This window comes from Thamnophis sirtalis, unplaced genomic scaffold, assembly GCF_051295495.1.
Source record: "Thamnophis sirtalis isolate CommonGarterSnake01/CBP01778 unplaced genomic scaffold, rThaSir2_p1.2 scaffold_3, whole genome shotgun sequence".
Taxonomy (NCBI): Eukaryota; Metazoa; Chordata; class Lepidosauria; order Squamata; family Natricidae; genus Thamnophis; species Thamnophis sirtalis.
The window spans coordinates 166,993,796-167,100,476 of record NW_028261383.1 but is presented as its reverse complement, the minus strand read 5'-3'; the positions used below and the strand labels follow the sequence as shown (position 1 = coordinate 167,100,476).

General features: G+C 43.0%; 4 protein-coding genes across 5 annotated transcripts in view; all 4 read right to left on the bottom strand.

The window, feature by feature from the left end:
* Positions 1-1,949: 1,949 nt before the first annotated feature.
* Positions 1,950-11,013, bottom strand: SLC35A2 (solute carrier family 35 member A2). The gene is made up of 4 exons (XM_087710786.1): positions 10,895-11,013; positions 7,388-7,570; positions 5,496-5,647; positions 1,950-3,635 (listed from the first exon to the last, which is right to left on the bottom strand). Exons 1-4 carry the CDS (start codon positions 10,947-10,949, stop codon positions 2,895-2,897), a joined length of 1,131 nt encoding a protein of 376 aa, XP_087566912.1. The 5' UTR covers positions 10,950-11,013; the 3' UTR covers positions 1,950-2,894.
* A 6,750-nt stretch (positions 11,014-17,763) lies between these two features.
* Positions 17,764-27,694, bottom strand: PIM2 (Pim-2 proto-oncogene, serine/threonine kinase). Its single transcript, XM_087710785.1, has 6 exons — positions 27,402-27,694; positions 22,802-22,908; positions 22,098-22,148; positions 20,525-20,897; positions 19,526-19,702; positions 17,764-18,412 (listed from the first exon to the last, which is right to left on the bottom strand). The coding sequence occupies exons 1-6, from the start codon at positions 27,439-27,441 to the stop codon at positions 18,246-18,248; spliced, it is 915 nt and encodes a 304-aa protein (XP_087566911.1). The 5' UTR covers positions 27,442-27,694; the 3' UTR covers positions 17,764-18,245.
* Positions 27,695-39,705: 12,011 nt separating this feature from the next.
* On the bottom strand, positions 39,706-98,863 carry OTUD5 (OTU deubiquitinase 5). Of its 2 annotated transcripts, none has more exons than XM_087710783.1 (9): positions 97,742-98,863; positions 88,577-88,670; positions 47,358-47,422; positions 46,398-46,554; positions 46,103-46,251; positions 44,615-44,800; positions 44,239-44,449; positions 42,467-42,580; positions 39,706-41,467 (listed from the first exon to the last, which is right to left on the bottom strand). In XM_087710783.1, the coding sequence occupies exons 1-9, from the start codon at positions 98,312-98,314 to the stop codon at positions 41,346-41,348; spliced, it is 1,671 nt and encodes a 556-aa protein (XP_087566909.1). In that variant the 5' UTR covers positions 98,315-98,863; the 3' UTR covers positions 39,706-41,345. The 2 variants fall into 2 exon arrangements, with proteins under 2 accessions (XP_087566909.1, XP_087566910.1); XM_087710784.1 differs by having other exon boundaries at positions 88,577-88,667.
* Positions 98,864-102,182: 3,319 nt separating this feature from the next.
* KCND1 (potassium voltage-gated channel subfamily D member 1) overlaps positions 102,183-106,681 on the bottom strand; it is a 67,455-nt gene continuing 62,956 nt past the window's right edge. The window contains exon 6 of the mRNA XM_087710782.1: positions 102,183-105,275. Within this exon, the coding sequence (XP_087566908.1) occupies positions 105,059-105,275 (217 nt within the window). The 3' untranslated portion in view covers positions 102,183-105,058. The remainder of the gene's footprint in view (positions 105,276-106,681) is intronic.

The following is a 106,681-nucleotide window of genomic DNA, read 5'->3' as shown; positions in this document are numbered from 1 at the left end:
GACTCACAGGTATGGGAAAAGCACTCTATGCCAGCCTTTTCCATTTAGATGTCCACCAACTGGTTTGAACTAGTTCCCATCATCCACCCACCTACCCCAGACCACAAGCTCTTTGGCCACAGGCAGACTGATGGGAGGACTACCAGGCTGATGAAGGCTGGTCAGAGTTCTGGCTCAGAATCGCCTCAATGCGTCTCCTTTACAAGCAGCTGACCCCAATCTCAAGGGAAAAGGCTGCCCCATCCTTGCCCCAGCCATCCCCCAGTGTTAATAGGGTTAGACATGCAGCATGAGACAGAGCTGCCCTTTTCAAGGCTTCCTCAATCATTAAGCAGTAAGGCTAAATAAATACACGCTCTTTATTCATCTGTAATTTATGTACATTGGCAAACAGTACAGGCTTTCTTTGATTGTTTTCCTTAAAAAAGCAGAATTCATTAAAAAAATGATTAGCAATGTAAAAAACATGTACATACACACTCACACACATCACGGTGACTTGTGTTTATCCTCCCCACTTCAAAAGGAAACGAAATGCACCCAACACACGCCCACCCCCTTCACACACACTCCAGGGTTAGTGTACTCCCCCTCAACCACCAAACCTCGTAGGTGTAAAACGCATAAGGATTAGGGAGGGGCAGTTCACACCCCCAAAGGCCTTATGTATTAACGTAAAAAGGAAACTGAGCCAGAGAAGGGCCCTGACTTCTCAGAATCTCAGCCTTTCTTACCTTCCTGCCACTTGTAGGTTCAAAATTTACACAACATGTGAACCATCAAGCTGGACAGTTAGTGTGCGCCTGTACAGATGGTTGCCTGAAAGTGCACATCAAAGGGAGACCTCTGTTTGGGAGTGAGGGTGGGTGAAGAGGGAGGACACATACTTGAAATGGGCTTTAGACGTTCACTAAGAACCCTGTTTTCATTTAATCACCTCCTCTCCTGGCAAAGTACAAAAGGAATGAATGGCACTCAGATTCTTAGCTTCTGCCCCATAGACTCCCCAGTGGTTGAGCTGGAGATCCAGAAGGCCAATTTTGGCTTTCTAATAGCCACAGCACCAGCAAATGGTCGTCCTTTTAATCTCTGGCTGATGCAAATTTCCCTTCCCATACTATATATACATTATATGCCCATATCCGGTGGCTCTATCCTAATAACCTTTACCCTGAGATTCTTCTTACTTCAAGCCAAGTGTCCCTTATGTGAAATGAGACAACCTGTTCCAGTCCATCTTCTCTGTCCGTAACAAAACCTTAAATTAATTACTAATGATTGAACATTTGCCCAGTAATTCCCAAACATTTAATATTCTAAATATACACTGAAGGAAGGAAAGAATTAACTACACCTCAAACTCAGTTCCCTTTCCACAATGATCCAACAGCATTTGCTAAATGGTCAGAGCTGGAGAAGGAACAAAAGCAGAATGCCAAGCAACTCAAATACCCAACACCTTGATTTCACTGGCCTGGTACTGCCACATGCACGCACCCATACATCACTTTTCTTGTTCAGTTTTCATCTGCTTACAGTAGATAAATTTGACAATTTATGAGCAAACAGCTCTAAACAAACTAATCCCTCTAACTTTTATATACCTGGCATTTAAAAAACATTGGTATGTTCTCAAAGGGGAAATGACTTTTTTCTTCACATTTTTCTTTTTATGTGCATGCGCGCGCGCGCACACACACACACATGTTGTATTTGTGCTAACAAAGGCAACAGTAAAAATATTGGGTTTCTGTCTGGATGGTCTTTTATGACGAGCCGAAGGACAGAATGGAAGCAGTGAACTTCCTCCCATATTTGGGCATACCAGGGGTTGTGACTTGTATGTATGTATGTATGTATGTATGTATGTATGTATGTATGTATGTATGTATGTGTATATATATATATATATATATATATATATATATATATATATATATATATATATATATATATATATATATATATATATATATATATATATTTGTGTTTTTTTATTTTTTATTTGTGCTGATAAATAAATAAAGGGAGAGTAGTATAGATCTATTTCAAGCTATTTAGCTCTCATCAGCTAGCCATACCCTTACTGGGATTTGAACCTGGGCTATATTAAATACTAGGCAGACTTCTTAGCCATTAGGCCACAGGCTCTTATCCGTTATCAGCATATGTATATGTGTGTGTGTGTGTGTGTGTGTGTGTGTGTGTTTGTTTGTGCTAACTCTCTCTCTCTTTTTCTCTTCTCTCTCTCTCTCTCATATGGATGGATATATATCCATCCATCCATACATCCATCCATCCATCCATCCATACATACATACATACATATCCATATATCCTTCTTGGGATTATTATACCTTGTGATTGTGTACTTTTATTAAAAGTACACTTCCTTATAAAATTTCTCCCTGCTGACCAGAAATAAGGAACTTCTTGGGACAGAATGTTTCTGCCCAAAATATTTCTGCCTCAAGTTGCTTTTCAGGAGGCAAATGTCACTGGGAGGTGCGGGGGGGGGGGGGGGCAGCGGAGAAAGAAAGAGGAAAGTTAAAGTCAAAGGGAAGGTGACCAATTCAAGCAAACAATGGCAGATACCAGCTGAAGGGTGTGGAGAATTATACATAAATATGCAATTGGATAAAATAACCATTTATGGGTTTTATAAAATGGGAAGCAGATGAGAAAAAAAGGAAGACAATACGAGTGGTTCGGCACACAGTTAAGAACATAAAGACCAAGGCAAAGAGGGGGAGGAGATGAAAGAGCAGAGAAGACCTAGGGAAAGAGAGGTCAGAAGTGAAGAAGATGGGACATTGCAAAAAGGGGTCCAGGTTTTTGTGAACCTCCACAAGAAACCAGTGACAGGTAATGCAGGAGGAGGTGTTCTGTTCTTCTCAACTGATCAGTACTGACTTGGACAGGAAGCCATCTGTAGTCACGGAAGGAAGTTCCTTGCTTTGTGCTCCATGGCCCTGCTGCTGGATAGCTGCACCCACCAGGGATCGACTGGACAATGGTCCCTTGGGCAAGCTGTACAGATAGACAGCCCCTATGACCAGGCCTGCTCCTAGAGCAAAGAGTAGATTGAGGTGGAAGTCAAAGAGGTAGATAGAAGCCACAGTGGACACCACAATGGAGAAGGAGGTGGCAAAGCCTTTGAGGATGTTGTCGGCGTATTTCACAACCAGTGCCACCAAGAGGCCGCCAAAAGCCTGATTCAGGATCACTCCCCACACCAGTGGGGTGTAGCCAAAGAAGAATCCATGCTGAGCTACGGCTGCCCCCTCGGTGGACCACAGCCCCAACAGCCCCAGCAAGGTCCCGAAGATGCCCAGTTGGACGTTACGTAGCCAAACCGAGGCTGTGCTGCCTTTGAGGATCTTTTCAAAATAGACCCCGGCAAAGCCAGATGAGAGGCAGGACACCACCACGGCCACAAGTCCCACCATGTAGCTTTGTTGCATCCCCTGGTCTTTGTGGGCTGGTTTGCCCCCTGCCTGCTGCTGCTCCACCTGGACAATGGCTACACCGGCAAAAAGAAGCAGGAGGGACAGCCACTGAAGACGGGACAGGCTCTTGCGGAGCATCAGCACCGAGAAGACAGCTGTGGTGAGGATCTTCAGCTGGTAGGTGACCTGGGAAAGGCAGTGCAGTTTAGTAGCCAGCCCAACGTGCCATGAATCAGGAATCTGCCTGCCACCAAGCCAGGGGCCTAAGGATTATGTGGTTCTCCTTAGTCCCAGACTCTACATTATGAAAGAAATCTCCAGATTGTTTGGACCACAATCCCCAGAATTCCCAGAAGCTTTGGGGAGTTGCAGCTCCACTCACCCAGAAGATATCTGGTTAGGGAAAGTTAATCTAAATCACTATATTACCTAAATCACCATTATTACCTTTAAAGCCCTACATGGCTTAGGGCCAGCGTACCTTCGAGACCGCCTACTGCCACATACCTCCCAGCAGCCAGTAAGATCCCAGAGATTGGGCCTCCTTCAGATGCCGTCAGCCAGACAGTGTTGGCTGGCGGGCCCCCGGAGGAGAGCCTTCTCTGTGGCTGCTCCGACTCTTTGGAATCAGCTACCCCCAGAGATCCGGACCATACCCTCTCTCATGGCCTTCAGGAAAGCTGTAAAAACCTGGCTGTTCCAGCAGGCCTGGGGCTGTTGACCTCACTCTTGAGGTCCAGCCCCGATTAGAATGAATGTATGTAGTGTTGCGATTTTAAACCTTTTTCTCTCTCTCTCTCTCTCTCTCTCTTTTGTAAGCCGCCCGGAGTCCTTCGGGATTGGGCGGCATATAAATTTTATAAATAAATAAATAGAGTTCCAGATCCCTCTTTAGTTCTTGTCTCCTATTTGCAAAATGAGACCAAAATGCAGTTCCACTGATTTAATCCACCTTAAATCATTAATTTTACCGAAAAAAAAGCAAGTTTACTGAAAACTGTAGTGGTTTAGAATCAAATATCGGATAGCCAAGGTTGTATTTGTACCCTTATTTAATCCCTTAAAAGTGGATTAAAAAGTGGAGATTGCAACAGTTTGGCTACTTCAGCATCCCATTACTGTTCACTTTCCTTTTTAAAGAGAGAGGAAATCTCTACTATTTATGGTAGTGTGTCTATTTGCTTGAGAATAACAAGACTCCCTGATAAGATTTCAGAACCTCATAATTCAGCATGTCGCCCCCCCACAATTGATTATCAGAAACGAAGTATATTAGACCAAATCATAAAAATATTCCAAAATTGTGCAGAACAAGGGATTTGCTTAAGCTCCATAATTTACATAAACAGCATTCAGTTTCTTTTTCCTAAAGACAGAAAAAGGCTCCCTTTGCATATATCTATATATATATATGTTTATTGTCAGTCCTTTCCAGACAGGTAGCTACACTTCCTACTTCTGTGGTGAACAACCTTAATGCCATCAGGATAAATGAAATCAAATAATAACATGGGGAACTCATTGTATTTTCTATTTTTCACAGAATTTCAATAACAACTGTCCAGGAGATTTAAAGGAACATAACTCAGGATCCCCATCCTCATTATTCTGATGTGGGGAAGGAGGACACATTAAAAAAAAAAGAATGGCAGGTATATAAAGTAGATGAAACGGTTCCACCACAAATGCGCGAACGACAAAAGCGCACCTGACAAAACCGCGGTGACAAAACCGCGCCGACGAATGAGCGCTGAAGCGCGCCGACAACAGCGCGCTGACAGAAGCACGCTATAACCCTAACCCTAAACAAAACCCTAAACCAAACCCTAAACCTAACCCTAAACCTTACCTTAACTTAAATCGCGCTTTTGTCGGCGCGCTTTTGACATCGCGGTTTTAGCGCCGCGCTTTTGTCGGCGCGCTTTTGACGTTCGCGCATTTGTCGGGCCACGGATGAAACTGAAGGACATTCTCCTTTGAAAAGATGCTTCTAACGTTTCCGGAGAGCACTTTAGAGAGGAAGTGGCAGTAGGAGGAGCATCTCACCTGAAAGGTAGCTGCTGGCAGGTTGGAAATGGCCACATACTGCAGATTGTTTTGGAGGGTGTAAATGAGAGAAGGCACTGCTAGCTTGAGAGTGTCCATATACTGTACCAAAATGGAATCATACAAAGAGGCAGCAAACTGTCTCAAGTTACCTGGAAAAGGATACAGACAAGAAACTGTTTCTTGTACATATCAAGACACAACAAAAACATTTCAGTCTTTTTTGCTTTGACATGAACAACAATTGGAAAAAGGAGAGGTCCCTAGTTATTACACATTGCAAATATTTGTTCCTTTCCTGTCTTTGAGAATACTCAGGACAAAGAGAAAAGACAGAACCAGAAATACGACTCTTCCCTGAGGGCACGGTGTGCAATAATTCTTTTTCCAGTGCTGGGGCATAAGAAAAAGTCCCAGGTCTTTATAATTGGGGAAGAAAAATTCACAGAAGGATTTAATGTATGTATTGCACAACCTAGAGTTTTACAGCCTAGAGATCCTTAAATTAATTTCAATAAAACCTCTGTGAGTAAGCAGCTAAGACCCCTGGCAACAATAAACTGTTCTAGCCAGCTGTAGGGAAATGGGAGACTGCAAAAGAGGTTGAAGGAAAAAGAAGACAAAAGATAATTAGAAGGATTGTTTCTACTTGGGCTTTGATTTCATTGACTAATTCCTTAGGCTTCAGTCACAATGGCCATGAGGCCCCCTACAGATAGCAATAGCAATAGCAGTTCGACTTATATACCGCTTCATAGGGCTTTCAGCCCTCTCTAAGCGGTTTACAGAGTCAGCATATCGCCCCCACAGTCTGGGTCCTCATTTTACCCACCTCGGAAGGATGGAAGGCTGAGTCAACCTTGAGCCGCTGAGATTTGAACCGCCGAACTCCAGTTAGCAGTCAGCTGAAGTGGCTTGCAGTACTGCACTCTTAACCACTGCGCCACCTCGGCTCTTCTACAGATTACTCTCATGGCTCAAGACCCATGTATTTTCTCACAATACCCCTGCCCAACCAGTAAGCTCCAAGAGTGTGGGCTCCCTCAAGTAAATCATTGCAGGAAACTCAGGGATAAACCTCTTCCATTACTGCTCCTTCTCTGGAGTGATATCCCATCTGCAGATCAGACTCTCCTCTACACGTGTGTATTCTATGAAGCCATGTAGCCCTGGCTGTTTCAAGCACCCCGCTAAAGTCTAGCACATATAACAACTTTCCTGCAAAAGAATGCTTGTTGCATATGGGCTTTTACAGAGCTAATTTGGGGTGATGGTTGAATTAATCATTATTGTGGTTGTTGCCCTTTTAATCTGATTAGACAGTGAAATATGCAGGCTGCTCAGAGTCACTTGGTGACTGGACCAGCACGTTAAGTAAATAAAATAAAAATAAGCCCTTGCAAGAAAAGACACTGCTCACCTTATGTCAATTGGCCAGTTAACTAGGTGTTCCATTTTGTATTTTGACTCTTTAAAAAATGAATGTACTGTATATATTTCTATTTACAGAAGGAGTTTTATGACTGCATGTGCACGTTTAAAATTATTCATTGATTCGCATAATTGAATTGTTTAATTACGTAATTGTTTCTTTCTGGGTCCATAGAAATAATTTTTTTGCTTGTTTTCTTCCCATTTTTGTATACAAGTTGCAAGCCATTCAAATCATGTTATTTAAAGTTATGGTGAGCCAAATCCCGATATGATCCTAAAGAATAATGCACAGAAATGACATAAAAAGAGGTTTCGATTTTTCAATTCAACCATTAGAATGGGTCAAAGGCAGAAACACACATCTCAATCCAGCAAGACTGTTAGTGAACATGGAATAAGGTTGGGAGAAGCAAACCCTTCCCTGAGGGCCTCCATTCTCCGTGGTGTGGTATTCCCACCTTGCTTCTGAATAAAGATGAGCAGTAGGCAGGTGATTCCCTTAAGAATTTCAGCCATAACCACCGCTGTGGTAGCAAAGAATCGGTCCCCTGGCAAGGTGCGCACATAGCGAATGCTGAGGATGAGAGAGGCATTTTGCACCACCAAGACTGCCAAACTAATGTACTTCAATTGTCGGTTACCTAGAAAAGGAAGAGTAGAAAATCAGCTCAGTATCCTTCTACCAATATCACTCCCCAACAGATTCCCAAGAGATACTGCACTGAGAAAAGGATCCCCATCCAGAAACAGCACTAGAGATTTTGATGGAAGAAATAATTGAGAACCTCTGGGTCCCCTTTAAGTTTCTTTTATCAGAAACCAATGAGAAGGGTGTTAGAACATGGAGAATCAAGGCCTGAATTCACACAAACCAACAGACACACATGCAGACCAATTCCCACCTTCTTCCCTTAGGTAGGATGAAGAATGAAGACTATCAACGTGAGCAGAAGAGGGCAATCCTGGCTGACACAAGTGTCCTGCAGTCTCATTTTTGTAGCCCCTAAACTCCAAAACCATAGGTTTCTACAAGCACCATTTTTCTTATCAAAATTTATTCCTCCTCTGCATTTAACTTCATTGGGGCTTATTTCACCCCTTAACCCAGTGGTAGTCAACCTGGTCCCTACTGCCCACTAGTGGGCGTTCCAGCTTTCACGGTAGGGGTTTGCTGTAACTCTGCTTTACAAATTTTATAAAGTAAAGTTACTTCCCTACTTTATAAATCACCATTACTGTGGAACCGGTGGGCAGTTAGAAAATTTTACTACTAACAGAGATATAAAAGTGGGCGGTAGGTATAAAAAGGTTGACTACCCCTGCCTTAACCTATTACCCCCAAGAGGGCCGACAAAGCCCTGGTTAAATTTTCAACATTAGTTTACAGATGTAATCAAAGTTCAAAGTGCAATCCTATAGAGTCAATTGGAAGTCTGAACTGATCTTGTGGAACAGAAATGAAAAACTCCCACTTACCCACCTTCATCTTCCAAGAGCAGGAATCTTAATAAATTGCTGATCATGTCAAGAGGGAACAGTGTATGGGTTTTTTTTTGTTCGTTTAAAATGTGTCTGGTTTTGATAAATATAATGAGTGATAATAGGCACTTAGATTCAATATTCTAGCTTCTTGATGTCAAATGGAAAAATGTTTTCTCTCTAATCTAATTGGCGAATAACAAAAAGTAATTCGGAAGCAATATTTTCATATCTAATGACCCATATCGCAGAACTCCAGATTAAACCGGATTATTTCTTTTACTCTGTTCTTGTGCCTGTCAATTTAGGAGCAGGAAGTGGAGGGAAAAGAAAAAAGTATAAGCCTCATCTTGCAGAACAACATTTTTCTTCTAGGAACAAATGCCAAGCAGGAAGGAAAACTAATGTAAAAAAGGACATATTCATAATCTGATGCATTCCAAATGTAATTGTCTACAGTTGGCCCTTGACTTACAACCATTCATTTAGGGACTGTTTTTTTAGGAGCCGAGGTGGCGCAGTGGTTAGGGTGCAGTACTGCAGGCCACTTCAGCTGACTGTTATCTGCAGTTCAGCGGTTCAAATCTCACCGGCTCAAGGTCGACTCAGCCTTCCATCCTTCCAAGGTGGGTGAAATGAGGACCCAGACTGTGGGGGCAATTTGCTGACTCAATTTGCTAAAAATCTGTAAACCGCTTAGAGAGGGCTGAAAGCCCTTTGAAGCGGTATATAAGTCTAATTAATAAATAAATAATTAATAAATTAATAAATTACAATAGTACTGGAAAAAATACTGATGCCCATTGCAGCATCCCCATGGTCACATGACCAAAATCCAGGCATTTGGCAACTGGCATGTGTTAATGACAGTTGTAGCATCCTGGGATCATGTGATTGCCATTCGTAACCTTCTCAGCCAGCTTCCAACAAGCAAAGCCAATGGGGGAAGCCAGATTTGGTTAACAACTTCATGATTCACTTAACAACTGCAGTGATTCACTGAACAACTGTGGCAAAAAGGTCATAGAATGGGACAAAACTCACTTTAACAACTGCCCTCTTTATAGAAAAGGAAATTTTGAGCTCAATTGTGATAACATCTACTACTTGTATACATATGAAATATTTTAAGGAAGTTTGCCTTACAATAAATTGCTCCCTAATCACACTTGCCATGTTAAAGACAGGACTGTTTTATCCCTGATACACCACACTAGCTTTGAAATGTACCTACCTTAGTTTGCAGTAATAGTTTTAAAATTATTATGGCATTTTAAGTAGTCCATTTGTCCACAACAACAATTACCCCCAACACAGGAGGAAACTCACAACATTAGGAAATTGTGTACAACTTAATGCTTTCAGGATTACCCCCCAATACCTCTTACTCAAAACCTCAAGGGAACTCTCCTTGCAGCCAACTAACAGCCCTTCCAGGGTGCTTTTTAAATTAAGTAATTGGGTTACATACCCCACTCTCAGCAGTACATGGTGTTGTATAGATAGATAGGTAGGTAGGAAGGTAGGTAGGAAGGTAGGTAGGAAGGTAGGTAGGTAGGTAGGTAGGTAGGTAGGTAGGTAGGTAGGTAGGTAGGTAGATAGATAGATAGATAGATAGATAGATAGATAGATAGATAGATAGATAGATAGATAGATAGATAGATAGATAGATAGATAGATAGATAGATAGATTAGATAGATAGATAGATTAGATAGATAGATGATAGATAGATTAGATAGATAGATAGATAGATAGATAGATAGAGATAGATGATAGATAGATAGATAGATAGATTAGATAGATAGATGATAGATAGATGATAGATTAGATAGATAGATAGATAGATAGATAGATAGATAGATAGATAGATAGATGATAGATTAGATAGATAGATTAGATAGATAGATGATAGATAGATAGATAGAGATAGATAGATAGATAGATTAGATAGATAGATGAGAGAGAGAGAGAGAGAGAGAGATAAGATAGATAGATAGATAAGATAGATAGATAGATGATAGAGATAGATAGATAGATGATAGATAGATAGATAAGATAGATATATGAGAGAGAGAGAGAGAGAGAGAGAGAGAGAGAGAGAGAGAGAGAGAGAGAGAGAGAGAGAGAGAGAGAGAGAGAGAGAGAGAGAGAGAGAGAAATATGTGGGAAGAAGGATGTTGAAGACTATTTAATTTTTTCAGGAATTCCTATCCATTCCAGCACATTAGCTACACTTCTCTCTCCTCCCATGGAAAATAAAATCCCCGAGGCCCAAAACTCAGATAAGTCCCGCTCGAAGGAAGGGAAAAACCTTCCCGGAGGAGGAGGAGGCAACACAGCCTCTCTGTAGGGAACAGGGAGATGGGAAATCGGTCATTTGGAAATTATTTGTAATTTGGTGGCTACACCAGGAGAAACTCGAAATGTCCCTCCGCCTCCCTTCCCTTCCCTTCCTCCTCCTCCTCCTCCTCTCTCTCTCTCTCACCTGCCGTCGCCACCGGACTGTCAACGCCGCCACCCGGGCCCCCAGCCGCTGCCATGGTGGCAACCGCGGGGCAGCCGAGCTTTCCCACTGTAACGGACACTTCCGCATCCTACTTGCCGGCCTAGATCCGCTTCCGGGAGAACCGTAGCTAGCCATAGAGATGGGCACAGAAAGCGAGAGGGTAGGCGGGGTCAAACCCCAGCTTTGGTAATATTCTTCCTAGAGCGTCACAAGTGGGGAGGGGGCGGGGGCGGAGAGGACGATGTGGTGATGTTGGCGAAAGAGGCAGACGGTTTTGCAAACAGAGACGGGATCAATCCCGCATTTTTCGACTCGGGAAAAGGCAAAGTGCGGGTCAAGTGTTGGGATCCCTCTGCAGAAGCCAGAAAGCTGTAGCCCAAGGAAAACTGGTTACAGAGGGCATTGATCAGACTCCTCTTTGATATTGCAATGGGTTATTGCAATGGGCAAGGAGATGAAGAAGAGGGATTAGTATAGTGAAGGGGTGTCCAAATTTGGGAACTTTAAGACTTGTGGACTTCAACTCCCAGAATTCCCCAACCAGCTGGCTGGGGAATTCTGGGAGTTGAAGTCCACCAGTCTTAAAGTTCCCAAGTTTGGACACCCCTGGTATAGTGGTTAAGGAACAAGGCTAGAAACCAGGAGATTGTGAGGCCAGTCCCATTTTAAGCATAAAAAGCTGGCTGGGTGACTTTGGGCCAGTCACTCTCTCTTCAGCCCATGATATCAGGCTCGGGCAACAAACTGCTCCATCAATTAATGTTGCAACCAGGTCGGCCTGATACGGCTGCCTTTTATTTTCCCCACAACAACAACCACCCTGTCAAGTGGGTTGGACTGAGAGAACAAGACTTGCCCAAAGTCACCCAGCTGCCTTTCATGTGTAAAACAGGATTCGAACTCACTATCTTCTGCGTTCGGGGTTGGCACTTCCCAAACTACACAAAACTGATTCAGTGAGATGGCCCAATACCAGGCACTCAGTGTATCCTCAATCAAAGTATTCAACAAACTACCCTAGAAGAATTGTGCAAGAAGTGAAAAACTACTTAAAAGATTGGATAACTAAAGATAACCTAATATAGCTGGCTGGGGGATTCTGGGAGTTGAAGTCCGCAGGGCTTAAAGTCACCAAGGTTGGGAAACGCTGTCTTAGAAGGTTCTGGGGATTGAAAATAAAGGAAGGGGAGGGGCTGTCTAGCAAGCTGCATACCTGGGTTGCCCAACCCTATTGAACTTCCTGCAGGATCCCAATTAGGTGAAAGTTATCTGCGCTAATATCTCCTCTAACATCACAATGGATCCAATGTGTGCACAAACGCACCCCAGACCTATTACATGTACCTGCCTTTATTCACCATACAGAGGATAATATATACAGGTATGTATAATATATACCAGGCACTCAGTGTATCCTCAATCAAAGTATTCAACCAACTACCCTAGAAGAATTGTGCAAGAGTGAAAAAAAACACTTAAGATTGGAGAACTAAATATAACCTTAAGAGGTGCTTATGTGAGCTTAGGACAAGGCAAAAGGCACATCGGTAGGATGTGTCATTCAGGAATGGATTGTGGGGGTTCTTGGGCCACAATCTCAAACTCCTAGGGACCCACTTCAACAGAAAATAAAAGAGTCTTTCAGCCTGAAATCACAGAAATCTCAGCAACTGGACTGCTGTCATTTGCGAATACAAGACGTCTCCCAAGTTGCTAAGACGTCACCTGCAAGATTGGAGGCTTTGCTCATGAGAAAGAAACAAAATTGCTTGTTTAATGTAGGTTTGCAACACCATCAGATACATAAAGGGTAGAACATCATGATTGCATGGCATTCCAATGTGGGTCCAGGGAGTATCACTGCATGCGATACTTCTGGGACACCTGGTCACAGAACGGGTCAAGGCAGAGCAACCACACAAGCAATAGCAATAGCAGTTAGACTTATATACCGCTTCCTAGGGCTTTCAGCCTTCTCTAAGCGGTTTACAGAGTCAGCATATTGCCCCCAACAACAATCCAGGTCCTCATTTTACCCACCTCGGAAGGATGGAAGGCTGAGTCAACCCTGAGCTGATGAGATTTGAACAGCCGAACTGCAGAACTGAAGTCAGCTGAAGTAGCCTGCAATGCTGCATTTAACCACTGCGCCACCTCGGCTCTTAACTATCAAAACTCTGCCCCTTTGTACATGTGCACTATCGTGTTACACAAGCAAAAAAACCCATGCGAAACAATTCAGTGGATGCCACTGGTGTCAGGCAATGTTTTAGTCCTTGTTAATTTAAAAAATCCCCAAGAATACCACATTCTTGTGAGTCCAGTTTTCACTATTGACTATGTAGCATCACAGTGGTATCAGCTTTTAGTGACCACATTGTTTTATTTATGATAATTTGCTCTAACCTGGTGTTTCAGGCCTTCCAATGGTGTACTTCTTGTCACCGTATCTGAGTCCATCCATCTTGCTGCTGGTCCTCATCTCAGGTTAGAGTCTTCTCCAGAGAGCTACGTAGGTCTTTGCATAGCATGTCCAAAATGCCCACTATTATAAAGGATGTTCTGACATGATTCAGAGCAAGCGAAGAGCCAATTGGATTCATAGGATGTTAGAAAAACAGGTCAATTGATAGAAAGATGGGTGTGGCACTTCTGAATGAAATTCATCTGGTTGGCTTCCACTTCAACTGGTCATTGCCTTAGATTACCTTAAGTGTAATATGTGATATCAGATCAAACCAGTGGTGGGTCGTGACCCGACAAATGCGCGAATGACAAAAGCGCGCCGACAAAACCGCGGTGCTAAAACCGCGATGTCATCAACACGCCGACAACAGTGCGCTGACAACAGCGCGCCGACAGAAGCGCGATTTAAGTTAAGGTAAGGTTTAGGGTTAGGGTTAGGGTTAGGGTTACAGCGCGCTTCTGTCGGCGCACTGTTGTCAGCGCGCTTCAGCGCTCATTCGTCAGCGCGCTTTAGAACTTGCGGTTTGGTTACCGCGGTTTAGTCAGGCGCGCTTTTGTCGTTCGCGCATTTGTGGGTGAACCGTGGTGGGTTCTTACTGGTTCGGGTTAGTTCGGCCAAACCGGTAGTGGTTTGGCAGCCTGGGTCGCTGGAACCAGCAGCGGCCTTGGCTGCCACGCCCCTGAACCAGTTCTCTGGGCGGTGCCATAGGCGCCACCATCTTGCTTTTGGCTTTTGCACATGTGCAGAACTATTTTTATTGTACTGTGTATGCGTGTGCAGTGTGCATCAAGCGTGTGGGTGCATCAAGTGCGCGGCGCAGCCACCAGCAAACCGGCAGTAGTGACTGCCGGAACCCACCCCTGGATCAAACATGCATTTGGAGGACAGGAGACTTGAATGTACAACTGCAATTGGGACCAGTATTTCAATTGCTAAGCAAGGCAGTTGTTAAATGATCCACACTCAATTTTTTGACCCTTTTTGCAATGGTTGTTCAGCAAATCAATCATACGCTGTTAAGTGAATCTGACTTCCCCCACTGACGGTGCTCGCTGGGAGGTGTCTGGGAAGGCCACAAATAACAATCGCAAATGAGCCTGGGATGCTACAGCTGTTGTAAATATATGCCAGTTGCAAGCGCCCAAATTTTGATCACCTGGCCGTACGGATGGTGGAATGATTGAAAGAATGAGGAATAGAATAGAATAGAATTTTATTATTTGTATGCCGCCCTTCTCCGGGAGGACTCAGGGCGGCGAACAATTCAAGGGGGAAAAAGGGGAACATAAAAAAGACAAAATACAAATAATAAAAGTAAACAACAGTCGCACAACCATACATGTCGAGAGGGGGGGGAACTCATCACCCCCAGGCCTGCCGGCAAAGCCAGGTTTTGACGGCTTTTCGGAAGGCCTGGAGAGAGGTGAGGGTCCGAATCCCTGCAGGGAATTCATTCCAGAGGGCCGGAGCTGCCACAGAGAAGGCCCTCCCCCGGGTAATAGCCAGGTGGCATTGGCTGGTAGATGGCACCCAGAGGAGGCCAACCCTGTGAGATCTAATGGGTCTGTGGGAGGTAATTGGCAGCGGGCAGTCTCTCAAGTACCCAGATCAAGTACCCAGAGGAGCAGTCACAAGTCACTTTTTCATTGCCGTTGTAACTTCAAGCGGTCGCTAAACGAATACTTGTAAGTCAAGGATTACTCATAACGATGGAGTGCTGAATTCATTTAGAAGAGCAGTCGTTTGCCAGTAAAACATGTTAACAGGGAACGAGGCCTGGTGGCACTTCTAAAGAGAAGCTAGCATTTCAGTTCATTGCTATCTTAAATCACCTAGAAAGCAGCATCCCTTCTTCAATAGCAGAATTTATGATATATAATGCCTCGGATTTACTCGTTTTACCAGCTGTTGCACCTGGGAAGGGCAAGAGCCAGCACATCACGGATACAGGCAGAAGGCACACAGGTGGACAGGCCAGCTTTTGTCAGGGTGTAGCGACTTCCTGTGTACTCAGGAGGTAAGTAAACTCTAGCGTGACGCAGGGGTGCGTCACTTCTAGAACTTGCTTGGCATTCCCAGACTGGCACCCCAGAGGGTGGAATTTACAGGAACTTGCCTTGTTGGTTTCATTAGACTGGCATTCTTCCCAGCAATGGAATGTTCCACATTTAATGATGGGTGTGAACGTCAGGTCAAATCCGGGTGAGAGGAAGGCATAATGTTACCTTCGTTCAAGTTCTTTCTTCTAGGAGGGTCAGAATATAAATAATGCTATCTGTATATTATCCTCTGTATGGTGAATAAAGGCAGGTCCATGTAATATGTCTGGGGTGCGTTTGTGCACACATTGGATCCGTTGCGATGTTAGAGGAGATATTAGCGTGGATAACTTTCACCTAATTGGGTTCCTGCAGGAAGTTCAATAGGGTTGGGCAACCCAGGTATGCAGCTTGCTAGACAGCCCCTCCTCTTCCTTTATTTTCAATCCCCAGAACCTTCTAAGACAGTGTTTCCCAACCTTGGTGAGTTTAAGCCTCGTGGACGTCCAGAATCCCCCAGCCAGCTATATTAAGTTATCTTTAGTTCTCCAATCTGAAGTGGTTTTTCACTTCTTGCACAATTCTTTGAGGGTAGTTTGTTGAATACTTTGATTGAGGATACACTGAGTGCCTGGTATTGGGCCATCTCACTGAATCGGTTTTGTGTAGTTTTGGAAGTGCTAACCCCAAACCTAGAAGATAGTGAGTTCGAATCCTGTTTTACACATGAAAGGCAGCTGGGTGACTTTGGGCAAGTCTTGCTCTCTCAATCCAACCCACTTGACAGGGTGGTTGTTGTTGTGGGGAAAATAAAAGGCAGCCGTATCAGGCCGACCTGGGTGCAACATTAATTGACGGACCAGTTTTTTGCCCGAGCTTGATATCATGGGCTGAAGAGAGAGTGACTGGCCCAAAGTCACCCAGCCAGCTTTTTATGCTTAAAATGCGACTGGCCTCACAATCTCCTGGTTTCTAGCCTTGTTCCTTAACCACTATACCAGGGGTGTCCACACTTGGGAACTTTAAGACTTGTGGACTTCAGCTCCCAGAATTCCCCAGCTAGCTGGCTGGGGAATTCTGGGAGTTGAAGTCCACAGGACTTAAAGTCGCCAAGGTTGAGAAACACTGTTCTAAGATACAATGCCAAATTATGGGGGGCAAATTATCAGTGCAAGTTGCTTCTGAAAACAATGGACTGAAAGAATTGATCTGCTTTTTGAAATCTGAAGCTCTCCCTCTCTCTAACCCCCTCTCCCTTTCTCTCCTTCCCTCTCTTCCCCCCTCCCTCTCCATGACGCAGCGTGCCTGACTATAAACATATTTACTTGACCCTGATGTGGCAACTATAGACTTTAGTCATCAGCAAGAAGCATTTAATAGGCAAATGTGAATCACTGCAAGTGTGAACATGTGAACCACAGAGGACATTTGCGTTCCTATGAAATTTGGGGAAAGGCTTTTCAAATGCAGTCTTGTTTGTGTCTGTCAAATTGATAGCTATGACTGGCACAGCATGCAGCCCCATGGACAATTCTAGGGGCCTGCAGGGTAACCATGTAACACCATGTTGAGTGAGCTGCACTGGTTGGAGACCCCTGATATGTGCGGTCTTCAATTCTCTGAATTATGTTTATGTTTGTTTATGTTTATTTCATTTGTATGCCGCCCATTTCCCCCCGAGGGGGACTCAGGGCGGCTCACAACTCAAAACAAGGGAAGGGGGGATACAAACAATTTGACAACAACACAAAACAATACATAATTTAAAAGTGCAACAATCATACCATTCGAGATAGGGGCACGGTTCTTTAGCCCCAGGCCTGTCGGAACAGCCAGGTTTTAAGGACTTTGCAGAAGGCCTGGAGGGTGGTGAGGGTTCGAATCTCCACGGGGAGTTCGTTCCAGAGGGTCGGAGCAGCCACAGAGAAGGCTCTCCTCTGGGTAGTCGCCAGTCAACACTGGCCAGCGGATGGAATTCGGAGGAGGCCTAGTCTGTGGGATCTAATCGGTCTGGTGGAGGTAATTGGCAGCAGGCGGTCTCTCAAGTGAGTTTCCCAGCTTCAGCTCAAAAGAGCATTTTAAAAAAGACCCCTCCCTTCACTGATATATGATTTTATCCCCCCACCCTCAGGCCCAGGCAAGAGAGACTGCTTTTTCTTGAGATCCCACACCCCTTAGAGTTAGCTTCCACCCCAGAAAGACACGTTTAATGAGAAAATGAGATTGATGAGCTTCTTGGTGACAGCAACAAGGATTCAATTCTATTTTATTAAATACACTTCCACTCAGATTTTGACATTAAGGTCTTTGCATGATGTCTTCCTTAAATACTTCTTTAAAAAAAAAAAAAGGACACATATATCCATAAGTCAAAGTTATGCACCCAAACATGTAAACCAGACATCACCTCCTCCACCCCATCCCAGTTCTCCTTTGGCCAGAAGCCTTGAAAAGAGTTTGGGAAGGATGGGTAACAGAAATCCACCTGAGAATTCTCTTCTCCAAAAATATGCAGGAGTCCTTGTAAATAATAATACTCAAGTATTTACACCTGTTGAGATGTCCTTTCCTGGTCAAAGCCAGAAGTGAAACATCTTCTAGATAACTGAGAGGAGATTAAGCTTGAGTCAATGAATGAATGTGCTTCTCCCAGCTCAAGTTCCCTCTCATGATTCAGTTTCTTAAAAAAAAAAAAACTAGCCTGTAAAACCAGGTTACATTTCCTCAACCAGTCACTGAATCCGGTTGCTTGAGATCCAGTGGCTACCACTTGGACCACTGCCCCATCTTAGAGGGGAAAGGCACGGCCAGGAAACGAGGTCCTTCAACCACTGCTGTTGCAGACGGTAGCCCTGGGTGTTGCTGAGCTCTGGATTTCTTCAAGATGAAGGTGGGGGTCGCGTTTTAGCCAAGGGTGCAAAAGCACTTGCTCCAATGTGGGTCGTTCGGAAGGCTCTGGAGACAAACACCACTGGACGAGGTCTTTGAGGTCTGGAAAAGAAGAATTGCTTTTAGAAAGAGCTCTCCGTTCGGAAGGTATTCAGCAACCTGGCTTCTTGAGAAACTTGGATTACTTCCTCTTAATAGAAAGTCCCCAAGAGAATAATGAGTTCCTAAGAGATAGAAAATGGATATGCAAATGGTGGGGCCTTCCATATGCCCTCTACTAATGCAATGGCTTTCTGTATTGTATTGTATTGTATTTGGTTTATTTGTATGCCACCCTTCTCCAGGAGGGACTCAGGGCGGCGAACAACTCAAAGGGGAAAGGGAACATAAACAACAGTACACATAATTAAAATACATGAAAATCACACAGCCATACCAGTCGAGAGGGGAGGGGAACTCATCAACCCCAGGCCTGCCGGCACAGCCAGGTTTTGACGGCTTTCCGGAAGGCCTGGAGAGAGGTGAGGGTCCGGATCTCCGCGGGGAGTTCATTCCAAAGGGCCGGAGCTGCTACAGAGAAGGCCCTCCCCCGGGTAGTAGCCAGATGGCATTGGCTGGTGGACGGAACCCGGAGGAGGCCGACCCTGTGAGATCTGATGGGTCTTTGGGAGGTAATTGGCAGCAGGCGGTCTCTCAAGTACCCAGGTCCAATACCATGAAGGGCTTTATAAGTTACGACTAGCACTTTGAAGCGTATCCGGAGACCGATCGGTAGCCAGTGCAGCTCGCGGAGGATAGGTGTAATGTGGGTGTACCGAGGTGCACCCACAATCGCTCGCGCGGCTGCATTCTGGACAAGTTGAAGTCTCCGAATACTCTTCAAAGGCTGCCCCAATGCAATGCACCAGACAGCCTCTTCTAAGTCCAGTCCCAGATCGGTGACCAGTTGGGGAGCCCAAAAGGAAGGTCTGTGACCTTAAATGTGGCAGCCTTGCATAAAAAAATATGGGGCAGCCTGGGATGCCTTATTAGTTCTTAATCAGCTCTGATCAGATTGAATAAAAAAAAATCACATCTGAATTTGAAAGTAGATGTCTCCCACCACCCAGCTGAGAATGGAGGACTGATCCATCCTGGCCACCTAGAAATTCACTTAGATAAGATGGGAAGGGAGGACATTAATTAATTAATTAAGAAGCACTAGAGAGGACTCACCAGAAGAGACGGGAGTGCAGAACTGCACCTTGGCAGCCATGATTTCCTCATCCCGTTCAAATGGGATATCCCCACATGCCATGTCATACAGCAGGATTCCCAAGGACCAAACAGTGGCTGGGAGAGCATGGTACTGCTGGAATTCCACCCACTCTGGTGGACTGTACACCCGGGTACCTGAAAAGAAGACGAGGGAAAGAAACAGCTTGCGTCAGGCTCCAAAAACCAAGAAAGACACGCTCAGATTCTCTAGGCAGCTAACTTGATTGTTCCTCGCTAGAGATAGAAATCCTACGTACCAAATTAAAGCAGAGTACTTGCACCATACATTCTGGGAGCTATTAGGGAGCAACCATCTTTACCTTCTTTCTCCCACCCAAACCAACTAAACTGTGATGTTTCTTGCTCCTCTGGAATGCACTTCCTCCCCTGCTGTAAATACGGACAACATTCCATCACAGCTAGTTAGCATCACTGAGTAATGAGTCATGTATTTAGTTTAGGCTTGGATTTAACGTTCTTATGAGTTTTCCCTTTGTAGATAGCAATCTGAAGCAATACTTCCTCTCCTACAAATTAGGTCAGGCAGTCCAGGCTATCCAATCACTGTGAGGATGTTCTGGACCTCTGCCCCAAAGTCCTGTATTAGCATGACCTACTGTGTGAAATCATTTAGAGCAGCTATTGGGCTTGGAGGTTGGAGGAGGTTATGAACCAATTCATCTCGGGACCAGCAGATTGGAATAGCAATAGCAGTAGACTTATATACCGCTTCATAGAGCTTTCAGCCCTCTCTAAGCGGTTTACAGAGAGTCAGCATATCGCCCCCAACAATCTGGGTCCTCATTTTACCCACCTCGGAAGGATGGAAGGCTGAGTCAACCCTGAGCCGGTGAGATTTGAACCGCTGAACTGCTGATCTAGCAGTAGCCTGCAGTGCTGCATTTAACCACTGCGCCACCTCGGCTCTTCAAGAAGAAATGCCGGATGGACACTCACCATCAAAATCCGTGTAGACTGACTCCCTCAACAAGGCTGCAGACCCGAAGTCGATGAGCTTGAGGTTGCCGGAGCGCACATCCACCAGAATGTTCTCATCTTTGATGTCCCGATGGACCACCCCTTGGGCATGGCAGTGGCATACTGCTTCGACCACTTGCTGGAAAAAGTGTCTGCAAAGGTTCTCTGAGAGTGGTCCCTGCTCTGTGACATAATCAAAGAGATCTTGGCAATGCTCAAGGCGCTCCAGGATCAGGAAGCAGCTATCGGGAGTTTCGTACCAGTCCAAGAGGCGAATCACACCACGGTGCCCAGATCCTGACCCGACAAGTTTCATCAGGGTTACTTCCAGAGGAGCCACAGTTCCGTTGGGCTGAAATGGGATAGAGAGGAAAATTTAAATTGAGGGGCGAGGAACAAAAAGCAGTGAGACTTCTATACCGCTTCCTAGGGCTTTCAGCCCTCTCTAAGCGGTTTACAGAGTCAGCATATCGCCCCCAACAACAATCTGGGTCCTCATTTTACCCACCTCGGAAGGATGGAAGGCTGAGTCAACCCTGAGCCGGTGAGATTAGAACCGCCGAACTGCAGATAACAGTCAGCTGAAATGGCCTGCAGTGCTGCATTTAACCACTGCGCCACCTCGGCTCTTATACTAAAGGAAGCAGCCCTCCCCAAGTTAATATCCAACAAAAATATTGGAGCTGCAATTCATGGAATTCCTCACTTTTTTTTTCTAAGCCAGAAATCTAGGAATTGCTAATGCAATACTCTTGAACAGACCCTATTGCAGTAAGTTGAAATAAAATGTTTAAAAAATTGCTCAGAGCCTATTCTACTCCATAATCCTTGTTTAGAACCAGGTTTTATTTTTAGGTATTAGTCCTAAACAGCTAAAACCATAGTGCCTTATGAAGCAAACATGGGACACGGTGACTGGACCACAAAGCTGGAAAGAGGGGGCCTTATAAACTAATATCATCTCGAGGACCACCATTTGTTCAAAATCTGCTGCAAAGTATCCAAGTGCCCCAAAATCTATGCTGCAGATTTCTGGCTCACTTCTCACAGAACTACAATTTCCAGCCTTTCCAGAGTAAAAGGCAGAGCAGGATGCAGAATTGTAAAAGGCCTCCAGCACCCCCAAATTCTCACAGTGGGAAAGTCGATTCAGTGATGCTGCTTAGGGAGAGGTAGTGCATCCTTCTTCCCCCTGTTTATGCTCAACAAAGTCACGTCAGAAAAGTTCTACCTACCAAAGTGGTTTTTTTTTTAACTTTTTTGTGTACACCTGATAAAATTCCTTTGCCTTTCTAACTCTTCCACTGATTGTGTGTTATAAAAATTATGACGTGTGTTGTGAGATAAGAGAGAGGATGCAATCTACTTATCCCGGAGCTACACCTAAAGCAGCACAGGCAGGTAGGAGGAGATTTTTAGCCTGGCCCCAACCCACGGCTTCCATTCTGTCACTTGTTCTTCTCTTCCAGCCTCTGGTCAGGTATAATGTTTTCCCACTCTAAGTTCTACCAGGGTTGGAATAGGTATATTCCTTGATATTCTGTAAACTCACCAATTCAGCCCGCTCGGTAATCTTGCTCTTGGCAATGTGTTTGATTGCAACCTGTTGGGGAAAAAAAAATCACGGAGATCTGAGTTCCAGCACTCATCTTCCTTCCCACCCATAGAGGCGAAGCAGAATTAGATTTCCTTAGACCAAACCCGGTTCCACCACAAATGCGCGCACAACAAAAGCGCGCCTGACTAAACCGCGGTGACTAAAGCGCGGTGACAAAACCGCACGATGAATGAGCGACTAATTAGCCCTAAAGTGCGCCGACAAAAGCGCGCCGACAGAAGCGCGCTGTAACGGAACCCTAAACCTAATCCTAAACCTAACCCTAACCCTAAACCTTACCTTAAATTAAATTGCGCTTCTGTCGGTGCGCTGTTGTCGGCGCGCTGTTGTCAGCGCGCTTTTGACATTGTGGTTTTAGCGCCGCGGTGTTGTCGGCGAGCTTATGACGTTCGCGCTTTTGTCGGGTCACGACCAAACCCTCCCAGAGCAAGAGCTTTTTTATTCTGTAGAACTATCACTTCCCTGATCCCCCGTTACAGAAGGTGCTCGTGGAAGCAATGACGACTATTTGCCAAAAGCAATCCAAAGCCTAATTGCTAGAAGCCATCCTAACGTCCCGAAACAAATTCCCAAGCACATTGCAATGTATCCAAAGCAGAGCCACACTGGCTTCTACATAGCATGGATGGCCAACTCACCTGCAGTCCGTCGGTAACTCGGTGCCCAGCATATACTGTTCCAAAGCCACCTTTGCCAAGCAAATTGCCTCGCTTGTACAGCACTTCAAAGGATTCCTTGTCCTTGCCTGGAAAAATGCAAGAGAGAGGATTTGTAAATTTGTTTTAAATCAATATAAATCAGCAAAGCTCTTTACACATTGGCAGGCTTTCCAAGTGTTGCAGAAAATGACAGGCTTAGACGTCTCGGGGGTTCCACCACAAAACCGCGGTAGACAAAAGCGCGCTCGACGAAAGCGCGTACGTGACGTCATCACAGCGCGACGAAAACATCGCGCTGTGAGCGGTAAATGTAAAATTAAAGTGAAAACCTTACCCTAACCCCCCCCAAACCTAACCCTAACCCTAAACCTAACCCTAACCCTTAACCTAACGCTAAACCTAACCCTAAACCTAACCCTTAACCTAACGCTAAACCTAACGCTAACCCTTTTAACCTAACGCTAAACGTAACCCTAACGCTTAATGTAACCCTAAACCTAACCCTAACCCTTAACCTAACCCTAACCCTAACCCTTACCTTTATGTGAATCGGCTTGCTTTAATTTTAATTTTTATTTCAATTTTTTTCGTCGCGCTGTGATGACGTCACGTACGCGCTTTCGTCAAGCGCGCTTTTGTGGACCGCGGTTTTGACGGGTCACGGTCTCGGGATGCAAGGAGAAATTTATTAGCAGCCAGGTTCAGAAAACTAGCCAAAGACTAGTATTGCAAGTTCTGAACCACCTTCATCATTGAAGCACACATTCTTATACATTCTCAAAGGCAGCGGAACACGGACTTTGGGCTTTTGACATAAGGACATTTACTGGAACCTTTACTGGACTTCTGTGGTTTAAGGCTGATGACATTTTCCTGTCTTTGTACGTGACTTACAAGCAGGCTTTTCTCTCTCCCTTCTGCCACGTCTGACTTCTATATTTTAATTCACATTTTATCCTGCTTTAGGAGAAGGGGCAAAGGAGCTTCACAGGGCAGGGATGCCACTCAGTCTTTCAAGACAGCGGTAATTTGGTATTCACCCCCCCTTAGGACAGCATTGCAGGAGCAGCCCCCAGCCCCCAGAAGCACTGCTTTTTGCGCCTGGAATCTCACCCAGTCTCATCCAGTTTGTTGATGGGGAGAAACCAGAGCAGCTGGGCTCTGAAGACATTCTGTTCATTTTGGGAGTGTTGAAATGAGCTTTCAAATGTGTTTTCTCAGGTTATTTTTTTGTTGTTACCCTTGGATCACTTCAATGTAGGGAAATGAGGTGGTGGCAAAGCTTCAGGTGACTCACAGATGTGGCATCTGGACTCAGCCCCTCCTTCCGGGAACCAACTCTGTAGAGTTGACAGAGAGCAGGGCAATCTCTCTGAACTCAGCTCTAGTACAAACAATCTGGGTGGAGAGAGGAACTCCCGGGTCAGGATATCATGGGTCTGACTCTTACTATTTATACATCTCTTGCAGTGAGTGGAAGTTCCCTCTTTTATGTCAGGGGTAATCCTCTGTCTGTAACAGCTGTCTAACAGGAACAAGTCTGTGAATGACTATGAATGACGCTTTCTCTAGTAAGGCAAATACAGAGAAGGGAGAAGGTTGCACCTGTTGTTACTTTGCTTCTATCCTGCCTTGGGCACAAAGCCAACTGGGTAACATTGGGCCAGCCACTCTCTCTCCCTCTCTCTCTCAGCCCTTGGAAGAAAGCAAGGGTGAGCCACTTATAAAAACTCCGCAAAGAAAACCTCAGGGACTGTACCAGACAGTTTGCCAGAAGTCAGCGATGACTCAAAGCAAAGAGAGAGATGCTTCTGTTTATGATCCAAGTCCCATAAGGTAGACCTTTCGGTCAAACACCCCTTACTGTGGGCTGATATTTACAAACCCACATTTAAATCCACATACACAATCCCGTGACCCATCAAAACCGCGTTCCACAAAACCGCGGTCGACGAAATCGCGTATGTGACGTCATCACAACGCGACGAAAAAGATCAAAAAATTGAAATAAAAATTAAATTACAGCAAGCCGATTCACATAAAGGTAAGGGTTAGGTTAAGGGTTAGGGTTAGAGCATTAGCGTTACGTTTAGCGTTAGGTTAAGGGTTAGCGTTAGGTTTTTCGTTACGTTAAGGGTTAGGTTTAGGGTTAGGTTTAGGGTTAGGTTAAGCGTTAGGTTTAGGGTTAGGTTTGGGGGGGTTAGGGTAAGGTTTTCGCTTTATTTTTACATTTTTCGATCTTTTCCGTCGCGCTGTGATGACGTCACATACGCGCTTTCGTCGACCGCGATTTTGTCGTCCACGGTTTTGTGGTAGAACCCACAATCCAGGCTGCCCTTTTCTCCTAACAGTAGACCTCTATTCTTCCTAGTATTGTACTAAAGACACAAGAGTGAATTGGCAATCTTCCCTAACAACAACAACAACAGGAACAACAACAACAACACTTCTGCTATTTACTCTATATCCTAAACCACAGATAGTCTTGTAAATGAGTTACTTCTGTTTAACCACCAGTCCTTTGTGTGGCAGCTTGACAGTTAATAGCCCACAAAAATTTACCTGATGGTTCACTTAATCTGATTACTAGAAGGGGCTGGGAAGCTCTCTCGGATTTGAATGAGAACTTTAGGAGGAGGGAAAGATTCCTAAACGGAGGGAAGGAGAATAGTTGGGAGAGAACAGAATGCAAGGGAAATACCAGATAGTTGGGAAGAAATAAACAAATGACTAGATGGAATGAAGTAGGACTGTGGTGGGAGTCTGAAAACCTGCTTGGAGGGAGTCTGGATCTTGCCCCTTTCTCTAGAGCAGGGCTGTCCAAACTTGGGAACTTTTAAGACTTGTGGACTTCAACTCCCAGAATTCCCCAGCCAGCTGCTGGGGAATTCTGGGAGTTGAAGTCCACAAGTCTTAAAGTTCCCAAATCTGGACACCCCTGCTCTAGCCAAACTTGAGAAGCAAAGCAGGGATTCTCAAAAGATCCATCCGCCAAGTCTTGGCTTTCCAATTGGAAAAGGAAACTTAAACTCAGCATCGTAGGACCGAGCGAGCTCATTCTCCGAAGGGATGGGCACCGACTCGCACGCGCGTCCTTCCGCCAGCAGAGGGCAGCCCTGAGCCGCGGCTGCCCGCTTCCCGCGAAACGATCCCGAGCGGTTGGGCAGAGCGAAAGTTTCGCTCGTCGCCCCACCTGACCGGGTCCTCTGAGTGTACAAGCACGGATCCCTGAACATCAGGTCGTTACACACCCATAGTATTAGAGGTGATAGAGAAACAGAGAGCGTACCCGTGTACGTGTGAGCCGTCGAAGCTTGCGAGAAGAGCTGCAACAGGTGCAGCTCCTCGAGTCCCGATACAACCCGCCCTAGGAAGGGAAAAGAAGCCCCAAATCTTTACTGTTCACGGAGTTTTGTGACTTGCTTGTTACAATTTCTCTCTCAATCCAGACATTGCCTCTTTTCAAAGCACAACCAGGTGTCATTCCCGCAAAGAAACCGTTTGTTAGACCAGTGGTCTCCAACCTTGGCCACTTTAAGACTTGTGGACTTCAACTCCCAGAGTTCCTCAGCCAGCAAAGCTGGCTGAGGAACTCTGGGAGTTGAAGTCCACAAGTCTTAAAGTGGCCAAGGTTGGAGACCACTGTGTTTAGAGACAACCGTGGTTTTTAAAAACCGTGTTGTTGTTGTTGTTTTAAACAAAGCTCTCCTAAATGCTTTGCACAGGTCCATTCCCAGGCGGTATACAAGAGTACCGAGAGGTGCTACGTCGAGAGCGGTCTCCTTGGGGCGCGCTCATTTAAAAGCAAGCTGAATGTGTAATTTAGGGACCCAGAAGCCAAGATTGGCAATGGTCCCCTGGCACATTTGCTGAAAAGCTTGAGCGGGATGGTGCGTGGAGGGGGAGCAGGGTTTTAATCGGAGAACCCTCCCGGCTGCAGTCAGTCAAAGAGCCGAGGTGGCACAGTGGTTCAATGCAGCACTGCAGGCTACTTCAGCTGACTGCAGTTCTGCAGTTCGGCTGTTCAAATCTCACCGGCTCAGGATTGACTCAGCCTTCCATCCTTCCGAGGTGGGTAAAATGAGGACCCGGATTGTTGTTGGGGGCAATATGCTGACTCTGTAAACCACTTAGAGAGGGCTGAAAGCCCTATGAAGCGGTATATAAGTCTAACTGCTATTGCTATTGCTATTGCTAAAGGTACCCCGAGGTAGCAATTGATTTGGAAACCGTCCCGCTTCCCACCCCGCTTCTAAAGTTTTTTTTTTTTTTAATTAATCCGCAAAGGTGCAAAAAAAAAAAATTTTTTTTTTAAAAAGGGCGCGATGCCTTCGGATTAACGACACAATCTGGGTCCAAACACTCAACACGCGGACCTGCATGTACATTAGAAAATTTAGTCTTTGCATCGGTTCGTTTTAGCGCGTCGCGCCAATCCGGCCCGTTTTGACCCCGTTTACGGTTCTATTCGGGTCGGTGTCTCGCTTAAAGAGCCCAGAGAAACGGATCCGTCCCGTCGTCAGGTTGAAAGGGTTTGGCGAGGGCGCCCGCGGAAGCGAAGCGAAGATTCCCAGCTCACCTGCCGGACTCCAAGCGACTTCGCTGCGTTGTGGGATCATCCTCGTCACCGACGCGGCCAGGTAAATCCCCGGGGGCCGATCCAGGAGCGAGAAGAGAGAGCGGAGCGGGGCTTTTTCTTAAGCCCAGCTTTAGCGAGCTCCCTGCCCCGGCATTGTTAATCAAAAACAACAAATGGAGAGAAATGAAATCCTCTGCCCGGCAAATCGGCGGAGTTTCGGCGTCCGCCAAATAACGCGCGTCCCTCTCCGCTTTCGTGTCTAGGCGCTTCTCTTTCCACCCCCAGCGAACATCCCGAAGCGTTCCATTCCCTGCCGCGCTCTGGCCTATCAGGGAACGGAGCGCATTTGCATCGCCCCGCCCACCCACCTGCAAGTATGCAAAAGAGGGAGGGAGGAAGAAACGGAGTTCAGGGAAGTCCCCGCCCGTGTCCTGGAAAGATCTTGCGCAATGGGCTCGAATGAAAATAAAAATAAACGTAAAGCGGTTACGTTGTGGAAACGGAGCTGCGCCCGCCTTCCTGGCTGTTTCTAGGGAACAACAGTCCGCACCCTTTACTCCAAAGTCAGCTGAGTTCCTCGGAATTTCAGTTATTCGTTGGAAGCGGAAAAGGAGAGGGCTGGGCTTCCCTTTTCCATGGGACTGTAGTGGTATCAATGAAAAGGGTCGCTGGTTGCAACTCTGAACCAAGAATCAGTAGTAGGTCCGTTATTACTCTCTTGTACCATCAAAAAAGAGTAAAGGAATTGAAATGGAAATGGGCTGGTCCCATAACAAGAAGAACTGATGCCAGGTGGATTGAGGATGGATCCCACTTGATAGAAAGTGTCTTTCAGGGTTCCACCACAAAATCGCGGAGGACAAAATTGCGCTCGACGAAAGCGCGCATTTGACGTCATCACAGCGCGACGAAAACATCGCGCTGTGATCGAAAAATGTAAAAATAAAGCTAAAACCTTACCCTAACCCCCCCAAACCTAACCCTAAACCTAACCCTAAACCTAACCCTTAACCTTTTAATTTTTTTCGTCGCGCTGTGATGACGTCACATGCGCGCTTTCGTCGAGCGCGATTTTGTCCTCCGTGGTTTTGACGGGTCACGGTCTTGCAGTGGATAAATCATGGCTCAGATTATGATGCTGATGCCCTTATAATGGTTAAAGGTAAAGGTTCCTCTCCCACATATGTGCTAGTCGTTCCCAACTCTAGGGGGCTGTGCTCATCTCCATTTCAAAGCCAAAAAGCCAGCACTGTCTGAAGACGTCTCCATGGTCATGTGGCTGGAAAGACTAAACGCCGAAGGCGCGCAGAATGCTGTTACCTTCCCACCAGTGGTGGGATTCAAATAATTTAACAACCGGTTCTCTACCCTAATGACCAGCTGGGTAGACGTGGCTTGGTGGTCATGTGACTGGGTGGGCGTGGCCAACTCAAGGTCACTCAGGTCGATGGGCGCTTCGCCTTAGCTGTGACAATGTAATAAGGGTTAACCGGAGAGGCAGTTTCTGTAAGCAGGGCAATAAAGATTAGGCTAGAAACAACACCAGAATGTTTCCTTCCTGCCTTCCTTACAGGATTAGCCCTGTAAAGTGGGAAAAAAACAAAAGGAGATTTCTTCCAACAATCGGTTCTCTAACTACTTAGAAAGTTACCAACAGATTCTCCCGAATAGGTGTGAACTGGCTGAATCCCACCACTGCTTCCCACCAAAGGTGGTCTCTATTATTCTACTTGCATTTTTACATGCTTTCGAACTGCTAGGTTGGCAGAAGCTGGGACAAGTAACGGGAGCTCACCCTGTTACACAGCACTCGGGATTCGAACTGCTGAACTGCCGACCTTTCGAGTGACAAGCTCAGCGTCTTAGTCACTGAGCCGCCACGTCCCTGCTTATAATGGTTATTTACCATTAAATGCTGCTTGTCTCCCTTTCTGACTCTCTAACTTCCTCTGGCCACAATGGCTGAAAAGAAGTTCCACAGTTTTTTACGCATTTGAAGTGGGAAACTTGTGAATGGTGTCTTTAAGGATTGTTATGGGGTTTATGTAATTAAAGAAGAAGAAAAAAAATCCAGTATTAAAAATCCAGCCTCACTCTATTTACTAATCCGGTCACCAATGGGTAATTAGTTCTACAGAAAGGTTGATATCCTTGATAGGATCGGTGGGTAGTGAGTCAGGCAGGTACTGGGATCTTTCTGAGGTTCCAAAAACTTGACCAGAGCATCCAAAATAGGCTGGGAAAATGTTTAAAAAGCCATTTTGAACTCCTAAGCCACTGTAAACATGACAATGTCTGTCTTCTCTGTGACTGGTGTGGTTCATCTGTGGTTTGTCTCTGTGTCTCTGTTTCTGTGTCTGTCTGTCTGTCTCTCTCACACACAGAGACACAAGAAAGTAGGCTTCCTGAGTGAAATAATATGATGCACCTTCACTCTTTAAGGGAGATGGATATTCTCTTAAAGATGGAAGAGAGAAAGTTTGTAATACTGTACTAGGAGCAGAGGTGGTGCAGTGGTTAGGGTGCAGTACTGCAGGCCACTTTAGCTGACTGTGATCTACAGTTCAGCGGTTCAAATCTCACCGGCTCAAGGTCGACTCAGCCTTCCATCCTTCTGAGGTGGGTGAAATGAGGACCCGGACTGTGGGGGCAAGTTCCTGACTCAATTTGCTAAAAAAATTTGTAAACCGCTTAGAGAGGGTGAAAGCCCTATGAAGTGGTATATAAGTCTAATAAATAAATAAATAAATAAATAAATAAATAAATAAATAAATAAATAAATAAATAAATAAATAAATAAATAAATAAATAAATAAATAAATAAATAAATAAATAAATAAATAAAAAAAATAAATAAAATAAAATACACTACAGCTATTTTAACTTGCTAGGGTGAAAATGGTCTAGCAAGATCATTAATAGACGTGAGAAGCCAACATATAAAATGGGGACCAGCTTGGGAGGAGACCTGGTGCTTGTAGACCAGGGGTGTCAAACTCAAGACCTGGGGGCCAGACCCGGCCCATAGGCTGCTTAGATCTGGCCCACAGGGCCATCCTGGGAACAGTGAGGGACCAGCCTGCGGTGCCTCTGTCAGTGAAGACACGCCCCCAAGCTCCATTTCCGGCTGTGATGGTCTCCTGCAGCCCTCTGCCAGTGAAAACAGAGCTTGGGTGGGTCGTTATCAGAGCACTCGGGCTTCCACAGGCACTCCTGACATGAATGGTATCGAGCAGCGTGGCACGACATAATCGCGGTAGACTAAAGCGTGCTGACAACACCGCGGCGCTAAAACCGCGATGTCAAAAGTGCGCCCACAACAGCGTGCCGACAACAGCGCGCTGACAGAGGTGCGATTTAACTTAAGGTAAGGTTTAGTGTTAGGTTTAGTGTTAGGTTTAGGGATATTTTTAGGGTTACGTTACAGCGCTCTTCTGTTGGCGCGCTGTTGTCAGCACGCTGTTGTCGCGCGGTTTTGACAGTGCGGTTTTGTCACCGCGCTTTAGTCACACATGCTTTAGTTTACCGCGGTTTTGTGGTGGAACCATCGAGCAGGCCATGCCCACTCTGCCCCCCCAGGCCAAACACAACCCTGATGTGGCCCTCAATGAAATCAAGTTTGATATCCCTGTTCTATACCAAAAAGAATGTATTTGTGTTTTGTCAATACTTCTAATCTCCTAGCAAAGGTTTTTGTTCAAACCAACCATCCCAGTTAAAAGACACATTGCTCAGTACGGGTAGCCCTCGACTTACAACCATAATTGAGTCCAAAATTTCTGTTGGTAAGCAAAACAATTAAGTGAATTTTGCCCGGCTTTATGACCTTTCCTCCCAGCTGTTAAGTGAAACACTGCAGTTTTTAAGTTAGAAACATGGTTGATAAGCGGATCTGGCTTCCCCCATTGACTTTTCATGTCAGGAGGTCACAAAGGGCAATCACATGATCCCGGGACACTGCAACCGTCGTAACTACGAGTCAGTTGCTGAGCATCTGAATTTTGATCACATGGTCATAGATGGATGCTGCAATGGTTGTGTGAAAAACTGTCTTAAGTCACTTTTTTCAGTGCTGTCGTAACTTTGAACGGTCACTAAATGAACCGTTGTAAGTTGAGGACTACCTGAACTTACCAATGTGACCATCAGCATACTTACGAATTCGCAATTTGGTTGGATTCACACATGTTCAATCTTAACTACATCACAGATTAAAATGGGTTTGTGAATCTAGCCATATCACCTGATAGAACAACTTAAAATTTATATACTACCCAACACCCAGAAATTCTGGGTGATTTATATCTTCTTGTTTTTTACTCTTTATCTGCCACAATTAATCTCTATTACTCGTGCAGATATAAACTTCGGGTTTTTTAAAAAAAACATTCTGGCCGGGAATTAATTTGATGCTGAAATCTTGCATGTTGTTGTTTTGAGTTGCATGCCAAAATTGCTTTTGCCTTCCACCTTTTGCTTGCCAAACATAGCAGTTAGCAGTTAGACTTATATACCACTTCATAGGGCTTTCAGCCCTCTCTAAGCGGTTTACAGAGTCAGCATATTGCCCCCAACAACAATCCGGGTCCTCATTTTACCCACCTCGGAAGGATGGAAGGCTGAGTCAACCCTGAGCCGGTGAGATTTGAACAGCTGAACTGCAGAACTGCAGTCAGCTGAAGTAGCCTGCAGTGCTGCATTTAACCACTGCGCCACCTCGGCTCTAACATTCCCTAGTCCAGTGTTTCTCAACCTTAGAAACTGTTAAGATGCATGGACTTCCAGCTCCCAGAATCCCCCAGCCAGCATCACGTCACTGGGATAGCACTAGACAAATCTAACCTTTGTTTATGTAAACAATATCACCACTTTGATCCTATTTCTGTCACCACTCTCATCGGCGTCTTTCAAACGCTATTAGGGTTGAGGAACGAAAGCTTACTTTGCAAGCTTACTTTGCAATTTAAAAAGAAATTTAAACCACTGCGTGCAAATGCAGACCGGCCCCATAGATTAATACTTCAGACAAACCTGAGAGAAATGGAGGGAAATCCCCGGTCTCAAAAGCTTAAGCCCTGGGAAACAAGAGGTCAGCCTCCTTAACAGGTTGGAGTTGCAGCTTTGGTCCTTCTCTCCACGTCAACGGCAAGAGCAGGAGGGAAATCAATTCCTCATACCTGTTGAAAATTCCTTGCTTGACATTTTCTGGGCAAGCCCCACAGCTGTAGGTCTGAAGAGCAAGTTTCTCAATCCTGCCTGTCTTTTTTCCTGGGGTGGATGGAAGGCATGAGGAAAAGGCTTGGGAAGGACCCATTGCTCCTCGGTGTGGATCCTACTGCAAAGCAAGCCCAACAGGATTCCTTGCACTGAAGTCATTGGCTTGCCCCTGTGGGTAGCCGAGCCTGAAGAACAAGGTCCCAGCTCAACGTCAGCTTCTGTCTGAGGCAGGAGGCCTTACTGAGAGGCACATGTGGAGGGAAGTGGAGCCTTTGCTGCGTCTGCTCTGGCCTCAACTTTCCCCTCCACTAGTTGGGTACGGATTCACAACTACTCCTTGAACCGACTTTGCTCTTATTCATGAGGGGGGGGGGGTAACATGCTGTGCTCAATCCAGGCCTATTCACAGCAGGAGAACAGCAGGGTCCTTCCGTGGCAGGACAACGACAGCAGCACTTCTTAAAGAGTCAGCTAATTGGTGGTAACTACCTGGTTCACGCTTTGTGCTAAATTAGGTTCTCCAACCTTGGCAACTTGTTAAGACTGGTGGACTTCAACTCCCAGAGTTCCTCAGCCAGCTGGCTGAGGAATTCTGGGAGTTGAAGTCCACCAGTCTTAACAAGTTGCCAAGGTGGGAGACCCGTGTGCTAAATGATCTTGTGATTTGGTTTAGCATTCTGTGTGGACTCAGATGCCATAAAGGGAGGATTCTGTGTTTACTACCACCCAGACTTCCATGTCTGCATCAAGGCTGCTTCTGAGATGCTTTGAGGGCAGCATAGAATGACCCAATCTTAAGGCACACAAGACCCCCACCCAAAGCTTTGAGTAGGGCCCACAAAGTACCTTAAAAACTGTCCAAATTGTCGTTATTATATTTTTATAGAAAGGGCTACATATAGGGGGAAATATCACTTAGATTTAATTTACAGCATCAATTAAAAGGAAAGATTAAGCTCAAGGCTACCTTACACCTTTATTTGTTCTTGTCCTGCCTTGTAGGGTGGGAATCCATCCCCCCAGGTGTAGTATAAATCTTGGATATATCCTCCGGTTCCACCACAAAACCGCGGACGACAAAATCGCGGTCGACGAAAGCGCGCATTTGACGTCATCACAGCGTGACGAAAACATCGCGCTGTGATCGAAAAATGTAAAAATAAAGCGAAAACCTTACCCTAACCCCCCCAAACCTAACCCTAAACCTAACCCTAAACCTAACCCTTAACCTAAGCCTAAATCTAACCCTAAACCTAACCCTTAACCTAACGCTAAACCTAACGCTAACCTTTAACGTAACGCTAAACGTAACCCTAATGCTCTAACCCTAACCCTAACCCTTACCTTTATGTGAATCGGCTTGCTTTAATTTTATTTTTATTTCAATTTTTAATTTTTTTCGTCGCGCTGTGATGACGTCAAATGCGCGCTTTCGTCGATCGCGCTTTTGTGGACCGCGGTTTTGACGGGTCACGATATCCTCCTTCCCTAAACTGTGACCTCTAGGTTATTTCATATCACTGCGATGGTTGGGAATTATTGGAAGTGACCACATTGATGAAGGGTATCCAGTGGACTGATGGAGAGATCAGGTTCTTAAAAGCTTACTTCTTAATACCTAGAGTTGGTCTAGTAAGAGTATTGTCCTAGTGCCGAAGAGTGCACAATATCCCGAAAGCGTTCCCAGTCCTTCTCAGCATTTCCCTCTAATTGCAGCTCTGAGAGTTGCTTGTCAAAATCTTCTGCTAGTGTAGCTGCTGTGTTGGGTTTCCTCTGTTTACTGACGTTGATCCGTTTCATCGTAGCTTTGTTTCCCTGTGGACGTCTCTTTGGCTTGATGGGAAAGCTTAATTTGGAGATGATGTGTCTATGGTCAGTCCAACAGTTAGTGCTCGGCATGGCCTTGGTCATCCTTACATCCTCTCTGTCTTTCCTCTGCACAATGACATAATCAATAAGATGCCAGTGTTTGGAGCATGGGTACATCCAGGACATTTTTTAGCGAGTGGGCAGGCGAAAGATGGTATTGGTGATGATTAGATCGTGAGCCGCGCATGTCTTCAGTAGTAATAGGCCATTGCTGTTGCATTTGCTCATTCCATTTTTTCCAATGATGCCATTCCAGGCAGAGTGATCGGATCCTACTCTGGCGTTGAAATCCCCAAGTAGAATCAGACTGTCGGTGCGCTTCAGGGATGAAAGTAGGGCATTGAGATCTCCACAAAACTTGTCCTTTACTTCATTCAGATTCATCATTGTAGGTGTGTAGGCGCTGATCAGTGTGGCTTGTTTTCCTCTCGGTTGTGGGAGATGCAGGGTCACGAGTCGGTCGTTCATGCCCTTGGGAAGACTGGCAAGTTTGCAGACATGATTCTTAACCGCAAAGCCAACTCCAGATTCATGGCGTTCATTACTGTTGTGTCCACACAAGAATAACATATATAACCACCTGCTGTTTCTGTGAGCTGACCTTCATTGGCTAGACGAGTTTCACACAGGGCCACAATATTGATGTTAAATCTTGTGAGCTCTCTGGAGACCAGGGCTGTTGTTCTTTCTCTTCGACTTGCCAAGAGGTTATCTTGAAGCGCAGGTACATTCCATGTGGTAATGATGAGTGGTATCACCTTACGTTTTGTTTGACGTTTTGTTATTGAACCGCATGAAATGGGATCTCCTCCAGCCATGGTAAGCTGGCCAGGGTTCAATAAAGCAAGAATGTTTAGGGCACCTTTTCTAGCCCCTTCCTCTTACTATGGAGGTGAGCAGTGTGGTTCTAAAGAAGGCTGCTCAGCCACTCAGATAGATGCCGAATCCAGCAGTTGCTTTGGTCAGCAAGAAGACAAGCCTGAGCCACATGTGTGCAGGTCCGCGGCTACAGCTCCTAGTGTATCCACATCTGCTGCTTCGCCACTCGTCCATCGCCACAGGACTTTGAAGGTTCATGAGAATTGGGAATGTCAAGATTTGCGCTTAAAGTGAGGGAGAGGTGCGCATAGTCAGCCTCACTCCCTCTTCCCAGATTCCATCTTGCTCAGTTGGAGATGGGCTGGGCGCAGTGGTTGACCAGTGTCTTTTGTGTCTTGCCATACTCTTAAGTGTACCACATCGCTTACAGGGACCGTCTTCATGACCGTTGTCCTAATCGAGTAGGTTTCATCCGCTCAATCCGCCCTAATCTATCTTCATATGCTTGGGATAGACAAGTCCCTCTTTCACCAAAGGTCAATGACCCAACGGCTACTCTCAACCTGGTTTGTTGAAGCTGTTGCCCAGGGTGTGGCCGCTACGCATGCTACAACTATGAGGAGCCACAGGTGGGGACCAAAGGTGGACAACCTGCCCTAGAACAACCTGCCCTACAAGGACATGACATACCTCTACACAGAGGTGCTACCCCTCCCTGAACACCCCATACACCCCTATATAATAAACCAAGTGTTATAAACTTCTCGTCAAAGCAAAATTGATGCCAACTCAGTTAAATAAAGTTTAATCTATAATTAGAAATCTAGCTCTCACATCCATCAAGATGTGAGCATCCAAAGAGGTATTGTTGGGGACGTATACTCAGGTCAGCAGTCATAACCTATGAAAGGGGTGAGGTGGTAGAAACACTTGATCCATTAATAACATTCATGTACTTTTGGGTATTCATAGAACCTACTGAACTTTAATCACAAGGACAGGGTTCACACTATGCTAAAAAGTGGCTGGCAAATTTCTGCTTCAGTGAACTGCACAAATATAGCCGGCGTTTGATTGGACAAGACCGGTTCTGCTGCCACATTAGTTGCAGCATTATAAGTTTCCACTTCCTTCCTAAGAACTGCCTAAGACAGTGATTTCCAAACTTTTTCTTTCATTACCTGAAACCATTTATCAGAAAGTCTTTACGGACCAATCCTAAGCCCCTTCCTTCAGCACCAGCACTGAAACTTTAGTAGTTGAATAAATGGTTGTAACTGGTACTACCTTTATTACAAAAACACATTTTTGAGTGATCTTTATGTCATTTCAACAGATTACCATTGGTGAATTCATTGGTTTATGTCTTAATAGGAATACTTTGGGAGATTTTCAAGTATTTTTTTTAGCACGCATGACAATCTTTAAATCAATTTAAATATCCTTGTTGTGACAGGTTTGTTTGTTGTCACCAAAGAACCACTTTTACTTAATGATGGGTGATTTACCCTGATTTTGGAAGCACTGGTCTCTTTCCTCACACCTCCCACCCCACCCCACCCCACTGTCCTTAGACACAAATAGCATGTGGCTACCATCCTCACTTCACTTTACTTATTTCTGCACTACTCCAGAGGTGGGTTCCTACCAGTTCGCACCTATTCGGTAGAATCGGTTCGTCAAATCTACCGAACCGGTTAGAAGAGGTTCCACCAGTGGACCTGGAAAGCAGGCCACACCTACAGAAGAGGTTCCAAAATTTTTTGAAACCCACCACTGGTCCTTGTATATGATTATTCTACACTATCATGCTCATATTTATAAACCTCAGTGCCTCTGGGAAAGGTAAGGATGACTCCTGCGTTTGTGGTGCAATCAGAACATTCCGTGTGTTGAAGTTGTTTTAACGCAAACCAAAGATGCCTTTTAAAAAACAAGTTTACATCATATTCTTATGCATGCCAGGGCTGTGTGTGAGGTAATTTAAGGTGGTTCGGACAAGTGTCCTCGGCATCTTCATATCTGGTCACATGGGCAGCAAGCCACTCCCATCCGGTCACATGGGTGGCAAGCCACTCCCACAAAGAAGGCCACACCCACAGAGTAGGTTCGAACAATTTTTGAAACCCACCACTGCACTACTCCAATGTTGGAAACAGCTGCATCTTCTTCTAATATCTCCTGAGATGTCAAAAGGTGTGTCCGAGGACATACGTTAGAGGATCCCTCCACCCCAAATCTCTGCTAGCCAAGTTGCAGTGCAAACTGTCCCCGCATACCAGAAAAGTGAGATAGGATAATGTTCTAGCAACATTTACATTATTGAAATACATAAGAGCTCCTGTCCACCTTGTATTTTAAAGCAGAGGAAAGTGTATATGTGAGGGGGGAGGGGAAACCAGGATAAACTAACTGATCAAATATTTTAAATTTGACATCCCGCCATCTGATCTGCAAGATGCAACAGGAACTGTTACCATCCGGGTAGTATTTTTTATTGCTTTTCTATTTACTAAGCTTCATGCAAATAATGTAAGAAGTAACTAGCAGTCAGATAAATGATTCCTGCCCACTTCCTCTTACGTTGGTTTTCTGCTTGTAGTTATTTACAGGGAAGTATTTCCCTAGACACAGCAGCCAGGCATATTGAAAAGACTTCTTATTCTGTCATCTTGGCATTTCCCCCGTTTCTTTCTGCTCCAAGTATGGACCAATCCAAAATACATCCTTAGCATGTTAACCCTCCACTGGCCTGTCTGTGGTTTGCTCCCAAAACATTGGACTACAACTCCTATCATCCCCCCCCCATCACTATAACCGCATATATATTTGGAAGCCAAAATAGTTCAGAACCACTTTTCATTGACCAAAATTGCTCCTGCCTCACTGGAAAGCAACAAGGTTTATTTTGCACCAGCTGCCCTGACCCAACAGAGATCTTTCATTCAGCAGTCCCAGTGCGGCTACCAAATAATCCCTCCTTTTGGACTTGAATGTGACAAAAAGCAAGCAGAACGTGGCTTCTGACCTACCACTTTTGTCATTAGGATGTCTCTCTTACTTTCTGGGAAAAGTGGATTGTGACTACCAGACTGGGTTTCTCCAGCTGTGGACAGCTTAGCATTTGCACCTAAAATCTATCAGCACAAGCTAGTTTGCAAGCAGAGTTGAGAAGGGATTGGCATTAGAAGACAGGGAGATTGATGGCTGCTATTTATCAGGCAACCCCCCCCCCCGTCCAATACACAAACTTGAAAAAGGAATGCCAATCCCTGACTGCCACATGTCAATTAAAAACCTGTTCTCTGTTCTCAGAGGTGGCAACACAGCAGGTCACAGAAACCTTGAGGGTGTCACCAAGAGGCACAAGCAGCAGCCTGTTAAGTGACAAAGAGGGCAGACAAGGAACGAGGCCCAGATGCAAAAGAAAAAGAGATCAACAGATGAGATTTGTTTATTTCTCCCCAGTAAGAGACTGAAATCCTGCATGCAAAGATGATTTTCAAGTGTCCACCTTCAAGTCCTATCATGCTCCTTAGAATCTCAATTTGTTGCTTTTCAAGGAGGTAGCCCTTATGGCAATAATGATGAGAAATTCCTGTTATTTTCCAATATCCTGCCTCCCTTTTGCAAAGGAACAATGGCTAATGGTACTGAGCATGGATCTCCTCCATTTAACGCACCTCAAAACTATTTGCTTGGTTCTACTAGATCAGTGTTTTTCAACCACTGTGCCGTGGCACACTAGTGTGCCGTGACATAGTGTAAGGTGTGCCGTGGGAAAAACACTTTATATATAGTCAATATAGGCACAGAGTTAAATTTTTTTAACATTTTCTAATGGTGGTGTGCCTCGTGATTTTTTTCATGAAAAAAGTGTGCCTTTGCACAAAAAAAAGGTTGAAAAACACTGTACTAGATCATGATTTCCTTCTCCTGACAACTGATCTCACAGAAAGTGGTTTTTGATCATGGGACCTTCCTTACTGGCTGGGCAGCTCTTGGGTGGAGCACATGACCCTGCTTGGGAGAGACCGCTGTGTGGTATTTTCATTTTCAGCAAGTCATCAATGGCTTCCCATTTCCTACTTGGGTGACTTGAAGAACTGTCCATCAAGGATCCCCTGGAAAGGAGGGATCCAGACTCATTGTCCCAGACACATCAACCAACCATAACCCCCTCCTTGGCGACAGAATAGTTTTCTGGAAAGCAGAAAACTCAACTGAGCATTTGAGAAGTAGAAGCATAAATATTTGGTTCGTGAGCACCCATCTCATCTTTTCCAAATTCAGTTCCTCCCTCACCCTCCTCCAATGCAGAGAAGTTCGCCATCCATCGTGCGGGGGGGGGGGGGAAATGGTAGAAGAAAATACAATAAGAGAGAGAAAAGAACGTGCAGGAGGTCAACTCTGCCTATATTTTTTATTTCAGGCACCAAATACCACTTTTAGACCAACCATCCGTGGAGTCTCCAGGATCCATCTTCTAAAGCAGCAGACGACTCCCCCTCCCCACTTTTCAAAGAATGCCTCTTTGAAGCGTCAGAGAGCAACAAATGGTGGTGGGGAGGGGGGGGCAGGAATGTCAGCGTATCTCTCGTCCCTCCAGGAACTCGGGACTCAGCACGAAAGACGCAAGAGGAGCTGAGCACGTGGCTCCTTTACATCTGACTGTGTAAAGAAACGCTTGTTCAGACCAAGGCTTGGACAGTAAAATGGCCACAATAGGTAGATTATAACTACGTATGTAGTGAGGAAGACACCACACCTGGAAAAGGTAAGATTACCAGAAATACTTCCTTCCTTGGCTTTTTTTTCTTTTTTTTTTTTGGTTTTGTTTTAAACCTTCAAGCCAGTCCATCAACAGTCCAGGACCCAGGAGAGGCTCCCCGGTTTGAACCAGCCCTTAGAATGGGAGTCAAAGTCTATTTTTTTTTGCCCCCCCCCCCCGGAGAGCTTGGCGTGGCTCCATGTCAGCTGCAGCCTCCATCGCATTGTTTTCTATCCAGAGTCCATTGGGTTCCCAATTTCTTTTCCTCTCAGCGTTACCCTAAGGGCAGACCTGCTCAGGGGGAAGTCCTGACGCTGAGCGGTGAGCGGAGCCCCCCCTCTCCCTCTGCTGCTAGGCACAGGGAGAATCGAAAAGGCAGCAGCAAGAGGGACCAAGGCCAACGAAGCACAGCCGTGAGAGCAGTTAGACCAACCCCATTGGCAATGGTGGAAGAAGTGATGCCTGGCGGGTGGCCAGGAGCCACCCGTGAACAAAGAGGTGGGGGGGTGGGTGGGGGGAGAGAGAGAGAGGCTATTGCACTGAGTGAAAAAGGGGACAGCATCTTACAGACAAGGAGGGCGGGGGGGGGACGACTTCTCTTTGGAGGAAGGCAGAATGATTTCAATGGCTGCAGATTTAGGGCCTGTTTTGCTGGAAACCTTTCCTTTAAGGGCAGGGAATGTGGCTGAAAGAGCAGAAGACAAGTGACGTCCTATCAAACACCTCTTCTCCTTGCCCCCAAATTACACATGATTCCCCCACTGCCTCCAGGGTCGGGGAAACCAGCAGGCCCCACAGTGGCATTTTCCTTCTGTCGAGGCAGCTATGCTCTCTCTCCACACCCCTAAAGCCAACGTCCGTTCTCCTCCCCTCCCCTCAACCCCCCCCCGCAGGCAGACTCTAGCCCTCCGATCCAAAGGGGGGGGGGAGGGCTCTCTTGAGGACCAGTTCAATCATTTCTTTTAATAATGAAAAACGGCGGATGAAGGGGAAAGCCCAGCATGCCCCCGTTTGTGAGTGTTTCAGCTCCTTGTGGAAGAGATTCCCGTCGCTCTCTTGCACCCGTCTGTTTCTCAGCGCACCAGAGGGGAGAGTCTTCTGCGGAGAGCCAAAAGTGGGGGGGGGGGGTGGAGCAAAGGGGGGCAGCGGAAGAGCCTTGATCAGCAGCAGTGGAGGAGGGGAGAGGGGGTTTCCAAGTGTTATCATCCTTCCTGGCCAAAACATGCACCGAAGGGGTGTCAGGCGAACGCAAGAGCCGGAGCCAGGTATCAACTCTTGTCGGAACCACTGTCTCTGTGCAGGGCGCCTTTCTTCATGCTTTCCAAGTATTCCTGTTGCGAAACGGCCAGCACCGAGGCCAGGATCTCGTCGTCGTCCCAGTCGCTCAGACCTGGCCAAAGACAGGCAAAGGGGCAAAACGGTCAAGGAGGGGAGGAAGAGCAGAACGAGGGAATCGTGTCTATCAAGCAAGCTTGGCTCTGCCTCTACCAGCACAGTCAATGCTCGAGGATGGAAGCGAGGCTTCTTCCAAACCTGTTTTGGACTGCCACGTCCCCTGTTCTTTTTGACTCCTCTTGGCCACCATCCTCTTTCATACACGCAGGGTCAGTTTAGCTCCCCTGCCACAAATCCCATTTCCACCAGCTCATTTAATGCTCTGAGCAGGGCTGCAGGGGCTTCTCACGCTAACCACTTGCAGCTTTCCCAGATTCATTTCTACAGAGCCCACAGCCCCTTCGGGGCTGCTGAATTTGGGCGAGATTCCCATCTTTCCCGTTTTTTTTAAATCGGCTAAACCAGTGTTTCTCAACCTTGGCAACTTGAAGATGTCCGGACTTCAACTCCCAGAATTCCCCAGCCAGCGAATGCTGGCTGGGGAATTCTGGGAGTTGAAGTCCGGACATCTTCGAGTTGCCAAGGTTGAGAAACACTGGGCTAAACCCTAAAACAAGTGTGATGCACTAATGGTAATTACAACACTCTTATTTTGACTGTATTCTTCTTTTCCTATACCAAAAAAAAGAAAAACAGATAAGACAAATGATCAACTTCACGCTATGGATAAATAAATATTAAGATTTGGATGCCGTGGAAACCTGCGGTGGCTGCAGCTACTAGAGGACGTCATCTTGCGCAAAAGCCAGCTGGCTTTTTGTATAAAACCTGGAAAAGGGCAGTTTAAACCTTTACACCCAGCCCACAGGATTAAGGATCAAAGGTTGGGAGCATTTTAACACACGAGACTCTATAGAGTGAAACTAACGAGACAGGCAATAACACTGGCATTGCTTTCAGCGCCAGAAGGCGTTGCTTTTTAAAGGTACGAAAGCTGAAAACTGGCTAATCCAAGATTCCAGTCATGCCTGCAGGGCAAAATGAGGGCACCTACCGAATGCTGTGGGCGACATCTGTTGCATTATTGCCCGGCACTCCAGGGCTGGATACAACGACACTAAGGGCGGGGTTACTCGCCCACCGCCTGCAGACAGCTGGCTGCTTGTACCTGTGAGGGGGTGGAAACTGCAAATGAAAACTTTGCATTGCAGGGCTCAGAACCGAGTGCCTTATTGCAGATGGCTCTCTCAAGACTTACATAAATACAACTTTTATCTTTAGAGGAATGTCAACAATTGTTTTTCTGCTGAAAAGTGACACCTGCAAGATCTACATTCCTTGGAAATGCAAAATGTCTGCCACAACTTTGCAAGGCAGAAATTAGTATAGATAAAAGGATTAATGAGCCATGATAGGATTCCTGAGAATTTCAACTTTCATTTAAAAAAAAAAAAAGGGGTAACCCACCAATCCTAATGCAATGCACAAGGGTTAAAAAAACGGTGTGGATTCTGCCATGGCACGTAAATTATGACCCAAGTTCATCATCCATTTACTGTTCTCTCTGCAATAGAGTCATTCAAGGTGCTATTTAAACTGTGCGTAGATGGGTTGCACTGGTTGATTTTGCCTCCCGTAGGCCAGGAAACAAAGATAAAATTAGGGTTAGGATATCTCTTCCCAAGAGCCGAGGTGGCGCAGTGGTTAAATGCAGCACTGCAGGCTACTTCAGCTGACTGCAGTTCAGCAGTTCGGCTGTTCAAATCCCACTAGGCTCAAGGTTGACTCAGCCTTCCATCCTTCTGAGGTGGGTAAAATGAGGACCCGGATTGTTGTTGGGGGCAATATACTGACTCTGTAAACCGCTTAGCGAGGGCTGAAAGCCCTATGAAGCAGTATATAAGTCTAACTATTGCTATTGCTATTGCAATGGCGCTTCAGCAGAACATGGCTATGAAGATCTGCCTAGTGGGGGGGAAAACCTACTTTCTAACTACTAGATGTTAAGCTATTCTTGTCTCTGGGTTGTTCTGCTCTTCTGAATTGCCTTCTTTTAGTTTCTAACTCTGCAAAATTAAATCTTATGTTAAAGTTAGGAATTAGGTATTTTGGCTTAAAAGGACATCATCTCCAACTTTTGTTCAAGTAGACTTTAACGCACTATTATATTTTCATTAATATAGTTTCTCAAACAGCTCAATTAAAAAGTGCCTGGCCATTTTCTGAATGTATGCAAAATTAGTTCTCTCATTTTTGCTCCTGTTCTAATCAGATTACCTTCTATATGTTTTTTTCTCCAAACTGGTGGGAAGGATGCAGCTATGAAGGAAGAAAGCACAGTGCTCTTCCAGTCACCCTTTGCACCTTCAAAAGGAAGGCCCAGTCTCTGTACGTTAAGATATGTTATAGTTTGTTTAGTAGTATCTGTCGTATGGTTTTAATGCTATTGCACAAGTAACTTGGTTCCCGGATGAAAACCCAGGGCAACTACTATGTAGGCAGGAAATTGACATGTTGCATAACCATCCCTGTCTTATGACTGACAATTAAAAATACATAGAAAAGTTATGATATGAAGAATTCAGGGATGTTGCATGACGATACTGCAGTCTTATAAAATGTAGTAATCCAGGAAGATCCCAGACATTTTTGTAAGAGAATGTTATTTAACATTGGGAGGCCACAGGCCCTGTCTAAGGATGCTGTAAGAGTCACGCTGCTTGAGGACATCATAGGGCAGAGTCTGGCAGCGTGAATCTTGTAGCCTTACGCCCCAATCCACAGAATGGTTTTACAGCATTCCGTCCCAATCCACAGAACACTCACCTGGAGCACAGGGCGAGGGGGGTTTGGTAAGTGCTAGGGCTGCAGTGCTCCCAGGAGAAGGGGGTTTGGCAGCATTCAGCTCATTGTGCAGGTCGGGGTGTTCTGGGGAAGAAGCTGAGCTGCGCTGGCGTGGGGAACGGCCACTCCATTCTTCCAAACCGCTTGCTGCGGCTGCCGTGGCGGAGCTGCAAGTAGCACTGGCTTTGCGGGGCTGAGGGAAGAAGAGCAGGGGAGCTTGTCAAGGGACTAAGGCCTTTAAAAATAAAAAATTCCCATTGCCAAAAATGGACTAGCTACTCATGCCCATGCCCGCAGGGACCCCGGGGTATCCTGACAGCTCTTATTTGCCTCCTGTGCAAAGAAAAGAGAGCCAAACCTGTCTGGCCTGCTTTTCCTGGTCGCGCAGCCATTGCAAATAAGACTCTCTGGCAACCTGTTCTTCGATGGCCTCATTGGTGGCTTCCCAGTCGGTCGCTCGCTTTTTATCCTCCAGCATCTGCTGCTCGATCCAGGACTCCTCTGAGGTCTTGATGGCATTCTTCATCAAGGATTGCTCTGCATACTACAAGGAGCAAAAGGGGATTTAGCAAGAGCGGCGCAGTCCTAACAACTCGAAGCCTTCCCCCCCCCCCCCGCCTCAAACAGAGAAGCTGCAACATGTGAATATCCCTCCAAATACCAGCGGTGGCGCAGAATAGGAAGCATTTGCCCAGTGGTCCCCTAGGGAGAACAGACAGGTGCTCAGTTTCTCCCTGATACAGGGAAGAGATGGATTAAATCACCATAAACAGTATAGAAGCAGCCTTAGAGAATGGTTCCTTTGCTAGATCTGGGAAGGAGACCGATGGTGGTCTCCTAGCAGCTGAGGGGTCAGGCTGGAACCGTTTCTAAACCATGGGAGCTTGAAGATATGTGGACTTCAAATTTCCAGAATTCCCCAGCTGGCATGAGAGGATGGGCTAGACCTGCTTGGCCAGGTGGTTACATGAGAAGTGTATAGAGCAATCAGGGTGACTACGGTAGTAAGCCATGATTTGGACAGATTTTCTTGCCCCTACAGGATGTGTGGGACCTCTGACCTATGCACTGCAACAATGTGCTTCTCAACCTTGATGACTGGCTGGTGTCATGTATGAACATGCTGGCTGCAGAATTCTGGGAGCTGTAGTCCACACATCTTAAGTCATCAAGCCTGTAAAACACTGCACTACAGCTTAAAAAGAGCTATCTGTTTTAAAATGTGTTTTTGAAGACAGAAAAAGTAGGGTCAAATTAATTGTTATCAAATGTGACCAAGCTCTATTGGAGCAACTGTTTTATTCTTTGGGAAAGAGGTTCATATGTTAAAGCTCCTCCAAATCTTGGCTGCAGTCCTCCCCACAAGCATCCTTCATTCCAAATGTTGCCGTCAACATATATTTTTGAATGAGACAGAAAGGGAAAATAGTAACATGATTACAAGGAAAAAAATTATAAGATAGTCACAGTTAAGTACTTGAATTAAGTTAAAATTCCATCAATATTAGAGGGTCCAGCTATTATTTAATCTTAGACATGTCCATTTTTTTTGGAATGCAGCTCCAAAAGCCAAATGTAGACCTTACACCCCATCCCCTCCAAACTTTGTGTGTCCATATTGGAAAGTTGTGCTCACAAAACACATTATGAAAGTTTCTCATAAGCCTCCTTATAAAATTTTCTTCGCCCCAATCTTCCAAAGCCGGGCCGTTCCTGACTATTATCCTGGATAATAGTGAAGCTAATAGTCCAGGTCATGCAGAATGAGAATGGAGCAGGACATTGGCCCCCAACCTTTTGCCCATCCTAACCCCCCCCCCCCCGATGTCAACCAGGAAAAACTCACCCCTGGCTTGAAGGAGGGCAGCCCTAGTCCCACCCCAATGGTAGCCTTGTTGGGGTTCACCACGGAGTTGTAATGTATGTTGCGGTGATAGCTCACCCGGATGGGTTCATCCTCATTCTGATGGATGCCATGGAAAGTATTGATGGGCTCTGGAAGGGGAAAAAAAATGGCAGGACAGGATGGGTGACGTTGGCTCTTCTGTAGAACAGGCAGGGAAGCAACAACTCCACTTGCCCGGATGGATGTACAGAAGAATCAGGGATGCAACTGAAACAGGGGAAACAGGTGCCTATACCTGTGCCATACTGGTAAACCTCCACAGGTCGGTTGTACATCTCTGCCATAGCCTGCATCTCAATATGGTTGCCATGACAGTTGTTTTTCCGTTTGCGGTTAATGTAAGTGGTGAAATCTTCTGTCACGTAATTGGAGAAGTAGTCGGCATTCTTCATCTGAAACAAGGGAGGGCCTCAAGATGAGAGGGAAGCAGCCAGTCTCCCAGGTGGGCAAAAGAAGCAAGGGCAGGGCGATGGGTTTCCAAAGAAGGGCTCTCAATATAAATCCTTGACGCTTTATCCAGTCAGTGGAAAAAGGGGTTCCCCGATCAAGGGGTATCACTGGAGCTCACGCAGCGGGAGCCATGTTTAAACAAGGCCACTTGTACAACTGAGTTAATCCAGAGACATGGGAAGTGTTGGGGGGAGGGAGGGAGGGAGGGGGAAGCCGCTTCTGCTCCAGCATACTCAAAGCAATTGTGCAGAATCGTTTCCCTTTCGATTGTGCAAGGCCAGCGCTGCCCCCCCGTTGCTTGCAAACCATTCACAGATGTCTGCTTGAACCTCAACTTTTAGAAGCAGCTGGTCAATACAGAATTTAGACTTGACACCTTCTGATCCGTGCTAGCAAATTTGGGGGGTGGGGGGGGGGAATTGGGGGTGGGGAATGCTTTGGGTTTTGTTCTTAACAGTGAAATGCGGCTGAGTTGCAGACGCAAATTTTAAAAAAAATGGAGGCATTTTTTCCCCCCCACTGGCTAGATAACTGATGACTGCAGTAGCAGATACAGAGCTTCAGGTTTCAGGAAAATTCCTGTGCAGGAAAGAGGCCCTTTTTTTCCAGAGACAGCTGCCCAGGAGCCTAACCTGATCTGCCCTGGTTCTTGCCAGGATGCCTGACAGCTGCAGTCCTGAATGTCAGACTCAAGAGATGGTGGTGGAAATCTGCCCTCCGCACTCTCACTCCCACTCTCACTCACCAAGTAGTCCATGCAGTGCTTCCTAACCACTTCATGCATGTCTTGGTCACCGTATACCTGGTCAGCTATGAAAAGAAAACAGGAGAACAATATCAGTGCAAGACCACACTTGGCTTCCCGAGAAAGGCCTAGAAAAACTGGGTGCAGAAGTCTAGGCCTCAATCCCTTTTTTTTCCTTGCGTCTGATGGGGAAGGAAGGCGATGTGACCCCTGGAAAGGAGATGAGACGTAGAGGCACCTCATCGTCGGCAATGCCTGAAGACCCATTTCCCAGACTTTCTTTTCATCTTTACTGTTACTAACCTTTTAAGCTTTACTATTTAATAATTAGTATCAAGGTTTCAGTGGTGGGATTCAAATAATTTAACAACCGGTTCTCTGCCCTAATGACCAGCTGGGTAGGTGGGGCTCGGTGCTCATGTGACTGGGTGGGCGTGGCCAACTCAACATCACCCACGTCGAAGGAAGCTTCACCTTAGCTATTACAATGTAATAAGGGTTAACCCATGAGGCAGTTTCTGTAAGTAGGACAATAAAGATTAGGCTAGAAACAACACCAGAAAGTTTCCTTCCTGCCTTCCTTATAGGATTAGCCCTGTAAAGTGGGAAAAAACGAGATTTCTTCCAACAACCGGTTCTCCGAACTGCTTAGAAAGTTACCAACCGGTTCTCCCGAATAGGTGCGGACCGGATGAATCCCACCACTGCAAGGTTTGCTCCACTCCCAGCCCTACTCCTTGCTTTTTTTTTTCCCTTTTTCTTTTGGTGTTGTATCTTCCAGGCCACCCAGTTTTCCGACTGTATGTAAGCTACTCAAAGATCCAGAAGAATGATCAATAAGAGTAAAAAACTGAGGTCTTTCAGAATCTGCAGCCAAGAAGGCCTCGGCCTCAAATAAATTTCTTGTTATTTTTAAGTGGGATGAAAATTCAGATCCAGATTTTTTTCTGAGCAAAGAAACAAGATTTTATTTTTGATTTCTTTTTTTTAAAAAAAATATACAAGTTGCGTAGCAGTACAGCAAATCAAGGGAGGAAGAAGTAAGAGATACTATAAGAGACATTGGCTTCTCTCCTTCTCCTAAGTTGAAATGCAAAGTCAGAAATCATTATTTGGTTTCTACAATTCAACACTTTCTTGAAGGCAAGTACCACCAATCCCATGTCTCATTTTGAGGGATTGGTTGATCAAATTCTACAACTTCCATCAAGGTTCAAATCCTCTCATGGCAGATAAACATGGAACTATGGGTTTGCCTTTATGGTATGCAATTTTATTCCACTAGTACCATCTGCAACACAACATTTGATTCAGGGACATCCATTAAACTGAAAAAAGATGTGTTTCCTCTTTCTTGCAGCGCTAAAATGGTTTTCCCCTTTTTGCCAAAACTTTACCCTTCTACGTGCAGTTCAAAAATAAGTCAAACTAAATCTTTCACTGAGTAATCTAGCAATCAAAACCTGAAAGCTCTGGTTCCATTCTTCATCAACTCAAACCACAAGGAGGGAAACAAATGAATTCGTAATGAAACTGATAAGAGGTGCTGAAAAGGCAACAAAAAGCAAGACAAAGCAGCTTTCCCATCTTAAAATGGAAGTCTCTGCAGGTTAGAGAGGGATAATTCCAGAGACAAGTGAGGGAAAAACTTACTGATGCAAAGTTCAGGAGGATCACGCAAAATTAGAAGCAGGCAAAGGAATATTTCTGGAAAATAAATTAGACAGCACCATAGTGTATCAAAGAAGCATTTGCAGAGAAGTGCCAACACTTCTCCCTATTTTGATCTGTTTAAACAGTTTCTAAACACTTCCGTATCCTGCTGTAACTGATATAGCAGAATTTAATCAAATCATTGAATTAGCTTAATTCAATCAGTAGCACTAGATTTGGGAAAGTTGATCTCATTCAAATTGTTCTGGAAAAAAAAACGATTCCAAGTTCTGTTTTTATTAAAAGCACAAATGCACAGTTCAAGTATTTTTTGGTGAATCGGCGGCAGTCAAATCCAAAGAAAATGGGAAATGGGATCACAAAGAAAGAGGAATTCCTTGAGAATCCAGTTAAACACAGCAAAATCGGTGTGAGGGATTTCTCTGTTGATCTATCTGTACTTCTGGATCATGCCCTACAATTGTTGGTGCAAATGGTGGTGATATGGTGTTATGCTTCAGTCGGTTGGGCTGAAGAGGTGAGAAGAGACACCACTGGGGCCTTAAAATAAAAAAATAATAATTTTATTTTTGTAGTTTTGAAAAAGAAAAAAAAAGTTGGGCTTGAAAACGTCAATGTCTTGAAGCTCCTTTCAGAGGGACAGTCATTTGCTGGCCACTCACTCCTTCTCTACAATGTCACGGATTGTACCTGATTCTACAACCTTTTTTGCAGTGGTTGTTAAGGGAATCACTGCAGCAAGCAAATGTGATGGTGGTGAAGTGCAATGGTGTATTTTATTTTATTTTTGCTGGAAATTGCAGTCACACGACACTGCAAACAGTCGTAAGTGTGGGTTGATTGCTGAGCACCAAAAATGCGATCATCTGATTGTGTGTATGTTTGTGTGTGTGTGGGGATGCACATCAGTACATCAAATCTGGGTTGTAAGTAGCCTTGGGTGTGTGTGTATGTGTGCTGTAACTTTGAACAGTTGCTAAGCGATGGTTGTAAGTTGAAGACCACCTATAATAAGGCAATATCCTCAACCACACAGGCATTATTTTGCTACAGCCTTTTTTCAGACATGTTTAATTACAACTCTGATCAATGATTGTGGGATGATGAGTGCAACAGTGGTGGAAAGCAAAGCCTAGGCAACAATGCAGTGGGTTAAGCCTTGTAAGTTGCTGTAGCCATGGTGAGGGAGAATTTGATCTTTTGCATCTTTCCATTTGGTGGAGCTGGCATGGCAGAGGAAAAACAGGGGAAGCGGAGGAAGCAAATCTTCAAAAGAAGGAAAAACGGCATGACCGACCCACCAGGATAAGACCCATGGACTCCTTCCTCAATGGCATCTTCCTGCCTCTACCTACATCCTTGTAAGCCACAATGCCTCTCCTTTTCTGCACCATGCCTTCGGCCCTCCTCGTTTGCTTCTCTTCCTGCCTTCACAACCGCCTAGCAGATCTGCCATTGCTTCAGGCACAGACAGGACTCTTTGTGCAACTCCTCTGAAGCTGTCGGGAACCACAACATCCTCATGGGGTATATCTGGAGCAAACAGCAACAAACACCCTCACCCACCCACCCTCGTTGGAAAGGCACATTAAGTAGATGCAAAGCAGGCAGGTTCTTGTTGTTGTTCTTGGGAGGGCCAGGCCAAGACCTTTTGAAGAGTTAAATAAAAGTTATGCCGTCTTCCACATGCTCAATTGCACACTAAATTTAAGTCATTCAGAGATCCAATCCTTACTGAAATGCGTAGCTCCGAGCTGTTTTTGGAGGAGCATGGGGGCAACCTCTCCCTGCGTTCTGCCCTTGTTGCTTAAGGTGGCGTCATCTGAGAAGTCAAAGGATGCACTAGCCAGCTTTCCAGCACCAAATATTATTCTCCCTTTGTATTTTTTTTAAAATTTATGTTATTGACTGGTTTACACTGCAAACTGCAGAGAGTCACTTGGGAGTTGGGCAGCATCAAAATTAAAGTAACCAAATGCATACATAGGCATCTATTGGTAGTCCTCATTTAGCGACTACAATTGGGACCAGCAACTTGGTTGTTAAACAAACCGGTCACTAAGTGACCATGCCCTTATTTCAGTTTTCCTTTGATTTACCGACTTGTGAAGTCCGTAAAGTTACTTTTTCGCCTTTGTCATAACTGTGAGTGGTTGCTAAACATGGCAGTTGCTATATAAGGACTCCTTGTACAATGCTAGCGGAGGAGGGAAACCTGGCCTGCCATAAGACTGCATGGATTCAGAATTTAGTAGGGCAGGAAAGCCCTTCATGGTATTGGACCTGGGTACTTGAGAGACCGCCTGCTGCCAATTACCTCCCAAAGACCCGTCAGATCGCACAGGGTCGGCCTCCTCCGGGTTCCGTCTACCAGCCAATGCCATCTGGCTACCACCCGGGGGAGGGCCTTCTCTGTTGCAGCTCTGGCCCTTTGGAATGAACTCCCCGTGGAGATTCGGACCCTCACCCCTCTCCAGGCCTTCCGGAAAGCCGTCAAAACCTGGCTGTGCCGGCAGGCCTGGGGTTGATGAGTTCCCCTCCCCTCTCGACTGGTATGGCTGTGTGATTTTCGTGTATTTTAATTATGTGTACTGTTGTTTATGTTCCCTTTCCCCTTTTGAGTTGTTCGCCGCCCTGAGTCCCTCCTGGAGAAGGGCGGCATACAAATAAACCAAAACTGAAACTGAACGAAATAGCCAGGAGCGTGGCACATTGCTTGAAAATAACATGGTGTTTCTGAAGGAACCCCATCCTCAAAGCCACTCTTATGCCGGTGATGTTCTGGAATGTTCTGTACAGTGGAAGAGAGGGGAGACGGGAGCTATTAGATGTGTTCTCTCTCAAGGATGCCAATGGGAGACACCTGGTCTCATTGGCGCTGTCTCCACCCAAGCTCCTTCTGTTATGCCATCCCCTCATCAGGTAGCAGTGACAAAGCAACCGTCAAAATGATTATTGCTCAAAAAGTTTTTGGCGGGCTGCTGCCCACTGCATCATGGGAGCAAGTGACTCATCTCTTCTCCCCCCCCACCCCATGTAAACAAGGATGTGGTTTCTGTTGTGGAGAAGTAAAGCCAGCAGTTCCAGCAAATCACATGGGTCATGGGCTTTTCTCCGAAACTGGGGTTGCGGTTATGCTAAGCTTCGGTTTTATTGGTGAATGTGCACACTAGACCCAGATGCACGAACTACGCGTTAGAAATAGAAGTAACAGGTATCAATGGGACTTTGGATCTCTGCACTATCTTCCAGGACATGCTTGTTTTTTTGGGGGGGGGGTTGTTTTAAAGAGGCCTCTGTGATGCTATTCCCTCAGCCAAATGCTTAAAACACAGAGGAGGAAAGGCTATAGCAAATAAAGAGGAATATTAAGGATCTCGTGGTTTCATTAAAAAAAATGTGACAGCAAAAGTGCTGAAGAACAAAAACTTCTTACTTTATATGTTCTTTTTTCCCCCAGTTCTTTTACTTTCCAAGAATGCTTCTTACCACAAGAACTGATCTGTTTCTGGGGAAAACTGTTGGAATAGACAACTGCGTGAATGAAACATTTCATCAAGCATTCACCAGTATAAGCTATGGTATCTGCAGATTCCAAGAATACCATTCTAACCCAAAACATATTTTTTTTAATCAGAGAAGGCAGCCTGTCCCTAAATCCTGAGGTCCTGGATTTCAACTCCCACCATTCCAACCAGCAATAATATCCCAGTAAAACAAATGTGTATCAAGGGCACAAGGGTGAAGATGTCCAAGCTGTACAATAAGGTTGACCACAACCCCATAGTAACATTGCCTCTCTTATCTGCACTTTCAAAACGGTTGCAATTCAGATAATTTCAGGAGTAGCGCTGCCAATTCAGTGTGTGTGTGTGTGTGCAAAACCGATCGAGATGCCCCTCAATCCGGATTAGTTGATATTGCCACACATTTGCATTATTTTTGAAAGACCTGGGAGGAAGCAGTTAAGAGCTAAAGTGACCCGCCCGCACTTTTTTCATCATCAAGCCAAGGGCTAACAAGCTGATCTATCTTGCTTAATAATTAGTTGAGAACATTGAGCAGTGCATCTGGTGCTGATGAAACTCTCCTTTAAGGCAGTGTTTCTCAACCTTGGCAACTTGAAGATGTCTGGACTTCAACTCCCAGAATTCCCCAGCCAGCGAATGCTGGCTGGGGAATTCTGGGAGTTGAAGTCCAGACATCTTCAAGTTGCCAAGGTTGAGAAACACTGCTTTAAGGCTAACTTGATCAATAGCCAAGTCACCAGGCTGTTGGTGTCTCGAGCTAACTGATGTCAAAGCTAGTCACATCAGTGTTAAGTCACGCAAATTCAAGCCATCCTTTTACACTGATCTGATGAAGGCTGAACTTTTGCATCACAGGATTCTGAATATTGTCTTACGATGTTCAGTGAGGTGCGCTATTGTTTTGCCATCAAACAGCGTTCTCTGCGCATGAGCACAAATGGTCCAGGGGAAACCCCGAAAACGTATAATCAGAAATACTTCTTTTGAAAAAATCAAGGGGGAAAATCCCCAAAGCATTCCAATGAAGGCCAGAGGTAGAATGAAGAATGCAGACTTGGAGGTCAGTCAACAAAGGGGAAGAAGCTTTCCTGACCAGAAACACTGGATACTCCATTTCTGGGTGTCTTTTTCACTTGAAGCACTGTCTTATCAGAATGTATTTTTTTTTCTGGGTAGAAGTGAATTAAAATAAAATGGGAAGTAGAGGCAAGTGACTCATCTCTGGAAGATCAGCTACAATGCAGTTCAAAGAAACTCAATGCTCTTTGGGCTTTAAAAATTCTCAGCCTACACCAAAAAATTCCCCAAAACATCTAAAAACAAATTAAGCAAGGTGTTAGATTTAGAAGGGAGACTATCTGCACTAAATAAAGCCCAGGAAAGGGTGTTTTGCAGTGAGTTAGCTAGTAGATAAACTAGAATACATCAGTACAGTAAATCATTGCTTTCTTGAAAAGCTCCTTCCTTCCCTGGATTGATTGATTGATTTATAGACACAAACAAACTAAACTATCTCAAGGATCAAGTTGAACCATTCAGTGGACCTATTTTACTTCCTTTATTTATCCAAGTGATAAAAGAAACCCCCAAACCTGAGGTTAGGGAGTCAAGTTCTATCTCATTCAAGGAACCAAGTTATCTTTATTGATCAAATCCCTTGTCATGCTCCTTCCCGATTCAATAAAGGCTGAGGCCACAGCTTGCCAGTAAAACATATGTGGCTTTGCTTGCAATAAAATGAAATAAAATAAAAACAGTCCACCAATTATTGATTGATTGGTTGAATTGAATTAAATCAGAATGGACTCTCAGCAGTTTACAATGAACAAAACATATAATAAAACCAAACAATGGAACAACATTATAATAAACTATAAAAATGCAGCACCCCAAACACTTCGCGGAAGAATTCCGTCTTCAAAATTATCCGGAGAGATTCCAGGCTAGTTCCGGCATCCTTCTAATCCACTACTTTTTGCATTTCTGTTCAAAAGTTGCAGAAACAGACCTGACAATAACTTCACAATTTGGGCCTACAGTATGTAAAAGCGATTGCACAAATATATTATTGGAAGGTAACGCTTGTGAACAGTATCATCAAAGAGAGTGCAGATTGTGAGGGTTGTTTTCCATGGACCGGATACCCCACAGCATAGACAATAACTGTACAAAATACTTTACTGTAGCACACAATATCCCTAACCATAGGCTGCTGTTTAGCTCCACCCTCCTAGGTTTTGCAAGTTGATGTAACCACACAAATAAGACCATGTAACAAATAAAAGCTTATAAAACATTCAACCTTTGTCTTCCCCCAAAAGTTATTGCCCTTTGGGATTAGGTGCTGCTTCAGGGTGATTATGCCTTTTCTGGCTGCTGCCAAGCTCCAGGCAGGAAACACATCCCAATGGGCTACTGATTGCAGCTGATCTTGGCAACTGACTGATAAGTTTTCTTACTTGTCTATTAATCATTGTATATTCCCAGACTATGCTTCCCGCTTCCCTGCCTGCTTGTCATCTTCTAACCCCCTTTTTCTACACACCCACACTTTTGTAGGTTAGGGGGATAAATGGGGTAAAAGTTGTGTATGAGCAATGGCATGTAGCTTTACACCTGAATACTTGTGACTAAACTGGAGTGGGGGAAGGAAGGAAGGAAGGAAGGAAGGAAGGAAGGAAGGAAGGAAGGAAGGAAGGAAGGAAGGAAGGAAGGAAGGAAGAGCCTATCTCTTTTCAAGGTTCTGGAGCCTGTAAACCTTTACTGCTCTTTGGGGGAAAGCATGGGCTTAGCCTGAGGGAAGTGGGGAATGGGAAGCATTTTTGCCTCGTTGTAGCTGCTTTCCCCAAATGGAGACAGCCACCTCAGCATCATTCCTTCACACAAATAATACAGGCCTTGCTTAAACCGGGCACTGTAACCTCCTGATCCTTCGGCATCATTTCAGTTGAGTCCCTTTGTTTCAATCCATCACATCCATATGCTCAGCTATCCTTTCTTTTTCTCTTTGTTCCAGCCTTCTGTAGTCTAGCAACCTGCACACACACTGAAGGAAGGGCACCACTGACAGAAGATGCCTCAGGAGTGAAACTTTCTTGGATATCCTTGCCTAGTCTGGCACCTTCCAAATATGTCCTCGCTCCATCTCTAGAATTGCTAGCTAGCACAGCGATTGGAGAAGGCCGATCCTGTAGGCTGATCCAGAGTGTAATATTGTATGCCCTTCTAGCACCACTGTTGGCAAAGAAGGCACCCAATGGGAAGGGCACTTTTAAGCGTGACCCGTCAAAACCGCGGAGGACAAAATCGCAATCGACGAAAGCGCGCATGTGACGTCATCACAGCGCGATGAAAAAAATTAAAAATTGAAATAAAATTTAAATTAAAGCAAGCCGATTCACATAAAGGTAAGGGTTAGGTTTAGGTTTAGGGTTAGGTTAAGGGTTAGGGTTAGGTTTAGAGCGTTAGGGTTACGTTTAGCGTTAGGTTAAGGGTTAGCGTTAGGTTTAGCGTTACGTTAACGGTTAGGTTTAGGGTTAGATTTAGGGTTAGGTTAAGGGTTAGGTTTAGGGTTAGGTTTGGGGGGGTTAGGGTAAGGTTTTCGCTTTATTTTTACATTTTTCGATCACAGCACGATGTTTTCGTCGCGCTGTGATGACGTCAAATGCGCGCTTTCGTCAAGCGCGATTTTGTCCTCCGCGGTTTTGTGGTGGAACCCTTTTAACTTCTTAGCGCTTGACTGAAAAACCTAACAGCAGGAAAGAAAATATTTCAGCAAGAAGGTTGACGCAATCCACCAAATGGTCCTGTTTGAAGGGTTCAAGAGAAAACAAATATCGGAACGTCTTTTTCTTGATCTCTGTGTAACAGTCTTCAGGGAGATTACCAGTTCAAGGCCAAACACATGTTTTAATACCACTCTCTAGTATCAGGCCCAACCCACATTTCGAGAGCATCTACTCAGGAGGAAGGCTTGAGTGTGCTTTTTGTGCTACAGCCAATTACAGTGACACGCATGATGAAATGGGCTGCAGTCTTAACATTTTCTTGAACTAATGTCATACAATAGGAAAAGGCTGGTTCATGCCGCAACAAATTAATTAATCTTTATAGGGCCACCCGGTTGTTCTTTATGTTGCAACATGCCTCCCCCCTTGAAATGGTTAAAACAATTGCAGCTCCATGACATGACACTAATTTCTGGCATCCAGGAAGATGACACTTTTTCACTTTCCTGTTTTTTGACAAACACACACAAAGAGATCCTATCATCCTTTCCACTTACCCTAACCCGCCCACAATTGTGTGCGTGTGCCTGCGTGTGTGTTTGTGTGTGTGTGTGTGTGATTGTTTCCCATGTCATATTTTCCTGCCCACACATTATTAAACATGGTCACGTTTCGCTTCTCCTGCAGCTGTGGATAAAGAGCCACTTCAGAGAGAGTAAATGAAACTGAATGAAGCTGGGGAAACTAACAAGTGTTTTTATCCAACCTCTGAAAAGAAAAAAAAAGACAATTTGGAGGCTTGGATCTGTGATCATGTCTCCATAAAGGCGATTTTCAAATTCCTTTTTCAGGATTTGTGGGATTTCCAGCAATTGCGGCCATATTTAGAAGAGATCCAAGTTGGGAAAGTTGACTTCAACATTACTGGGGCAGGCTGGTTTTATTCCAGTTTTAAATCGCTCCTTCTACTACATGGCAAGTAAAAGCTTCAGATAACAGGTTCCACAAATGTCTTCAATAAAATAGTAATGTAAACTCATTCCAAGTTGGAGATTCCCTGTAATACCCTTATTTCATCAGTGAGATTTCCCCGCCAACTTTCTGCCTGTTTTTTGTTTTTAAAAGAACCCCACTGTTTGACATAAACATTTTGGGTGGGGAAAAAAAAAGAGAACAAAGCAGAGCATTTATTGTCAATAGGAGCTGCCATGCTAATTTTTTTAAAAAAAATAGTACGTAGGAGTAACAAAAGGGGAACCTAACTTTACCCTAAAGAACCTAAGGTGGGAAACCTGAGTATATTTTGACAGAAACTGAAACTCTTGGTTGCAGTCAACTGAGATCTTTGCAAATGGGATTCCCACAGTTCCTCCCATGCTGGTGGCGTCTGCTGTGTGATGAGAAAGGGGGGGGACAGGACAGGCAATCCAAGTGGGCTTCAGGCAGCCACATCATGGCCTCCTCATAATGACGGCAACAACACGTCAGTAAGCAAAGGAGACCTGATTTAATCTGTGCCTCAAGGTTTTGAGCTCTGTTCTTGTTTAGTTTTTCTTTGTACTATCTCCTCTTCCGTCCTTTGCCAAGGACACTGGCCGATAATTATTGCTACTTGAAAGATTTTAACTAGTAGCACTGCTGGAAATTCCTATATAGTAGTCCTCAACTTACAAACGTTCATTTTAGTGATCGTTTGAAGTTACAACGGCACTGAAAAAAAATAACTTGTGACCATTTTTTTTATAGCAATAGCAATAGCAATAGCAATAGCAATAGCAGTAGACTTATATACCGCTTCATAGGCCTTTCAGGCCTCTCTAAGCGGTTTACAGAGAGTCAGCATATTGCCCCCAACAATCTGGGTCCTCATTTTACCCACCTCGGAAGGATGGAAGGCTGAGTCAACCCTGAGCCGGTGAGATTTGAACCGCTGACCTGCTGATCTAGCAGTAGCCTGCAGTGCTGCATTTAACCACTGCGCCACCTTGGCTCTGCTTTTTTCGCACTTATTGTCAAGACTGACTCGAACTTTCACCTATATTCTGCTTTGCTTGCAGCTTGACCAAGAATGGGTGGCTGGGTGGATTGGAATGCATATTGGGGGGCGGGGGGGGCGGGAATGGCCTCCAAGCATTGTTGGTTCCTGTGTGCCAGCTCCCCTCCACTGAAGGACATTCAGAGTAGATGCCACAGCGTGATCCGTTGGTTCTCAAAACAAAAAGGAACAGAAGAGATTGGTGGACGTAATGGACTGTGGGTGGCCCGTGGAAAGGGAAAGGGGAAATGAATTATGCTTGCGTTCACGTGGGAAGCTCAGAGCTGGTATTACTTCTTCTGTGTCAATGTGGAATTTATTCAATAAAGTTTATACTCTTGGAAAAATAATGTCCCAGGAGTTTCTTTTTCTAGATTTGCCAATTGGACAGTTGACGCTTATGGCCATGGTAACAGGATCAAAATTCAGATGGCTTATATTTATTTCAGTTGCACTGTTCCGGGGTCATGGGGTCACTATTTGGAACTTCCCAGCTAGCTTCATGCAAAGTCAAAGGGAGAAGGCAGGTTTGCCTAATGACCACATCGTTCACTTAATTGCAGTGATTGGCTTGAAACTGTGGCAAGAAACGGGACAAAACTCACTCAACAACTGCCTTGCTTACAATGGAAATGTTGGGCTCAGTTGTGGTCGTCCATCGAGGACTTCCGTGCTGGAGGAGAATTTTCATCTTTTACATCATCACGCATGAAACAGGACAAGTGGCATAATGCTTGAATGCTACAAACTGCCCTGCCCTGGTGTGCAGTGCACTACAGAGATGCACTGGTTTCATAAAAGGCATTAAATCTCACACACTTTTTTTTTTAATTTGCAAGATAATTAATTTAAAAAGTATGTAGAAACTATAAGAACCATCTATGGTGACATTGTCTGTTCTGAGAAAGATAGGGCTGTGCCATTTGCTCTATATGGATGTGTACTTGCGTTTTGGAGAGATAGTTGTGAATTAAACTCAAGTTACACATTTCATCTGTTTCTGTGAATCCTGTCCGGCTGAGAATATAATTTTAGCTGCTCCATTTTAGTGGCCTTAACGATGACTCCAAATCTGTTAAGCTGAAAGGGATTCAAAAGGTGCATGCAAAACACAGAAGTAAAAATATCAAATAATAATAAAAATAAAATAAAATAATAACATAAAATAATGATGATGATGATGATGATAATAATAATAATTTTTTTACAGCTGCTGTAAAAAAATCACGCAGACTGATTATAAATTGTGGCACAATTCAGTAGCACAAATGATCCATTGGAATTTGTGCAAAAATTATAATATTAAAACAGCAACAAACTGGTGGGATCATTTCTGAACTGCCAGTAAGCCTGTTGGCCTCGTTTTTTGCCCTCCCCAGGCTCCGGAGGCTTTTCTGAAGTCTGGGGAGGGTGAAAACAGCCTCCCCTGGCAGGCTGAAAATCAGCTGGCCGGTCCGTGCATGTACACTATAGCTGACGGCTCGCGTGTCAGCAGATATGGCTCCGCGTGCCACACGTTCACCATAATGGATATAATAAGATATAACAAAAACACAAAGGTAGTTCTCAACTTACAACCAAAATTGAGCCCAAAATTTATGTTGCTAAGTGAGAAATTTGTTAAGTGAGTCTTGCCCCAATTTTTTCACCGCATTTGTTAAGTGAATCACTGCAGTTCTTTAACTAGTAACACGGTTGTTAAGTGAATCTAGCTTCCCCATTGACTTTGCTGGTCAGAAGGTGGCAAAAGGGGATTGCAAGACTATGGGACACTGCAACTGTCATAAATGTAAGTCAGTTGTCAAGCATCTGAATGTAAACCACGTGACCATGGGGATGCTGCAATGGTTGTAAGTGTGAAAAACGGTCCTAAGTCATTTTTTTCAGTGCCATTGTAACTTCGAACAGTCACTAAATGAACTGTTCTAAGTTCGAGGACTACCTGTATCCTGTTAGCCATAATTCCCATTCCACAATTTTGCCAGTTAAAATCCTCTCTTGGAACATAGCTGGTTGGAAAGCTTGCATTTGTAGTTAAGGACTTGATTGCATTAGTCTCCAAATTAGATACGATTGCATTTCAAGAAACTTAGTTTATAATTAAAGGAGATAATCTGTCACCAGGAGATAACACATGGCTCAAACCTGCTTTGAAAATCAAAGATAAGAGTAGAGCAGCAATAGGTTGTACGTCAATATTTGTTAAAGAAGACATAGGATTGTCAAGTGAGTTGTGGTCAATATTGATGTGTCCTGGAATTGAAAAGGTCTTAATTTAAAACCTCCAAATATAATTGAAATCCTGGAAAGTAATAATATTCCTCTAGTAAAGTAGCTGTACAATTCTGCAGATAATCTGCTTCTTGTCCAGAAAATTGATGGAAGAAATAATTACAATTTACCTGGAGGTGCTAATCATAATGTCAAAGGACTTTAATGCCAGAACAATCTCCCTTAAAATTGGTGGACTAATGGAATTTTCCAATGTATACCCAAGGAAAATAGGACATTTGTTTTCTGGCATCTCAGTTCCTACTAGAGTAGAGAGCAATCACTAACTGATATCTACACAATTGTTCCTAGAATCTGATCTAGCACCCAATATCTCTGGGTGACAGACAGATATTACAAAACTTGAATTGAGTATATGCGAAAAGATTAAAATGGCAGCAAATGAGTTTGTTAAAAGTTAAAACTTTCCTGATCTCAGAAGTAGGAGGAGCATCCGGGCAGTACTGCATGTTCTACAGAATCAAACTTTGACATTGTACTACTTGCTTATCAGCCTATCTGTTCTCTAATTGGACTTTTTATTAATAACATAGGTCAGATTTAATTACATAAGGAATTTGAAATCTATATAGTTTGGTATCAAGCACAGAGATCTGAGAATGCACGCAAGGGAAGAAGGGAGAAAAGCGCATAATGCTTTAGATGACAAAGACTTTAAACTTATGCCTGATCTTAGACAAGAGTACAATAAAAGTTCTAATCCCAAAGCTTTTACTTATTGCAAACGTTGGACAGTTAAAATGAGAATATAGAAATAAAAATCCAACATGCTTTTTATGATTATGGTTTTTATGCTGAGTTGTTCAGGAAGGCAACTTTGTCTTCAAGAAAATACTTTTCAGGAGTATTGTTGATTTAAAGATAGTCTTTTATTATATGGAAAATAAAAACTTAGTACAGTCATTAAAAATAACAAAGCTGTGGGAAAGTTTGGGCAGTTTGTTTACTCACATAAATAATACAGGGTGTATTCCCCAAAAATGGAAGTTTAGTATATTAGTATCATTGTTTAACACAGGCAATCATAAGTAACACCGGACCTCAAAAATTATATAGAAATTTCTTCGATATTTCAGCAAAAATTATACAAAGTTCCTCCCCCAGAAATTGGTGGATTGACTGGCCAGAATAAAATTCCATTTTAGCAAAGGAGCAGGCTGGTCTTATCTCTTCTACTAACAAAACTATGTCAAGGATGCATATGAGCCCTAGGTTAAATCTACTGTTTACAGGCAGGATTTCCATATGCCAATAGTTTGGGATGGAAGATTAAATATTCTGTTAAATGCCAACCATAATCCAATAATCCAGGTGAGGTTATGTAAAGAATCAAGCAAATTTAGTATGCATTGCCTGAATAATGACTCAGCAATTAATTGCAGGATTAATAAAGTGATGCCTTTCTGCAGGAAAAGGAAGCAGTATAAATGGTTTTCAAATTCCCAACGAGTGAAATAGGTTGGATCTTTTATGTAGGTATAGATTTTTTTCATCTGTACAATCTTGCATTGCCTAGAAATGAATTGAGCTGAAGGCAAAAAGTAATCCAATTTTGAACAGGTTCTTGACAACTAAGGGGACTGAAAATGTTCAGCATTGTTTTTTATGTTTGATCTTAGGAGTGTCAAGAGTTTCTGCAGCACATATTATCAATATAGTAGAAATAATCCATTTTAGATATAAATAATAGTGTTCTGTTTTAAGATATGTATTTAATTACTGGATCAAATTAACTCTAATAAGCAAAGAATAAGCTTCCTAAATTTTTCTACATGAGCAGATAGTTAAAATCCTTGACAAGTTCTGGTTATGTAAATTTTCAAAACTGGCATTACACTATAGTTGTAGAGATCTTATGTATATCTAGCATTAATGCAAGAAACATTTTCAAACAAAAACATTTGATGTTAGAGGACAGAGGGTCATACCCAGAGTTTTCAATGCATGGGCCTGATGGACACTTGCCTATGAGCCCCATGAGCATAGGGGGCCTATGGTTAATCTGTGTATGTTAACCCTTCAATGCACCTTGTAGCATATAAATAAAGCAAATGTATGCCTTGTTGAGTATTGTGTTTTTCAAGCCTCGTGTATTGTTCAAATGTTTATCATGTTGATTATTTGTTGCTGCATAGCATGTTTTTAATGTTTCAATACCAATTTTGTTGGAAGTGCCAATAAAATAAATACAAGTTTAATTTTATCGACCGTTTACATTTCTATTCCTGTGAGTAGTTGTTGTAGGGGCCCAGTAAACTGCTTTGTCTGGGGCCCATAATGCTTTTGTGACGGCCTGAGCAGTTCACTCAATTACCTACTTAATGAAACAGCTAGTACGAATTAAATCCCGATTTCAAGAAGAAAAATATCTGCCTTTTCCAATGAAAGGGGGTTATCATGTAGCCTTTCTTGTCTCAGGTTTGAGCAACTGGATATAATGATTCAACAAGGCAGATTCTGAGGTATCTCCATGCAAGACAGACTTTGTGTATTGGAGGGCAGATGAAATAGAAGATCTGATATGTTAGCCATTGGAATGCTGCTGGGTGCTAAATATAGGGATCACTATTGATTTCCATTCCTTGATGATATGAGGAATTGGAATGTTGAAAGTAAGCTGAAATACTTCTTATAAGATATTTACAACTTGTGACACAGCAGGCTGCTTTTCATGCTGTTAGAGCAGCTAGGTTAAAGGAAAAAGGAATAGTGGAATCCATCCACTAGTGCAAATTATGCAATTATACTTCCAGGATTTTGACTATGATTAAATTCAAAAGCTCTACTCTATATTAGTAATCATTTTAAAGTATTAAATCATATAGGTTAAAAGAATTAGATCTCAATTTCATCATTTGTAATTTATTAGTTATAGATATAAATTATATAATTGTAATATTTCATTGTACATGAAACAAAGAAGATGAGTTATCCTGGGATTAGATGACTCCATATGTGAACCTAACTGCATGGACATTCTTGGAATCATACTGTCTATGTACTTTGCAAGCAAAAATGAGGAACTCTACTCAATCAACAAAGGCAATACTTGGAGCAGATTGTGGCTCAGTTCATGATCTTGCAAAATTCCAACTAATGTAAGCAAACACAACAATCAAGCTAACAGTAGATAATCTCTGCAATATTTCACATAAGACTGTGACAGTAAAATATATATTTAATGGATTAGATTTGATAAACAGAATGTCTGAAGAACTCTCAACTGAAGATTTTGATAATGAAGATGAAGCGTTTTATTCCATGATGTACAAACCAGAAGGTGGTAAAGTGATTGTCTACCGATATATTTTAAAAAATCCGTCAAGAAAGGCTTTATGCAGAAGGCAACAACAAAGGGAAATGTATCCAACTGAACATCAAATTCCAAAGAGCAATGAAGAGATAAGGAGCTATATTTAAATAAGCAGCACCCCATAGACAACACTGTAAAGAAAAATAGTGAAAAGAAAGAACATGTTACACAAAAGTAAGCATAATATGGACCCACTAGAGTTAAAAAATAAAGAAAGGAGATAAAAATAAATAAATGGGGAAACTATACGCTCCACCTTCACTTCAAACGAAGGTAAAGCCAGACATTTTGGAAAGTGAATTTAAGAGAATCCCATAAAATACTGCTAAAAATAAAGATAAAGGAGTTGAGGAAATACCAGCAGAATTAAAACCTTGGAAGATAACGGCAATAACAGTTTGTAAGTGGATATGAAAAACATAGTAGAGCCCAAAGGGATGGAAAATATCAATTTATATTAGATTTCATATTAACCTTCCGGAAGACTGTGAAGATCTGGCTCTTTGTCCAGGCATTGGGCCAGAAGCAAACCCAGCAAATGTAAATGTAAAGTTAATGAGACATTATGGGGTTGGGATGCATGGTGGAGTGGTGTTGGTTATATTTATTGTGTTCTCATTGGATTTCATTGTGAGCCATATATGTTTTCCAAATAAATAAATATTTTTCAATACAAAAAAGAGCAATATTAAAGAATGCTCAAACTATTAAACAATGGCATTTATTTCATATGCTCAAAATATTGCTGCCCAAAGATCAAGAATACATTAAAATGGAGGTCATCAGAGCTACAATGGATTATTAAAAAGGATTCCAAAAAAGATATTTATTTTTGCTTTCGTAATCATGAAAAGGCCTCTTGACATCACAGACCACAAGTAATTGTGGGCAGACCTTAAATGCAAGGGTGAACCAAACCACCTACTCCTAACATTAAAGAATCAAGTTAATGAAACCACTTTCATGTAGGAAGTGAGGAAAATTTAAGAAATCTCTTGTTGAAGGGGAAATACTGCAAAGGCCACTATGATACACTGTATTTTTTTTAAAAAAATCCTTAAGATAATATCAACTGCTAGTGTCAAGTCAACACAAACAGATATGGAAGCAGTAACAGACTTTTATATTCCTGGCCTCAAAAATCAACAAAAAAGTTAACTTGAAAATAAAGACTGCCAAGGAGCATCCTGTCAAGGCTAACCCTTCCCAGTTGTAACATCTGGCTATGATAGCTGGATCAAAGGGATAAATGAATATCAATTTTGTTAAAACTGTAGTACTGGAGCAAATAGTTTAATATCATGTGAGATCAATTAATGAAATGGAGATGGATAAGCTATGTCTACTGGAGCAGATAAAACGGCAATCACAAACCCTTTGGATTACTAAATTGACAAATTGCATAAAGAGCTGTGGTCTCCCTACCCCCTGTGTAACAGAACAAAAAAAAAAAGAAGAGTTGCCCAAATAATCATGGATATAGAAGCTCAAAATGACATAGTCCCACTTAGTAAGGCTGGTAGCCTGAAATGGCTGAGCAAATATAAATGTGCCTTCCAAATGGACAACTATATAAAATCACAATTGCCAAAACATCTCAGGAAGACATTTACCCGAGCAAGATTCGAACAGCTTGATACAATGGTTAGATTGGAGATTCCATTCTATCCCATACAATGAATGTAAATGTACATGTATCTGTGGAGCTGAAGAGATAGAAGATCTGACTCATATTATTATTCGATTGCTGTTTATATAAGGGGGAGAGAGATAAGTACCTTGGTCCATATATTGAACGTATGGGCCTAGTGGGAGGCCCATATGAAAACAACATACCTCATATGTGGCCAGAATCTGAAAACGACATTTAATACAGCACAATTTCTGATTAAAATGGTCCGACTGAGATCGGAATATGTGGGCCTGATTGGGGTAGATTGCAGGGGTGATAAAGAAATATATTTTTATTTCATTTTATATATTTATGTATGAAATTATTGTATTTTATCCTATTAACTATTGTATTTTACCCTACTCTGATTTTAAATTGTTTGCTTAGAATTTTATTGGTAATATGTGTTTGATCCTGTAAGTTGATATGGCCCATGGACTGAATAATAAATAAATGTATATGTGAAGTAAAAACAGGCAACCCAGTAGAAGCACCAACAATGAAGATAAAGCTTAACTATTTTGGATATATAATCCAGAAGGAAGACCCTGACATTTGGAAAAAATTGAAAACTTTATAGTAAAAAAGGTTCCGGTAAAAGATACGATGGCTAGCACAGATTTTACAAGCATGCATCTATGGTACTAGTCCCCAAGAAACTGTGGTTGATAAATAATTTTGGTAAACTTGTCCATTGGATCACAGAGTTGGTAACAACAAAAGCTGTATCCACGCGTAACAATTAATTTATGAAGACTGAGAGTCTATCTAACCCAACTTCTGTTCTCAGCAAATATCTTTAAGAAGCCCCCTAGAGAGGACATTAGCAAGAAAGCAATATTGAAAAGCATACTCAGATGCAGGAAAGGGTGTGTGTATGGCACAAGGAGTCAATTTTGTAATGGGACTAAACTTTCTTTTCCCCATCAGGAGTCAGCAGGCATAGTGATGATGTAACACCACTAACTAAAAGAGTTTCAGAGTCACCACCCACATTTTTAGGAGGGTTTAGGGATTTAGCCTTACTTAGATGTGGCAAACTTGTTGGCAGCTTACAGTTCATGCATGACTTTCTATCCAAAATTGGAGACAATCTGCACTGCTGCAATCTGATGGCTTATTACTGAAACTAAGGGTTGTCTTCTCAGAAGTTTGGAGGGCTAAAATATCGGTTGCTTGTTGTGCATACAACCACCAACAGTCTCATATGCCATAAAACTGTGTTTGCTTGCTGCACATATATCTGTAGTGACATGCATACACAACTATTTACAAAACAGCTTGAATTCTAAATTCAGGTAGGTAGTCCCACACTTACGATTACAATTCAAATGTCTGTTGAGACATTTGTTAAGTGAATGTTGCCTCCTTTTATGACCTTTCTTGCCACAGTTGTTAAACGAATCACTGCAGTTGTTAAGTTAGTAACACAATTGTTAAGTGAATCTGGCTTCCCCATTAATTTTGCTTGTCGAGAGTGTAAAACGTGATCCCATGACCTTGGGACGCAGCAACAGTCGTTAAGTATGCACCAGTTGCCAAGCATCTCAATTTTGATCACATGATCATGGGGGATGCCGTGACCCGACAAATGCGCGCACGGCAAAACCGCGCCGACAAAACTGCAGCGCTAAAATCGTGACATCATCAACGCGCCGACAACAGCGCGATTTAAGTTAAGGTAAGGGTTAGGGTCAGGGTTAGGTTTAGAGCGCGCTTCTGTCAGCGCGCTTCAGCGCTCATTCGTCGGCATGGTTTAGAACTTGCGGTTTTGTCACCGCGGTTTAGTCGGGTAAGCTTTTGTCAGGCGCGCTTTTGTCGGTGAACCGGGGATGCTACAAAGGTTGAAAAACAACTTCTTTCAGTGCCATTGTAACTTTGAACAGTCATTAAATGAACTGTTGTAAATCGAGGACTACCTGTAATTCCTTTGCTTGAAGAGTTCTGAGCCAAAATACATCTGCTTCAAAGCTTTGAACATTTCCCAACTAGAAGACTTCTGTTAAGATGGAATAACCTGCCTTGAACTCAAAACAGCCACTTTGAGCTTAGATGTTTCAATTTCAGAATATTTTGCATATCCCTAAGGTACATGCTCTCTATAGCACAAAGACTCTGAACCCCAGCCACTTTCAGTGCATGTTTTAAACAAGTTGACCCAGCTACTAAAGTTTGTAACAACTCAATATATCCGATATTAGAACAGCTTGTTTGCAGGTGGGTTCCGGCAGGCACTACTGCCGGTTTGCTCGTGTGTGCATCGCGCGCGCATGCGCACTACAATACAAATTGTTCTGTGCGGTTCAGGGGCGTGGCAGGCCTGGGTCATTGCCAGTTCCAGCGACCCAGGCCGCCAAACCATTACGAGTTTGGCCAAACCTGGTCCGAACCAGTAGGAACCCACCACTGTTGATATGTTTATATAATACTTTTACAACACCTTATCCCTCTGATGAGACAAGCTCATCACTGTATTAGGCTTTTGGAAAGCTATGAAAACCATTGAATTCAGGAAGGCTCTGACCAGCAACAGGTTGGCTATATATCTGTTACTTGGCATTCATGGGCTTTTAGATCTGAATGATTTGAATGGAACATTACCTTGCACGCTGGCTTCCATGTGCAATTCATGTATGCTTGTATGGTGCTGGCTATCACCTTTAAAGGTTTGCATGGCAGAGGGTCAGGTTACTTGCAGGGCTGTCTGTCTCTGAGGGCTTTCCTTCATTCCATCAGATCTGATTGGGAGTGTGTGTCCCAGGTCTCCTGTATTAAACAGCACAAACTTGCAGGACCAAGGAGGTGTGCCTTCTCTCTTGCAACACCTGCCCTACGGAAGATCCTCTGGGCTGAGATTTGGAGAACCTGTCCCTCTTGGTTTTCCAGAGGGCTCTTAAGACCTGATTACTTCCTTCCTTCCCACCCACCCAATTTGTTAAGATCCGGATGTTAGGGGAGACCAATGTATTTGTAAAGCTATTGTTTAGTGCTTTTTCTCTTTTTAGTCATGGATTATTATTAATTTTGGTTATGGGGATTTTTCCCCACGTTGCTTACCAAGTTGGGTGGCTATAGAAACTTTCTAGACCAGAGGTGTCAAACTCTATTTCATTGAGGGTCGCATCAGGGTTGTGTTTGACCTCGGGGGGCCGGGATAGGCGTGGTCAGCTTGACATCACTGATGTTGGAGGCACCTGTGGTGGCTCGAGTGCTCTACCAGCAAAAATGGCTGGCAGAAACACCACAGGCTGCTCCTTTGCTGTTTCTAGGGCGAACCCCCAGGCCAGATCTAAGTACCTCGTGGGCAGATCCAGCCCTTGAGTTTGACACCCCTGTTCTAAACCAAAAAAATGAACAAATAAAATATTGTGTGGTTATACTGGAGGGGGGGGGGGTTAACCACAAGCTGCTTTGAGTTTAGGAATGGGTAGCCCAAAGGGATTTAAAATCAATCAATCACTCAAACTTTTCATACTCTCAATAAACTTTACAAAACTGATAAAACTAGTTGTCACTATTCATATTATACAAGCTAGGAGGCAGTTGCAATTTTCCATGGCCATGGGGAATTTTTGACTAGCTCTCACATAATCTCACAAATGCAAAACCTTTAATAAGATTTACTATTTATTTATACCCCTGTCTACACCACAGCTGCTTCATGCTCTTTTGTTTTCTTTTTTTGGTGTAAACTTAATTATGCAAATGAATTTCCTTGTGTCTCTTGGTACTGTTTTATTAAATCAGCAAGCTCACAAGACACCAAGGGGAACATCTCAAAACTAGCTTCTGAATTCCTACACTTGACTATGGCTGCTGAAGCCTGTGTGCATTGACATTCCTTGAGTACTGCATTCTGGTTTCTCCCCCCCCCCCCCCCCCGCTCCCAAATTGCTAAGAACAAGGCACACTCTTGAAAATAAAGCAAGTTTCTCGGAATGCCAGCTACTGCATCAGAATCTAGATTCCTGGTTAGTGTATGGGGCTGATATGAGAGTAAGAGACTTCTGCCAAACAGACAGAGAGAACAGATAAGGAGAGAAAAAGGAAAAGCAATAGGACAAAAGACTGCCTGATTAAGAATGGGCAGAAATGGATATTAAACAGTAAACTCACTCCATAAAATCCAAAGTGTGGTGCATTAATCCGGAGTTAGTCTTGTGCAAAACTGCCTTTAATTATTGCAGAACGCTTCTGCTCATCAGTTCAGGGGGGAGGTTAACAGCTGCTTCAATTATGCGATAAATAAACAAGAGACAACAAGGGCCACCAAAGAATTCAAGGATATTCCCAGATAATCTCACTATATCTGACCTTCTGGGCTGCGAAACCTGCATCCCTAGCATATGCATTCATTACTCTACAATATAAAATAAGAGATTTTTGCCCCTCTCTGCCCTCGAGTCAGCTGGCAGAAAAAGGAAAAAAAAAAGACATTATTGCTAGAGATCTGATGCTCTGCAGAAATAGGTTGAAATCAGTCTTATACACCTGCTTTGTCCAAGGAATTGAGTTGAAGGAAGAGAGAAAGTCAAGGAAAGCCTGTGTTTAGGAATACCAGAATTAAGTGTGGTTTTGGCAAGACAACAGGCCATAAGAAACAGTGGTTAACCACGAGAGTGTGATAACATTTATCAACTGGTGACAGTAAGTACAATTGACTCACAGGCTTCTGAGAATCCTTGTTACAATACAGATCAAGCTACTGAGGGAGGGGTTTCCCACCCACCCACCCACCCAAAAAAGTGGTAGTTCATTACTTACTTTGAATTGAATTTAGGAAGTAGTAGGCTTGAAGGGGTTAGAACTTTACTGATTAAAAACCTGCCATTCTTGAAAGCCAACCCATTGCAACAAAATACTAGCTTGTTAAAATTATTGCTCTTTTCTTGCTGAAAATAACCCTTTGCCATACATTTTAAACAGATTTCTTGTGCTAAATTGATTGTGCAGGTCACATTATAAATTATCCATGGCTGCTTCTGCAATATCATTAATTTTTCTTTTTTTAAAAAAAATAGACAAAATAAGTAGATCAAAGTTGAGTGAATATTGTTTTGTCTTCGAGGCAAAAACTATTTAATCCAGCCAGCTGCAGCCTCTAATTCTGGAAGCACCTCTTTATTGGTTGTTTTGCCCCTTGTCATTCATCATGGGATCAGGAGCTTTCCTTTTCTGGCGTCTATTTTTTTCTTATTGTGACACTGCAAGGCATTCTTTTGCAACGTTTGTGATATCTCATCAGGATTTGTCTCCCTGGGCAACTTTAATACTCAAGATGGACAACCTCTGTTAAGCCTTGAAATCTTTTTTTCTAATCTCTACCCTGATTAGAAGAGTTGAAAATCAGCAGCAGCTGTTTCTGCTCTGAAGTGGACAGAATAAATGATTAGCTGTCCCCTCGTAGCGATAGGGTTGCTAGTACTATCGGTTCAAAGGAAGGGAAGCAGCTCTCTCTTCCTCCCCATTTGCTGGGGAATTCTGGGAGTTGAAGTCCGGACCTCTTCAAGTTGCCAAGGTTGGGAAACACTGATGTAAGATATCCTGTTCACCTCACAGATTGGCTACTGCAATGCATACTAAGTGAGGCCGCACTTGAAGATCACCTTGACGCTTCAACTGTTCCAGAAAGTGCCAGTTTAATATGCCCATGTAACCCCTCTGCTTTGCGAGCTCCGTTGGTTGCCAGTTTGCTTCCAGATGTGGTACAAAGGGCTGGTTACCTATAAAGCCACATATGAAATAGGGCCCAATTACTTGAGGAGCTGCCTATTTCCTATCGTATCTGCCTAGCCAACTTTTGCAAGGTTGGCATTTGGTTTTTTTTCCATCCAATCTGTCATTTTTGCAATCTTTTTCTCCCACATCCCACTTTTTAATTGTAATATCCTTGTTTTGATTGCTGTGAGTCACCCAGAGTTTTTCAGCATACAAGGTATAGAAAAGGAAAGCGAAAGGATTAGATTAATTCCTGGAATTCCTCTAAGATTATTGTAAGGGTTGTTGGAGTTTGGAGTTTGGAGTTTATTCAATTTGTAGGCCCGCCCTATTCCCCGAAGGGACTCAGGGCGGCTGAACAAAAGCCAAGGGAGGGGAAATTACAAAAAGTGAGACAAAAACAATCAGACAATACGAACAACTTAAAAGCACAACAGACACAGCAAATTCGAGTGGGGGGGGGGAACTCAACCCCAGGCTTGCTGGGACAGCCAACTCTTCACAGCCGTCCGGAAGGCCCGAAGGGTGGAGAGGGTCCGAATCTCCACGGGGACCTCATTCCAAAGGGCTGGAGCAGCCACAGAGAAGGCCCTCCTCCAAGTAGTCGCCAGCCGACATTGTTATTTACTGGTGGCCTTGAGAAGGAAATAGAAACTAAACTGGGAAACACTGATGATGCAGATAGAGATTTTGACATTGCAGAAAATGAACAGAATGTCCTCAAAGAAGTAAAGAATGTTCTGAATGGCACAGGACAAGGAAAATCATAGCAGCAACTAAGAATGATTCTCTCCTTGGGCACATCAGCTGGAAATGGAAGCTGGACATCACAGGGTCGTAGTCAACGAAAGATGCAGCTGCATATATCAACATCTGCTAGAAGGGTATATTAGCAAAGAGAGTTGTAACAGAAATAAGAATTGCTTTTAAGCAGATTGAAAAAGAATTGCAATGATGTCCCAATTTGTCACTCTCAAATTAGTTCATTAAAACCAATGGAGGTATCTTCCAGGATAGAGTGGAGGAGGACAGATCTCTTTAGTTTAGGTAGTGACAGATAAACAATCACCTGTCACAAGGCCATCCACACAACTCATGTTGTTTCATAATTAAGGTGTCACCATGTTTTGAGTTGAAAATCATTTCAGCTTAATTAAGAATAATTTGGGAACCTGACCAGAAAATGTACAGGAGCTGGAAAATGTATTTTGTTTGTTTTGAGCTCAGAAAAGAACAGCTCCATTTGAAGTGTTATGATTTGGCTATGTTCCAATCAGGGAAAACAAACTCAAAATGCTTTGAGAGCTTTGTTGTAGCCTAGAAATAAAACTCGGGGGGGAAATAAAACTGGGGGGGGGGGAAATGAGCTTAAAATATCTGAAAGAGGCTGTCCGAAGTTTGAAACAATAGTTTGGGAATGCATCTGTTTCGTTTTAAGCCCAAAATCTCTGAAATAACCATTTAGAAGACAAAATGTATGGCAAACCCATTCTAATTATGGTCTTTTTATTTTCAAAGAAAAGACGATATATAGATGCTAGAGGATGGAACTGTGCAACAGATAAATAATATCAACCATTCATTTAGTTATTTTTCCTTAAATGGATCCAGACAAATTACAGAAAGAGCCCCATCCCTTCTGCCTTTGAAAATAAGATTGGGGCAGATATTGCCAATCTCACTGCCACAAATGCACTGGGCGACTTTGTCTACAGTTCAATAGAATCAAGTAACATTACGTAGGGATTTCAGATACACATCTAAAGCGTCAGTTAACTGAAGCAAGAGGAAAACATTACGTTTTGCCAGTTCTACTTCATACTCCTGGCCATTTGCATTGAATTATAGAAGTGTATCTTTTTTGTTGTTGTTGTGTAAATATACTAGTTTCTAGTGTTTTGTAACACTTTCTGCTCCATCTCCCACATATACTCTTGCAGCTTGGCGTGACTAGAAGCAGTGGCTTCTAGCCATTTGTTCCAGTCCCACTTCTCTCAAAAATGCAGCGTCACTAAAAAAAAGAAAAAGGCAGAGTCATGCTTTCTCCAAGGGTTCTTGGTCTGCTGAGTCAGTAAATGCAGGGTGTGTTGCTATGAAGTTCTCTGGAAAGCTTTATCATTAGGCAGCAGCTGAAGTTGGGTACGGTAGTGTAATGCCTTATGCTGCCCCCTGCAGGTCACAGATGGGAACTACTACCCGTGAACTTAATTTCATTCAAATACAAAAACACTGTACGGAAAAGTACATCATGGAATAATATGAAAGGATAGATTCTGTCTAATGTGAGCTCTCTTACCTTGTTCCAAGAGGAGCTCTTTTTCCCCGTTCCCCCTTACAGCATTCCCTTTTTTCCTTCCCTATTTTTCAGAAGTAGCTACGTTGGTATAAGCAGTCTAAACCAGTGTTTCTCAACCTTGGCAACTTGAAGATGTCCGGACTTCAACTCCCAGAATTCCCCAGCCAGCGAATGCTGGCTGGGGAATTCTGGAAGTTGAAGTCCGGACATCTTCAAGTTGCCAAGGTTGAGAAACACTGGTCTAAACATTCATGCCTTGTGTAACACCCAAATAAAATACGGTTTATGTAGGTACTTGGTGATCTACCCATAACTGATGTTCTTTGAATGGTCCTTTGTGAAGGCACATCGGTGCATTGCGTGCAGTTCCAACTGAGAACCTTTAAGAGGCTGTAGAATTTTGGGGCAGGAGCTCTGAGCCTCCCCCCCCCGCCCCCCAATGTGACCAGATATGGCTCCCACCAAAACCCTTCTGTATCTAAAACCAACACAAAGATTTGATGGAACAGGAAAATCACCCGAGACCAAATGGATCAGAAGACAGGTGTGGTTGTCAGTGTGAATTCATAGACAATCTAAGTACAGGTTAAAAAAAGGATCCTCTTTATTGTGATCACCATAATACTGTACAAATGTGTGTGAAGAGCAAGCTTTTTACCAGAAGGAGGTACAATCATCCCAAGGGGGGGAAAAAACAGAAGAGAGCGTGACTCTTTCAAAATCTGCATCTCTTTGGAAGCAGAGATCCAATCTATACAGCTACTTGGTCACTTGGCATAATTCCAACCACAGAATACCCTGGAGAAAAGAACCTAAATTGTGTCTGTGCTGTTCTAGAGCAGACCGGAAGAGTACAGAGTACTTTGATCTGCTTGTAAAAAAAAAGCCTGATAGCTGCCAATACACATTTGGAGAAATGCTAGATAAAAAAGGCTGTTCTCTTTATAAGTAACTCTTGGAAGATGAGGAATAAACAATGGCTCCAGCAAAACAGCCGAACACTATGAACACACGGTCACTCCTCAAAAATTAAACCATGTTTTCAGTGGTGTTATGGGATAGGGAAAATAGTAGGCTGTCTTGGGGAGGGTAAATATCTGGGCAAAGGGAGAATTCCTTGCAGAATCCAGAGTTTTTTTCCAATTTCATGAACCAACATCACAGCTATCCAAAAAGCTATTTTCCAAAGAAGGCTGATTTCAAAGGACTCAACATTTTATCTCAATGGGAACAAGGGGGAGGCTGCAGGCCAAAAGCAATAGGGAAACTGAAGGACAGAGATTAGCTTAGGCTAGTAATTAAAAAAAATTAGGGGAGAAAAACCCTCCTGACAAAGGGGGGGGAGGGGAGGAGAACCGGCAACAGAAATATTTCTACAGAAAAAGAACCAAGTCTCAACTATTGCAATAGAAAGAAAAAAAGCCAAAAAGGTAATGATCTTGACACTGCAGGGAATCTAACCCCTGTTTAAGCACGAAGTATCAAAGGATGTTCATTTAATTGCTCAAAAAGCCATCGTGAAAGGCTTCCTCTGTTAAGCAAGCGCTATCTGTTTTACCTTGTCTCAAGAGGGATTGTGCAAATGAAACCTCCAGGTATGAAGATAGAAAGAAATGCGTTCTGGATGGGGGGAAAAGAACCTGTCTTCGGTGGAAGGAGAGGAATATGGATTGGCTGGGAGGCATCAATATTCCCAAGGAAAAAACAACAACTGGGTAAACTGCAGTTATCAAGGCTACCAAGATACAGGCGCGTATAAAACAGAAGACCATTAAAAATGTAAAGATATTTCTGAGAAGATAAATGTCTACCCTGACCCTAGGGCAAAAGGTTAAGAACTCCCTAATACAGTGGTTCTCAACCTTCCCAATGTTACGATCCTTTAATACAGTTCCTCATGTTGTCGTGACCCCCAACCATAACATTATTTTTGTTACTACTTCATAATTGCAATTTGGCTACTGTTTTGAATCGTAATGTAAATAGCTGATATGCAGGATGTATTTTCCTTATTACAAATTGAACATAATTAATTAAAGACCCATTCTGAGTCCAACCATTTGCATCTTACACAGTGAAAATCCAACAATCAAATTGAGATATTTTGCCACGTCATTGCATCTGATTAAAGACAGAAAAGACAATTTCCATAAAGGCCCACTGTGAAGAATTTTATGACTTCTGGATAATGAAACCACCCAGATTCAAGAGGAGTTGAACTTCAGCTGCACAGCATCAACAGATGTAACTGCCCCTTTTCACAGGTCACTCACATACTGTATAAATTAAACGTATGTAGAAGAAAGTCAGAAGGCTTTCTGGAAATTTCTTTATAAGCTAACCATTTTAAACTCATCACAAACAATTGCAAAATCTCTTCCGTGTAGTGATAATTCTATTGTCACCAACATATTGAACGAGTTCTAGCCAATATCAAAATCATTATGGCTCACAGTGTACTTAGCCACCATAGTACATGACTACATAACAAATTATATAGTTTATAATTCAGTTTGCCACGAACCCAACAGTAGTTTTATTCATCGCTAGTGCAATGTATAAATACAGGGCTAAGGCAAGAATTAATACTGATTATGGCTTGGGCTGAAGAGACCAGAAAGTGGCTGACTTGGGGCTGATAACACTCAAATTGGCCTTCCTCAGAGGTTGTTATTTGAATGGCGATCCCCGGGCCGGGCACTCTAAATTCCCAGAAGGAAGAGGGGATAGAAAAGCAATAATTAACTGAATACGAATTAGGACACTGACTCGACTGGATTCAAAGCCCATACTCGAGCATCGTGCAAAATTACAGGTTAAATTCATGCAGCAAAGTAAGTGAAGTGCGAGGACACCTTCTTGAAGTTAAAATCCACTGCCTGGCCCAAGAACCTCAAAGGGGGAAGCTGGCACAACTCCCTTGCCACCACGACGGTTCCTCTTCCCTCTCGGTTGCTGGGGCAGCCTGAAGGGAAAGCAGCGAAGATGCTTCCCTCGGCTGCTCGGCGCGTGATATTCCATAAGATGGCGGAGGCGTTTTGTGGGGAAAAAAGGCCGCGTCAAACAGCCGTCGCCAATCCGGCTTGCCCCTCACCGAACAGGGTGAAGCAGCTAATGCGCCTCCCAAGAGAGGCGTCCGCTTCTCCTTCCTGCCTTAGCCAAAGAAAGAGCAGGAGCCCAGCAGATCAATGGAATTGGCCCCAGCCCCGCACCCTTCATTGCCAGCTCTTCTCACCCGAGATATATCCACCGAGCCACCAGGGGCTACCGTAGCCGAGTGAGACTCCCTTTCTAGGAAAGGAGGGGCGTCTGCTCAGTGCTTGTGGCTCAGAGCAGCTCTCCCAAAGAGCATATCAGAAGCTTTGCCAAGCAGGAGCAGCCGGCTGACACCCAGCCTTTCTTTTCCTGGCTCAGAAGGGCATGCTGGGAGCTGTAGTTTGAGCTCAGTCTACGCCGTTCCTAACACCATCGAAAATATGTGTTTTCCGATGGTCTTAGGCGACCCCTGTGAAAAGGTCGTTCGCCCCCCAAAGGGGCCACGACCCACAGGTTGAGAACCACTGCCCTAATATCTAATTAAATAAACAGGCTGGCTCTGGGGTTGTCTCAACATAATTTAATGAGGGATATATTTTTCAATTACATTAGACTGTTTGAAACGGCTGATCTGGGCAACAAGGATCAGCTATTCTAGGCGTACGAATTGTCAGGATGAAGATGGGAGTGATGGAAGCACTTATGACACATCCATAATTCAAAGGAGGGGCAAACTTTTGCAATGTTTTTTCAGGTCCCATAGAATTGTCTGATATAACTTGTGCCCCCCCCCCCAAAAAAAACCCTTTGGAAGGCTTCATATACCTTCCTAATTATGAAAAAGACTCAACATGTTTTCACCTGGACTAATTACCTATCTTAGAAGTGGACTCCCCATCCAGACATTAATGCTGCAATGGTGAGGGATAGACATTGAGGAAAGGAGGGGAAACACCAACTTTAATGAGACTGTCTGAAAGCAACGATCAGAAGAAGGATTCCTTGGCACAGGGCAGAACTGAGAGGACGACTGTCTTATTTCCATGGCTAGAGAAGCAGAATGGAGATACCACACTGTAAGGAAGGTATCCAAAGATGGGTGACACAAATAGTTGGAGGCACAGCTGTCATATTGTTAGTCGCTGCAGAACAATGTGGGTTCAGATTCTTCTTAGGGGATCTTCTGTACTAGAACCTAAATCATATCAAGTTGCAACAACAGTAAGAGCCAAGGTGGCGCAGTGGTTAAATGCAGCACTGCAGGCTACTGCTAGATCAGCAGGTCAGCGGTTCAAATCTCACCGGCTCAGGGTTGACTCAGCCTTCCATCCTTCCGAGGTGGGTAAAATGAGGACCCAGATTGTTGGGGGCGATATGCTGACTCTCTGTAAACCGCTTAGAGAGGCCTGAAGGCCTATGAAGCGGTATATAAGTCTACTGCTATAAGGAACTCTTGTATAATATGAAGCATTCCCCCTGTAAATTATTTCCAATGGAAGAAGGGAAGACTTCTCAGATGACCAGGAAGATGAAATGCTACAGAAGCAGAAGGATTTGAGCCATGCTGTAAGACAACTTGAGACAGAAATGCAGGGTAAGAAACTATAGGTAGCCCTCAGGTTATGACCGCAATTGGAACTACAATTTCCATCACCAAGAGATGCGGTCATAAAGCAAGACACCATGTTGCTTAGCAATAGCAATATTGACTATCCCTATTGCCATTGTTAAATAAGGACCACACATGACGGTGATATGGGAAGAGGTGTGGAACTGGGTCCCAGGGACCAGACCCGCAGATGAGAGTGGTAGGCAGGCAGGCAGGAGCTGCAGCGTGGGCAAGTGGATGCTATTGAGTATGGGTGGGCAGGTACTGTGAACAGGTGCTATGGAGTGCGGCAGTGGTGGGTTTCAAAAATTGTTTGAACCTACTCTGTGGGTGTGGCCTCCTTTGTGGGAGTGGCTTGCCGCCCATGTGACCGGATGGGAGTGGCTTCCTGCCCATGTGACCGGATATGAAGATGCCGACGACACTTGTCAGAACCACCTTAAATTACCTCACACACAGCACTGGCAGGCATAAGAATAGGATGTAAAATTGTTTTTTAAAAGGCATCTTTGGTTTGCGTTAAAACAACTTCAACACACGCAACGTTCTGATTGCACCACAAACGCAGTAGTCATCCTTACCTTTCACAGAGGCCCTGAGTTTTATAAATAGGACATGATAGTGTAGAATAATCCTATCCAAGGACCAGTGGTGGGTTTCAAAAAAATTTGGAACCTCTTCTGTAGGTGTGGCCTGCTTTCTGGGTCCACTGGTGGAACCTCTTCTAACCGGTCCGGTAGATTTGACGAACTGGTTCTAACGAATAGGTGCGAACTGGTAGGAACCCACCTCTGGAGTGCGGGTGGGCAGCTTCCATGGGCAAGCATTACAGAATGTGGGTGGGTGGGTGCCATAGGCAGGCACTATCGAGTATGGGAGGGCAGGTGGTGCTACCGAGTGTAGATAAATGCCACAAAGAGATGCTTTGGAGTATAGCTGGGTACTATGGGCAAGTGCTACAGAGCATGGACAGGTGAGTGCCAGAGGTGGCCACTACAGAATACAGGCAGATGCTATGGAGTACAAGATCCATATGCTGCCTGAGGGCTCCTCAGAAGAAAAAGTGACAGGAGGAGTGTTGAGATCCCCTGCCAGCTTTCCTATAGGATCTGCTTATAGGAAGCCAGCATGGAAAGTTGCAAAAGGTGATCACATGATTGCAGGACAGTACGAACATAATGGCAAGCCAGTAGCCAAATACCTGCATAGTAATCACGTAACTGTGGGGCTGCTTTGATGGCTGCAACTTTGAGAACAGGACACAACTCCCCTTGTATAGCATTGTTGCAACTTTGAATAGTTACTGAAGGAGTAGTTGTAATCCAAGAGGGGACTGAGTCGGAAACTGGGTAGAGTCACACCAGGAGGGGATTACAAAGCTCACTAATTAATTAGTAACCAGACTCAGTCCAATCAGAGTACGGACAGTGTCAGCCCATACATGGATGCTATCTCCACCCTTATTGAGAACTAACCAGATCCAAAGATTGTTAATTATAACCTGGAAGTAAGCTAGGCAGTCTCCTAATAATTCATGAGAAACATCATGATCAAAATCAAAGATTGGAGATAGGCAGTGCCAACATCTATCAAGAACCAAGCAACAGAACAATATGCTCTTTCTATTTTAAAAAATGATGGTCTTTGTTTGAGATGCAAATGGCACCAGGAAGAGTAGCTGAGACAAGGGGACAAATACAAAGCTTTCGAATCCTGTTCTGATGCTGAGTAGCCTCAGCAGATGGAGATGTGATTTGATGGTTGAATCTGAAAAGAATATGGAGTGGAAGGCCAGTATGTAATGATCTGCTTCTCTGTTATTTAGGCTTTTCTAGCAATTATCGGTTGACTAATCATAAAAGGATTGATTCTGAATGGACTTGTGATCCATTCTGGCGTATATAATAAACTGAATTCTGAGGTGCTACCGTGTTTCCCCGAAATTACAACATGTCCTGATAATAAGACCATGCCATATTTTTCCTGTGGGCAAAAATATACGCCCTCCCCCAATAATAAGCCCCCTGGACAACACCCCCCTCCAGCCAGGCAGAGCACCACTCACCAACCTAGCGATATCCTGAAGGAGCAAAGCCGCAGGAACCGGGGGAAGGGGAGCAAAGGCGTTCACATTGCTTGACACCTTTGGGGTGGGTGGCTCTGTGCCCAACTGGACCGGCCAGCTGATCTTTGGGTCTCTGCTTCGCATGCACACGACAGCACATGAGCATGCATGCACTGACATGTGCACATGCTAGCTTATGCACACGTTCGCTCATGCTTGCACACCTTTCAGTTTGGGGATATGTGCGTGCACAATTTTGGGCATTCGGTGTCTAAAACGTTCACCATCACTGGATTAGCTCTTCAGACAGGAGCCCTATACTGTGATTGAAAGATAAGAATGCACTGAGAAACTCTAAGAAGGATTGAAAATGAGATGGGGAAAGATGAAAGAAAGCGAGAAAAGAGAAAATATGTTGATGAAGCAGAAGGACAATCAGCTGAAGAATGAATACGTTAATACTCAATGATCAGAAACAAAGTGAAAGGGTTCAGTAGGAACTATACATGTAGTCATACTGGGGCTCCCACCAATTCCACAGCTCTGGAAATCTCCAAATCAGGCTCTGGCCAGGCATGCATCTATGTACATAAATCTCACATATATTATGAGAAAGCATCAAGACACAGCAACTAATTGCAGTTATCGGTTAATATTTTGTTTCCAAATTATGCTCATATGACTTCTTTCAAAATTACATCACCCAGACAAAAGAGAGAGAAGATTATGATTTCAAGAGTTACAGAAAAAAAAACTCTGCTTACAATAGCAATAGCATTTAATATATGCTGCTCCATAGTGCTTTACAGCAGTTTATAGTGTCAACATATTGCCCCCAGCAATCTGGATCCTCGTTTCACTGACTTTGGAAAGATGGAAGACTGAGTCAATGTTGAGCCTGTCAGGATCAAATTCCAGGGTGTGGGCAGAGTTAGCCTGCAATACTGCATTCTAACCACTGCGCCACCAGGGCAAATTTGATAGATTGAAAGGCCAAAAGTGCCAAGTAAAGGATAACAGGGATAATGAAATTAAGCATCTAAGCAAAATGAAGGGGGAAAACAATAGATTCATGCAAGAAACTACTTTACGATATCTCCAAGGAAACAAAGTGAGTTAGTAGAACCAAAAACTTAATTGTTGAATAAAATTAGCTCGATTGTAGAAGGCATATCAATTCTCCCGGAAACTCTTATTATTTAAACAAAATAAAACAGCCGGCAAAAAGACAAGATGGAAGTTATCTTGTTTAAGGTAATTAAAAGGGAAAAAAATAGTAAGTTACTATAGGATACAGAAAGGAAATGCTTGAAAAGTAGCACTTCAACCTGTAATATAGTATAGAGGCTTTTCAACATGCACTACATTTTGTATGATTTAATGTGCAAGCGTTGGAAAATTTAGCTCTTTGGGTCCCATGATGGAGATTTATTGCTGCTTTGTGATTTCCTGAAAGAAAATGCCTGTAGGACAAAACCACTTACTGTATATACTCGAGTATAAGCCTAGTTTTTCAGCCCACTTTTTGGGCTGAAAAAAGCCGCCTCGGCTTATACTCGAGTCAGTGAAAAATTTGCCTGAAATGGAGGAGAAAAAGGGGCGGGGCCATGCCGCTGGGTGACACTCGTGAATGGCCCAGTGCCCCTGTGAGTTTCCCCTCCCTCTGTGTCAGTTTGCCGCGCAGCGCGCACCGCACCATCCCCCCTCCTCACGTTCTAATGTAATGCAGGGCTGTCTTACGATTCCCCTTCCTCCCCCTCCTGCCGTTCTGCAACGATGTCCCACCTCCTCCTTGTTATGGCAAGCAGCCACATAGCGATGTCCCACCTCCTCTGGTACAGTGATCCAATGATAGGAATCACTGTGCCGTGTGTCATAGGAGGCGGGACATCGCTCCCGAGGCTGCACGGGACATCATCATCACAGCGGGACATCAGCATCATGAGGTGAGTGAAGTATTTCATTGAATACACCGCTAGTTTACTGTTTTTCTTTGAAATAAATATTCAAAAACATTATTGGTATCTATTTTTATTTTTGAAATTTACCGGTAGCTGCTGCATTTCCCACCCTAGGCTTATACTCGAGTCAATAACTTTTCCAGTTTTTTGTGGTAAAATTAGGTGCCTCGGCTTATATTCGGGTCGGCCTATACTCGAGTATATACGGTATGCAGAGGGGTTTAGAAAGGCAGGTAGACATTCAGAAACAAAAAGCAACACTTAAAGCGATCTGCCAGCATTTCAAAAATACAAAAGGGAAGTAAATGGAACATCTATAAATTTTTCCATATGGAATGGCGATATTATTGTTAGTGACCTTTCTACAGGAAGCACCCATTCAGCACTTAAAACACAGCTGTATTATAAGCTTTCCAAACCTATCTGCCAAACTATAATGGTAGACCGGAACTGACATTCTAACATCTCAAACCTGTATCGATTAAAAATTTAAAAAATCCCTTTCAAGTAATGATACTAGCTCTCTTTAGACTTCACGAGAATCTTTATTTATCAATGGTACTATTTATTATGTGGAGAAGGGGGTGGCTGGCTATCAAGTTTTGTAGGTTCTCACCAGGGTGGATTTGATTTAAATCATATTTTTTAAAGAGCAACTGTCATCTCTGTCCTGCAGCAGCTTCTCTTCTGACCCACTGTTGACTAACCCAGTGTTTCTCAACCTTGGCAACTTGAAGACGTCTGGACTTCAACTCCCAGAATTCCCCAGCCAGCGAATGCTGGCTGGGGAATTCTGGGAGTTGAAGTCCAGACGTCTTCAAGTTGCCAAGGTTGAGAAACACTGGACTAACCAACAGTCCTAATATTGCAGAATATACAGCCTCAGGCTACATAATTAAGTTCCATTTCATGCTGAATAAACTAAGTTATTAATGTATCTTAAATAGAAAACTATCGTTAGATAGATTTTTACTCCAAAAGCATTTTGATAGAAATAAAATCTGATTTTTTAAAAATAAAATTTAAAAAAATCATTGATTTTTATCCACTCTAGTTACTATACCTAGAAGTATTATCCAATTCCAGTCAGGCAAGAATAATAATGTAAGAGGCAGCTTGATTGGCACCACTTTTGTTGAAGCAGGTCTTCATGTATGCCCTTTGATTCTTTATGCAACAAAAAGCAACTGGCTTACTTCTTATGAATCATCTGGAGTTGTCTTCCTCAAGCTGCTGTACTCCAGATATAATGTTATTGCAATTCCCAGCCAGCATGGGTTGTAAAAGCTCTACAAATTGAAGTCACAATACATTTGGGGAGCGTTAACTTGTAAAAGGCTAATCTGGAATTCAGGCATAGCTTGCATACTAACTTCCAAAATTCAGCATGCTGTCACAAGCAAGGATTGTTGGCCTTAAATTGTTGACCAATGAAGCATTCCTTCTCTGTCTGTATTTAGTCAGCATTCCAAATTCAGACAACATATCAATTTTAGACATTTCCCACAATGAACATCCATACATGAAAACAAAGAAAAGCAAAATGATGGCAAAGAGGTGACTGAAAGTAGCTTACTCTAACTCAGTGATAAATGCAGCCAAATGAGTAATAACAGCAACTAAATTGAATGAATTTATTGATGGAGCAATGGAGGCTAATTGCTAGTTAGTTTGTCCAGATTCATGACAATTGCATGACTGTGTTGCAATTTGAATCCAGACTCATTATTGCAGTGCTGTATCCACTTAATCTCAGATAAACCTCTTTTTTTTTGGCTTTGTTGAAATGATGCTCCATTTAAATTTCACTACTTCATATATTACTTGCTGTATTAATGTATATTTAAAATTACCATTGATTATGCTATATAAGAATTGTTTTATCCAACACCAAGTTATATATGGGGCTCTGCACAGACCACACATCTTAAAGTAGAAATGAGGTTTTACTCAGAAAATTCAATGCATAAGTAACAAAGTGGTCAGTATTCTCATTACCACTAGCTAGTAGGGAAAGCCTAGCATGTGTTTCTCGTAAAAGCAACCAGGTCACTAGTTTTTCTAATAAATGTACCTAGGCTGTGAAGGAAAGAGAAACAGAAAGGGGTGGTTTCTCACTTAAAAGTAACACTGAATGGTTTCTACAAAAATTTAAAGCCACACATGAATTCCAAGAATGTAGTTTCAGGAACCATTTCACAATGGTTGCAAACAACTGGTTAAAACTGACTGGATCACTGGATGAGTGTCAATTATTTGAAGTTTGAGGAGAGGACATGGTGCTTTGGCTAGTCAATCACTGAATATTAACTTTTTGGTCCTTTTCAGCTTATATCTCTAGAGAGAGGATGTACAGCTTGATCCAAGAGCCCATTTAAAAGAGATAGTAATTAAGCTACTTTTGGAAAACAAAATCTAATCTAGATTCCCAAAGATTGCATATTGTACAGACTGATCCCTCTCTGAGCAAAATATTTGAGCAAATAGTCAAATGAAAATAAAACTCAGCATATGATTTTTTTTCTCATTTTCATTTCAGACTCATTTTAGAACAGAAGCTGTCTTAAAAAGTCTGTGGGTAGCAACTACACTCGGACTGCTTCTGGGCTCTGCCCTTGGTGGGCTTTTATTTCTTTTTTTTTTAATTGAAAATTTTAGAAAAAAAAAACTTTTACAAATGTTTTTTTTCCCCCTGGCTTTTTATTGAATCATCATCATACCCACCAGTGGTGGGTTTCACAAATTGTTCGAACCTACTCTGTGGGTGTGGCCTTTGTGGGAGTGGCTTGCCACCCATGTGACCGGATATGAAGATGCCGACGGACACTTGTCAGAACCACCTTAAATTACCTCACACACAGCACTGGCATGCATAAAAATATGATGTAAACTTGTTTTTTAAAAGGCATCTTTGGTTTGCGTTAAAACAACTTCAACACACGCAATGTTCTGATTGCACCACAAACGCAGTAGCCATCCTTACCTTTCACAGAGGCACTGAGTTTTATAAATATGAGCATGATAGTGTAGAATAATCCTATCCAAGGACCAGTGGTGGGTTTCAAAAAAGTTTGGAACCTCTTCTGTAGGTGTGGCCTGCTTTCCGGGTCCACTGGTGGAACCTCTTCTAACCGGTTCGGTAGATTTGACGAACCGGTTCTACCGAATAGGTGCAAACTGGTAGGAACCCACCTCTGATACACATCCAATACTCAGCTGCTGAAGGCAGTTACCAGTCTCATCATTTTGATCCTATGCCTTTCCTAAGCCCTTTTCTGACTTCTTTTCCAGTCCCTAACCTTGCCCAAAGTTCTGTTCCTCACTTGCAAAACTCTTGATTTTCTCTCAGCATTTCTTTTCCAACACTTATCCATCTCTACTATTCTCTTATCCAAAGGTCTCCCAGTCGTGAAACACCGCTGATCTTTATAACATGGCTGCCATGTGATAAAGAAAAGGGGTTAAGAACCTCCTCAAATCTCATTATTTTGGGAACGGTTTGGATCATTTCCTAGTCCTAGCTGATATAGATACAGTTAACAATCACTTGAACTCTGAACCATGTTCAAAGTTATGACAGCAGTGAACAAGGAGACTTACAACTAATCCTCATAGCTGTGGCTGTCACCTTTCCCCACCATCATGTAATCACTATTTGCAACCTTCACTTCCAGCTTCTGACAAGCAAAGTTCATGGGGAAGCCAGCAGATGGTCGCAAATGGTGATCATGTGACATGACACCTAATGACCCAAGCTGGATTCACTTAATGATAGCAACTAGAACTACTGCAACTGCTGTTGTAAGTCAGTGCAGTCATGTGATTTTACACTTTTAAGACTGCATCACTTAGTAACGGAGTTGCCAGTCCCAATTACTGGATTAAGCAAAAACTACCTGTACTTTATTCTAACTAAGCAAAAATCCATGGAACTGAAATCAAAACAGTTTGCCCAATCTTATTCTTACGGGAGAGATTGGCTTTTTCTTACTCAGGTAACACCACATCTCCTCCCCACCCAATAAATCACAAGCACATTTGAAAAGCTGCAATCTTTTAAAGTGTTATTGCTATACAGAAGGTATAGCGTGGTGGCATAGTGGTTAGAGTGCAGTACTTCCGGCTGCTTCTGCTGACTGCCAGCTGCTGCAATTTGGCAGTTCAAATCTCACCAGGCTCAAGGTTGACTCAGCCTTCCATCCTTCCGAGGTGGGTAAAATGAGGACCCAGATTGTTGGGGGCAATAGACTGACTCTGTAAACAGCTTAGAGAGGGATGCAAAGCACTATGAAGCGGTATATAAGTCTAAGTGCTATTGCTATAGCAAACCAGGGCTGAAAGGGGAAGTCCAATGGGTACATTCAGGTTATAGATCAAATATTCCCTATCTCAAAAGAACAAAGATGTATTGGAGATTAGGATGTACAATACAATACAATAGCAGAGTTGGAAGGGACCTTGGAGGTCTTCTAGTCCAACCCCCTGCCTAGGCAGGAAACCGTATATCGTTTAAGACAAATGGCTATCCAACATCTTCTTAAAGACTTCCAGTGTTGGGGCATTCACAACTTCTGGAGGCAAGCTGTTCCACTGATTAATTGTTCTAACTGTCAGGACATTTCTCCTCAGTTCTAAGTTGCTTCTCTCCTTGATTAGTTTCCCGCATTGCTTCTTGTTCTACCCTCAGGTGCCTTGGAGAATAGTTTGACTCCCTCTTCTTTGGGGCAACCCCTGAGATATTGCAACACTGCTATCATGTCTCCCCTGGTCCTTCTTTCTATTAAACTAGACATACCCAGTTCCTGCAACCGTTCTTCATATGTTTTAGTCTCCAGTCCCCTAATCAACTTTGTTGCTCTTCTCTGCACTCTTTCTAATGTAGAGGAAAGTCAAAGGTGAAGGAACATCCATGGTATGAAATGCAGACAGGAAACCATTTAGGACTTTACAAAGGAAGCACTGCATTATAAGAATTATAAAAGTATAGAGTGACTGAGCCAGGAGCAATATAAAGTAGAAGTTACAAGAGTCAGTAAAATTAACCAGGATTTCTGCCTGCCAATGACAATGAACTTGATTTTCACTATTCTGTCCAAAGAAAACTTGCATGATTGTAAACAAGTGAGAGTAGAATTTAAGAGTTAAGAATTCTAGCCTATCAAATAAAGAAGAGTACTGAGAGAATTAAAGAATTCAGTGAGAGGATAGCTAAGGTGGAAAACTAAGATGTTAAATTTTGTATGAACTGCAAAATGAGTTGCAAATTGATGAATAAAATAAATAATGAATTTTGGACATATGTACAGAGTTTGAGATAGTATCAAGACTATGCAGAAGAAATATTAGATCAACCAAGTTGGATGTATTAAAGCAATACAATGGACCATTTATTTGCTCCTTAAACCTGTGAACATGGCCAGAACTTTTCATCCCACCCCTTCAGGAGTGCAGGGAGTACAAAACTTTTGTTTCCACTTTGCAATTCCCATAGGCTACCACCAGTGAGTAAAACACAATAAAGCCTTTGTATCTTTAAGCAACAACTCCGCTTTGCCAATATTCCTATTTCCTCATTTATAAGGCAGGAGACATTCCCAATTGAAGAGGGTTCTCTGTTTTGGGGAAAATAAAAGATCTAATGGTACAGAGGTTTTCCATTGCTGGTATGTAACAGATTCTTTCACAAACATCAATCAGATAACCAACAACAGGTATTGAATACCAAAACAGTTTTCAGCTAATAAAATAATAAAGTATATGTGGATTGTTTTTCCTCAGCAAAAGTTAAAAGCCACTAATATTTCCCGCTCAGAGAAAATACTGGAAGTCTGAACTTGCCCAAGTATTTGATTCCATCCCATCCCACTTCTAGGTTAAAAGGTTATTTTCATCTCAAGCTGAGAACCAAATTAATTAAATTGCATTAGGGACCAAATGAAAAGGAACCAACAAGGTTAAAAGTGAAAATGTGGCAGCAACAGAGCAGACTAAAAATCACTTCCAGTACGCCAGTAACTGGATCCCATTTTCAATAGGGTATTGGACATTTGAATTTTTTAAACCCAGCTGCAACACCAGTTGTCGAATGGTGTAAGTCACCATGTTAATGATCAAATCTACAAAACTGAAATCTGGCACTGGACCTGAAATATTGTAACTAACACAATGTAAAATATTTGACCTGAGGCTATATGTGACTTCAAAAACTGAGGGAAGAGATTCATTTCAGCTTGAGCGTTGCCTGCTGTCCAACCTCTCTAAGGTAGATCCCATCAGCAGGCAGGACTTACCCACAGCCCGGAACAAGCAGGCCCCATCTTCCTTCATCTGTTTTATGATGAACCCTTTCTTCTCTCTCAGCGCCTTCTCGAACCTGTGTTCCTGCTGGTGACAGGAGGGGCAGATGTCAGCAAGTTAGACAGCATCCCCATCCCACAAATGAGGGAGGGCAACATAACCAACTTTCTCTCCTGTTCTACCCATGATTACTTATAAAAAGAGGGACCAGCCACCTTGGAGAACAAAGTTTATCCACATGCAAATAAGTAACTCTGCTGCCCACTAGAGGCTGCCCACAGCAAGCAGCGATCATTACAACCCTGGGTTAATCGCCCCCCCCACCCCGTTAATTCCAAATTGTGATGTAACTAAGAATAGAATTACACAGGATTGGCACGAATCAAAAGATGCACAACTTTATTTATATATCTGTTTTATACTTTGCCTTTATAATTAGGTAAGGCAGCTAACAAAAATTTAAAATTGAAACAGAGTATAAAACATAAATGAACAGTAACATTTGTATTGCATCCTATTAATTAAAAAACTGATCAGGAATGTGTTCAGGGATTTTTTTTTTCAAATCCAAGAGAGTAGGGGCCAAACAAAACTCCTAAAGAAGTGCTCCTTTTTCTGGGAGCAATCGAGGAAAATGCTATTTTTCTATCTGTGCCGGAAAGATGGACTGTTGACAGCATGGGATTCTTCCTACAAATCTTGATAAGATTGTCAGGTTTGCAACAGTGGAAATAATCCCTTTATTGATCCTAAGCCATTTAAGGCTTTACAGGTCAGTCACAATTTCTTAGATTGAACCCAGTGAGCAAAATTCCCATATTCAAAAGTCAGATGAAACCTCTTCACCTCCCATCCTTGTTGTACAGAGCAGTGTTTTTCAACCTTGGCAACTTGAAGATGTCTGGACTTCAACTCCCAGAATTCCCCAGCCAGCATTCGCTGGCTGGGGAATTCTGGGAGTTGAAGTCCAGACATCTTCAAGTTGCCAAGGTTGAAAAACACTGGTACAGAGAATGTGAGAGGTAATGAAGCAGGAAGATAGCAGCTAAGGAACTCGTACAGGACAAGGCACCACTCTGGGGGCTTCGTGATTACAAGCTCATTTTGGTACACCCCCCATATTTTTTTGCAAATACCCAGAGCTTTAAGAACAGCACTTAAGTCATGCCTGGTTCTACAATTCTGTTTTCTGCATTCTCCTACCCACTTATCTAGCTCTGCAACCTGTACCCTTCTAAACATTCTAATTGAATAATTCCCTTCTCTCCTAAATAAACACATTCAGTCATTTTTGAAGTAAATGTCACAATTTCATATGGTATCATTGCTTCAAGCATACCGGTAGGTTACCATTAGTGTGAGTTTGAATAGCACAATGCTTGATTTACTGCAAATTATGAAGGGAGAGCAAATGTACTTTGCATATAAGTAGCCTCTTTTACAGTGTTTCATTAATATGTAAACATTTGTGTTTCATGCTGGAGCCAATTACCCTATTTTTCATAGAAATATCGCTTTGAATATTGTAAATTTGAATAATGCAACCATTTTGTGGGATTCACTACCGGTAATTGTACTAATTGCGATATATCTATATTGAATAGGTACCTTATTTTTGTTCAAGAAATAATCACTTAATGATCCATTGCATACTGTCTTCCAGTACTCTATTAAAGAACTTAGTCATTAAAAGTTGACACCAACTTGATGGCACACAAGTAATCTGGGAAAACATATATTAATGGCAATTCAAAAGAATGCTACTCCAAATTTATTGAGCCTTTTGTCTTTGGCTCAAATAGTTTCATTGCCATCTACTGGCAACAGCGAGAGCTAGATTTTTAAGTACTCAAGATTTTCTTATTCCCTTTGTTAGCAATTCTACCGTTTCATCATTTCCTATCTGCCCAGGTAATATTGAATTTGAACAGATTAGGGAAAGAAAATATTTGCAGAGTCAGGGTACTAGATTAGGGACATAAGGAAGACTAGGTGATAGTCCCTCTGGAAATCTCTGCTGGTGTTTATTTTCCTTTTAATTCTGGCTTTAACTCTATAATCTTGCAAACATTCAGTCATGAAACAATTTTATGAAGACCAAAAAGGAATCTCTAGTCCAACAGTTTTTTTGTGTGTGCTAAAAATTACAAGAAGAGCATAAAACAGACTACGAATTAATGAATCCTGTTTTAAAAAAGAACACTGACAATTCAAAACAATATCTTGTGGTTACTTAAAAGCTTCATATCTAAAGTTTAGGCCTACTCCAACTGTGTTCCTTGGAGACAAAGATCAACAATGAACAAAAAGGAAAATACCGCCAGACAGGGGGTGGGGTGGGGTGGGGAAACTGTGGATGCTTCAATTGCTATGTTTTGGTGCAAAATGTCCTTCTTTGGCTACTTTGCAAACTGGCATTCTCCAGATCTTTATGACTCTATGGCTCTCCTGTCCATTTAGCAGCCTTTATCACTGAAGGGAAAAGGGAAAGGGGGGAAAAACCAATGTTTTTTTATTATCCTGTGAAGATTCCTTAGGCTTGTATGCCTGAAGATCTCTCTTGAATTCTACAGCAGGTAGTCATCGATTTAACACAGTTCATTCAGTGATTGTTCAAAGATAAGATGGCACCGACTTATGACCATTTTCACACTTATGACCTTTGCAGCACCCCGTGGTCATGTGATTTACATTCAGAGGCTTGACAACGGGTTCATAGTTACGATAGTTTCGGTGTCCCGGGGTCATGTGACCCCCTTTTGTGACCTTCTACCAAGCAAAGTCAATGGGGAAGCCAGATTCACTTAACAACCGTGTTCCTACTTTAACAATTGCAGTGATTCCCTTAACAAATGTGGCAAGAAAAGTCGTGCAATGGGGCAAAACTCACTTAACAAATTTCTCATTTAGCGACATAAATTTTGGGCTCAATTTTGGTGGTCGTAACTTGAGGACCACCTGTACTACCAGGAGATGACATAATATGACCATGTAGACTTAATACTTTTCACTGGATAAGGCAGGAACACTATGACACTTATTTTGATTAGTTCATTAGAAACTTTTCTAAGCAATCTGGCACATTAAAATGCAGAGAAGATAAATATAAAAAGAAAATGAACTGTAATTATTGTAAGAAATGGGTACATGCTGCAGCCTGATTATATCACATATATGATGACTCTTAATTTCCAAACTCCTCAGCAATAGGTAGAAGAGCTAGGGAGTTATGGTTGTTGCAATCCAGACACCCAGAAGGTTGACCCAGGGTATGGAAACTTCAAGATACATCAACAACACATCCAGACTTGCTACTCCACAAAATTCACCATTCTGCAGACTCACTATTCTCACACAGATCAATAGAAAAGACATGGAATATTCCGCTTCTCACATAACAACTTGCTATATTTCTGTTCTAAGCACAAAAAAGAAAAATCCATTATCCTTCACTGTCTACTTAACATCTGCAGGAAATTTCTTTATATATATATATATAAAACTAGCAAGTAATGCCAAAATATATAAGGTTATATAATCCCCCTGTGGGATATGTAAAAAAATAAAAATAAACCTTTGGTGTTTTGAAGTGAACATGCATGAACAGAAAGAAGGTTTTATATAGTTCATGACTTTGAGGGAATATTTCTTTATTTCAAGTTTCATCATCACACATGGTACACTTCTCAACCTCTCAACTATGCAATAGTAACATTCCTGTTCATATCCTTTCTATTCAATAAAAAAGCCACATTGGTATCACTTCAATTGTTAAAAACCACTTATCATTTTTCCACCTTCGTTGTCCTTCATCTACCAATTCACTTCCAAACTTGAGATTAGGAAATAAATGTATAAATTTATTGAGATATGAAATTGGAGGGGGTAAGTGCATGTGGGGGTAGCTCAAAGGAAATGAGCTGAAATCATGACTACAGCCAATCTGGTTGTATACATCAAAATTGCAAGTGACCTTCAATCATTCATGAGAAATGGGTAATACCCCTATCACAATCATGCTGAAAAATTGCACACATACACAGTATAATTTGCCTAGCCACTTTGCAAAATATGAAAATGAACATCTTCCTTTCCTTATATCCCTAGCTGGGGAAGGGCAAGGCACAGTTTTCATCTATTCCAAATCATGTATCATAACCATGAGAACTCTTAGCAATATTATTGATTTGGATGTTTCAATGGCATGTCAGATGCCAAATGTTCTTAGAATAAGATGCAACCCTTGCTCAAGGCCTAGTTTATCTGTGCTTATGATGCAGTATTACATAGCTTTTTTACAGGTAGTCCTAGGCTTATGACCATTTGCTTAATGGTAGTTCAAATTAACAACATCCTTTGAAAAACATCATTTATGATCTAAATTTGAATTTATCACCTTCACCTTACCCCCCCTCCCAGTCACATGATCACAAACTGGGCATTTCACAACCAGCTCACATTTACAACTGGTTATAATATCCTATAGTCACCTGGGCATGATTTGTAACATTTTTTTGCCAGTTTTCAGCAAAGCACACCATTCATTAAGCTGGATTCACACTTATAATCACAGTGACCTGACCATGGTGAAATGGTTATAAAATCAGGTCTGGTCACATGATCACTAGGATTTACAATCACAATGACTTAAAATGAAAATTCCTGTCCCAACTGTGGTTTTATGTTGAGAATTACCCTTTTCTGTGCAAATCTTAATTCTTATACGGAACCATGTACATATGGAATCCAACTTCATTTAGTCATTTAGCACATTTTGCAGTGTTGACCTAAGCAAAAATTAGAGACCCACTTTTGTGCAGTGGTTAAACATCAGGGTAGAAACCAGACCATTAGTACTAGTCCTGCCATAGGCACAAAACCAGCTGGGTGATTTTTGGCCTGTCATTCTCTCTTGGGCCTAGGAATGAGGCCATGGTAAACCATTTCTCAAATCTCACCAAGAAAACTGTAGAGGCTTTCCAAGCAGTCACCAGAATAAATACTGATTTCAAATAAAGCAAAAAGCAAAAACTGCATTCAATTTACTCCATATGGGCACCTCTTAACTGTATTCTTATCTATCCTTGACCAACATATTGAGTGAAGGTGAAGGGGGTTACTATCCAACAAATGTGGATGCTTAGATAGATGGTTAGAAATCACCACAGTAGATGCTTTCTATAGAACTTTAGAAAGATTAAGGCAAAAATTCATCTAAATTTCTCTTCAGATTTGCTAATTCATTTCTGATAAACAAGTAAGCAGATATACAGAGATCAGCACATACAATTAAAGCTCATACTATAATCATGAAAAAGAATTCAACAATAATAGGACACTTCAGAGTAAATAACTCTCCTCAGAAATACGATAAGTATCTTGAGTCCCAGCATCTAAGAATAGACTGACAGTCATAGATTAGAAGATGATAGGGATAACACAGTTCAATTATATCTATACATAATTTTATTCTTCTTATATCTTTCCCCAAAACTACCTGCTATGCCTAGAACATTTCAGAGAGATTATGATGAGTTGCCCTGTATGGTCTGAAATAACTTGTATTATATAGGCCCTCTTTAATGAGCTCCATAATAACTGTTGCTTTATTAAAATAATTTCTGGTCATATGTTAAAATACTAGGGTAACATTCTAGCTGGCTTACAACTTACAACTTACAACATTCTAGCTGGCTTACAACTCTTATCCCTAGGGAAGTTGCCGGACTAATTTGTTTCCCAAAACTGCAGTCTATTTATTAAATAATATAATTGCCAAATGTTAATGTTCCATGTCAGTGGAACAGGTATGATGCTACAACTTTCTAAGCCTCTGAAACAACTTCATACTCACAAGCATTTTTTTTTCTAAAAGAGGAAGACCCAGTCAGTGGAAAATAGCAAGTGACATAGACTAATATGAATTCTACCAGGGCAAACTGAAGGGCAAACTGCTTAGTCTAACCCTAAAACACATTGCTCACATGCCCCAGACTGTATTACTCCTCATAATTATTGTCTTTCCAATCATGTGCATCTTAACAGAATATAGTACACCAATTAGGATCTGGTACATTAGTACCACAGACTTACAAACAGGGTATCAAGCTGGCCTGTCCAGGAACTTAATTGAATTGCACTGCTATTCAGAAGTCTTTTAAGTGAACTAAGAGCTTTTTGATTTGAAGGTTTGCGATTATAGACAAATTAACTTGCCCCAAACTTTTAGATACATCAATATAAACATTTAATGGGCTTTTTCAATACACAAAGCTTGGCAATTTTCCAAAGCAACTTGCTTTGTTGTGTAATTGTTGCATTTAATAGGTTTTCCCTCAAATGCTGGACTCAAATTCACAGTGCTACAGTTTAAAACAGCTGCTTTGCCTTCTTTTTCTATGTCATGGGGAATTTGGCTTTTTAATATATTTAAATTGCTGCATCTGCCAAAACCTGAAGTTAAATTCTAAGCCAAGTGTTCTGCTTCAACCATTTGACATCCAAATTTTCCATCAATTCTAAAAGAAGGATAAGGTGGTAGTATAGAATATTCCAGCTACTTTTTTGCCACATTAACATTACTTATCTCTTTAGCTGAAATAACATCAAATGGCTTAATTTTATTTAAAAAATGCCTATAACCCAATACAATATGCAGTGATCCTAGAGCAGATTTAAAAGCAAGGAAAGCACTGTATTTTTAAGCTAAAACTTAAATAATTGTTCTCTAGAGCCACTCTGGTAGTGCCTAATTCAAATTAGCTTCCCACTGGTATGTTGGGATGAAGAGAACTCACTTGTATTTCACAATTTCGACAGTTTTCTAGTTTACCTCAAGCCAGGGATTTGAATCACAAATACAACACTTCTTCCGCGTGTTCCATAAGACCTGTCTTATAGCAACTGAGCTAAGAAGGCTCTTTGGTAATAAACCATTGCAAAATATACTTACTGTCAAGAAATGATAGTATACTATATAGAAAGTTAAAACTTAAGCATGCTGAAATGTTATGTAAGAAACATCTTGAGTGGAGAGCGAATGGGTAGATGCTGCCTAGGAAATGATCAGATAAGAGAGAACATAGCCCATAGCTGCATAACGAGTAGAGAAATTGGCTCAGAAGGGACCCTCCCTAACATCTTCTCAGACTGTAAAGGAGACAGCAGGAGATTTGTACTTTCAGACTTGCAAGATTCTGTTAATGTAACCTTACAATAAAGCAGAATGAGCTCAACTGATCATGTGTCTGGTTTACCTGGGAAGTCTGACATATACTTAGTAATAGCCCAGTTGAGAAGACCATAGGGGCAATTAATGAATCAAAAAGAAATCTGTTTATTCTTAAAATGGAAGGGCTCAAAGCTTACTAACATTACATTTTAAATTCAATTAAATATTTCCATTTGAAAATTTTCACATTGCCCAGTCTTGAAGAACAGTTTATTTAAAAACAAATGTCCTGGGTTTCATAATTAGACATAAGTGAAACCTAATCAATGTTATATAGCCATACACACAGTACGGGCATATAAATGCTGGAATCTAACTTCTGAATAGCATGCTTGTTGGATCTGTAACCGCAATTGTTAGTATTCCTTCCATCATACTTTTCCTCAGTCTCTCCAATTCACAATAGGCAAACTCTTTCTTGTACAGATATCCCGTATTATTAAGCCGTTGCCAAATACATAACTGCAATCAGATTAATCAGTAATAATCAAGCATGGATACTTATATTTGCAACTCCTCCAAAACTGCAGGGAAAAAAACCACTATTTTCATTTAATTCTACAGCTATCCTAAAACAAACCTGCTTTTTTTCTAATTACAATGGAGCTTTTGTTCCTTTTTTGCCCACACCTAATGTTAAAAATTCACTCTCCCCCTTTTTTTTATCCTCAGCAGGTGTAATCAATTGGTATGATATCCTAGTTGTGATGACATAAGAAATAAAAGTTAACCATCAATCAACTAGCCTAACCAATTTGGTGGAGAAAAAAGTGAAACTACCAAAATAAGTGAATTTAATCTATTGCATGAAGCTTTGGGCAAAAAAATGTTTTATGAGTTTATGAGTTTTATGAGTTTTATTAGTATTTGTAGGCCGCCCTTTTCCCTGAGGGGACTCAGGGCGGCTCACACAAAACCGGGAAGGGGGAATACAGACATTAAGATAGAAACATATAATAAAATAGTAAGCAACATACATTCATCATTCGGGAGGTGAATTTGGCAGGCAAAACAGGAACAAGAGATACAATTTAGTGCTGCTATCAAAAACAAACTGCAATCTGTAGGAAGAAAGTTTTCTCCTCATATGGAGATTGAATGTTTACCTTTTACTCCCAAACAGGACATAGCACTCCAGTGGACAGACTCCCCTCTTCCTGTTTGAACTCAGAGGATCCCTTTATCCTTCCATCAGTATCCTCATTCTCCTTTGCCTCACATTAGTATAGCTTCATATTCCAGATCACCAAAGTCATGGTCACTATCAGCTAAGCAGATTTAGCAGAAGAGGTTCACTTTCCTATTCGAATCCTCAATAACCGTTCTCCTTCCTTTCAGGATTACTGTATACTAACACCCTACTACAATACAACCCCCCCCCCACTCCTCCAATTCCTTTTTGAACCAACAACTTTCTTAAACAAAAATGGCAAATACCTACATTGAGATATGGAAGGGATTATTTCTCTGGGATGCATTCCTGGCAATTTAGCAAAATTATTTCAGACATGGTGCTACCAACGCACTGAATTTGCACACCTCATTGCCATGGGCGAGCCACCTAAAAATTAAAGGTGACGCAACTTTTTTTTCCCCCAATAGAAAAGAGGCATAGCAGCCAGTTCATACACCTTAAGAGGCAGTTGCAGATGATCAGGAAAGTTGTGCATCACAGGCTAAACTCATCGGGAATATCAAAGGGGCAGCAATTTGGTAGGCCAGCCGGTGTGCTTTCCAGCCACAACTCGGTCGACCATTTCTAACCATTGGCGGGGTGGTGGTGTTTAAGTAAACCATTATTGTCTTATAATCCAGGAGTTGAGCCAAGCCCCTCCTATGCCTATCACACCAAAGGTTCTTCCATGCCCGTCCAGAGGCCTCCCCCTCCCACCGTCTCGATTTTCGGGTCCTGTCGCTAGAGGGGTACCTGCTCAACGGTGGCCGGGTCCATGCTCTCGATGCGGGCCGCCGCCGTCTCGTACTCGTCTTCGCTGTTGTAGCCGGCGCCGACCTCATCTTGCTCGGGGCTATTGCCTCCCCCTCCCCCAGGCCCCGCCGCCCCGCCGAGCCCACCGCCGGGCCCCCCCTGCCGTCGCCGCTTGCTGTGGCCGGGCCCGGAGCAGCAGCCGCCGCCTACTCCGCCCCGCGCTTCGGCCGCTCCAGGGTCGAGTAGGCCGAGGCCGGGCCCGTCGCCCCCGGCTCCAACACCGGGATTGGGCGGCGGAGGGGATCCGGCGGGGGGCAGTCCCCAGCGCGGCGGCGGGGGAGGCGGCGAAGCCCGGGGACGGGCTCCGCCGCGGCCGGAATGCGAGTCCCCGGGTCCGACGCCTCCTCCGACGCCGCGCGGGTGGGAATCGGCGCCGGGGCAACCCCGGGAATCAGGGCCGCCCACGCCGCCGCCCCCTCCTGGGCCGCCGGGGCCTCCCCCTCTCGAGCCGGGCTGGTCCCTATCTCCGTCTCCGGCAGCCGGGCAGGCCTTCTTCTTAGGCAGGATCGTCATGGCCAAAGCGAGGACAGGAGGAAAGGGGGCAGGGAGGAGGAGGAGCACCGAGGGACGAGACCCCTGGGCAGGAGCCTCGCGGGAGGACCCGCGTGCCGAGGCGGCGGTGGCAGCAGCGGCGGCGGCCAGAAGAAGACCGCCGCTCACCGAGGGCCGACCGCCGCCGGGTGCCCGGATGAGGAGGGCTAAGCCACGGGCAGGTTACCCGGATGAGGAGGGCTCGGGGAAGGAGGGGGGGGGAAGAGGCAGAGGGAGGCAGCGGCGAGGAGTCCAAAGGGACGGCAGAAAGGAGAGGGAAGGTGAAGGGAAGTGCCCGGATGACAGGCTCAAGCACAACGTATGGCCGTCCCACGGCAACTCGGCTCGGCTCAGCAGGGAGGCGGAAGGAAGCGAAGCATTCAATCCCCAGGAGGCGCCCGAGAGGGAAGCGGCCGTCCCGGGCGGCCCAGTTTGGCTGAAAAGGGCCTTTCCCCGCTGGCGCCTAAAGCTTCCGGACCGCTGGCGGCCTCCTGACAGCGGCGTCTACTATGGCCCATCTATGGGTCCGGCCTAGTGTCAACATCAACACAGCCGGCCTCTGACCCCGGCGAACTCGACTTCCGTTTCCACGCCCCTTAGCAACAGCTGAGGCGGTCCCCGGGCAGGCCTTAGCAACCATCCCTTTTTTAATGGTTGAGCGGCACGTGATTTAGACATTCATGGGCCGGTAGTGACGGAAGTCCTTCCCTGAGTAGTCAGCGCTACTGTCAGTTAGCTTGCTACTCTGTCTTTTTATTTCTCCTCCTTCTCTCCCCCCCCCCCCGCTCCACCGTTGACCGAGTGAGGGAGGCGGGAGCTTTTAATCACGCTTAGCGGTAGACTTCGTTCCGATAGGGCTAAGGAATATAAATGCCGTTCCTTAATTCGTCAACAAATGCAAATCTCATTTGTAATTGGCGGAAATGGGCATTCTTTGTGATTGGCTGGGGAGTTCTCCCGGGTGTAAAAATTGATAGGTTGAGGCAAAAGTTCTTGCGGCTTGTCCCAAAATTCTTCGATCCGATTGGCTACTGAGCTCTTCCGAGTGTCCTGATTCCTAAACCGTCCAAATCGAGAAAGTGTGTTCCGGTGCTTTATATTCTTTTTCTTAAACTCGATGTTATCCCAACAGTTGAAACTACAATTCCCAGAATACTTATTCAAAGGCCGCGCTTTCTGGATATACCGGGAATCGTAGTCCCAAGGTTTCTTACTCTGCCGGCCGTATGTCCGAAGCATGTGAACAATAAAACGTTGAACTAAACAGGTTGCTTTTCTTGTATAATTATTTTTAAAGAGAGGACCTGAAAATGAAATTAGTTTTCATTTTATAGACGTACTTAAAAATAGCTCTTCAACCGTTTTAGGGTGTATTAAATACAATATAATGGCAAGAAATATGGCCAAAAACTGTTTTAATACAAGCTTTCCCAAATGGAGGTGTACTTTGGGAGGCGCAGAGAGAGTCCAGGGATGGTATGAAGAATCTTTTAGTTAATAAATCCACCTAGCTTAAAGTTTAGTTGTATTGTTTTCATTATTCATTTGTGTTCATTTCGGTGTTTGGATTTTTTGGGGGACTGTCTACGTTAAGATAATACTAAAGGCAATTTTTGGTTAAAAGTAGCTGTTTTAAAAGGGCATTTTTAATACATATGGACAAAAGTTCTAAAGAACATTCCACACGATACTGAATTTAGAAGCATTGTTTCTGTTAGTGTTAGCAGCTAAGAAACCATGAATACTGACTGCAAGTATCTGGCTTACACTAGATGCCATTGAGAAGCAAGAGATTTCTGTGCAAGAAGTTTGAATCCTTTTGTATCTCTATGCTGTAATCTAGCAGCGACCCAGATTTTTGTAAACCCTCTATAGGTAAATTCTCAATTTACAACCATTTAACAATGGTTTGGAATCACAATATTGCTGAAAGAAGGGACCTATGACGCGTCCTCAAAGTTATGACTGTTGCACCACCCCAGTCATGTGATCGCAATTTTTGGGTACCTGGCATCTACAACAGTTGCAGCATCTGCAAGTCATGTGATTGTGTTTGTGACCTTTCCACCCAGATCCCAACAAGCAAAGTGGATGGGGGAAACTGGATTCCCTTAATAACTGCATGATTTGCTTAAAAACCACAGCTATTGACTTAAGAACTGCAATAAAAATGGGGTCCGTCACATGATAACTTGCTTAATAATTGAATCACTTAGCATCACACATTCTGGGAATGTATGAACAACAGAGACAACATTTGAACCTCGCTGTTATATTCAAATTATGCAATTCAAGTTATTTGTGGAACCAGAGGGCAGAATATGTTAAAATAGCCCTGTTCAAAGCTGTGTGATATTTGCAGTGTTCCCCACCCTTTTCCTGATTACTGATTTTCAATATTTATGTCTCCAAAATATGTTGAAGCACCTCAAAATTCCTTAGTAGCAATACAGAGCACTAGTTTAAGGGGGCTGATTCTAAATATTTATTTCAGATTTTTATATGCTTACATGTTAATCACAATAAAATATTTCTTGATTCAGATTACCCTAAATGAATAAATAAACTATATTTTAAGGATGAGGTTTTTTAAAAACCAAAATTTAGTGATGATATACTCCAATTCCATATCCATTCATATGGATCTACAAATCTTATGCATGTCTCGGTATCAGTGTAATTTCAAAAATAATAATAATTTATATCAGCCCATTTAAACTTGCCTTTCCATGTCAATAATGTATGCTTTAAAAACATTGAGAAAGATAATCTGTTTGAAGCTTTCCTTTTTTTTTTCTAATTTTAATTAGAAAATGTTTTATAGAATAATAATTTGAATAATTTTCCAAATGATATAGCCGTAAGCGGCTGACATACGACCTCAGTTAAGTAGTTATGTTCATCCCCAAATTTTCTAATACCTTCGCTACATGGAATAAAAAGAGCGCAAAGCTGCTTTGGAGCTCTCATCCAATGTTGTTTATTGGCACAAAACTACAACAGTGTCCATCTTCTCTCTTCAACATCTTGTCTCCCAGTATATTTAAGTAATGATGCCTCCTGGCCCTCCATTAACCCCATCCTAGATGCTTGACATTATATTTCTCCCTCAAAATACACGCAATCTCCCCCCCAGTTCAGATCAGTGTTGTTTCTCCTACTTGTACCCAAAATAGGAACCTGAGTTGATGTGAAACTGCAATTACACACATCACAAGCCCACACAGCATAAGAACGAGGAATTCTTTGCTGGTCCAACCGCTTTTCTCATTCCTGTAGGGCTAAGCAAGAACTTTGTCATATTGGGGGCTACGTCCAGAATATTCATATATTCAGCAAAATGGACGAGTAACATTGGCTATCCCACCATCTCGGAAAGTGAAAGGATTTGTTTGCATATCAGAAACAAAAACAAACCCCTTGCATATAGTGAATTAACAAGTTAGAGAAAGTTCCTTCTAATTTTTTTTTGGTGACATGTTTCGTTTTACTCTTCGAGAGGACCATTCAGACATGTACTTTTACCACGATGTTCTTGAAGCAGTAAATTATCTAATCCAGAAAAAGCTTTGCAAGTGGATTCTGGTGCATTGTTATTAGATGTGCAAGAATTCTCATATATACTTATGGCCTTCATTTGAGACAGATCACAGATGGTAATCTGGAGATTGGAGAAAGGAAACTATGTGGAAGAAAATGCAGATTGCCCTTTGCATATAGCAGTGGTTCCCAAACTTGGCAACTTTAAGACTTGTGGACTTCAACTCCCAGAATTCTCTGCTGGCTGAAGAATTCTGGGAGTTGAAGTCCACAAGTCTTAAAGTTGCCAAGTTTGGGAACCACTGGCATATAGTAAAACCTGGAATATTGCTATCAGTTTCATGAGGATAGAGAACTTTTGTTCAATTTAACTCTGAAGCAGTTGGACAAAGGGTACTATATTCTACATTTAGGGTGGTTATAAGTGAGATTTTCATTGTGCAGTTGGGCTGCTTTATTCCCAGAATGCCTGATAGCACCATTAATGGGGGGGGGGGAACCAAGCGGTTTTAGGAAAATGAACAAATTATATTCTGTTCCTGACTTGTCTGCATGGTCTTTTTCAAGTATTTGCACTTAAAACTATAGTTGAATTTCCAGTTCCCTTACAAGATAAAAAAAAGAATAGAAGACATATTCTTTTCCTTTGATATCCTTCAGATCCCAGTTTGTTAAAAGTACATTTGTGATCAGCATTAAAGTGCACAGAAGAAAATTGACATCGTTTATGTTAACTATCTGACACATGGAGATATTGCTTTACTTGTTGTGTGGGAAACTCTGGTGCACAAATGAACAGCAACCCTGAGAAACAAACAAAGAGGAAGAAAGGGAGAAAGGCCAGAGTATGACTTACATATGTGGGTCTGTCTACTTCTGCATCCTGTGGGTCCCATTTGTCAGCTACCTGCCAGAGTACAAGCTGAATTTAGGAATTTGGCCTGAATGCATTTCATTCCGTTCATATACTGCTGCTTTGCAGGCCTGCCAGTAGAGCATTTTTTTAAAAAAATAATGTGGCATCTGCCAGGCCTGCAACGGTTCCTCTAAGAATCTTTGGCCTGCCACACTCTCATTAAGGAGGAGGGGCGGAATAGCAAGGGGTAGAATGTTTTCAAAATAAAAAATTCCTTTCTAGAAGCTCAAGGTTATTCTTTGTCTCCGTACCTTGGCACCTGACCGGAACCAGCTGGGTGGAGATGCCAGGTAGAAGAAGAAGATTGGACCAGGTGATGGATTTGTGGGTGTGGGGACAAGATCATGAACTTTCAACTGGGTGGAATCCCAGGAAGTTTCAGAATTGGGATTCCATAGCTCGATGCCAACATGTCTGTTTTATTAAATTGGAACTTTAAGGATAGCTCTGCCTTGGACTCTGATTTAATTCTGCATGATATTTGGAACGCTGACAGCATCACTGATTCCCATCATTCTTTAGCATGGACAAATTTCATGCTAGCTGAGGAATTGTGGGAAACAGCCCAGTATATGCAATTTGTGGACGACTGTATGACATCCCCTAAGTTGTGTCTTAATTGACTGGTGATTTTCAGCTGTCTCATAATAGGTTATTGTTATTCCAGATACATATCCAGGAGAGAGAATCCAACATCATTAGCAAAAAAACAAAAAGAACCCAGAAAACAGTCAAGATGGACACAGAACAAAGAAGCCATCCCTGCTTGAGAGAAAATCCTTTTCCGGACATGAGAGCTGGCCAACTTGATGCATGCTATGGGCCTTGTGGCTGGTTTGATACCTAGAACGGTATCCATTATCCCACCAAAGTGCTTTTTCTTTTTCTCTGCCTTCCGCCATTTTTAATTCTTTCCCCAGTTATAGTGCTTGGTTAATATCAAGATTCAGTCTTTCTCTCGCTGCTTATTTAACCCAAAAAAAATGTCCGTAGGAGAAGTATGGCCACATAGACCATTGTATCCTGCTCTGCAGAGTTGGTTCAGTTCTTCACAGCATATCTTCCATCAGGGTGGCAAGATGAGATGGGAACCCAGCTATACATGCATGTGACAGTTTGCAGCTGTGGACTTGGAATCTCACTCTTGGAGGTATAATACACATGCACAGTCTTTATGCTACACAATGTGGGGAAGTGCAGGCTTCTTTGTGTGTGTGTGTGTGTGTGTGTATGGTTGGGATCATAATACATTGAGATTCCCATGAGGTGTAGCATTTTGGTGCAATAGACTTTTTTGTCTTTTTCTTTGAAAGTGCAGTTTCCAAGAGACAGAACAGGTTTTGGGAGAGAAGGAGAGAGACAGAGAAAAAGTGGCAACTGGGGTTTTGGGGAAGCTTTCAGGCTCCAATCCACCCCAGTGATGTCATGGCTTAGCCAGGAGATAGAAAAATTGTTGGAAGCTTTGTTGATTCTGTCTCTTTTTTCCCCCTTTTCATTTCCCTCTTTAAATCTTGCAAGCATCCATGAGTCATTGCTCTAATCACTCCACAGCACTTTTCTCAACTATGCTGGGGACAGAATTAATTAAAGAGGTTTTCTCTTTCTTGAGAGACCTAAACCTTGAGGACTAGATTTTCTGAGTTTTTTGGCTGTACATTCAGCCTGCAACTCATCTGTCCGCCCTGGCTACACTAATGTAGGAAACCTACGATTTCACCATTAGATTCTTCTTCCTTTCCAAAGCTGAGTGCCAATGTCCTTAATTCCTTTCCTGCTCTAGAATCTAAAGCTTTCTTCAGTTCTACAGTTAAGATAACAAAAAATAGGAGTCTTAGCTCATCCTTGTTCACAACTTCAGAGACAAGAGGTTTGGTATTGTGAAAACTATCTAAAGGGTAAAAAACCCACCCCCATAGCTGGGATATGTTCCTGAGTACCCCAGAGATCCATCTACTATGACCCAGTTTTCCCTGCATTGCTCTACTGTTCTGAAGTTGCATAGCATCTGGGATCCACTTCATCTCCTCTATGGCTTTGACTGCTGGGGGTATGGGAGTTGGGCAGGCACCTCTTACGTAAGAACTTCCTGTGTTGGTGGGTATCAATGTCACCCCTAAAAAGAAAGCTGATTCCCTCTGATCTTCTCTAGGTTGCAGCAACAGGGTGGGGTGGAACACTGAAGAGCCCATCCCCAGATCCTAAACAAGACTCTGTTGATCAACAGGGACTCCAGAAAGAGAAAGGACCAGCAACCCCACCCCAGCCTCCGCTTACAAGGAGGAGATCTTGACAGTCTCGTGAAGAAGGTATGGAGGGGAAAGGCTGGAATTGCGTATGGGTCCACCAGGGCCTCTAGGTGACGGAGGCTGACTGTCATCTGGTGTGTTGGCAGGAGGCGTGGGGATGCAGATAATGGCTGCTGTGAAGTCAGTGGTGTCACAGTTCAGCTTCAAGTTGTCATGGGTTTTGGCATTCAAGTTGGAGCGACTAGAGAAGCAGAAGACAAAGGAAAGGAGAGAGAAATTATGAATGCAGAGGTCATCCCAGCCTCAAAGTATGAGATTCTTTATTACAATCAAAGACTTTCCAGACATTGCTGAACAATAACTCCTTGCTCTCATGGCCAAATGCTGAAGAATGCAAATAAACTTACCCATATCTGGATGCACAGCGATGGGCTGAACCACAAAAATTCCTAACAAGTATTTAAAACTAAACAAAATGTGCCTGTTGTACAAATGAAATTACTCCAGACAATATATTTCTGAGGCTGTTGAGTGAACTTTAGTCTTCCTTATACAGCTGGGGTTACAAAGGTCTATGAGAAAACACTGATTCTCCCAAAGAGCTGACGCCAACATTTTAATTATTTTGAAATATCTTCATCTTCGATAATTTGTTCCCTGTCCAATCCTTGGGCAGTTTCTTCAGCTGCTTATAATCCATCAGCAAATAATTAACAGTTCCATTTAGTGTATATTTAATGATAAACATCCATTATATTTCAGAGACAGCCCAAAAGCAAAGCTGCTTTAACTTCAGTTTGCTTTTATTCTTTCAGTCCCCCTTAGTAATTGCTTTTTTAAAAACACATTTTATTAACTTCCCAAAAGAAAAAGAAAAATCATAACAATAAAACAATTGCAGGCAAAAATTTAAAATTAATATGTGATATATTTCAAATGATACTAAAACACATGGCTTGATTTACAGGATGATCCCTACAAAGACTTCAATCATATTTGGAAAGGAGGAATGGGAAAAAGGAGTAGGGGAATGCTCATGCTGAGATAAATGATAGTCTTGAAGGAATATATAGATTAGCAACTGGATTCACAATGTCTGCTAAGCAAATCACTTTGTAGCTGTAAATGAAAATATTCTACACCAACAACATTTCTTAACAACATTGTTGGATCAGCAGCATTTTCGGATTTTGAGACAGTTGAGATTGTAGAACAACTTGTTAAAGAACTAAAAAAACATACCATTTATTCTTATAGTTATTGATAATTCAATTTGATATGCAGATGGTAAGAAATGAAAGGAATAAAAATTAGAGGTTTCTATTTTGCCTGGTTCCACCACAAAACCGCGGTGGAATAAAGCGCGCTCGATGAAAGCGCGTACGTGGCGTCATCACAGCGCAACGAAAACATTGCGCTGTGAGCGGTAAATTTAAAATTAAAGCGAAAACCTTACCCTAACCCCCCCAAACCTAACCCTAAACCTAACCCTAAACCTAACCCTAAACCTAACCCTTAATCTAACGCTAAACCTAACGCTAACCCTGAACCTAACCCTAAACCTAACCCTAACGCTTAACGTAACCCTAACCCTAACCCTAACCCTTAACCTAACCCTAACCCTAAACCTAACCCTTACCTTTATGT

Excerpts from the sequence above, each read along its gene's own strand:
- PIM2 (XM_087710785.1), bottom strand. The coding sequence starts at position 27,441 with ATGATCCCACAACGCAGCGAAGTCGCTTGGAGTCCGGCAG. Across the intron at positions 22,909-27,401 it reads AGTCGCTTGGAGTCCGGCAG|GCAAGGACAAGGAATCCTTT; the intron begins GTGAGCTGGGAA and ends GCATTTTTCCAG. Across the intron at positions 20,898-22,097 it reads TTACCGAGCGGGCTGAATTG|CCCAACGGAACTGTGGCTCC; the intron begins GTGAGTTTACAG and ends ATCCCATTTCAG.
- OTUD5 (XM_087710783.1), bottom strand. The coding sequence starts at position 98,314 with ATGACGATCCTGCCTAAGAAGAAGGCCTGCCCGGCTGCCGGAGACGGA. Across the intron at positions 44,801-46,102 it reads TGCCCTCCTTCAAGCCAGGG|TATGCAGAGCAATCCTTGAT; the intron begins GTGAGTTTTTCC and ends TGCTCCTTGTAG. Across the intron at positions 41,468-42,466 it reads GATGTCGCCCACAGCATTCG|GTCTGAGCGACTGGGACGAC; the intron begins GTAGGTGCCCTC and ends GTCTTTGGCCAG.
- SLC35A2 (XM_087710786.1), bottom strand. The coding sequence starts at position 10,949 with ATGGCAGCGGCTGGGGGCCCGGGTGGCGGCGTTGACAGTCCGGTGGCG. Across the intron at positions 5,648-7,387 it reads CATCTTTATTCAGAAGCAAG|GTAACTTGAGACAGTTTGCT; the intron begins GTGGGAATACCA and ends ATCCTTTTCCAG. Across the intron at positions 3,636-5,495 it reads TGCCAGCAGCTACCTTTCAG|GTCACCTACCAGCTGAAGAT; the intron begins GTGAGATGCTCC and ends TGCCTTTCCCAG.